The sequence below is a fragment of the Coregonus lavaretus genome (assembly GCF_964263955.1).
Source record: "Coregonus lavaretus genome assembly, chromosome: 14".
In the NCBI taxonomy this organism is placed as follows: Eukaryota; Metazoa; Chordata; class Actinopteri; order Salmoniformes; family Salmonidae; genus Coregonus; species Coregonus lavaretus.
The window spans coordinates 2549260-2693438 of record NC_140001.1 but is presented as its reverse complement, the minus strand read 5'-3'; the positions used below and the strand labels follow the sequence as shown (position 1 = coordinate 2693438).

The 144179-nt window shown below is 42.8% G+C and overlaps 1 protein-coding gene across 2 annotated transcripts; it reads right to left on the bottom strand.

The window, feature by feature from the left end:
• Nucleotides 1-38437: 38437 nt before the first annotated feature.
• Nucleotides 38438-124488, bottom strand: parp8 (poly (ADP-ribose) polymerase family, member 8). Of its 2 annotated transcripts, none has more exons than XM_084176522.1 (27): nt 123750-124488; nt 123025-123079; nt 114974-115011; nt 113856-113945; nt 112307-112377; nt 112134-112202; nt 102703-102797; nt 88731-88791; nt 88115-88205; nt 83874-83940; nt 82314-82442; nt 81102-81617; nt 80148-80286; nt 79881-79934; nt 79588-79683; nt 56317-56409; nt 56078-56203; nt 55724-55789; nt 54990-55075; nt 52864-52912; nt 50980-51092; nt 50636-50708; nt 48745-48814; nt 47217-47287; nt 47037-47106; nt 40112-40196; nt 38438-39560 (listed from the first exon to the last, which is right to left on the bottom strand). In XM_084176522.1, exons 1-27 carry the CDS (start codon nt 123838-123840, stop codon nt 39458-39460), a joined length of 2667 nt encoding a protein of 888 aa, XP_084032648.1. In that variant the 5' UTR covers nt 123841-124488; the 3' UTR covers nt 38438-39457. The 2 variants fall into 2 exon arrangements, with proteins under 2 accessions (XP_084032648.1, XP_084032649.1); XM_084176523.1 differs by having other exon boundaries at nt 54990-55057.
• Between the last annotated feature and the right edge of the window lie 19691 nt (nt 124489-144179).

Genomic DNA, 144179 nt, shown 5'->3' with positions numbered 1-144179 from the left:
ATTCATCGCCTTCTATCAGAGACTCACCACAGATCTGCAAGTGAGGTCTTGCAGTTTGGATCCACCAGACATAAAAAAAAAACCTGCAGAGTGCGTTTCCAGAGCTCTTGTTTGCAAGCATCCCCGGTAAACACAAAGTTACTGTGACCGGGCGCTACGTGAGAATTGTGAGATTGAAGGATTTTCTATGGACCGGTGGCACAGCAAGTTCCAGTTCCATTGGTACACAACAACTAGCCCTGACACCACCCAAAGCAATCACCGGGGCCTCTGGTACCGCGACTTCACACAACAACTAGCCCTGACACCACCCAAAGCCTCACCGGGGCCTCTGGTACCGCGAGTTCACACAACAAGCACTCAGACCAAGAAGAAGAGGCGTGTCCAATTTGTCTGGACACCATTGAAGACAAATGTAAACACTCTTTCTGTAAAGGCTGTCTGGAGCAGGCGTTCAAAACCAAACCCGTGTGAGGCAGTCTACGGTCAACTGAAGGGGACGCAGCCAAAGGGAGGTACTATGACTGTCACTAAGGAAAGGTCTTCTTTGTCTGGATATGAGAAGTGTGCAACAATCGTGATTCAGTACCACATTCCAACAGGAATACAGAAGGTAAGCAACTATGCAACCACTATTCTACCATGGCACATAATGTAAACAGCATGGCTAGTTTTCATACATTCACTGTGTTTTAGGGGAATGGCCTGAGCAAGACGATGCCCAGAATCACTGATCTACAAATCACCTTGCAACCCAAACAACTAATCTACTCTTTATGTTATCAATATTATCAAATCCGCACAGCACCTTGCTCAGGCCAAAGCAGTGTTTTATCGTACTCACTACTAACGTTTGTTCGGGCACAAAGGAAGAGCATCCCAATCCTGGTCAGAGTTACCATGGTGCCCATCACATACAGCATATCTCCCAGACTCCTCAGAGGGAAGGAAAGTTCTGGGGCTTCCTGAAGCGGGCCATTGACCAGCAACTCGTGTTCGCTATTGGCTGATCATCCATTACAGGCATGAATAACACATGGTCACATGGAATGATATCCATCGCAAGACCTCCAAATATGGAGGCACCGGTTGCTAAGTATGGATGGATGCAATCAATCCCATTGAATTCAGTTCAGTTAAGTGCGGCAACACTTGGGGAACCATTATGAGATGATTATAAGGGAGTGTGTCATACATGCTCATAAGTCTTGCAACGCATTATAACTTTCATAATGTATTATAACTGTATGATAATGCATTATACCTGTATCATAATGCATTATACCTGTATCATAATGCATTATACCTGTATCATAATGCATTACAACTGTATCATAATGTATTATAACTGTATCATAATGTATTATACCTGTATCATAATGTATTCTATCTGTATCATAATGTATTATAACTGTATCATAATGTATTATAACTGTATCATAATGTATTATAACTGTATCATAATGTATTATAACTGTATCATAATGTATTATAACTGTATCATAATGTATTATAACTGTATCATAATGTATTATAACTGTATCATAATGTATTATAACTGTATCATAATTCTCTGTATCATAATGTATTATAACTGTATCATAATGTATTATAACTGTATCATAATGTATTATAACTGTATCATAATGTATTATATCTGTATCATAATGTATTATAACTGTATCATAATGTATTCTAACTGTATCATAATGTATTATAACTGTATGATAATGTATTCTATCTGTATCATAATGTATTATAACTGTATTATAATGTATTATAACTGTATGATAATGTATTATAACTGTATGATAATGTATTATAACTGTATGATAATGTATTATAACTGTATGATAATGTATTATAACTGTATCATAATGTATTCTATCTGTATCATAATGTATTATAACTGTATCATAATGTATTATAACTGTATTCTATCTGTATCATAATGTATTATAACTGTATGATAATGTATTATAACTGTATGATAATGTATTATAACTGTATGATAATGTATTATAACTGTATGGCAATGTATTATAACTGTATGATAATGTATTATAACTATCATAATGTATTATAACTGTATGATAATGTATTATAACTGTATCATAATGCATTATATCTGTATCATAATGCATTATAACTGTATCATAATGCATTATAACTGTATGATAATGTATTATAACTGTATCATAATGTATTATAACTGTATTCTATCTGTATCATAATGTATTATAACTGTATGATAATGTATTATAACTGTATGATAATGTATTATAACTGTATGATAATGTCTTATAACTGTATGATAATGTATTATAACTATGATAATGTATTATAACTGTATGATAATGTATTATAACTGTATCATAATGTATTATAACTGTATCATAATGTATTATAACTGTATCATAATGTATTATAACTGTATTCTATCTGTATCATAATGTATTATAACTGTATGATAATGTATTATAACTGTATGATAATGTATTATAACTGTATGATAATGTCTTATAACTGTATGATAATGTATTATAACTATGATAATGTATTATAACTGTATGATAATGTATTATAACTGTATGATAATGTATTATAACTGTATGATAATGTATTATAACTGTATCATAATGTATTATAACTGTATTCTATCTGTATCATAATGTATTATAACTGTATCATAATGTATTATAACTGTATCATAATGTATTATAACTGTATCATAATGTATTATAACTGTATCATGCATTAAACCTGCAGTTGGTACCTTAAAGGGAAACTTCACCGCTAGACACTATTTGGGGTGTTTTTCCAGTCTCCCTACATAATTATGAGTGATGAGAGGTGTTCCATTCTCCCTCCATAATTATGAGTGATGAGAGGTGTTCCATTCTCCCTCCATAATTATAAGTGATGAGAGGTGTTCCAGTCTCCATACATAATTATAAGTGATGACAGGTGTTCCAGTCTCCCTACATAATTATAAGTGATGAGAGGGTGTTCCAGTCTCCCTACATAATTATAAGTGATGAGAGGTGTTCCAGTCTCCCTCCATAATTATAAGTGATGAGAGGTGTTCCAGTCTCCATACATAATTATAAGTGATGAGAGGGTGTTCCAGTCTCCCTACATAATTATAAGTGATGAGAGGGTGTTCCAGTCTCCCTACATAATTATAAGTGATGAGAGGTGTTCCAGTCTCCCTCCATAATTATAAGTGATGAGAGGTGTTCCAGTCTCCATACATAATTATAAGTGATGAGAGGGTGTTCCAGTCTCCATACATAATTATAAGTGATGAGAGGTGTTCCAGTCTCCATACATAATTATAAGTGATGAGAGGGTGTTCCATTCTCCCTACATAATTATAAGTGATGAGAGGGTGTTCCAGTCTCCCTCCATAATGATGAGTGATGACAGGGTGTTCCATTCTCCCTCCATAATTATAAGTGATGAGAGGGTGTTCCAGTCTCCCTACATAATTATAAGTGATGAGAGGGTGTTCCATTCTCCCTACATAATTATAAGTGATGACAGGTGTTCCAGTCTCCCTCCATAATTATAAGTGATGAGAGGTGTTCCATTCTCCCTCCATAATTATAAGTGATGAGAGGTGTTCCAGTCGCCCTACATAATTATAAGTGATGAGAGGTGTTCCAGTCTCCATACATAATTATAAGTGATGAGAGGGTGTTCCATTCTCCATACATAATTATAAGTGATGACAGGTGTTCCAGTCTCCCTACATAATTATAAGTGATGAGAGGTGTTCCAGTCTCCATACATAATTATAAGTGATGACAGGTGTTCCAGTCTCCATACATAATTATAAGTGATGAGAGGGTGTTCCAGTCTCCATACATAATTATAAGTGATGAGAGGGTGTTCCATTCTCCATACATAATTATGAGTGATGAGAGGGTGTTCCAGTCTCCCTCCATAATTATAAGTGATGAGAGGTGTTCCAGTCTCCCTACATAATTATAAGTGATGAGAGGTGTTCCAGTCGCCCTACATAATTATAAGTGATGAGAGGTGTTCCAGTCTCCATACATAATTATAATGATGAGAGGTGTTCCAGTCTCCCTACATAATTATAAGTGATGAGAGGGTGTTCCAGTCTCCCTACATAATTATAAGTGATGAGAGGTGTTCCATTCTCCCTCCATAATTATAAGTGATGAGAGGGTGTTCCAGTCTCCCTACATAATTATAAGTGATGAGAGGGTGTTCCATTCTCCCTACATAATTATAAGTGATGAGAGGTGTTCCAGTCGCCCTACATAATTATAAGTGATGAGAGGGTGTTCCAGTCTCCATACATAATTATAAGTGATGAGAGGTGTTCCATTCTCCCTCCATAATTATGAGTGATGAGAGGGTGTTCCAGTCTCCCTCCATAATTATAAGTGATGAGAGGGTGTTCCATTCTCCCTCCATAATTATAAGTGATGACAGGTGTTCCAGTCTCCATACATAATTATAAGTGATGAGAGGTGTTCCAGTCTCCCTCCATAATTATAAGTGATGACAGGTGTTCCAGTCTCCCTACATAATTATAAGTGATGAGAGGTGTTCCAGTCTCCATACATAATTATAAGTGATGAGAGGTGTTCCAGTCTCCCTCCATAATTATAAGTGATGACAGGTGTTCCAGTCTCCCTCCATAATTATAAGTGATGAGAGGTGTTCCAGTCTCCCTACATAATTATAAGTGATGAGAGGGTGTTCCAGTCTCCATACATAATTATAAGTGATGAGAGGGTGTTCCAGTCTCCATACATAATTATAAGTGATGACAGGTGTTCCAGTCTCCCTCCATAATTATAAGTGATGAGAGGTGTTCCAGTCTCCCTCCATAATTATAAGTGATGAGAGGTGTTCCAGTCTCCCTCCATAATTATAAGTGATGAGAGGGTGTTCCAGTCTCCATACATAATTATAAGTGATGAGAGGTGTTCCAGTCTCCCTCCATAATTATAAGTGATGAGAGGTGTTCCAGTCTCCCTCCATAATTATAAGTGATGAGAGGTGTTCCAGTCTCCCTACATAATTATAAGTGATGAGAGGGTGTTCCATTCCCCCTCCATAATTATAAGTGATGAGAGGGTGTTCCAGTCTCCATACATAATTATAAGTGATGAGAGGTGTTCCAGTCGCCCTACATAATTATAAGTGATGAGAGGTGTTCCAGTCGCCCTACATAATTATAAGTGATGAGAGGTGTTCCAGTCTCCCTACATAATTATAAGTGATGAGAGGGTGTTCCAGTCTCCCTACATAATTATAAGTGATGAGAGGTGTTCCAGTCGCCCTACATAATTATAAGTGATGAGAGGGTGTTCCATTCTCCCTACATAATTATAAGTGATGAGAGGTGTTCCATTCTCCATACATAATTATGAGTGATGAGAGGTGTTCCAGTCTCCCTACATAATTATAAGTGATGAGAGGGTGTTCCATTCTCCCTCCATAATTATAAGTGATGAGAGGTGTTCCAGTCTCCATACATAATTATAAGTGATGAGAGGTGTTCCATTCTCCCTACATAATTATAAGTGATGAGAGGTGTTCCATTCTCCCTCCATAATTATAAGTGATGAGAGGGTGTTCCATTCTCCCTCCATAATTATAAGTGATGAGAGGTGTTCCAGTCTCCCTACATAATTATAAGTGATGAGAGGGTGTTCCATTCTCCCTACATAATTATAAGTGATGACAGGTGTTCCAGTCTCCCTCCATAATTATAAGTGATGAGAGGTGTTCCATTCTCCCTCCATAATTATAAGTGATGAGAGGTGTTCCAGTCGCCCTACATAATTATAAGTGATGAGAGGGTGTTCCAGTCTCCCTCCATAATTATAAGTGATGAGAGGTGTTCCATTCTCCCTCCATAATTATAAGTGATGAGAGGGTGTTCCATTCTCCCTACATAATTATAAGTGATGACAGGTGTTCCAGTCTCCCTCCATAATTATAAGTGATGAGAGGTGTTCCATTCTCCCTCCATAATTATAAGTGATGAGAGGTGTTCCAGTCGCCCTACATAATTATAAGTGATGAGAGGGTGTTCCAGTCTCCCTCCATAATTATAAGTGATGAGAGGTGTTCCATTCTCCCTCCATAATTATAAGTGATGAGAGGTGTTCCAGTCTCCATACATAATTATAAGTGATGAGAGGTGTTCCAGTCTCCCTACATAATTATAAGTGATGAGAGGGTGTTTCAGTCTCCCTACATAATTATAAGTGATGAGAGGGTGTTCCAGTCTCCCTCCATAATTATAAGTGATGAGAGGTGTTCCAGTCTCCCTACATAATTATAAGTGATGAGAGGTGTTCCAGTCTCCCTCCATAATTATAAGTGATGAGAGGTGTTCCAGTCTCCCTACATAATTATAAGTGATGAGAGGGTGTTCCAGTCTCCATACATAATTATAAGTGATGAGAGGTGTTCCAGTCTCCCTACATAATTATAAGTGATGAGAGGTGTTCCAGTCTCCCTACATAATTATAAGTGATGAGAGGGTGTTCCATTCCCCCTCCATAATTATAAGTGATGAGAGGTGTTCCAGTCTCCCTCCATAATTATAAGTGATGAGAGGGTGTTCCAGTCTCCCTACATAATTATAAGTGATGACAGGTGTTCCAGTCTCCCTCCATAATTATAATGATGAGAGGTGTTCCAGTCTCCCTCCATAATTATAAGTGATGACAGGTGTTCCAGTCTCCCTCCATAATTATAATGATGACAGGTGTTCCAGTCTCCCTACATAATTATAATGATGAGAGGTGTTCCAGTCTCCCTCCATAATTATAAGTGATGAGAGGTGTTCCATTCTCCCTCCATAATTATAAGTGATGACAGGTGTTCCAGTCTCCCTCCATAATTATAAGTGATGACAGGTGTTCCAGTCTCCATACATAATTATAAGTGATGAGAGGGTGTTCCATTCTCCCTCCATAATTATGAGTGATGAGAGGTGTTCCAGTCTCCCTACATAATTATAAGTGATGAGAGGGTGTTCCAGTCTCCCTACATAATTATAAGTGATGACAGGTGTTCCAGTCTCCCTGCATAATGATGTGTAATGAGAGGGTGTTTCAGACATAATTATGCTGTATTTTAGAATTTTCGCTTTGGGAGAGTTCAACCAGTGACGTAATTGGTTGATTGAGCCTGCTGTTTGATCAAAAAATCAAACAGCAGGCTTGTCATGTTTTGTAGCAATTATTGTGGCCTTTGTGGATATGTTTGTCCTTGTTCAATAGAGTCATTGGACTTGTCTCAACGATGTTCCTATCTGCCAGGACATTGCAGGCTATCTAGGTTGACTCATTTTCCCTGGCTTTGTGTAAAGACTAACAGCCTGACGGGAGCCATACTTCCTTGTTTCTCGAAGGCAGGCTTTTCAAAACGGGGCGGTACTAGTTTACAGGTTCACGGGAGCACTGTCTATCCGAGACGGCTAAATAATTAGCTACAATGGCTACTTCTGATGACTCCTCTTTCCAAGAAGAGCTGGATGACAAAACAGTTTTTTAATGTTATTTTACATTGGAACATACAGCCCTGTTTATTTGATCCGGAACACACTGAAGAGGAGTTGAGACGAGGAGAAAAATAATTGTGAGACCAGCAAGCAGCGGCTGCAGCTTAGACCAGCTAGAACAGGACTCAGGAGGGTACATGACGAATGAGTAAGTTGTTTTTCTGTCGGTAGCTAGCTAGCAGTATAAGCTCTCTTTTAATTTTAACCGAGGCAGTGTTGTTCAGTACAGTACAATCTGGTGATCGATTCTGCCATAACAGGGCTTGCTAGAACCACTACAAGCCAAGCTAGCAAAGTTTAGCTAGCTAGCTATCTGTGTTGTTTGCTAAACCTAAAATGTACTGTAGTCCAGAGGTGCAACTTTCACTGGGGACGGTTTTATCATTGTACTGTGATACAAAATGCAGCGCCGGTGTGCTTTAGGACCATGCGGATGCTTCAGAGAGGTCGGGTAGGCTGTTTTCCGGTTTCAGCCAGCTGGATTTAGGACCACACGGCTTGTGGACAGGCTGTGTGAAGGCAAAGCTTCTGAAAGGCTGGCATATAGGACCAGCACTGGAGAGATGAACAGAGGCAGCTGTTGTCTATGTGTGTTGCGCTTTTTCTCTGATTTGTAAAAGCAAGTAGAGCAGAAACAGGCTACTCTTTAGTTGACTGATCTAGCTGGCAAGGTAACTGTCACACCCTGGCTCTGGGACTCTATATGTTGAGCCAGGGTGTGTTCATTCTATGTGTTCTGTTTCTATGTTGGGAGTTCTAGTTTGTTTATTTCTATGTTGGCCTGAGTGACTCCCAATCAGAGGCAACGAGTGTCAGCTGTGGCTGGTTGTCTCTGATTGGGAGCCATATTTAAACTGTCTGTTTTCCCTTTGTGTTTGTGGGTTCTTGTTCCGTGTTGGTCTATGTTACCTAGGACGTTACGAGTCGTTTGTTGTTTTGTTCATTGTCAGTATTTATCACTATAGATAAATAAACATGTTCGTTCATCACGCTGCGCCTTGGTCTATTCCGTACGACGATCGTGACAGTAACTGCTGTTTGACAGAAACAAATAGGTTTTATACCCAGTGCTGAGCTACTAGTATAACTGACATGTTACGCTAGCTAATGTCTCATTCCCTCTCGACTGAAGTGAATGAACTACTAGCAGCTAGTTAACTAGCTAGTAGCTACCACAGCCAGTTCAGCTCTAGCTAGCCTCTAGCTAGCTATCTGTCAGGTAGCAGCATCTAACAGCTGTTGTGTGTATGGAAATGTGTTTGTAAATGCCTTTGTTTTGTCCCGTTTCAGCAGAAGTAAATTTGATGATGTACCATTAGCTAGAGCTAGCCAAAAGTTGGCTAATGTTAGCTAGCTAGCTAGCTAGCTCACTAACTTTGGCTATTATTTTTGTCTCAATCACACTAGAACCTGAATCAAACGATGAAACCAGTGGCCAAAACGATTGAAGACCAATATTTGGACGTTTTATAGGCACAATGTGAGTTTTTATTAGTCAGTATAGCAATGTTACGTTATTGATCTGTCAGTTTCCCTAGCTAATTCCCTACTTTTCACACTGACACGGGATAAACAGCTCTACGGGCTTCACTGTCATGGTGCACAGTCAGTACACAACACTATGCTCATCATGTCTTAGCAGGATCAGATGGTGACCGGTGTCCCAGCAGGGTCAGACAGCCAGGGAAGACCAGTCAAAGGAGCTCAGGTGAATTTTGCAGTATATTATAACAATCAGTGAATGGATACAAAGTTCCATCTTGAGTTGATGGGTAGGCTACAGTAGCGACAGGACAGCAGCTTAAAGCCACAGTCTGGGATCTGGGAATAATGGTCATTTCAATTATTGAACCATTGATTCTATTCATGGATAATATAATGTATAAATGTACACCAAGGTAATGCCATGTCATGCCTCATCTGAGCAGGATCAGATGGTGACAGGGGTCTCAGCAGGGTCAGGCAGCCAGGGAAGACCAGTCTGTGACGCCGAGTGGTCTCTAGTGGCAGTGGTCTAGCTGTGCCACTAGAGATCCTGGTTCGAATCCTGGTTCTGTCGTAGCCGGCCGCGACCGGGAGACCCATGGGGCGGCGCACAATTGGCCCAGCGTTGTCCAGGGTAGGGGAGGGAATGGCCGGCAGGGATGTAGCTCAGTTGGTAGAGCATGGTGTTTGCAACGCCAGGGTTGTGGGTTTGATTCCCAAGGGGTATGGAAATGTAAGTAAATAAATAAATAATAATAAATAAATAAATAAAATAATGTATGCACTCACTAACTGTAAGTCGCTCTGGATAAGAGCGTCTGCTAAATGACTAAAATGTAAATGACGGCACCTTTGTGGATCAGGCCCGCAAACGGGTTTAATCCGGCCCGCGAGATGATTTTGTAGATGCAACACTTTATTCTCTCTGTGCAGCAACAATCCAGAAGCTCCAAAGATTGAACATATTTTAAGGCAGTCTGACAAACCTCTAAAGTTGATTTCCAAACTCTATCAAGGGTTGAGATACTATACGACAAAAACAAGCCCACATCACGGGAGATCCCTATTAAGGCTATCCCTAGCTGCTGGGCTGCTCAGTCCTGGCCCTGGGCGTCTGCCGTACTGTTGGATGTCACTCTGGCTTTGGCCTAACAATAATGAATGATTCACTAAGATCCTAAAGCTGAGTGGGTGTGTTTGGTTGGGGCGCTGCAGGGCCGTGGCCCCCTAAGGACAGGCCAGCTCTACAGTACAATTAGGCCTATGATATGAATTGTATGGAGGATGTACTGTTTCTATGTGTTCATGTGTAGGAGGTGTATGTGTGTTTTTATTAAACTTTTGTTTTCCAAACCCTTGAGACATAAAAAAGATGGGAAGGAAGTTGTTGGGGAGAGAGTTGAGTTATTGAGTTTATTTTATATTTGAGATTCTTCAAATAGCCACCCTTTGCCTTGATGACAGCTTTGCACAATCTTGGCATTTTCTCATCCAGCTTCATGAGGTAGTCACCTGGAATGCATTTCAATAACAGGTGTGTCTTCTTAAAAGTTAATTTGTGGAATTTATTTCCTTCTTAATGCGGTTGAGCCAATCAGTTGTGTTGTGACAAGGTAGGGGAGTATACAGAAGATAGCCCTATTTGGTAAAAGACCAAGTCTATATTATGGCAAGAACAGCTCAAATAAGCAAAGAGAAACGACAGTCCATCATTACTTTAAGACATGAAGGTCAGTCAATACGGAAAATGTCAAGAACTTTCTAAGTTTCTTCAAGTGCAGTCGCAAAAAACATCAAGCGCTATGATGAAACTGGATCTCATGAGGACCGCCACAGGAATGGAAGACCCAGAGTTACCTTTGCTGCAGAGGATAAGTTCATTAGAGTTACCAGCCTCAGAAATTGCAGCCCAAATAAATGCTTCACAGAGTTCAAGTCACAGACACATCTCAACATCAACTGTTCAGAGGACTGTGTGAACACCAATAATGTACATCCGAACATCACACCTGCGGGACAGGTACAGGATGGCAACAACAACTGCCCGAGTTACACAAGGAACGCACAATCCCTCCATCAGTGCTCAGACTGTCCGCAATAGGCTGAGAGAGGCTGGACTGAGGGCTTGTAGGCCTGTTGTAAGGCAGGTCCTCACCAGACATCACCGGCAACAACGTCGCCTATGGGCACAAACCCACCGTCGCTGGACCAGACAGGACTGGCAAAAAGTGCTCTTCACTGACGAGTCGCGGTTTTGTCTCACCAGGGGTGATGGTCGGATTCGCATTTATCGTCGAAGGAATGAGCGTTACACCGAGGCCTGTACTCTGGAGCAGGATCGATTTGGAGGTGGAGGGTCCGTCATGGTCTGGGGCGGTGTGTCACAGCATCATCGGACTGAGCTTGTTGTCATTGCAGGCAATCTCAACGCTGTGCGTTACAGGGAAGACATCCTCCTCCCTCATGTGGTACCCTTCCTGCAGGATCATCCTGACATGACCCTCCAGCATGACAATGCCACCAGCCATACAGCTTGTTCTGTGCCTGATTTCCTGCAAGACAGGAATTTCAGTGTTCTGCCATGGCCAGCGAAGAGCCCGGATCTCAATCCCATTGAGCACGTCTGGGACCTGTTGGATCGGAGGGTGAGGGCTAGGGCCATTCCCCACAGAAATGTCTGGGAACTTGCAGGTGCCTTGGTGGAAGGGTGGGGTAACATCTCACAGCAAGAACTGGTATATCTGGTGCTGTCCATGAGGAGGAGATGCACTGCAGTACTTAATGCAGCTGGTGGCCACACCAGATACTGACTGTTACTTTTGATTTTGACCCCCCCTTTGTTCAGGGACACATTATTCAATTTCTGTTAGTCACATTACATTTTTTTTACATTTTTAGTCATTTAGCAGACGCTCTTATCCAGAGCGACTTACAGTTAGTGAATACATATTTATTTATACTGGCCCCCCGTGGGAATCGAACCCACAACCCATGCTCTATCAACTGAGCTACATCCCTGCCGGCCATTCCCTCCCCTACCCTGGACGACGCTGGGCCAATTGTGCGCCGCCCATGAGTCTCCCGGTCGCGGCCGGCTGCAACAGAGCCGTGTCTGTGGAACTTGTTCAGTTTATGTCTCAGTTGTTGAATCTTGTTATGTTCATACAAATATTTACACATGTTAAGTTTGCTGAAAATAAACGCAGTTCACAGAGAGAGAGGACTTTCTTTTTTTGCTGAGTTTATATTTTGATTTGTTTAACTTTTTTGGTTACTACATGATTCCATATGTGTTGTTTTCATAGTTTTGATGTCTTCACTATTATTCTACAATGTAGAAAATAGTAAAAATAAAGAAAAACCCTCGAATGAGTAGGTGTGTCCAAAGTTTTGACTGGTACTGTATGTCATACTTTGCCATAACTGTTCCTGCATACTGCTGTGTAAACTCACCTCCTGCATACTGCTGTGTAAACTCACCTCCTGCATACTGCTGTGTAAACTCACCGCCTGCATACTGCTGTGTAAACTGACCTCCTGCATACTGCTGTGTAAACTCACCTCCTGCATACTGCTGTGTAAACTCACCCCCTGCATACTGCTGTGTAAACTCACCTCCTGCATACTGCTGTGTAAACTCACCCCCTGCATACTGCTGTGTAAACTAACCTCCAGCATACTGCTGTGTAAACTCACCTCCAGCATACTGCTGTGTAAACTCACCTCCTGCATACTGCTGTGTAAACTCACCTCCTGCATACTGCTGTGTAAACTCACCCCCTGCATACTGCTGTGTAAACTCACCCCCTGCATACTGCTGTGTAAACTCACCTCCTGCGTACTGCTGTGTAAACTCACCCCCTGCATACTGCTGTGTAAACTCACCTCCTGCGTACTGCTGTGTAAACTAACCCCCTTTATTTGCTCGGTCTCCAGAGCAAATACACTTTATCTTGAATACAAGCCATGTCTACTTACTTGCTATGGACAGACTAATCTACAGTTTTATTAGAACATGTTACCAACTCCCTGCATCGTTTGTTTTAGCAGTAAGACTGAAGCTAGTTTATTCAAACACATTTCATTAATATCACAATGAATTGATCCAGATGCTGAAGTCAACACTCTATTGGTTCCTGAGGCAGCTGGAATCATTTAGCCACTAGTCAGTACAAAGATGACACAAAACACCATTATGTACACTACCTGTCATGATGAGTTTCTCTGGTATCAAGGAATTCAATATGCAAGAAGATATTTAACACTTAGATGGAGAGTTGATACAATATATTTAATAGATACGGTACCGGGTTCAACATAAAAATACACATCAATCCCCCTTATCTGGGACTTCATAGGTCTCATATCAATACATCCAAATACTTCAAATGTATATAGTTACTAATATGTGAATACGGTAACATAAAAATCAACATGTTCATGATGTAAGGCATTAACCTAGTAAGATTCAAAAGTTTCTACTCGAACTAACCAATATAAGTGTATCCTAACACATTAAAATAATGTATCTTTGTTTTAACCATAATATCTATTTAAGACAGTTATCTTGCGAATGTATAATCAATACCATGTCATGCTGAAAATAGTTTCAACATCTTTCGTTACTAATATATACCAATGACTTACTTAAAATCACTCATTCATCTTATAAATCATAATCAAAACCAAATTAATTATTCCAACTAAAGTTAGAATGACAATTCTTAGTGATTTACATTGGTCTTATCACTCAAAGTTAAAAACCCTAAACTTAGCACACGTTACCACTTTTCAGAATGTACACTTATATTAACATATAGTATAACTATCCAGAATTCTATTATTTCCTTCCTCATCATGAGAATAAACTACAGATCATTATCACAATGCATTCTTCATCCAAATTACTATACATTTAGCAGTGTATATACCTCCTACATCAACCTCATACCCAAATGACTACATTTAGAGAACTCCAAATCAATTATGGACACAGCTGACCAATCCCTTCCTCCCCCGGCACTCAATCCTCTGGCGTCTCTTCATTATGTTCTTCAGACAGCTTCATAGTTCAACTTGAATTGCCCACGACAATGTCCCACTTTCAATGTCTCATCCGAACAGCTACCATCTCTTTTTTTTTTTGTAGGTTCACACCGTTCTTGACCTAATTATCCCTGCTATGCAAGACACCCTCTGTAGTTACGAGAGAGAGGACAGAACATAACAGTTTAGTTGATTTCATTTCTAATCCAAGAAATTCATATAAGCATTGACTATATGATAAATTATTATGTTTTACCAATTATTCTTAATACCAATTTATACTATACTCCCCTTATCACCTACACCGCAGAGTCACAGGATCCTGAATCTTTTATTTTTACCACCACAAAGTCTCCGGGGCGCAGACAATGCCCAGATTCTCCTGTTAGGTTACGCATGGAAGCCTTCACCCGTGGGAAGAGAGTCTTAAGAACATTGTTAAGTGAGGGTCTTCTCATCAGTCAGGAGAAGCCCTGAGATTAGGAAGTACCCATTCTTGCAGCTTGTTGTAGTACATTATTTTTCAGAGATGTATTATTTATTATTATTATTTTATTTTACTTTGTCTCTGGGAACTAATACATTTGCACATAACATATTCCACCTAACCCATAACATGTTAATTACTACTGCTCATATTCTTAATACAATTAGCATATTTACCACAAGGCCCTAACGACCAGTAATTTCCCCCTTTGTACACGACTCACATCGTGATTCACACACCCAAAAAAAACAACACTGCATGTTAAATCAAAATAACAAAATCAAATTAAAATGACAACCCTTGATAACATCTTAACTTAATTGTATCCCATAATGTAATTCAAGGAAATAGTAAAATTGACTAGCGACACGTGTCCCTCATTCAGGGCTAGCGCTCTCTCTCTGTCCTTGTCGTGGTCCGAATCATATATACGACTATTAACTATAAACTTCTTCCTAATTATCATTATTACAAATGACCCTCAACTCGGTATAACAAATTACCTTAAATTCATCCTTCAATGTCTCTTGGCCTTCCAGCTTGGGAGATCAAATCACACTAGAAAGTCAGGACAGAGGTCAGAGGTCATTCAAATCCTTCAAAGAAGTGTTTCATTCTATAGTAGACTAATCATTAACAACATACATTTAGTGTCCCAAGTCCTTAGTGCAGTTATTTTCAAAATAAATCACGTTTAATTAGAACTCACTCATAAAATAAAACTTCAGAAAATTCCATGTGTGTGTGTGCCTTTAAGATTTAACTAACTGCTCCCCCCAGCCCACAGACTCAGGAATCTTTCCAGAGAGAGAGATAATTAAAACCCCCATTCTCCTGGAACAGAAAGTTTACATGTTGTTAACATTCAGTTATAATCAGCAATCCAGAAACGGTAATTACACACACAAAACATGATGCAGATCATTCCACTGTACCACATCAAATCAATAATTGTTTGTTTCAATCTAATTCCTCATAACTACTCCAGAATAAGATGACCTAAAATCTCTCACAGGATGAAAAACCACCCAAGGTTCTCTCAATTTGCAATTAGTATTTTTAATTGGTAAATCCTTTATACTTAATTGTCTGTAATTCTCGCAAGGATTATTCAACCCCAAAATCGTCTCCATTTGCTCCCATGTCAAATTATCGTAGTAACGTTACTGTATCAACAACGTAGGAAACAGCCTCTAAAAATGTCATATTTTATCCAGTCGCCCGATATAATTCACTCCCGAGTGGTGCATCGCAGTGCTAGCTGTGCCACTAGAGATCCTGGTTGGAATCCAGGCTCTGCTGTAGCCGGCCGCGACCGGGAGACACATGGGGCGGCGCACAATTGGCCCAGCGTCGTCCAGGGTAGGGGAGGGTTTGGCAGGCAGGGATGTGGGTTTGTTTCCCACGGGGGGGGGGGGGGGGGAACAGTATGAAAATAAAATAAATAAATACAAAAATACATGTATGCATTCACTAACTGTAAGTCGCTCTGGATAAGAGCTAAATGACTAAAATGTAAATAATCAATTTCTCCGCATGAGGAATCAAGTCATATTTTATCCCCGGCATCTATTACAAATAGTTTGAGACGTTGTCTTCTACGTTGTCCTTACCCATACATACTGTAGGGGACTTCCACCAATCCTGGAAGAGACATATCAGTAATAATACCGTGTTCCATTAAGTGGAATGTACACCTTCTAAACTAACAAACCCAGAACCCCTTTCCAGTAATCTAATCAATCAATCATCGCAACCTGCTGCATTGATTTGTGTAAAAATATAAAACCTGTTGATTAACAAATCTAGAACCTTCAAAAAGTTGGTGCTGCCGTCGTATAAAACCATCGTCAAAACTAACTGCATATTGTATCAACAGAACCCTTCAATTTACACAACGTAGCGATCGTTGAACTACGTCGCGATACAAAGTTTTGACTATTTGTAAACATCATTCGTGCTCTCTCTCATACATACCTTCGATTTAAATGTTATCTAATATACCCTCTCCTTGATTCTCACAAAAGGCAAGCAAGCGCCCAAGCTAATTGGCTAAAGGTACAGTGGGGAAAAAAAGTATTTAGTCAGCCACCAATTGTGCAAGTTCTCCCAGTTAAAAAGATGAGAGAGGCCTGTAATTTTCATCATAGGTACACGTCAACTATGACAGACAAAATGAGAAAAAAAAATCCAGAAAATCACATTGTAGGATTTTTAATGAATTTATTTGCAAATTATGGTGGAAAATAAGTATTTGGTCAATAACAAAAGTTTCTCAATACTTTGTTATATACCCTTTGTTGGCAATGACACAGGTCAAACGTTTTCTGTAAGTCTTCACAAGGTTTTCACACACTGTTGCTGGTATTTTGGCCCATTCCTCCATGCAGATCTCCTCTAGAGCAGTGATGTTTTGGGGCTGTCGCTGGGCAACACGGACTTTCAACTCCCTCCAAAGATTTTCTATGGGGTTGAGATCTGGAGACTGGCTAGGCCACTCCAGGACCTTGAAATGCTTCTTACGAAGCCACTCCTTCGTTGCCCGGGCGGTGTGTTTGGGATCATTGTCATGCTGAAAGACCCAGCAACGTTTCATCTTCAATGCCCTTGCTGATGGAAGGAGGTTTTCACTCAAAATCTCACGATACATGGCCCCATTCATTCTTTCCTTTACACGGATCAGTCGTCCTGGTCCCTTTGCAGAAAAACAGCCCCAAAGCATGATGTTTCCACCCCCATGCTTCACAGTAGGTATGGTGTTCTTTGGATGCAACTCAGCATTCTTTGTCCTCCAAACACGACGAGTTGAGTTTTTACCAAAAAGTTCTATTTTGGTTTCATCTGACCATATGACATTCTCCCAATCCTCTTCTGGATCATCCAAATGCACTCTAGCAAACTTCAGACGGGCCTGGACATGTACTGGCTTAAGCAGGGGGACACGTCTTGCACTGCAGGATTTGAGTCCCTGGCGGCGTAGTGTGTTACTGATGGTAGGCTTTGTTACTTTGGTCCCAGCTCTCTGCAGGTCATTCACTAGGTCCCCCCGTGTGGTTCTGGGATTTTTGCTCACCGTTCTTGTGATCATTTTGACCCCATGGGGTGAGATCTTGCGTGGAGCCCCAAATCGAGGGAGATTATCAGTGGTCTTGTATGTCTTCCATTTCCTAATAATTGCTCCCACAGTTGATTTCTTCAAACCAAGCTGCTTACCTATTGCAGATTCAGTCTTCCCAGCCTGGTGCAGGTCTACAATTTTGTTTCTGGTGTCCTTTGACAGCTCTTTGATCTTGGCCATAGTGGAGTTTGGAGTGTGACTGTTTGAGGTTGTGGACAGGTGTCTTTTATACTGATAACAAGTTCAAACAGGTGCCATTAATACAGGTAACGAGTGGAGGACAGAGGAGCCTCTTAAAGAAGAAGTTACAGGTCTGTGAGAGCCAGAAATCTTGCTTGTTTGTAGGTGACCAAATACTTATTTTCCACCATAATTTGCAAATTAATTCATAAAAAATCCTACAATGTGATTTTCTGGATTTTTTTTCTCAATTTGTCTGTCATAGTTGACGTGTACCTATGATGAAAATTACAGGCCTCTCTCATCTTTTTAAGTGGGAGAACTTGCACAATTGGTGGCTGACTAAATACTTTTTTCCCCCCACTGTAGCTAGGCTTGTTAGCTACTGTCCCCACTGTACCACGCTCCACTCACCCAAGCGGAGCTTGTTAGGCTTTTGAAATTCATGTTATCAAGTAAGATCATGTCCACAATTCTATCGCAAATCCGCTGTTATTAGAAGTCAGCACATTTAGGTAACTGTCCCTTCTAATTAGGCTACAGGTAACAAAACAAAAACACTTGCTGTTTTTGACAAGCATATATTCAATTAATATGCATATCCAATTCCATATTTTAAACTACAACCCCATTCTCAGTAGCTTAAACTAACAAACCATTAGGCCACACCCCCAAAAAAAACGATTCCCCCAAAATCGTTCAATAATTTAGCCTCTCAATTTGAACTAATCAAGCTACTAAATCATTCAGTTTTACATCTTAAAATAAACACTGGCTGCCATCTATCTATCAATCTAAGGCCATAGTCGAATTATAATCAGAAACCCAGATTTTAGTCAGTAACATAGAACCTATGCCTTTTGAAATGACAAGTAAAACCCGCAAATATCCCAATTACAATGATTTGTAGTCTTAACAGCTGGCACATAACACAAGTATTTATTTTGCAAAGATCTCACATGGGAATAAATTAACAGTCAACATTCACTGATTTGGAAACAGATCTAACGAGTTTAATCAAACAGATTATGTTTTCCCTTGCTACATAATGAAATTCCTTTACCTATATCACCTTAGCTCCGCAATAATAATTAGTTTTAAATGGAACCCTTAAATTGGCTTTTTACTATGTTATAAATTACATCGATAATCTCCAGTCCTTATTGGCAGTTTTTCCCTTAGATTTACAGTGAGGGAAAAAATCATTTGATCCCCTGCTGATTTTGTACGTTTGCCCACTGACAAAGAAATGATCAGTCTATAATGTTAATGGTAGGTTTATTTGAACAGTGAGAGACAGAATAACAACAACAAAATCCAGAAAAATGCATGTCAAAAATGTTATAAATTGCTTAGCATTTTAATGAGGGAAATAAGTATTTGATCCCCCTCTCAATCAGAAATATTTTTGGCTCCCAGGTGTCTTTTATACAGGTAACGAGCTGAGATTAGGAGCACACTCTTAAAGGGAGTGCTCCTAATCTCAGCTTGTTACCTGTATAAAAGACACCTGTCCACAGAAGCAATCAATCAATCAGATTCCAAACTCTCCACCATGGCCAAGACCAAAGAGCTCTCCAAGGATGTCAGGGACAAGATTGTAGACCTACACAAGGCTGGAATGGGCTACAAGACCATCGGCAAGCAGCTTGGTGAGAAGGTGACAACAGTTGGTGTGATTATTCGCAAATGGAAGAAACACAAAAGAACTGTCAATCTCCCTCGGCCTGGGGCTCTGTGCAAGATCTCACCTCGTGGAGTTGCAATGATCATGAGAACGGTGAGGAATCAGCCCAGAACTACACGGGGGGATCTTGTCAATGATCTCAAGGCAGCTGGGACCATAGTCACCAAGAAAACAATTGGTAACACACTACGCCGTGAAGGACTGAAATCCTGCAGCGCCTGCAAGGTCCCCCTGCTCAAGAAAGCACATACACAGGCCCGTCTGAAGATTGCCAATGAACATCTGATTGATTCAGAGGAGAACTGGGTGAAGGTGTTGTGGTCAGATGAGACCAAAATCGAATTCTTCGGCATCAACTCAACTCGCCGTGTTTGGAGGAGGAGGAATGCTGCCTATGACCCCAAGAACACCATCCCCACCGTCAAACATGGAGGTGGAAACATTATGCTTTGGGGATGTTTTTCTGCTAAGGGGACAGGACAACTTCACCGCATCAAAGGGACGATGGACGGGGCCATCTTGGGTGAGAACCTCCTTCCCTCAGACAGGGCATTGAAAATGGGTTGTGGATGGGTATTCCAGCATGACAATGACCCAAAACACACGGCCAAGGCAACAAAGGAGTGGCTCAAGAAGAAGCACATTAAGGTCCTGGAGTGGCCTAGCCAGTCTCCAGACCTTAATCCCATAGAAAATCTGTGGAGGGAGCAGAAGGTTCGAGTTGCCAAATGTCAGGCTCGAAACCTTAATGACTTGGAGAAGATCTGCAAAGAGGAGTGGGACAAAATCCCTCCTGAGATGTGTGCCAACCTGGTGGCCAACTACAAGAAATGTCTGACCTCTGTGATTGCCAACAAGGGTTTTGCCACCAAGTACTAAGTCATGTTTTGCAGAGGGTCAAATACTTATTTCCCTCATTAAAATGCAAATCAATTTATAACATTTTTGACATGCGTTTTTCTGGATTTTTTTGTTGTTATTCTGTCTCTCACTGTTCAAATAAACCTACCATTAAAATTATAGACTGATCATGTCTTTGTCAGTGGGCAAACGTACAAAATCAGCAGGGGGTCAAATACTTTTTTCCCTCACTGTATCTCTATCAAACTCAGAAAACGTTTATTTATTGTTTCTCACACCTAACGTACATCTACGTTTGGGTGTGAAAGTTAGCATATGAATATTATTCCAATTATTACTTCATAAAATCTCCAGTAATCGATTATACACACCTAAAATTCATAATATTTTCATATATTCACATAATCCATATAGAACGCTAGAAATTCTTAGGTACTCACATCAATCAATCCCTTCGTGTTTTTAACGATTCTCAATCGACACAAAACAGCTTCTTCAAGCATACTCCCAGCGGGACCACAACACAACAACACGCTCCCTTCCTGTCATGGGATCCTCCCAGAAAATACATACTTTCCGCTACTAAATTATATAGAATAACATCCCGCTCTCAATACCACTCCTTTATATTCTATGACCTAATTCTGTTATATATCGAAATGTATTATCCAAACTCATATCAAATTATCACACACATTTCTATAATTTATTATACATCAGATTCAAATTAATGTATTTTATCCCTTTGTTATTTAAAAACTACTTTCTTGAGGATTCTCCTTATCTGTCCATGCTGATAAAATCACTGAGCTATGGTGCCACATAGAAAAAAATCCAAATTTACTTAACATCTCTTCGCGCAGTGTCTGATCTTCGATACGTTTAATAGAGATTATTTATGTTTTAAATGCGGATTAATTAGTAATTTCGTAATCTCCTTTCTCCCTCTTTGAAGGCAAATCAAGCTCTGATTTGCTCTCAATTGTGATTGTCTTGCCAGATACCGAGTCTACTGAGTTGGGCTCCCCATTATTTCTTATATTAGTTCATGTAATGTTAGTAATTAAATATGTGAATCAAATCCCCACCTTGATCTCTATTAAAATGGTGTTTGTCTCTTTGATCATTGATGCCGTGATTGAATATGATCGTTCTGGACTAATTCTCTCTTCACAAGGTAGTCAAACTACTCAGAGGACTGAACGTAGGCCTCAAACCCATTCTCCTCTATAGTGTAAAGGACTCTAACCTTTAACCTTTAACCTGTTGAGGACATCGTAACAAAGGACTGTAACCTTTATCCAACACTTTTAAGGGACTGAAACCCATATCTTTATAATGATTTTTCACATTAAAGGACTCAAACCCATATCTTTATCCTCTGTAGTCTTTACTCATTAATCTGAACGCACCCTGTTTTGAATCATAGCACCATGTCATTGTCTAATTTGATATTTCTACTCACATCCCATTAAATAACTAAATACAATTCATCTTCCCCCTTTAAAATATTGAATTTTAAACGTTCTTTACAGCTCAGCTTTACCACAGATAAGCAGAATTTAACATAATCAACAAACAAAAAAATGAACGTCTGCTTACCCGTTGGCACGGCCGTAAACTGTATCCCGTTCGTAGACGCCATTCTGTTATGACTTTCTCTGGTATCAAGGAATTGAATATACAAGAAGATATTTAACACTTAGATGGAGAGCTGATACAATATATTTAATAGATACGGTACCGGGTTCAATATAACAAACGGCACGTGGGTTGCCCTTTGTCTTCTGAACTCCTGAACAAAGGAAATCTCTCAGCTTATATACTTCATGTTACACAATTCTTCACCAACATCTGACAACCGTCATTGGACACTGATGGTATCAGCTTGTACCCCAGGCAGGATATTCCATCTATCAATCATTCTAAGATAAAACACCAGTAAACTCCCTCGACATACTGGAATCCTTGGCATTCAGAGTCTGTGGCACCAAGAGTTACCTATCTAATGGATTTAACTTCGTTCCTACAACACTGTGAAGACACGTCATATCACTACCGTTCAAAAGTTTGGGATCACTTAGAAATGTCATTTTTTCCATGAAAACATACATGAAATTAGTTTGAATAGGAAATATAGCAAAATGAATAGGAAATGTAGTCATTGACAAGATTAGAAATAATAATTGTGACTTCAAACTTTGCTTTCATCAAAGAATCCTCCATTTGCAGCAATTACAGCCTTGCAGACCTTTGGCATTCTAGTTGTCAATTTGTTGAGGTAATCTGAAGAGATTTCACCCCATGCTTCCTGAAGCACCTCCCACAAGTTGGATTGGCTTGATGGGCACTTCTTACGTACCATACGGTCAAGCTGCTCCCACAACAGCTCAATAGGGTTGAGATCCGGTGACTCTGCTGGCCACTCCATTATAGACAGAATACCAGCTGACTGCTTCTTCCCTAAATAGTTTTTGCATAGTTTGGAGCTGTGCTTTGGGTCATTGTCCTGTTGTAGGAGGAAATTGGCTCCAATCAAGCGCCGTCCACAGGGTATGGCATGGCGTTGCAAAATGGAGTGATAGCCTTCCTTCTTCAAGATCCCTTTTACCCTGTACAAATCTCCCACTTTACCACCACCAAAGCACCCCCAGACCATCACATTGCCTCCACCATGCTTGACAGATGGCATCAAGCACTCCTCCAGCATCTTTTCATTTGGTCTGCGTCTCACAAATTGTGATCCGAACACCTCAAACTTCAATTCGTCTGTCCATAACACTTTTTTCCAATCTTCCTCTGTCCAGTGTCTGTGTTCTTTTGCCCATCTTAATCTTTTATTTTTATTGGCCAGTCTGAGATATGGCTTTTTCTTTGCAACTCTGCCTAGAAGGTCAGCATCCCAGAGTCGCCTCTTCACTGTTGACGTTGAGACTGGTGTTTTGCGGGTACTATTTAATGAAGCTGCCAGTTGAGGACCTGTGAGGCGTTTGTTTCTCAAGCTAGACACTCTAATGTATTTGTCCTCTTGCTCAGTTGTGCACCGGGGCCTCCCACTCCTCATTCTATTCTGGTTAGAGCCAGTTTGCGCTGTTCTGTGAAGGGAGTAGTACACAGCGTTGTACGAGATCTTCAGTTTCTTGGCAATTTCTCGCATGGAATAGCCTTCATTTCTCAGAACAAGAATAGACTGACGAGTTTCAGAAGAAAGTTCTTTGTTTCTGGCCATTTTGATCCTGTAATCGAACCCACAATTGCTGATGCTCCAGATACTCAACTAGTCTCAAGAATGCCAGTTTTATTGCTTCTTTAATCAGCACAAACGTTTTCAGCTGTGCTAATATAATTGCAAAAGGGTTTTCTAATGATCAATTAGGCTTTTAAAATGATAAACTTGGATTAGCAAACACAAAGTGCCATTGGAACACAGGACTGATGATTGCTGATAATGGGCCTCTGTACGCATATGTAGACATTCCATTAAAAATCAGCAGTTTCCAGCTACAATAGCCATTTACAACATTAACAATGTCTACACTGTATTTCTGATCAATTTGATGTTATTTTAAATGGACAAAAAAATTGCTTTTCTTTCGGAAAAAAATGACATTTCTAAGTGACCCCAAACGTCTGAACGTAGTGTAGATACAACAGTTAGCAATATCTAGACCACAATGCAGCTGTGAGTATACTAGGCATTCTATATTATACTACAACATCAGTCTAACTGAATATGGATGTTGTGTTGGTTGAATGTTCCAGGCAGGTTCCAGAATGTTCTTCAGCTGGTGAACTTCTTCTTGTGTTGGGAAATGGCAGCTGATTCAGCAAGCTGTGGCGATGTTGGCAGGGATGTTGGGTTTGGGGGGGGCTGTGACTCTGGCTCCTTATAGACAACCGTCTGGTCCTTTCTGCACTCCACAGCCAGGTGGACAAGCCTCTCCTACACTTTCTTCACCATCCACTGCTTCGACCTCTTGTAGAAGATTTGTTTGTACTGCAAGTCTCCTGGAAAGACATGAAGACTGGTCATGAGGATGTGTAGAACATGAAGACTGATCATGAGGATGTGTAGAACATGAAGACGGATCATGAGGATGTGTAGAACATGAAGACTGATCATGAGGATGTGTAGAACATGAAGACTGATCATGAGGATGTGTAGAACATGAAGACTGATCATGAGGATGTGTAGAACATGAAGACTGATCATGAGGATGTGTAGAACATGAAGACTGATCATGAGGATGTGTAGAACATGAAGACTGATCATGAGGATGTGTAGAACATGAAGACTGATCATGAGGATGTGTAGAACATGAAGACTGATCATGAGGATGTGTAGAACATGAAGACTGATCATGAGGATGTGTAGAACATGAAGACTGATCATGAGGATGTGTAGAACATGAAGACTGATCATGAGGATGTGTAGAACAAGAAGACTGATCATGAGGATGTGTAGAACATGAAGACTGATCATGAGGATGTGTAGAACATGAAGACTGATCATGAGGATGTGTAGAACATGAAGACTGATCATGAGGATGTGTAGAACATGAAGACTGATCATGAGGATGTGTAGAACATGGAGACTGATCATGAGGATGTGTAGAACATGGAGACTGATCATGAGGATGTGTAGAACATGAAGACTGATCATGAGGATGTGTAGAACATGAAGACGGATCATGAGGATGTGTAGAACATGAAGACGGATCATGAGGATGTGTAGAACATGGAGACTGATCATGAGGATGTGTAGAACATGGAGACTGATCATGAGGATGTGTAGAACATGAAGACTGATCATGAGGATGTGTAGAACATGAAGACTGATCATGAGGATGTGTAGAACATGAAGACGGATCATGAGGATGTGTAGAACATGAAGACTGATCATGAGGATGTGTAGAACATGGAGACTGATCATGAGGATGTGTAGAACATGAAGACTGATCATGAGGATGTGTAGAACATGGAGACTGATCATGAGGATGTGTAGAGCATGAAGACTGATCATGAGGATGTGTAGAACATGAAGACTGATCATGAGGATGTGTAGAACATGGAGACTGATCATGAGGATGTGTAGAACATGTAGACTGATCATGAGGATGTGTAGAACATGTAGACTGATCATGAGGATGTGTAGAACATGAAGACTGATCATGAGGATGTGTAGAACATGAAGACTGATCATGAGGATGTGTAGAACATGAAGACTGATCATGAGGATGTGTAGAACATGAAGCCTGATCCTGAGGATGTGTAGAACATGAAGACTGATCATGAGGATGTGTAGAACATGAAGCCTGATCCTGAGGATGTGTAAAACATGAAGACTGATCATGAGGATGTGTAAAACATGAAGACTGATCATGAGGATGTGTAGAACATGAAGGCTGATCATGAGGATGTGTAACCATACAATAAACCATGTTCATCTGTAAACACTAAAGGGCCCATTAGACTGGTATGTGTTTTGTTCCACTCAGAGTCACTAATGGGGCATTGATATGGGCTGTTAGCAAAGATGGGACAAGTTTGAGGGGGGCTTGACTTGTAGACAGTCTAGTTGTGTATTGTTGTGCACCTACAGTTATAGACAAGCACTGCCAACGATAGAGTGACTAGGCTAGTAGTATACTGACAGCCCCTCATGGGCATTAATATGGAGTTGGTCCCCCCTTTGCTGCTATAACAGCCTCCACTCTTCTGGGAAGGCTTTCCACTAGATGTTGGAAACATTGCTGCGGGGGACTTGCTTCCATTCAGCCACAAGAGCATTAGTGAGGTCGGGCACTGATCATGGGCGATTAGGCCTGGCTCGCAGTCGGCGTTCCAATTCATCCCAAAGGTGTTCGATGGGGTTGAGGTCAGGGCTCTGTGCAGGCCAGTCAAGATCTTCCACACCGATCTTGACAAACCATTTATGTATGGACCTCGCTTTGTGCACGGGGGCATTGTCATGCTGAAACAGGAAAGGGCCTTCCCCAAACTGTTGCCACAAAGTTGGAAGCACAGAATCGTCTAGAATGTAATTGTATGCTGTAGCGTTAGGGTATCCTTTCACTGGAACTAAGGGGCCTAGCCTGAACCATGAAAAACAGCCCCAGACCATTATTCCTCCTCCACCAAACTTTACAGTTGGCACTATGCCAAACCCAGATTTGTCCGTCGGGCTGCCAGATGAGGAAGCGTGATTCATCACTCCAGAGAACGCATTTCCACTGCTCCAGAGTCCAATGGTGGCGAGCTTTACACCACTCCAGCTGACGCTTGGCATTGCGGATGGTGATCTTAGGCTTGTGTGCGGCTGCTCGGCCATGGAAACCCATTTCATGAAGCTCCCGAAGAACAGTTATTGTGCTGATGTTGCTTCCAGAGTGCGTGTTGCAACCGAGGACAGACGATTTTTACGCATTACGTGCTTCAGCACTCGGCGGTCCCGTTCTGTGAGCTTGTGTGGCCTACCACTTCGCAGCTGAGCCGTTGTTGCTCCTAGACATTTCCACTTCACAATAACAGCACTTACAGTTGACCGGGGCAGCTCTAGCAGGGCAGAAATTTGACAAACTGATTTGTTGGAAAGGTGGCATCCTATGACGGTGCCATGCTCTTCAGTAAGGCCATTCTACTGACAATGTTTGTCTATGGATATTGCATGGCTGTGTGCTCGATTTTATACACCTGTCAGCAACGTGTGTGGCTGAAATAGCCGAATCCACTAATTTGAAGGGGTGTCCACATACTTTGGTATATATAGTGTAAATACCTTTGACTGTCCTGGCTTCTTTCAAAGTCAGATGATGTTGAGCTTGAGGCTTATTCCAGGCTGAAAGCTTTCATCCAATTGGGTCTACAGGCTCCGTCCTACTGAAGCTGGTGTCCAGGTCATCGTCCTCAGCAGCAGCATCAGTCTGTAGGACAAACACTAGTCCGTGATTAGACAACATTTACTACTCTGTCCCCATCAATACACACTCTAACAAGGTACCATATCCACCCCCCTCATGTCAATAGATCATGCATACTAACCTTAAAACAATACCCATCCACAACAGACACCAGTCGGTCACCCACCCCCCCTTACTAATACCTCCCTTTCTCCAATTTAGACTTCAAGCCTTGCATGAACAATCAACTAAGCCTCCATAAGAGAAAACTACAGTAGAAGTTGTAGCCTACTTGTAAACGCACCAACTATGACAACAAGACACGGACCATGTTTAGGCCTAACTCCAGACTATTTACTAACGGGTTGGTTGTTTACAAACAACAAAACCGAGGCGTGCACAACTATAGAACTATAGGGCAAAACAGACGGGGTTGGCTTAGATTGGTTCACAACATGTAAACTACATTTAGTCTCCAATGTTTATTGAAAACGTCAATAAATCTGCACAATGAACACTCTATTGTCTCTCAAATACATCGTTTCAGTTGTTGGTTAGCTAGCAGGCGAATCTTTACCATATTAGCATTGCCATGACATCAGTCAATAACAAGCTGAAAGCATCCATTTACGATTCCCCACATCCAGCAATCTGGCAATCCAGAAACAACAAGACTGACTTCTGCCGCATGGAAGCGCGCACATCATTTTCGTGACGTTGTCATCTAACCCATATATATATATATATATATATATATATATATATATATATATATATATATATATATATATATATATATATATATATGCTCATCATGGAAGTCATGGAAAGACTTAGTACATTTTAGTAAGATTTTCGAAGGTGACTTACGTCACTAGTTCCTCTGCATTGGTTGATGGGATCGGACTCCTAACACAGTCAGGGTAGCCTCTGCAGTAACGTTAATTATCTACCATAACCTCCGTTTTTTCCGCCATCTCGTCAATCCCTGTTGAAGCGCAAAATCGATAGAATAGCATCACTTTCCAACATTTGACGACATGGCAAACCCCATCAATTGAGACTACAGTTCCGTTTCGAAATCCTCTGAGCAGAAGGCGCTGGCTTCTTCTCTGATATAATGGCATTCACACTAATTTAATGTGAATGCCGCCAACAGCTGTAGCGGACTGAGGAAAACATGTAAATCCAAACCACACCCACAGACTCACACTCCTACACAGGCTCAGTCAGTATTGCCTGCAATGTTTCAGCTGTTAATTCCTGAATACCCCCAAAATCTTGCAGTCGCAGATATAATTATGTCCAGCAGCTTCTTGGACTCCTTGCTCGTTTGGGTAGTATAATTAATCACTTGCGCAATAAATGCCACACAATCCACCTTCTTAACTATCAATGTATCTGCATCCTCCAACTGATGAATCTCAAATGGCTGCTGGGCATCCACTGCCATAGCTTCGTCAGCTCCACTCACTCCTTCAACAATTTCCCGTGCCTCCATGTAGGAGACCTGCTGTAAAACCCGGATCCGTGCTAGTTCAAACACCTTCACCCTAGCAGTGCACTCCGGAAATTCGGAAACGTGATTCCCACCACAATTACAAAACACAGACTAGACATTTTTATATTTCTTTCCACAGGGCAGTCCTCCACGTCCTGAAATCACTATGAATTCTGGATATTGTGGTTTGCTCACAACCAGGGAATGTAGCTGGCCCATTTCTACCGGCGAGATGCAGAAACGCCTCGTATTTGTGTGTAGTGAGGAAATTCTACATTTTTATGACACATATATGTTAATAACATATGAATGGACATTTATAGTGAAATAGAGCAGTAGTGAAATGTCCCTTTAAATTCCATTATAGAAGTAAAAACTCTAAAGGACAGTAGTGTACATGTCAGTATTAGCTGTGGGATGCTTAACGTTTTCCCTGTGTTTTAATATCTAGGATTTCCCCAGCTATGTTTACCCTGATCCTGACTACCTGAGCCGTGTACAGGATGAACTGAAGTTCAAAGGACTCTATGGACATCTCTTCTGCACTTCTTAGAACTACCTGTAGGCAACATTGAAGGAAAAGGAGGCATACTTGTCACGCCCTGACCTTAGAGATCACCTGTATTCTCTGTTTGGTTAGGTCAGGGGTGTGATTTGGATACATTCTAGTGTATCTATTTCTATGTTGGCTGGGTGTGGTTCCCAATCTGAGGCAGCTGTCAATCGTTGTCTCTGACTGGGGATCATACTGCCTATGTTGTGGGATCTTGTTTCTGTTTCTGCTTGTTTGATGTTTAGCCTCTTGAACTTCACGTTCTGTTGGATTTTGTTATTTTGTCGGTGTTTCTTAAAATAAACGACTATGTACGCATACCACGCTGCACCTTGGTCCTATCCTTTATACACCAGACGTGACCGAAGATCCCACCACCAACGGACCAAGCAGCGTGAACAGGAGGAGCAGACATGCTGGACATGGGAGGAGATATTAGACGGAAAAGGATCATGGACGTGGGAGGAGATCCAGGCAGGTATGGATCGCATTCCTTGGGAGCAGACGGAGACAGCGAGGGAGAAAAAACGGCGACTCAAAAGGTCCAGATCACTAAGGAAGCCAGAGAGGCAGCCCCAATAAAACATTTTTGGGGGGGCACACAGGGTGGTGGGCGAAGCAGCAGGAGGCCCTGAAAGACCTGCAGCTCAGCACTCTGAGAGAGGAGACCACCACCTTACGGGGGGCTGATAGAGAAGAGGGAGCAGGAGATCTCCCTTCAGAAGGAGGCGCTGCAGAAGGCCCTCAGGGAGAAGGAGTCAGACCACCACCTTACGGGGGCTGATAGAGAAGAGGGAGCAGGAGATCTCCCTTCAGAAGGAGGCGCTGCAGAAGGCCCTCAGGGAGAAGGAGTCAGTGGATGCACGGAGAGAGGAGCTGGGCAGACAACAGGAGGAGCTGAGAGAGGAATTAACCCTCCAGCAGCAGAGAGCTAGGGCGGCAGGTAGCTTAGTGGTTAAGAGCGTTGTGCCAGTAACCGAAAGGTCGCTGGTTCTAATCCCCGAGCCGACTAGGTGAAAAATCTGTCGATGTGCCCTTGAGCAAGGCACTTAACCCTACTTGCTCCTGTAAGTCGCTCTGGATAAGAGCGTCTGCTAAATGACAAAAAAATAAAAAGGCAAACAACAATTAATAAAAAAAGGTTACAAAATAAATTTTATAAAAAATATATATAATAATAATATGCCACTTAGCAGACGCTTTTATCCAAAGCGACTTACAGTCATGCGTGCATACATTTTTGTGTATGGGTGGTCCCGGGGATCGAACCCACTACCCTGGTGTTACAAGCGCCGTGCTCTACCAGCTACCAGCTCTTAGAGCAGAGGATGGTGGAGCCAGGTTTCAGAAGAGAGCCAACTCCCCGCACTCGCTTTGAGGAGCGTGTGACCGTGCAGGCACCAGGCTATGCGCCGGCTTTACGCACTGTGCCGCCAGTGTGCCTTCACAGCCCGGTACGGCCCGTGCCTGCTCCTCGCACCAAACCAGTGGTGCGTGTCTCCAGACCGGTACGGCCCGTGCCTGCTCCTCGCACCAAACCAGTGGTGCGTGTCTCCAGTCCGGTACGGCCCGTGCCTGCTCCTCGCACCAAACCAGTGGTGCGTGTCTCCAGTCCGGTACGGCCCGTGCCTGCTCCTCGCACCAAACCAGTGGTGCGTGTCCACAGCCCAGTGCGTCATGGGCCAGCGCCCCGCACTTGCCGGGCTCCAGTGATGATCCATGGCCCGAAGCCTCCAGTGATGAGCCATGGCACGAAGCCTTCAGTGATGATCCATGGCACGAAGCCTTCAGTGATGATCCATGGCACGAAGCCTCCTGTGATGATCCATGGCCCGAAGCCTCCAGTTATGATCCATGGCACGAAGCCTCCAGTGATGAGCCATGGCACGAAGCCTTCAGTGATGATCCATGGCACGAAGCCTTCAGTGATGATCCATGGCCCGAAGCCTCCAGTGATGATCCATGGCACGAAGCCTTCAGTGATGATCCATGGCACGAAGCCTTCAGTGATGATCCATGGCACGAAGCCTCCTGTGATGATCCATGGCCCGGAGCCTCCTGCGACGGTCTGCAGTCCAGAGTCTCCAGCTCCGGTCAGCTGCTCCATTCCAGTGCCAGAGCAGTCCGCTCCACCGGTGCCTAGTCCAGCTCCGGTTATCTGCTCCCTACCAGAGCTGGGGCAGTCCGCTCCACCGGTGCCCAGTTCAGCTCCGGTCAGCTGCTCCATTCCAGTGCCAGAGCAGTCCGCTCCACCGGTGCCTAGTCCAGCTCCGGTTATCTGCTCCCTACCAGAGCTGGGGCAGTCCGCTCCACCGGTGCCTAGTCCAGCTCCGGTTATCTGCTCCCTACCAGAGCTGGGGCAGTCCGCTCCACCGGTGCCCAGTCCAGCTCCGGTTATCTGCTCCCTACCAGAGCTGGGGCAGTCCGCTCCACCGGTGTCCAGTCCAGCTCCGGTTATCTGCTCCCTACCAGAGCTGGGGCAGTCCGCTCCACCGGTGCCCAGTCTGGATCCGGTCGTCTACTCTTCCCCTCCGGGGTCCGAGCCGGAGCCAGACGTCAACCCCTCTCCAGGGTCGGGGTCTCCCACACCAGGGTCCAGACAGGACTTGGTGCATTGCGGGAGGACTGCTGGGCCGGGACCAGACGTCAGCCCCTCTCCAGGGTCGAGGGCTCCCACACCAGGGTCCAGACCGGACCAGGCGTGCAAAGGGGAGGCAGGATGGGAGAAGAGTTTACTGCCTACGTCACGTCCGAAGCCGGAGCCGCCACCGAGGCTAGATGCCCACCCGGACCCTCCCCTAATGAGTCAGGTTTTTGCGGCCGGAGTCCGCACATTTGGGGGGGGGGTACTGTCACGCCCTGACCTTAGAGATCACCTGTATTCTCTGTTTGGTTAGGTCAGGGTAGGATTTGGATACATTCTAATGTATCTATTTCTATGTTGGCCGGGTGTGGTTCCCAATCAGAGGCAGCTGTCGATCGTTGTCTCTGATTGGGGATCATACTTAGGTAGGCAAAATGGCTGCCTATGTTGTGGGATCTTGTTTCTGTTTCGGCTTGTTTGATGTTTAGCCTCTTGAACTTCATGTTCTGTTGGATTTATTTTTATTTTGTCGGTGTTTCTTAAAATAAACGACTATGTACGCATACCACGCTGCACCTTGGTCCGATCCTTTATACACCAGGCGTGACCGAAGGTCCGATCCTTTATACACCAGGCGTGACCGAAGGTCCGATCCTTTATACACCAGGCGTGACCGAAGGTCCGATCCTTTATACACCAGGCGTGGCCGAAGGTCCGATCCTTTATACACCAGGCGTGGCCGAAGATCCGATCCTTTATACACCAGGCGTGGCCGAAGATCCGATCCTTTATACACCAGGCGTGGCAGAAGATCCGATCCTTTATACACCAGGCGTGGCCGAAGATCCGATCCTTTATACACCAGGCGTGGCCGAAGATCCGATCCTTTATACACCAGGCGTGGCCGAAGATCCGATCCTTTATACACCAGGCGTGGCAGAAGATCCGATCCTTTATACACCAGGCGTGGCCGAAGATCCGATTCTTTATACACCAGGCGTGGCAGAAGATCCGATCCTTTATACACCAGGCGTGGCAGAAGATCCGATCCTTTATACACCAGGCGTGGCAGAAGATCCGATCCTTTATACACCAGGCGTGGCCGAAGATCCGATCCTTTATACACCAGGCGTGGCCGAAGATCCGATCCTTTATACACCAGGCGTGGCCGAAGGTCCGATCCTTTATACACCAGGCGTGGCCGAAGATCCGATCCTTTATACACCAGGCGTGGCAGAAGATCCGATCCTTTATAAACCAGGCGTGGCCGAAGGTCCGATCCTTTATACACCAGGCGTGGCAGAAGGTCCGATCCTTTATACACCAGGCGTGACCGAAGATCCGATCCTTTATACACCAGGCGTGGCAGAAGGTCCGATCCTTTATACACCAGGCGTGGCTGAAGATCCCACCACCCAATGCAGCTGATATTACATGTGTAATAAGTAGGGCGGCAGGTAGCTTAGTGGGTAAGAGCGTTGTGCCAGTAACCCAAAGGTCGCTGGTTCTAATCCCCAAGCTGACTAGGTGAAAAATCTGTCGATGTGCCCTTAAGCAAGGCACTTAACCCTAATTGCTCCTGTAAGTCGCTCTGGATAAGAGCGTCTGCTAAATGACAAAAAAAATAAAAAAAGCGTGAAATTAAGACCTTGCTAGATTATATTTCAAATAATATATATGACATGTATATAGTGTACTTTACAAATACATATGAAGGTAGAATTGTGGTTTACACTAATCTGAGTAAAGAAACATCATCAGTAAAATATAAATTGTGGTTTCTCAGCAAGTTTGAATTTAATAAACATGTACATAAGCTGCTATTTTCATAATGTGTAAAAAGCCAAAAAAAAAGCTCCATTCATTTGCAAAATAAAGAAAATGCCATAAAAACTCAAAATAAAATATTTGGCCTCCTTGTTGTGGTAATATTTACAATATATTCAATATGTATTGTCATATATTACCATTAATCCAACGTCTATAAGGCACCAACTGCTAAGTAGCATAGTAATATAATACTTTTATTCACTATTAATTGTGCAGAAAATTACAAAGTAAGACATCCAGATCAAAGAAACACTAAATCACAAAGTGGATCAAATGAAATATACTGCTTTGGTCTCCATTCAACTGATTTAGGTTTCCTGTCATAGTGGGAAACTGTGACTTTTCAACTTTTTAGTTCCTTCTGAATTGACAGCGGTCATCACTTGGTGTACTTGATTATGCTTCCAGTTCAACAATATGCCCGCCCTTGGTGCTCCTCCCTCTTTCATGAGATTCACGATACTGTGTTACCGTAGCTAAAATACAAAATGCGATCTTGAATTGAAGTTCATAATGAATTGATTAGACATCAAATTATAACTCCATCATTCACAAATAGTAGATATCTTTTCAGTACATCATTTCTGATCCATTAACACAACATGCATATTTAAAACAAATCAGAAGTTTTTTTTTTTTTTTATCTTTGACAATGTTTGGTATGTGAATGTGTTGCAAGTGTAATTTAAATGTTTTCATTCAAATTCTGAGTTGGAGTTTACTGTAATATTTTTGATCAACTTAAAATATTGCAAGAATTGTTCTCAAGTTGTTGTAAGATTTGATTACTACCTGATTAGTAGTAGGCCTATGATATCCTCCAATATCAGTTCTCAACACTGTTGTTAGCATGATATAACAGATGTAATATCCGTTCTCAACACTGTCGTTAGCATGATACAACAGATATAATATCCGTTCTCAACACTGTCGTTAGCATGATATAACAGATGTAATATCCGTTCTCAACACTGTCGTTAGCATGATACAACAGATGTAATATCCATTCTCAACACTGTCGTTAGCATGATATAACAGATGATCACTGATGTACGTTTTCTATAAACTATAGGCAAGCTAACCATTGCTAGCTGATTGGCTGGCTAAATAGTTAGCATGAGTGCAGTATGTACTAAGTCGGCTGTCAAACCTACTTCATACCAGTGACAGTCTAAAGATGGCTCTCTGATATGTATGTCACCCAAATATCTGGATACTGTTCATGAAAAATATTAGTAACATAACATCTTTGCAGTCGGAAACCAATTCACAAAATCAACGTCCACCAGTGATTCACTTTATATTGACATGTCCTGGCCAGGTTCACATTACTATTCCAAGACAGATATTGCAAAAATATTAATATGAAATCATATTAAATAGTGTGATTTGGTCACTGAATTATGCAATAACACAACATGTTGCTCATTTGCCTTCACTGTCTTCTATGTTTGGGTGGCAGGTAGCCTAGCGGTTAAGAGCAGGTAGCCTAGTGGCAGGTAGCCTAGCGGTTAAGAGCAGGTAGCCTAGCGGTTAAGAGCAGGTAGCCTAGTGGCAGGTAGCCTAGCGGTTAAGAGCAGGTAGCCTAGCGGTTAAGAGCAGGTAGCCTAGTGGCAGGTAGCCTAGCGGTTAAGAGCAGGTAGCCTAGTGGCAGGTAGCCTAGCGGTTAAGAGCAGGTAGCCTAGTGGCAGGTAGCCTAGCGGTTAAGAGCAGGTACCCTAGCGGTTAAGAGCAGGTGGCCTAGCGGTTAAGAGCAGGTGGCCTAGCGGTTAAGAGCAGGTGGCCTAGCGGTTAAGAGCAGGCGGCCTAGCGGTTAAGAGCAGGTGGCCTAGCGGTTAAGAGCAGGTAGCCTAGCGGTTAACAGCAGGTAGCCTGGGGGTTAAGAGCAGGTAGCCTAGCGGTTAAGAGCAGGTAGCCTAGGGGTTAAGAGCAGGTGGCCTAGCGGTTAAGAGCAGGTGGCCTAGCGGTTAAGAGCAGGTAGCCTAGCGGTTAAGAGCAGGTAGCCTAGCTGTTAAGAGGATTAGCCAAGTGGTTAAGAGCAGGTGACCTAGCGGCAGGTAGCCTAGCAGTTAAGAGGAGGTAGCCTAGCGGTTAAGAGCAGGTAGCCTAGAGGTTAAGAGCAGGTGACCTAGCGGCAGGTAGCCTAGCAGTTAAGAGGAGGTAGCCTAGCGGTTAAGAGTAGGTAGCCTAGAGGTTAAGAGCAGGTAGCTTAGCGGTTAAGAGGAGGTAGCCTAGCGGTTAAGAGCAGATAGCCTAGCGGTTCTGAGCAGGTAGCCTAGCGGTTAAGAACAGATAGCCTAGCGGTTAAGAGCAGGTAGCCTAGTGGCAGGTAGCCTAGCGGTTAAGAGCAGGTAGCCTAGAGGTTAAGAACAGATAGCCTTGCGGTTAAGAGCAGGTAGCCTAGCGATTAAGAACAGATAGCCTAGTGGCAGGTAGCCTAGAGGTTAAGAGCAGGTAGCCTAGTGGCAGGTAGCCTAGCGGTTAAGAGCAGGTAGTCTAGCAGATAAGAGCAGGTAGCCTAGGGGTTAAGAGCAGGTAGCCTAGGGGTTAAGAGCAGGTAGTCTAGCAGATAAGAGCAGGTAGCCTAGCGGTGGGGAGGCAGGCAGCCTATCGGTTAAGAGCAGGTAGCCTATCGGTTAACAGCAGGTAGCCTAGCGGTTAACAGCAGGTAGCCTAGCGGTTAACAGCAGGTAGCCTAGCGGTTAACAGCAGGTAGCCTAGCGGTTAAGAGCAGGTCGCCTAGCGGTGGGGAGGCAGGTAGCCTAGGGGTTAAGAGCAGGTAGCCTAGCGGTGGGGAGGCAGGCAGCCTAGCGGTTAAGAGCAGGTAGCCTAGCTGTTAACAGCAGGTAGCCTAGCGGTTAACAGCAGGTAGCCTAGCGGTTAAGAGCAGGTAGCCTAGCGGTTAACAGCAGGTAGCCTAGCGGTTAACAGCAGGTAGCCTAGCGGTTAAGAGCAGGTCGCCTAGGGGTTAAGAGCAGGTAGCCTAGCGGTGGGGAGGCAGGCAGCCTAGCGGTTAAGAGCAGGTAGCCTAGCGGTTAAGAGCAGGTAGCCTAGCGGTTAAGAGCAGGTAGCCTAGCTGTTAACAGCAGGTAGCCTAGCGGTTAAGAGCAGGTAGCCTAGGGGTTAAGAGCAGGTAGCCTAGCGGTTAACAGCAGGTAGCCTAGCGGTTAAGAGCAGGTAGCCTAGCGGTTAAGAGCAGGTAGCCTAGCGGTTAAGAGCAGGTAGCCTAGCGGTTAACAGCAGGTAGCCTAGCGGTTAAGAGCAGGTAGCCTAGCGGTTAAGGGCAGGTAGCCTAGCGGTTAAGAACAGATAGCCTAGCGGTTAAGAGCAGGTAGCCTAGCGGTGGGGAGGCAGGTAGCGTAGCAGTTAAAAGCATTGGGCCAGTAACCGAAAGGTCGCTGGTTCGAATCCCTGAGCCAACTAGGTGAAAAAGATCTGCCAATGTGCCCTTGAGCAAGGCACTTAACCGTAATTGCTCCTGTAAGTCGCTCTGGAAAAAAGCGTCTGCTAAATTATGTAAATGTATTTATTTACCTATATTTGTTACAATAACTTGAAATATATTTAAACTGTAAAATCATTAGTGATAAAACAATAACATTCAAAAAATATGACCTGTGACTTACAGTAATGTTTTTTGGGGAAACTTAAGACTTGTGTATCATGTACAGAGTGGTTGGTGTCCTAATAGAACAATATCAATGTATACTTTAAACCAACATAATTTCCTTAGAAATATATCATTTACAGTGAACACAAAGGGGTAGTATCTGAGCTCAGATTGGTCTTTAAAAGCACAGCTGAGATCTGATTGGTCTTTAAAAGCACAGCTGAGATCTGATTGGTCTTTAAAAGCACAGCTGAGATCTGATTGGTCTTTAAAAGCACAGCTGAGATCTGATTGGTCTTTAAAAAGCACAGAAACATAACAACAAGCAGCAAACACCAATGCTTAGTATGTATATATATCCCCCCCCCTAACAAAAGGAACCGCTTTTAAATGTTCTTTAAATTGGGGCTCCAATTATACATCCACACCCAACCATATTTTTCTAATCAAAGTATAAAGATCAATCTGAAATGTTTTAATACTGAATTGCTTTTTTAAAAATAGGTTGTGAGTGCTAAGTGTGTGGAACTTATGAATTGGCAGATGGATCATATCCATACTGTAAAATGTATCTATTCTTGACTGGAGTCAAAAGTCTTTGCCATTGTAAACCAGTAGACCCCCTATTAAAAGGAGAAGCAACCAATATATACGTTTCCCGGTATGATATGTGAAGGAAAACTGATCTACTTCCTAAATTAACACAGCATACATTTCTGCTCATGTTTGATGACATCTCAGTGAAAGCTCTTACACAATGGGCCGGATTCAATCCAATCGGCCCTTAAAGGGCCATGCACCATTTAAAGGCAACGTTACCACGGTCGAGGAGAAGGCCTTCTGCAGATGTCGGCTCAATGGGAAATTACCTTCAAAAAGGTGCACTATGCAGAAATCGCTCTGTCATTTCCTGGTTGCTAAAATTCTAATTGCTTGCTTAATGGTGGTCCTCTGACGCTCAATTGGTAGAGCATGGCGCTTGTAACGCCAGGGTAGTGGGTTCGATCCCCGGGACCACCCATACGTAAAAAAAGCGTCTGATAAATGGCATATTATTATTACTATTAATTTCAGTTTATGTGACAAAACAAGTAAGTTTAGTGTAGAGAATCATTGTACCATTTAAACTGCTGTGAAATATATTTTCCCATAACCAAAAATATTATATTTTCAGCTGTTTGAAGCTGGTGTACAAAACCGAAAGTAAGAGATGCAAAAAACGAAACTTAACGACGGGAAGCATAGAAATAGCTCACATAGAGCAGATCTACCGCTTCTTAGACTTGCTTTCAATGAGAATGACAGATCTGTAACACACATTTCTATGTGAATTTCGCTATAACGCAGATCTTCCGCAGTCCTGATTGAAACCTGGCCTTTGTGTCTATTCTACTCAATGTATTGCTGTGTCCTTCGGTCTACATGGAATGGTTACCAATATAGTACGCCACCGTCGAAAAGAATAAAACTAATTTTTTTTGTTTAATTTTAAAATAATCAAGTGGAAAAAGGCTTTTTTAGTTTTTTAGATTATGACCCAGTTGTTGGAACAAATATATGACATTAAGAAAAATAAAGTGCATATTAACACCTTCAGTGTACACAAAGTACATTGTATTTTAAAAAGGTACAACTCTTTTATAGTAAACAAGGTCAGATAGACAGGAAGGGAACAAATCGTTATTTTTCCTGAAAAGGTCCCACATCTACTAGCAAGAAGTCTCAAAATATTCACCAAATCAGTCAAACAGAGACGTACCGTGTCTTCAGAAAAACAAGGCTCTCCATAGTATTTATAAACTTAGCAAAATGTGTTCTTCCCTAAAGGGTTTTGCTGTGTTGCAGTTGTAAATATGTGTTGTTGGTTTCACCAAGGTTAAAAACACTGTAGCTATTTCCTTGAAGATTTCAAACTTTTGCTAAGTTAATTGATGTGTTCTCTGCATTGGTCGGAAAAACACTTGTTACGACGGGCTTCCGCAGCTCAAAAATCCAGCTTTGAGGAGAGGCGGAGGCAGCTGTATTACTGGAAGGACATTTCCATTTCAGTGAGGTTCATCCCGTGGCGGTCTGGTTGCCGATGACTCGTAGGATCTCGCGATGGATGCCAGCGTCTTGTGTGTTGATGCTCGTATCTCCCACCTGGCCATCTTCATAACTGGATCAGAAGAAACACACAATAATATCACGCCTCAGTACTACCAACCCTGTGATCAGAACATATTCACAGTTGGAACTCCAGCTATTCAACTGAGATAAAGTTGAAATGTTCACTTGTAATATCAACTATATTATTGAGATGTAACGTCTCTTTGGCTTTGGCGAAAGGAAATACAGAAAGTTTGCTTTTATGAATTTAACACCACTGTCTGTCTGAACACTGTCATGTCTTTACTACTTACTCGAAGAAGAAAGCAGATGTGGTCGTATACTTACACGAAGAAGAAGCGTGTACAGACGTGGTCGTATACTTACACGAAGAAGAAGCGTGTACAGACGTGGTCGTATACTTACACGAAGAAGAAGCGTGTACAGACGTGGTCGTATACTTACACGAAGAAGAAGCGTGTACAGATGTGGTCGTATACTTACACGAAGAAGAAGCGTGTACAGACGTGGTCGTATACTTACACGAAGAAGAAGCGTGTACAGAGGTGGTCGTATACTTACACGAAGAAGAAGCGTGTACAGACGTGGTCGTATACTTACACGAAGAAGAAGCGTGTACAGACGTGGTCGGTGTTTGGGACGACCCAGATGTCTCCATGTTTGTGCAGGTCTGGGGACGTGATGACTGGAAGAGAAGGAGAAGGACATATTATTTAGTTCACATATAAACTCAGCAAAAAAAGAAGCGTCCCTTTTTCAGGACCCTGTCTTTCAAAGATAATTCGTAAAATCCCAAATAACTTCACAGATCTTCATTGTAAAAGGGTTTAAACACTGTTTACCATGCTTGTTCAATGAACCATAAACAATTAATGAACATGCACCTGTGGAACGGTCGTTAAGACACTAACAGCTTACAGACGGTAGGCAATTAAGGTCACAGTTATGAAAACTTAGGACACTAAAGAGGCCTTTCTACTGACTCTGAAAAACACCAAAAGAAAGATTCCCAGGGTCCCTGCTCATCTGCGTGAACGTGCCTTAGGCATGCTGCAAGGAGGCATGAGGACTGCAGATGTGGCCAGGGCAATAAATTGCAATGTCCGTACTGAGAGACGCCTAAGACAGCGCTACAGGGAGGCAGGACGGAAAGCTGATCGTCCTCGCAGTGGCAGACCACGTGTAACAACACCTGCACAGGATCAGTACATCCGAACATCACACTTGCGGGACAGGTACAGGATGGCAACAACAACTGCCCGAGTTACACCAGGAACGCACAATCCCTCCATCAGTGCTCAGACTGTCCGCAATAGGCTGAGAGAGGCTGGACTGAAGGCTTGTAGGAATGTTGTAAGGCAGGTCCTCACCAGACATCACCGGCAACAACGTCGCCTATGGGCACAAACCCACCGTCGCTGGACCAGACAGGACTGGCAAAAAGTGCTCTTCACTGACGAGTCGCGGTTTTGTCTCATCAGGCGTGATGGTCGGATTCGCGTTTATCATCGAAGGAATGAGCGTTACACCGAGGCCTGTACTCTGGAGCAGGATCGATTTGGAGGTGGAGGGTCCGTCATGGTCTGGGGCGGTGTGTCACAGCATCATCGGACTGATCTTGTTGTCATTGCAGGCAATCTCAACGCTGTGCGTTACAGGGAAGACATCCTCCTCCCTCATGTGGTACCCTTCCTGCAGGCTCATCCTGACATGACCCTCCAGCATGACAATGCCACCAGCTATACTGCTCGTTCTGTGTGCGATTTCCTGCAAGATAGGAATGTCAGGGTTCTGCCATGGCCAGCGAAGAGCCCGGATCTCAATCCCATTGAGCACGTCTGGGACCTGTTGGATCGGAGGGTGAGGGCTAGGGCCATTCCCCCCAGAAATGTCCGGGAACTTGCAGGTGCCTTGGTGGAAGGGTGGGGTAACATCTCACAGCAAGAACTGGTATATCTGGTGCTGTCCATGAGGAGGAGATGCACTGCAGTACTTAATGCAGCTGGTGGCCACACCAGATACTGACTGTTACTTTTTATTTTAACCCCCCCTTTGTTCAGGGACACATTATTCCATTTCTGTTAGTCACATGTCTGTGGAACTTGTTCAGTTTATGTCTCAGTTGTTGAATCTTGTTATGTTCATACAAATATTTACACATGTTAAGTTTGCTGAAAATAAACGCAGTTGACAGTGAGAGGACGTTTATTTTTTTGCTGAGTTTGTTATCAGTTAATACATCTCCATTGTTGTTCTGTGGTTGCTCCAGCCACTAGCTTCAAAAGCCACAAAGTAAGATTCCACAGCCACAAAGTCAGATTCCCCCGCCACAAAGTCAAAATTGGCACCAGAAAATAGCTTTTTGGTCTTCATTTCAGGTTAGCGTTAAGCGTAAGGTTAGCAGTTTGGTTAAGGTTAGGGTTAGTTTTAAAATCGAATTTTAAGAAGATCCATTTTAAAAATGTGTGGGATTTATGACTTTGTCAAATAAATAAAAATGTATTTGTCACATGCCCCTTTAACCAACAATGCAGTTTTAAGAAAAATAAGAGTTAAGAAAATATTTACAAAAAAACTACAGTAAAGAAAATTAATAAAAGAGCAACAATAAAATAACAATAACGAGGCTATATATACAGGGGGTACCGGTACCGAGTCAATGTGTGGGGGCACAGGTTAGTCGAGGTAATATGTACATGTAGGTAGGGTTAAAGTGACTATGCATAGATAATAAACAGCGAGTAGCAGCAGCGTAAAAAGGGTGGGGGGGTCAATGCAAATAGTCCGGGTAGCCATTTGATTAGCTGTTCAGCAGTCTTATGGCTTGGGGGTAGAAGCTGTTAAGAAGCCTTTTGGACCTAGACTTGGCGCTCCGGTACCGCTTGCCGTGTGGTAGCAGAGAGAACAGTCTATGACTACAGTGGCTGGAGTCTTTGGCAATTTTTAGGGCCTTCCTCTGACACCGCCTGGTATAGAGGTCCTGGATGGCAGGAAGCTTGGCCCCAATGATGTACTGGCCATACGCACTACCCTCTATAGCGCCTTGCGGTCGGAGGCCGAGCTGTTGCCATTCCAGGCGGTTATGCAAACAGTCAGGATGCTCTCGATGGTGCAGCTGTAGAACTTTTTGAGGATCTGAGGACCCATGCCAAATCTTTTCAGTCTCCTGAGGGGGAATAGGCTTTGTCGTGCCCTCGTCACGACTGTCTTGGTGTGTTTGGACCATGTTAGTTTGTTGGTGATGTGGATACCAAGGAACTTGAAGCTCTCAACCTGCTCCACAACAGCCCCGTCGATGAGAATGCGGGTGTGCTCGGCCCTCCGTTTCCTGTAGTCCACGATCACCTCCTTTGTCTTAATCACGTTGAGGGAGAGGTAGTTGTCCTGGCACCTCACTGCCAGGTCTCTGACCTCCTCCCTATAGGCTGTCTCATCGTTGTCGGTGATCAGGCCTACCACCGTTGTGTCGTCGGCAAACTTAATGATGGTGTTGGAGTCATGCTTGGCCATGCAGTCATGGGTGAACAGGGAGTACAGGAGGGGACTGAGCACGCACCCCTGAGGGGCCCCCGTGTTGAGGATCAGCGTGGCAGATGTGTTAACCTAACCTTACCACCTGGGGGCGGCCCGTCAGGAAGTCCAGGATTCAGTTGCAGAGGAAGGTGGTTAGTCCCAGGATCCTTAGCTTAGTGATGAGCTTTGAGGGCATTATGATGTTGAACACTGAGATGTAGTCAATGAATAGCATTCTCACATACAGTTGAAGTCGGAAGCTTACATACACCTTAGCCAGATACATTTAAACTCAGTTTTTCACAATTCCTGACATTTAATCCTAGTAAAAATGTCCCGTCTTAGGTCAGTTAGGATCACCACTTTATTTTAAGAATGTGAAATGTCAGAATAATATTAGAGAGAATGATTTATTTCAGCTTTTATTTCTTTCATCACATTCCCAGTTGGTCAGAAGTTTACATACACTCAATTAGTATTTGGTAGCATTGCCTTTATATTTTTTAACTTGGGTCAAACGTTTCAAGTAGACTTCCACAAGCTTCCCACAATAAGTTGGGTGAATTTTGGCCCATTCCTCCTGACAGAGCTGGTGTAACTGAGTCAGGTTTGTAGGCCTCCTTGCTCGCACACGCTTTTTCAGTTCTGCCCACAAATGTTCTATAGGCTTGAGGTCAGAGCTTTATGATGGCCACTCCAATACCTTGACTTTGTTGTCCTTAAGCCATTTTTCCACATCTTTGGAAGTATGCTTGGGGTCATTGTCCATTTGGAAGACCCATTTGAGACCAAGCTTTAACTTCCTGACTGATGTCTTGAGATGTTGCTTCAATATATCCACATCATTTCCCTTCCTCATGATGCTATCTATTTTGTGAAGTGCACCAGTCCCTCCTGCAGCAAAGCACCCCCACAGCATGATGCTGCCACCCCAGTGCTTCACGGTTGGGATGGCCCCCCTTTTTCCTCCAAACATAACGATGGTCATTATGGCCAAACAGTTCTATTTTTGTTTAATCAGACCAGAGGACATTTCTCCAAAAAGTACGATCTTTGTCCCCATGTGCAGTTGCAAACTGTAGTCTGGCTTTTTTATCGCGGTTTTGGAGCAGTGGCTTCTTCCTTGCTGAGCGGCCTTTCAGGTTATGTCGACTGTGGATATATATACTTTTGTACCGGTTTCCTCCAGCATCTTCACAAGGTCCTTTGCTGTTGTTCTGGGATTGATTTGCACCAAAGTACGTTCATCTCTAGGAGACAGAACGCGTCTCCTTCCTGAGCGGTATGACAGCTGCGTGGTCCCATGGTGTTTATACTTGCGTACTATTGTTTGTACAGATGAACGTGGTACCTTCAGGCTTTTGGAAATTGCTCCCAAGGATGAACCAGACTTGTGGAGGTCTACAATCTTTTTTCTGAGGTCTTGGCTGATTTCTTTTCATTTTCCCATGATGTCAAGCAAAGAGGCACTGAGTTTGAAGGTAGGCCTTGAAATACATCCACAGGTACACCTCCAATTGACTAAAATTATGTCAATTTGCCAATGAGAAGCTTCTAAAGCCATGACATCACTTTCTGGAATTTTCCAAGCTGTTTAAAGGCACAGTCAACTTAGTGTATATAAACTTCTGACCCACTGGAATTGTGATACAGTGAATTTTAAGTGAAATAATCTGTCTGTAAACAATTGTTGGAAAAATTACTTGTTGTCATGCACAAAGTAGATGTCCTAACCGACTTGCCAAAACTATAGTTTGTTAACAAGAAATTTGTGGAGTGGTTGAAAAACGAATTTTAATGACTCCAACCTAAGTGTAGCTAAACTTCCGACTTCAACTGTAGGTGTTCCTTTTGTCCAGGTGGGAAAGGGCAGTGTGGAGTGCAATAGAGATTGTGTCATCTGTGGATCTGTTGGGGCGGTATGCAAATTGGAGTGGGTCTAGGGTTTCTGGGATGATGGTGTTGATGTGAGCCATGACAAGCCTTTCAAAGCACTTCATGGCTACAGACGTGAGTGCTACGGGTCGGTAGTCATTTAGGCAGGTTACCTTGGTGTTCTTGGGTACAGGGACTATGCTTGAAACATGTAGGTATTACAGACTCGGTCAGGGACAGGTTGAAAATGTCAGTGAAGACACTTGCTAGTTGGTCAGCGCATGCTCGGAGTACACGTCCTGGTAATCAGTCTGGCCCTGCAAACTTGTGAATGTTGACCTGTTTAAAAGGTCTTTCTCACATTAGCTATGGAGAGCGTGATCACAGAGTCGTCCGGAACAGCTGGTGCTCTCATGCATGCTTCAGTGTTGCTTGCCTCGAAGCGCACATAGAAGTAATTTAGCTCATCTGGTAGTCTCGTGTCACTGGGCAGCTCGCGGCTGGGCTTCCCTTTGTAGTCCTTAATAGTTCGCAAGCCCTGCCACATCCGACGAGCTTCGGAGCCGGTTTAGTAGGATTCAATTCAATCTTAGTCCTGTATTGATGCTTTGCCTGTTTGATGGTTCGTCGGAGGGCATAGCAGGATTTCTTATAAGCGTCCGGGTTAGAGTCCCGCTCCTTGAAAGCGGCAGCTCTACCCTTTAGCTCAGTGCGGATGTTGCCTGTAATCCATGGCTTCTGGTTGGGATATGTACGTACAATCACTGTGGTGACGACGTCATCGATGCACTTATTGATGAAGCCGGTGACTGAGGTGGTGTACTCCTCAATGCCATCGGATGAATCCCGGAACATGTTCCAGTCTGTGCTAGCAAAACAGTCCTGTAGCTTAGCATCTGCGTCATCTGACCACTTCTGTATTAACCGAGTCACTGGTGCTTCCTGCTTTAGTTTTTGCTTATAAGCAGGAATCAGGAGGATAGAGTTATGGTCAGATTTGCCAAATGGAGGGCGAGGGAGAGCTTTGTACGTGTCTCTGTGTGTGGAGTAAAGGTGGTCTAGAGTTTTTTTTCCTCTGGTTGCACATTTAACATGCTGGTAGAAATGAGGTAAAACAGATGTAAGTTTCCCTGCATTAAAGTCCCCGGCCACTAGGAGCGCCGCCTCTGGATGAGCGTTTTCCTGTTTGCTTATGGCCTTATACAGCTCATTGAGTGCAGTCTTAATGCCAGCATTGGTTTGTGGTGGTAAATAGACAGCTACGAAAAATATAGATGAAAACTCTCTTGGTAAATAGTGTGGTCTACAGGTCCATGAGATACTCTACCTCAGGTGAGCAAAACCTAGAGACTTCCTTAACATTAGATTTCATGCACCAGCTGTTATTGACAAATAGACACAGACCGCCACCCCTTGTCTTACCAGACGTAGCTGTTCTGTCTTGCCGATGCACAGAAAACCCAGCCAACTGTATATTATCCATGTCGTCGTTCAGCCACGACTCGGTGAAAGATATTACAGTTTTTAATGTCCCGTTGGTAGGATAGTCTTGTACGGAGCTCATCCAGTTAATTCTCCAATGATTGCACATTGGCCAATAGGACAGATAATAATAATATGCCATTTAGCAGACGCTTTTATCCAAAGCGACTTACAGTCATGTGCGCATACATTTTTACGTATGGGGGTGGTCCCGGGGATCGAACCCACTACCCTGGCGTTACAAGCGCCATGCTCTATCAGCTGAGCTACAGAGGACCAGGTGGTAGAGGCGGGTTACCCACAAGGCACCCGGACCTGCGTCCCCCTGTATCGGCGTCTCTTCTTCATGCGAATGACGGGGTTAATGGGCCTGGTGTCAGCAGTAAATCCTTTGCGTCCAACTCGTTAACTAAAAAAAATAGTCTACCAGTTCGAGGTGAGTAATCGCTGTTCTGATATCCAGAAGCTCTTTTCGGTGATAAGAGACGGTGGCAGAAACATTATGTACAAAATAAGTTACAAATAATGCGAGAAAAAAAACACACAAAATAGCACAATTGGTTAGGAGCCCGTAAAACGGCAGCCATCTCCTCCGGCGCCGTTCTCATAGGAGTATAGAAGCTAGTGACGACCCCAGCCCAGAACACATACGTACCTTCACATAAGGCTATGCACTTTAGGTTCCGACTTTGCAAAAACTGGGGCTGCTGTCCTTTCTTTGTTGACTGCAAAAGGACACAACTCTAGTGAATAAAATGTTCATTTTCCCCAGAATATTCAATTTCACCCCGGTTTCATCAACACCTTGCAAAAGTGTGAATGTCATCATGCTAACCTGCAAATGTAAATTGGTCTTGTTTGTAGCAGTTTGGTTTGAAGCAACTTTCTGCTGCTTTTTGTTCATCCCTAAAATGGAGAGAAAGATCAATGTTAGAAATGATCACGAGCTGGAAACATTTTGTCTATTTTTTAACAACTATTACATTTTAAATAGACAAAACGGCAATCAATCCAAAACAACCATTACATTAAAAAAAAGCCAAAACGGCAATCAATCCAAAACAACCATTACATTTTAAATAGACAGAACGGTTATTCATCTAAAACAATCATTATATTTTAAATAGAAAGAACGGTTATTCATCTAAAACAACAATTACATTTTATAAACGGACATAAAGATAATTAATCTAAAACAACCACTACATTTTAAATAAACAGAACTGAAATTCATCTAACACAACCATTACATTTGATAAATAACACAGAATGGCAATTCATCCAAAACAACTTTGGAATATTGCACCTTCTTGACCTCATTTTGCAGAAAGAAAATGTCAGCCACACTGTCTTGGTTTCGCTCAAATACTGCAGAGTCTTTCAGTAAAATACTGCAGAGTCTTTCAGTAAAATACTGCAGAGTCTTTCAGTAAAATACTGCAGAGTCTTTCAGTAAAATACTGCAGAGTCTTTCAGTAAAATACTGCAGAGTCTTTCAGTAAAATACTGCAGAGTCTTTCAGTAAAATACTGCAGAGTCTTTCAGTAAAATACTGCAGAGTCTTTCAGTAAAATACTGCAGAGTCTTTCAGTAAAATACTGCAGAGTCTTTCAGTAAAAATGGCAGATTTGCCAACTGTTATTTTGTAGCTTTACTTACTCTGATAGCAGACTGAAACACACTATTTGTAATGAATTTCACATATACACATTTATTCCAAAGTTCCTGTGACAGACTGATTGGTTTTCTGGATACCAGGCAGTAGTCGCTCTAGACAGACGGGTTGAATTCCACAATGTGCCAATGTTCCGACTTACACGTCGGTACGTACTCAACGTCATGAGTGCATTTCGCTAGTGGCTAGTTTAAATCAACTACCTTCACTAAAACCACTGCAAAAGGTTTTGCCTGTAAACATTGGTTTTCGAATCGCAACGTTCTGGCATGTCTGGCTCGCGATTTGTTAGGAGAGTTGTTGGTCTGAAGAGGACCCTTCCAGAACAATTTGTTTTCCCTTTCTCAAAATTACCAAGAGAATCGGTCATTAATCCCTGACCTAGTGCTGTTGCTCCATCCGAGACTAGTTACCTGAGTAACCAAAGGATATGCTTGACACTGGGCTGAGACAGATTCCACTAGTTACCTGAGTAACCAAAGGATATGCTTGACATTGGGCTGAGATAGATTCCACTAGTTACCTGAGTAACCAAAGGATATGCTTGACACTGGGCTGAGACAGATTCCACTAGTTACCTGAGTAACCAAAGGATATGCTTGACACTGGGCTGAGACAGATTCCACTAGTTACCTGAGTAACCAAAGGATATGCTTGACATTGGGCTGAGACAGATTCCACTAGATACCTGAGTAACCAAAGGATATGCTTGACATTGGGCTGAGATAGATTCCACTCCCATAGATGGCACCATGGAGCTGCAGACAGAGAGAGATACAATAACCTAACTATTAGAGGCCTTTAAAGTGGAAATGACAGCGTCTTAGCAACATGAAATCTTATAAAAAATCTACTCATAAAAACAGGAAGAATATGATGCCTTTGTTATTCTGAGATATGGTCATTTTCACATTTTCATACTTTCATAGAATGTTTGGGTATGACATATAGTAAGGCATTTGTGAAAATTCAATAGCAATATAGAGTGGGAATGCGGCCGTGCGTTTGGACAATTAGTAGACACCGCAGTAAATAAAACCTAATAAAAACATGTTAGTCTTGTCCAGGACTGGACTAGACACAGACCGCTGCGCCATTAACCAATCAGAGCTACAGTAGGCCTATATGCAAATAAGCCATTTGCCACACGGGCCTGCCACCATTCACTTTGAACTGGACTGTGTGTTTACAGGCAGTTGCAACAGCGCGACTTTAGATCATTAGAACACATTCGCCAAAAACCACAAAATACACCTGAATGGATTTCTGCAAATATGTAAATACCTCGGGAGTCCTCTTACATTCGGGAACTTTACGGTCCTATTGATCAAACAACCATGAACAGGTATGCTATCTCTCCCTCAGTTACCTAACAACAACAACAACAACAACAACTAGTGTTTACCAGAGCGAGATGAGCCAAACTCGGACGAGGGAACAGTAGATAAACCCTCTCAAACTTTTTCAGCTAGTTTGGCCGTCAAAATCGCGCTGATAAATGATGGGGCACAGCGGGCTTGCTTGTCCCAATCGACGTTTTGACAACTGAATGGGAACTTGCCTGCCCGCCCATTTGATCGATGCCAAATACATTTGATTGACAACTAAGAGATGTTCTAGCTGTTTAGCATAGCTAGCTAGCAAAGCGATTCACGTTTCTTGCTAGCTAACCAAATGACCCCCAAATGACCCCCTGCATCTCTAGCTGTAGCAAACGAAAAACGATATGGGGGGGGGGGGGGGGGGGAACGTCGGCCACTCACCCACTCCTCCAATGACATGACATCCTCCCAGCAGCTAGCTAGTTAGCTAGCTAACGTTAGACTCTGTGTTTTTTAAATGGCTAAATAAATAGCTACATGAATAGATAAGCTAGTCTATTAGGTACGTTATGACTGACTTGTGTGGTCGTTGCAGTTGCTAGTTTGATTGTATTGACATTCCCAGCCTTAGTTACATTTGTCAGTTTTTATCCAAAATATTGAGTGATTGAAACTGAAACAGTGCATCCCAAACGGGTGGAGGCAGCAGACAATGTACCGGGCCAGCTGTGATTTACAACCTGATAGCAAATATTTGTTGGACTACCAAGAAATGTACTGGTGAATTAGCTATATGATTCATGCATTGAACTGCATCCATCTATTCTGCCGACAATGCCTTAGTGTACGTCATGGAATTTTAAGTCAAATATAACCTATTTTTAAAACCTCTTATGAAGTTGTTTTCGTAGCACAAACTGGGAATTAGATATTTTTCACTGATACTATGATTGTCTGTTTGTTTCATATTATGCAAAGTAGTTAAAACGCTGTCAGTTCCACTTTCTCATGCAATATGCAATATACTGTATATAAAATATTTATGGTAAATGTGGATTGCAGCAAATAGGTGTTAGGCGTTAGGTTGATAAGCACAGTGTATCCTTGAACGGTTATGGGTCACATTTCCTCAGCCCCACCCCACAGTTTACCAAACAAGCTAGTCTCAAGGTCAGGCAGTTGAAATCACAGTTTGTGCCTTTAAAAGGTTGATAAGCACAGTGCATACCTCCTCAGAAGTTTTTATTAATTTTTTACCTGAAGTCTTGTGTTGGATGCAACCACCAAACCATTCCTCAAAATGGAGTGCCAATTCTCTATGTGAGAGCCACTGAGGAGAGAAAATTATTAAAATATATCATAAAAAGGTGTCACTCAAATCCTCCAAAGCATTTAATAACTGCATCATAATGCATTATACACACACGCTTTATGTAAAGTGTTACCTAGTCCACCACTAAAAAGAGCAAAGTCACTCTGAAAACAAAACAGTTGTAAATGTGAGATTAAAATAGTAAAAACATTGTGCGTTGTGTGAACTTCACGAGCGTGGGGCTGATGGGTAGCTGTTGGTAGATGGAAAATAAATAAAACATCCATACTGGAAAGCGAAGGTACTTCCAAAGAGGGTCTTGGCAGCTCGGAAGTTGGACTCTTTGGCAGGAGGACTGCTGAGGAGAAGAAACTGGTGCGGCGTGTGCATGAACCTCAGTTGCTGCAGTCGGGACAGAGAGACGGGAGACGCACGTGAGAGACTCATCACTTACAGGAGGCATCCCAAATGGCACCCTATATCACAAGTAGTGCACTACATAGGGAACAGGGTGCCATTCTCTGGTCTAAAGTAGTGCACTATATAGGGAACAGGATACATCCCAAATGGCACCCTATATCACAATTAGTGCACTATATAGGGAACAGGATGCCATTTGGGATGCAAACATACAGTCGGGTTTGACACCAATGACACCATTGTATAAAAATGACCAATAAGTACAGGATAAAATAAATGATTCAAATACTGAGCTATATTGTATCCTCAAGTAAATTGGGAAATTATATTATGTTATACTAATTCAATTGCCCCCCCCCCCCCCCCCACCATATTTTACAGTAGGTATGGGGTTATTTTTGGGGTTACTTATGCATTCACATTTTGACACCAAACCCACCACTGGTGTGCATAGCCAAAGAGCTCTATTTTCATTTAATCTGACCATAGCACCGCCTGGCGTTTGCTAAACGGCGTTGGCACTTGGATTGGAACCGGTGCTCTGGTCAGATGACATGAACATAGAGCTCTTTGGCCACGCACACCAAATCAAATCAAATCACATTTTATTGTGTTCCAATAAAATTTGATTTTGGCGTTGAAATGAGAACGCATAAGCCGAAAATAACCCCATACCCTACAGTAAAATATGGTGGTGGATCTTTGATGTTATGGGGCTATTTCGCTTCCACTGGTCCTGGGGCCCTTGTTAAAGGTCAAAGGCATATTCCCGAGTGGCGCAGTGGTCTAAGGCACTGCATCGCAGTGCTAGCTGTGCCACTAGAGATCCTGGTTCGAATCCAGGCTCTGTTGTAGCCGGCCGCGACCGGGAGACCCATGGGGCGGCGCACAATTGGCCCAGCGTCGTCCAGGGTAGGGGAGGGAATGGCCGGCAGGGATGTAGCTCAGTTGGTAGAGCATGGTGTTTGCAACGCCAGGGTTGTGGGTTCGATTCCCACGGGGGGGCCAGTATGAAAAAAATAAAATAATGTATGCACTAACTGTAAGTCGCTCTGGATAAGAGCGTCTGCTAAATGACTAAAATGTAAATGTAATCACGAACTTTACCCGGTACAAGGTCATTTTAGCTAAAAAACCTGATTACCTCTGCCAGGAGGCTGAAACTTGGCTGCAAGTGGATTTTTCCAGCAAGACAATCAACAAAGCACACATCAAAATCCACAAAGAAATTGTTAATTGGCATTTTGCAAAATCAACATTTTGCAATGGCCATCTCAGTCTCCGGCCGTAAACCCCATTAAAAACCTGTGGTTTAAATTGAAGAGGGCAGTCCATAAGCGCTGATGAAGGATATCAAGGATCTGGAAGGACTCTGTATGTAAGAATGGTTCTCCAATCTCATATTTTTTGTTGTTGAAAAAGGCTCAGTGCTGTTATCCTCACCAGCTGAGGTATTGAAAGGTTTTAAAAACAGGGGTGCCAATAATTTTGACCCTTTTCTTTTTTATAAAAAAAAGATTAACTTCTTAAACAATATCTCTTTCTCTGAGCAATTGTATTAGTGTAAAATAATATATTTTCCAATTTTGTTTTGAACATACAATATAGCTCAGTATTTGAATTCAATTTTCAGTTATAGTATTTATCTAATCTTCTCTTAAAAGGACAAACAACACCATTTCAATCATTTAAAATCCTTAATTGCCCCTGAGGAGGTACATAAAGTTGTATTGAATGGAATATAAAAACTCACTCTGGTGACTGGAAGTTTGACGATGTGTGATCTGTTGCTGGATATCACCCTGGGGGGGTGGTGTGGGGGGGGGGGGGGGGGGGAGGGGGGGGGGAGGGGGGGGGGAGAAGGGGGGGGGGGGGGGGGAGAAGGGGGGGGGGGGGTAGAGAAGGGGGGGGGGGAGAGAAAGTGGTTACTCTGGAGTCCAGACATTAACACTTTGCAATAGAACATTCCCAGCAGCTTGACTGTGGTTGTGTATTTCTGTAACTGTCAATCACACTGTTTCTGTGGTGGTCAAATCAGAAATACTTTAAGAAATGAAGAGATGGGGAACTCCATTGGATTCGTATTGACACCCATTGTGTACACTGGACCGCGTGGCGCATTCTGTGCTCATACCCTGACTTTTAGAAGGGATCGCGTGGCAATTAGCTTAGCAACCGCGTGACGCAGCGTGACAACGTGAACGCGATTGGTCCACAGTCTTCTGGGCGGGGCATAATACAGTCCTCCATTCATTGACCATTGAGATTCCCATCACCTCATTTCTTAAAGTATTTCTGGTCAAATGTATCCATCTATATTATGTAATGTCATAGTTTGTCTGTGTACATTCAATGTGACAGCCAGTATTTCTGACTGCTCTACAATAGGCCTGGAATGGGATGGTAAGGTCTCAATGGTACACAATGGTGGAAAATATAAGAACAATGGTACACAATGGTGGAAAATATAAGAACAATGGTACACAATGGTGGAAAATATAAGAACAATGGTACACAATGGTGGAAAATATAAGAACAATGGTACACAATGGTGGAAAATATAAGAACAATGGTACACAATGGTGGAAAATATAAGAACAATGGTACACAATGGTGGAAAATATAAGAACAATGGTACACAATGGTGGAAAATATAAGAACAATGGTACACAATGGTGAAAAATATAAGAACAATGGTACACAATGGTGGAAAATATAAGAACAATGGTACACAATGGTGGAAAATATAAGAACAATGGTACACAATGGTGGAAAATATAAGAACAATGGTACACAATGGTGGAAAATATAAGAACAATGGTACACAATGGTGGAAAATATAAGAACAATGGTACACAATGGTAGGTGGGCCGCAGGTAGCTTAGTGGGTAAGAGCATTGTGCCAGTGACCAAAAGGTGCCCTTGAGCAAGGCACTTAACCCTAATTGCTCCTGTAAGTCGCTCTGGATAAGAGCATCTGCTAAATGACTCAAATGTAAAAATGTAGAAAATATAAGAGCAATGGTACACAATGGTAGAAAATGCTAAGTCAGGATGAGGTTGGATGGATGCGAGACCAACCGTCACTTTTTACTGATTGTGTTGACTGAATTGAAGGCTGTGTTGTTGGTTTAGGGGAGGAGAAAGAAGGAATGGGTTTCTTTCCATTGCAATACGGTTTTTCTTACCAAAGAAGGAAGGGAGTTACTTATCATTGAAGTAAGGAGTTTATTATCATTGCAGTAAGGAGTTAATTACCATTGCAGTAAGGGGTTTCTTACCATTGCAGTAAGGGGTTTCTTACCATTGCAGTAAGGGGTTTCTTACCATTGCAGTAAGGAGGTTCTTACCATTGCAGTAAGGAGGTTCTTACCATTGCAGTAAGGGGTTTCTTACCATTGCATTAAGGTTTTTCTTACCATTGCAGTAAGGGATTTCTTACCATTGCAGTAAGGAGGTTCTTACCATTGCAGTAAGGGATTTCTTACCATTGCAGTAAAGGGTTTCTTACCATTGCAGTAAGGGGTTTCTTACCATTGCAGTAAGGGTTTTCTTACCATTGCAGTAAGGGATTTCTTACCATTGCATTAAGGTTTTTCTTACCATTGCAGTAAGGGTTTTCTTACCATTGCAGTAAGGGTTTTCTTACCATTGCAGTAAGGGTTTTCTTACCATTGCAGTAAGGGTTTTCTTACCATTGCAGTAAGGGTTTTCTTACCATTGCAGTAAGGGTTTTCTTACCATTGCAGTAAGGGTTTTCTTACCATTGCAGTAAGGGTTTTCTTACCATTGCATTAAGGTTTTTCTTACCATTGCAGTAAGGGTTTTCTTACCATTGCAGTAAGGGTTTTCTTACCATTGCAGTAAGGTTTTTCTTACCATTGCAGTAAAGGGTGAGCTAAAGGATCATGCTTGTCCATCTGCCTCTTGACCTCCAGGTAAGGTGCCTGTAGAGATACAAGGACCTTCTAACTAGGGTTATTTAACTCTGCTGGCTTAAGAACACACAGCTACATAGGAAGCATGGCAGAGCCATGGCGAATTAGGAGAGAAATGCAGTGAAAATCAATCAAACATCCTCTTATGTTACGCTGCTACGTGTGTGTGTGTGTGTGTGTGTGTGTGTGTGTGTGTGTGTGTGTGTGTGTGTGTGTGTGTGTGTGTGTGTGCGTGTGTTTATGTGCATGTGTGTGTGTGTGTGTGTGTGTGTGTGTGTGTGTGTGTGTGTGCGTGTGTGTGTGTGTGTGTGCGTGTGTCTGTATGTGTGTTTATGTGCGTGTGTGTGCGTGTGTGTGTGTGTGTGTGTGTGTGTATGTATGTGTGTTTATGTGCATGTGTGTGTGTGTGTGTGTGTGTGTGTGTGTGTGTGTGTGTGTGTGTGTGTGTGTGTGTGCGCGTGTGTCTGTATGTGTGTTTATGTGCGTGTGTGTGCGTGTGTGTGTGTGTGTGTGTGTGTGCGTTTGTTGTAGATGCTGAACATTGTACAATAACGCTATAAGTTGACATTGCCAAAAGGCTCTATAATGCTATATAAGATGATGACGTTATGTCTTGAATCATGCCGTAAGGTGACATTGCCCTCAACAGTAAATGTGAAGTCTCCATCCAGTTACCTGGGACATTTCTCTGATAGATGTAAGGCTGTCAAGGGTTCTCATCACTCGGTCATAGTCCTTTTTCTGAAACGAACCACAATCATCATCATCATCATCATCAAAACCTCATCTTCTAGTCTCCAGTCTCCAGTCTCCCAGGCAGCAGTGTACTGTATAATTGGCAGTACTGTACCACTTTAAAAAGGATAGTGAAATTCAGCAGGAATCAACAAAAACAGCAACAGTCCTCTGGGTATTCAAGTCAATGGTTTTCTATCAAGACAACACCTTAGCCTTATAAATCTTGAAGTACATTTTTCGAGGGGCCTGTGCCTTACGGTATATGATAATAATGAGCTTATTGCCCTGTACCCTTGGGTTGAAGGCCAGTGCCTGGGAGTCACACGGATCCACCACGGAGGGATATGGCTCAAAGATGACCACTTTCCTGGGCGACTCCAGAGCAGACCTGCACATGGACACCAACAGATCCACCACCTAGGAAACAGAATGGAGTGGTTCAACCGTGCGTGTGTGTGGGCGTGTGTGTGTGTGTGTGTGTGTGTATGTGTGTATGGGAGGGGGGGATGGGGGTGGGGGTGGTGGTGTACCTGAGCTCCTGTGGCGATCTCGTCGGCTGCCTCGTTCATCACCCCCAGTGTTTGAAAGGCAAACACACACAGCTCCCGTTCACACACCGTGGGCTGGGGGGGGACGACGACGACGACGACACATACACACACACACACACACACACACACACACACACACACACACCATATTAATGGGATCAGATCATTAAGAAGGATATCTGGCTTTCCTTATACCATATCTTCCCCATCTAATTCATTTAGATTAGATTGTAATGAATGGGTTGTGCTGCTCATTTGCGACAAGGTCGTTTTGGGTTAAATGAGGCAGACACACGCCACAGTCAGGGACTCAACACAACACAAAGCCTGGACAGTATGGACACAGTGGAGTAATGGACTCAGAACTGCTGCTAACACAACACAAAGCCTGGACACAGTGGAGTAATGGACTCAGAACTGCTGCTAACACAACACAAAGCCTGGACACAGTGAAGTAATGGACTCAGAACTGCTGCTAACACAACACAAAGCCCGGACACAGTGGAGTAATGGACTCAGAACTGCTGCTAACACAACACAAAGCCCAGACACAGTGAAGTAATGGACTCCTGCTAACATGCAGGTTACTACAGGTACCTGGACGGTATCATGTTGATCTGGGGTTACTACAATGATCTATAGTCATATCATTAGGACTCAGGACAGTGATCTATAGTCATATCATTAGGACTCAGGACAATGATCTATAGTCATATTATTAGGACTCAGGACAATGATCTATAGTCATATCATTAGGACTCAGGACAATGATCTATAGTCATATCATTAGGACTCAGGACAGTGATCTATAGTCATATCATTAAGACTCAGGACAGTGATCTATAGTCATATCATTAGGACTCAGGACAGTGATCTATAGTCATATCATTAGGACTCAGGACAATGATCTATAGTCATATCATTAGGACTCAGGACAGTGATCTATAGTCATATCATTAGGACTCAGGACAGTGATCTATAGTCATATCATTAGGACTCAGGACAGTGATCTATAGTCATATCATTAGGACTCAGGACAATGATCTATAGTCATATCATTAGGACTCAGGACAATGATCTATAGTCATTTCATTAGGACTCAGGACAGTGATCTATAGTCATATCATTAGGACTCAGGACAGTGATCTATAGTCATATCATTAGGACTCAGGACAGTGATCTATAGTCATATCATTAGGACTCAGGACAGTGATCTATAGTCATATCATTAGGACTCAGGATAGTGATCTATAGTCATATCATTAGGACTCAGGACAGTGATCTATAGTCATATTATTAGGACTCAGGACAATGATCTATAGTCATATCATTAGGACTCAGGGCAATGATCTATAGTCATATCATTAGGACTCAGGACAGTGATCTATAGTCATATCATTAAGACTCAGGACAGTGATCTATAGTCATATCATTAGGACTCAGGACAGTGATCTATAGTCATATCATTAGGACTCAGGACAATGATCTATAGTCATATCATTAGGACTCAGGACAGTGATCTATAGTCATATCATTAGGACTCAGGACAGTGATCTATAGTCATATCATTAGGACTCAGGACAGTGATCTATAGTCATATCATTAGGACTCAGGACAATGATCTATAGTCATATCATTAGGACTCAGGACAATGATCTATAGTCATTTCATTAGGACTCAGGACAGTGATCTATAGTCATATCATTAGGACTCAGGACAGTGATCTATAGTCATATCATTAGGACTCAGGACAGTGATCTATAGTCATATCATTAGGACTCAGGACAGTGATCTATAGTCATATCATTAGGACTCAGGATAGTGATCTATAGTCATATCATTAGGACTCAGGACAGTGATCTATAGTCATATCATTAGGACTCAGGACAGTGATCTATAGTCATATCATTAGGACTCAGGACAGTGATCTATAGTCATATCATTAGGACTCAGGACAATGATCTATAGTCATATCATTAGGACTCAGGACAGTGATCTATAGTCATATCATTAGGACTCAGGACAATGATCTATAGTCATATCATTAGGACTCAGGACAGTGATCTATAGTCATATCATTAGGACAGTGATCTATAGTCATATCATTAGGACTCAGGACAGTGATCTATAGTCATATCATTAGGACTCAGGACAGTGATCTATAGTCATATCATTAGGACTCAGGACAATAATCTATAGTCATATCATTAGGACTCAGGATAGTGATCTATAGTCATATCATTAGGACAGTGATCTATAGTCATATCATTAGGACTCAGGACAGTGATCTATAGTCATATCATTAGGACTCAGGACAGTGATCTATAGTCATATCATTAGGACTCAGGACAATGATCTATAGTCATATCATTAGGACTCAGGACAGTGATCTATAGTCATATCATTAGGACTCAGGACAGTGATCTATAGTCATATCATTAGGACTCAGGACAATGATCTATAGTCATATCATTAGGACTCAGGACAGTGATCTATATTCATATCATTAGGACTCAGGATAGTGATCTATAGTCATATCATTAGGACTCAGGACAGTGATCTATAGTCATATCATTAGGACTCAGGACAGTGATCTATAGTCATATCATTAGGACTCAGGACAATGATCTATAGTCATATCATTAGGACTCAGGACAGTGATCTATATTCATATCATTAGGACTCAGGATAGTGATCTATAGTCATATCATTAGGACAGTGATCTATAGTCATATCATTAGGACTCAGGACAGTGATCTATAGTCATATCATTAGGACTCAGGACAGTGATCTATAGTCATATCATTAGGACTCAGGACAATGATCTATAGTCATATCATTAGGACTCAGGACAGTGATCTATAGTCATATCATTAGGACTCAGGACAGTGATCTATAGTCATATCATTAGGACTCAGGACAATGATCTATAGTCATATCATTAGGACTCAGGACAGTGATCTATATTCATATCATTAGGACTCAGGATAGTGATCTATAGTCATATCATTAGGACTCAGGACAGTGATCTACAGTCATATCATTAGGACTCAGGACAGTGATGTATAGTCCTATCATTAGGACTCAGGACAGTGATCTATAGTCCTATCATTAGGACTCAGGACAGTGATCTATAGTCATATCATTAGGACTCAGGACAGTGATCTATAGTCATATCATTAAGACTCAGGACAGTGATCTATAGTCATATCATTAGGACTCAGGACAGTGATCTATAGTCATATCATTAGGACAGTGATCTATAGTCATATCATTAGGACAGTGATCTATAGTCATTTCATTAGGACAGTGATCTATAGTCATTTCATTAGGACTCAGGACAGTGATCTATAGTCATATCATTAGGACTCAGGACAGTGATCTATAGTCATATCATTAGGACAGTGATCTATAGTCATATCATTAGGACAGTGATCTATAGTCATATCATTAGGACAGTGATCTATAGTCATATAATTAGGACAGTGATCTATAGTCATTTCATTAGGACAGTGATCTATAGTCATTTCATTAGGACTCAGGACAGTGATCTATAGTCATATCATTAGGACTCAGGACAGTGATCTATAGTCCTATCATTAGGACTCAGGACAGTGATCTATAGTCATATCATTAGGACTCAGGACAGTGATCTATAGTCATATCATTAGGACTCAGGATAGTGATCTATAGTCATATCATTAGGACTCAGGACAGTGATCTATAGTCATATTATTAGGACTCAGGACAATGATCTATAGTCATATCATTAGGACTCAGGGCAATGATCTATAGTCATATCATTAGGACTCAGGACAGTGATCTATAGTCATATCATTAAGACTCAGGACAGTGATCTATAGTCATATCATTAGGACTCAGGACAGTGATCTATAGTCATATCATTAGGACTCAGGACAATGATCTATAGTCATATCATTAGGACTCAGGTCATTAGGACTCAGGACAATGATCTATTAGTCCATATCATTAGGACTCAGGACAGATGATCTAATGTCAATATCATTAGGACTCAGGACAGTGATCTATAGTCCATATCATTAGGACTCAGGACAGTGATCTATAGTCATATCATTAGGACTCAGGACAGTGATCTATAGTCATATCATTAGGACTCAGGACAGTGATCTATAGTCATATCATTAGGACTCAGGACAGTGATCTATAGTCATATCATTAGGACTCAGGACAGTGATCTATAGTCATATCATTAGGACTCAGGACAGTGATCTATAGTCATATCATTAGGACTCAGGACAGTGATCTATAGTCATATCATTAGGACTCAGGACAGTGATCTATAGTCATATCATTAGGACTCAGGACAGTGATCTATAGTCATATCATTAGGACTCAGGACAGTGATCTATAGTCATATCATTAGGACTCAGGACAGTGATCTATAGTCATATCATTAGGACTCAGGACAGTGATCTATAGTCATATCATTAGGACTCAGGACAGTGATCTATAGTCATATCATTAGGACTCAGGACAGTGATCTATAGTCATATCATTAGGACTCAGGACAGTGATCTATAGTCATATCATTAGGACTCAGGACAGTGATCTATAGTCATATCATTAGGACTCAGGACAAGTGATCTATAGTCATATCATTAGGACTCAGGACAGTGATCTATAGTCATATCATTAGGATCAGGACAGTGATCTATAGTCATATCATTAGGACTCAGGACAGTGATCTATAGTCATATCATTAGGACTCAGGACAGTGATCTATAGTCATATCATTAGGACTCAGGACAATGATCTATAGTCATATCATTAGGACTCAGGACAGTGATCTATAGTCATATCATTAGGACTCAGGACAGTGATCTATAGTCATATCATTAGGACTCAGGACAATGATCTATAGTCATATCATTAGGACTCAGGACAGTGATCTATATTCATATCATTAGGACTCAGGATAGTGATCTATAGTCATATCATTAGGACTCAGGACAGTGATCTATAGTCATATCATTAGGACTCAGGACAGTGATCTATAGTCATATCATTAGGACTCAGGACAATGATCTATAGTCATATCATTAGGACTCAGGACAGTGATCTATATTCATATCATTAGGACTCAGGATAGTGATCTATAGTCATATCATTAGGACAGTGATCTATAGTCATATCATTAGGACTCAGGACAGTGATCTATAGTCATATCATTAGGACTCAGGACAGTGATCTATAGTCATATCATTAGGACTCAGGACAATGATCTATAGTCATATCATTAGGACTCAGGACAGTGATCTATAGTCATATCATTAGGACTCAGGACAGTGATCTATAGTCATATCATTAGGACTCAGGACAATGATCTATAGTCATATCATTAGGACTCAGGACAGTGATCTATATTCATATCATTAGGACTCAGGATAGTGATCTATAGTCATATCATTAGGACTCAGGACAGTGATCTACAGTCATATCATTAGGACTCAGGACAGTGATGTATAGTCCTATCATTAGGACTCAGGACAGTGATCTATAGTCCTATCATTAGGACTCAGGACAGTGATCTATAGTCATATCATTAGGACTCAGGACAGTGATCTATAGTCATATCATTAAGACTCAGGACAGTGATCTATAGTCATATCATTAGGACTCAGGACAGTGATCTATAGTCATATCATTAGGACAGTGATCTATAGTCATATCATTAGGACAGTGATCTATAGTCATTTCATTAGGACAGTGATCTATAGTCATTTCATTAGGACTCAGGACAGTGATCTATAGTCATATCATTAGGACTCAGGACAGTGATCTATAGTCATATCATTAGGACAGTGATCTATAGTCATATCATTAGGACAGTGATCTATAGTCATATCATTAGGACAGTGATCTATAGTCATATCATTAGGACAGTGATCTATAGTCATTTCATTAGGACAGTGATCTATAGTCATTTCATTAGGACTCAGGACAGTGATCTATAGTCATATCATTAGGACTCAGGACAGTGATCTATAGTCCTATCATTAGGACTCAGGACAGTGATCTATAGTCATATCATTAGGACTCAGGACAGTGATCTATATTCATATCATTAGGACTCAGGATAGTGATCTATAGTCATATCATTAGGACTCAGGACAGTGATCTATAGTCATATCATTAGGACTCAGGACAATGATCTATAGTCATATCATTAGGACTCAGGACAATGATCTATAGTCATTTCATTAGGACTTTCATTAGGACTCAGGACAGTGATCTATAGTCATATCATTAGGACTCATGACAATGATCTATAGTCATATCATTAGGACTCAGGACAGTGATCTATAGTCATATCATTAGGACTCAGGACAATGATCTATAGTCATATCATTAGGACTCAGGACAGTGATCTATAGTCATATCATTAGGACTCAGGACAATGATCTATAGTCATATCATTAGGACTCAGGACAGTGATCTATAGTCATATCATTAGGACTCAGGACAATGATCTATAGTCATATCATTAGGACTCAGGACAGTGATCTATAGTCATATCATTAGGACAGTGATCTATAGTCATATCATTAGGACTCAGGACAGTGATCTATAGTCATATCATTAGGACTCAGGACAGTGATCTATAGTCATATCATTAGGACTCAGGACAATAATCTATAGTCATATCATTAGGACTCAGGATAGTGATCTATAGTCATATCATTAGGACAGTGATCTATAGTCATATCATTAGGACTCAGGACAGTGATCTATAGTCATATCATTAGGACTCAGGACAGTGATCTATAGTCATATCATTAGGACTCAGGACAATGATCTATAGTCATATCATTAGGACTCAGGACAGTGATCTATAGTCATATCATTAGGACTCAGGACAGTGATCTATAGTCATATCATTAGGACTCAGGACAATGATCTATAGTCATATCATTAGGACTCAGGACAGTGATCTATATTCATATCATTAGGACTCAGGATAGTGATCTATAGTCATATCATTAGGACTCAGGACAGTGATCTATAGTCATATCATTAGGACTCAGGACAGTGATCTATAGTCATATCATTAGGACTCAGGACAATGATCTATAGTCATATCATTAGGACTCAGGACAGTGATCTATATTCATATCATTAGGACTCAGGATAGTGATCTATAGTCATATCATTAGGACAGTGATCTATAGTCATATCATTAGGACTCAGGACAGTGATCTATAGTCATATCATTAGGACTCAGGACAGTGATCTATAGTCATATCATTAGGACTCAGGACAATGATCTATAGTCATATCATTAGGACTCAGGACAGTGATCTATAGTCATATCATTAGGACTCAGGACAGTGATCTATAGTCATATCATTAGGACTCAGGACAATGATCTATAGTCATATCATTAGGACTCAGGACAGTGATCTATATTCATATCATTAGGACTCAGGATAGTGATCTATAGTCATATCATTAGGACTCGGGACAGTGATCTACAGTCATATCATTAGGACTCAGGACAGTGATGTATAGTCCTATCATTAGGACTCAGGACAGTGATCTATAGTCCTATCATTAGGACTCAGGACAGTGATCTATAGTCATATCATTAGGACTCAGGACAGTGATCTATAGTCATATCATTAAGACTCAGGACAGTGATCTATAGTCATATCATTAGGACTCAGGACAGTGATCTATAGTCATATCATTAGGACAGTGATCTATAGTCATATCATTAGGACAGTGATCTATAGTCATTTCATTAGGACAGTGATCTATAGTCATTTCATTAGGACTCAGGACAGTGATCTATAGTCATATCATTAGGACTCAGGACAGTGATCTATAGTCATATCATTAGGACAGTGATCTATAGTCATATCATTAGGACAGTGATCTATAGTCATATCATTAGGACAGTGATCTATAGTCATATCATTAGGACAGTGATCTATAGTCATTTCATTAGGACAGTGATCTATAGTCATTTCATTAGGACTCAGGACAGTGATCTATAGTCATATCATTAGGACTCAGGACAGTGATCTATAGTCCTATCATTAGGACTCAGGACAGTGATCTATAGTCATATCATTAGGACTCAGGACAGTGATCTATATTCATATCATTAGGACTCAGGATAGTGATCTATAGTCATATCATTAGGACTCAGGACAGTGATCTATAGTCATATCATTAGGACTCAGGACAATGATCTATAGTCATATCATTAGGACTCAGGACAATGATCTATAGTCATTTCATTAGGACTTTCATTAGGACTCAGGACAGTGATCTATAGTCATATCATTAGGACTCAGGACAGTGATCTATAGTCATATCATTAGGACTCAGGACAGTGATCTATAGTCATATCATTAGGACAGTGATCTATAGTCATATCATTAGGACTCAGGACAGTGATCTATAGTCATATCATTAGGACTCAGGACAATGATCTATAGTCATATCATTAGGACTCAGGACAGTGATCTATATTCATATCATTAGGACTCAGGATAGTGATCTATAGTCATATCATTAGGACTCAGGACAGTGATCTATAGTCATATCATTAGGACTCAGGACAGTGATCTATAGTCATATCATTAGGACTCAGGACAATGATCTATAGTCATATCATTAGGACTCAGGACAGTGATCTATATTCATATCATTAGGACTCAGGATAGTGATCTATAGTCATATCATTAGGACAGTGATCTATAGTCATATCATTAGGACTCAGGACAGTGATCTATAGTCATATCATTAGGACTCAGGACAGTGATCTATAGTCATATCATTAGGACTCAGGACAATGATCTATAGTCATATCATTAGGACTCAGGACAGTGATCTATAGTCATATCATTAGGACTCAGGACAGTGATCTATAGTCATATCATTAGGACTCAGGACAATGATCTATAGTCATATCATTAGGACTCAGGACAGTGATCTATATTCATATCATTAGGACTCAGGATAGTGATCTATAGTCATATCATTAGGACTCAGGACAGTGATCTACAGTCATATCATTAGGACTCAGGACAGTGATGTATAGTCCTATCATTAGGACTCAGGACAGTGATCTATAGTCCTATCATTAGGACTCAGGACAGTGATCTATAGTCATATCATTAGGACTCAGGACAGTGATCTATAGTCATATCATTAAGACTCAGGACAGGGATCTATAGTCATATCATTAGGACTCAGGACAGTGATCTATAGTCATATCATTAGGACAGTGATCTATAGTCATATCATTAGGACAGTGATCTATAGTCATTTCATTAGGACAGTGATCTATAGTCATTTCATTAGGACTCAGGACAGTGATCTATAGTCATATCATTAGGACTCAGGACAGTGATCTATAGTCATATCATTAGGACAGTGATCTATAGTCATATCATTAGGACAGTGATCTATAGTCATATCATTAGGACAGTGATCTATAGTCATATCATTAGGACAGTGATCTATAGTCATTTCATTAGGACAGTGATCTATAGTCATTTCATTAGGACTCAGGACAGTGATCTATAGTCATATCATTAGGACTCAGGACAGTGATCTATAGTCCTATCATTAGGACTCAGGACAGTGATCTATAGTCATATCATTAGGACTCAGGACAGTGATCTATATTCATATCATTAGGACTCAGGATAGTGATCTATAGTCATATCATTAGGACTCAGGACAGTGATCTATAGTCATATCATTAGGACTCAGGACAATGATCTATAGTCATATCATTAGGACTCAGGACAATGATCTATAGTCATTTCATTAGGACTTTCATTAGGACTCAGGACAGTGATCTATAGTCATATCATTAGGACTCAGGACAGTGATCTATAGTCATATCATTAGGACTCAGGACAGTGATCTATAGTCATATCATTAGGACAGTGATCTATAGTCATATCATTAGGACTCAGGACAGTGATCTATAGTCATATCATTAGGACTCAGGACAATGATCTATAGTCATATCATTAGGACTCAGGACAGTGATCTATATTCATATCATTAGGACTCAGGATAGTGATCTATAGTCATATCATTAGGACTCAGGACAGTGATCTATAGTCATATCATTAGGACTCAGGACAGTGATCTATAGTCATATCATTAGGACTCAGGACAATGATCTATAGTCATATCATTAGGACTCAGGACAGTGATCTATATTCATATCATTAGGACTCAGGATAGTGATCTATAGTCATATCATTAGGACAGTGATCTATAGTCATATCATTAGGACTCAGGACAGTGATCTATAGTCATATCATTAGGACTCAGGACAGTGATCTATAGTCATATCATTAGGACTCAGGACAATGATCTATAGTCATATCATTAGGACTCAGGACAGTGATCTATAGTCATATCATTAGGACTCAGGACAGTGATCTATAGTCATATCATTAGGACTCAGGACAATGATCTATAGTCATATCATTAGGACTCAGGACAGTGATCTATATTCATATCATTAGGACTCAGGATAGTGATCTATAGTCATATCATTAGGACTCAGGACAGTGATCTATAGTCATATCATTAGGACTCAGGACAGTGATCTATAGTCATATCATTAGGACTCAGGACAATGATCTATAGTCATATCATTAGGACTCAGGACAGTGATCTATATTCATATCATTAGGACTCAGGATAGTGATCTATAGTCATATCATTAGGACAGTGATCTATAGTCATATCATTAGGACTCAGGACAATGATCTATAGTCATATCATTAGGACTCAGGACAGTGATCTATATTCATATCATTAGGACTCAGGATAGTGATCTATAGTCATATCATTAGGACTCAGGACAGTGATCTACAGTCATATCATTAGGACTCAGGACAGTGATGTATAGTCCTATCATTAGGACTCAGGACAGTGATCTATAGTCCTATCATTAGGACTCAGGACAGTGATCTATAGTCATATCATTAGGACTCAGGACAGTGATCTATAGTCATATCATTAAGACTCAGGACAGGGATCTATAGTCATATCATTAGGACTCAGGACAGTGATCTATAGTCATATCATTAGGACAGTGATCTATAGTCATATCATTAGGACAGTGATCTATAGTCATTTCATTAGGACAGTGATCTATAGTCATTTCATTAGGACTCAGGACAGTGATCTATAGTCATATCATTAGGACTCAGGACAGTGATCTATAGTCATATCATTAGGACAGTGATCTATAGTCATATCATTAGGACAGTGATCTATAGTCATATCATTAGGACAGTGATCTATAGTCATATCATTAGGACAGTGATCTATAGTCATTTCATTAGGACAGTGATCTATAGTCATTTCATTAGGACTCAGGACAGTGATCTATAGTCATATCATTAGGACTCAGGACAGTGATCTATAGTCCTATCATTAGGACTCAGGACAGTGATCTATAGTCATATCATTAGGACTCAGGACAGTGATCTATATTCATATCATTAGGACTCAGGATAGTGATCTATAGTCATATCATTAGGACTCAGGACAGTGATCTATAGTCATATCATTAGGACTCAGGACAATGATCTATAGTCATATCATTAGGACTCAGGACAATGATCTATAGTCATTTCATTAGGACTTTCATTAGGACTCAGGACAGTGATCTATAGTCATATCATTAGGACTCAGGACAGTGATCTATAGTCATATCATTAGGACTCAGGACAGTGATCTATAGTCATATCATTAGGACAGTGATCTATAGTCATATCATTAGGACTCAGGACAGTGATCTATAGTCATATCATTAGGACTCAGGACAATGATCTATAGTCATATCATTAGGACTCAGGACAGTGATCTATATTCATATCATTAGGACTCAGGATAGTGATCTATAGTCATATCATTAGGACTCAGGACAGTGATCTATAGTCATATCATTAGGACTCAGGACAGTGATCTATAGTCATATCATTAGGACTCAGGACAATGATCTATAGTCATATCATTAGGACTCAGGACAGTGATCTATATTCATATCATTAGGACTCAGGATAGTGATCTATAGTCATATCATTAGGACAGTGATCTATAGTCATATCATTAGGACTCAGGACAGTGATCTATAGTCATATCATTAGGACTCAGGACAGTGATCTATAGTCATATCATTAGGACTCAGGACAATGATCTATAGTCATATCATTAGGACTCAGGACAGTGATCTATAGTCATATCATTAGGACTCAGGACAGTGATCTATAGTCATATCATTAGGACTCAGGACAATGATCTATAGTCATATCATTAGGACTCAGGACAGTGATCTATATTCATATCATTAGGACTCAGGATAGTGATCTATAGTCATATCATTAGGACTCAGGACAGTGATCTATAGTCATATCTTTAGGACTCAGGACAGTGATCTATAGTCATATCATTAGGACTCAGGACAATGATCTATAGTCATATCATTAGGACTCAGGACAGTGATCTATATTCATATCATTAGGACTCAGGATAGTGATCTATAGTCATATCATTAGGACAGTGATCTATAGTCATATCATTAGGACTCAGGACAATGATCTATAGTCATATCATTAGGACTCAGGACAGTGATCTATATTCATATCATTAGGACTCAGGATAGTGATCTATAGTCATATCATTAGGACTCAGGACAGTGATCTACAGTCATATCATTAGGACTCAGGACAGTGATGTATAGTCCTATCATTAGGACTCAGGACAGTGATCTATAGTCCTATCATTAGGACTCAGGACAGTGATCTATAGTCATATCATTAGGACTCAGGACAGTGATCTATAGTCATATCATTAAGACTCAGGACAGGGATCTATAGTCATATCATTAGGACTCAGGACAGTGATCTATAGTCATATCATTAGGACAGTGATCTATAGTCATATCATTAGGACAGTGATCTATAGTCATTTCATTAGGACAGTGATCTATAGTCATTTCATTAGGACTCAGGACAGTGATCTATAGTCATATCATTAGGACTCAGGACAGTGATCTATAGTCATATCATTAGGACAGTGATCTATAGTCATATCATTAGGACAGTGATCTATAGTCATATCATTAGGACAGTGATCTATAGTCATATCATTAGGACAGTGATCTATAGTCATTTCATTAGGACAGTGATCTATAGTCATTTCATTAGGACTCAGGACAGTGATCTATAGTCATATCATTAGGACTCAGGACAGTGATCTATAGTCCTATCATTAGGACTCAGGACAGTGATCTATAGTCATATCATTAGGACTCAGGACAGTGATCTATATTCATATCATTAGGACTCAGGATAGTGATCTATAGTCATATCATTAGGACTCAGGACAGTGATCTATAGTCATATCATTAGGACTCAGGACAATGATCTATAGTCATATCATTAGGACTCAGGACAATGATCTATAGTCATTTCATTAGGACTTTCATTAGGACTCAGGACAGTGATCTATAGTCATATCATTAGGACTCAGGACAGTGATCTATAGTCATATCATTAGGACTCAGGACAGTGATCTATAGTCATATCATTAGGACAGTGATCTATAGTCATATCATTAGGACTCAGGACAGTGATCTATAGTCATATCATTAGGACTCAGGACAATGATCTATAGTCATATCATTAGGACTCAGGACAGTGATCTATATTCATATCATTAGGACTCAGGATAGTGATCTATAGTCATATCATTAGGACTCAGGACAGTGATCTATAGTCATATCATTAGGACTCAGGACAGTGATCTATAGTCATATCATTAGGACTCAGGACAATGATCTATAGTCATATCATTAGGACTCAGGACAGTGATCTATATTCATATCATTAGGACTCAGGATAGTGATCTATAGTCATATCATTAGGACAGTGATCTATAGTCATATCATTAGGACTCAGGACAGTGATCTATAGTCATATCATTAGGACTCAGGACAGTGATCTATAGTCATATCATTAGGACTCAGGACAATGATCTATAGTCATATCATTAGGACTCAGGACAGTGATCTATAGTCATATCATTAGGACTCAGGACAGTGATCTATAGTCATATCATTAGGACTCAGGACAATGATCTATAGTCATATCATTAGGACTCAGGACAGTGATCTATATTCATATCATTAGGACTCAGGATAGTGATCTATAGTCATATCATTAGGACTCAGGACAGTGATCTATAGTCATATCATTAGGACTCAGGACAGTGATCTATAGTCATATCATTAGGACTCAGGACAATGATCTATAGTCATATCATTAGGACTCAGGACAGTGATCTATATTCATATCATTAGGACTCAGGATAGTGATCTATAGTCATATCATTAGGACAGTGATCTATAGTCATATCATTAGGACTCAGGACAGTGATCTATAGTCATATCATTAGGACTCAGGACAGTGATCTATAGTCATATCATTAGGACTCAGGACAATGATCTATAGTCATATCATTAGGACTCAGGACAGTGATCTATAGTCATATCATTAGGACTCAGGACAGTGATCTATAGTCATATCATTAGGACTCAGGACAATGATCTATAGTCATATCATTAGGACTCAGGACAGTGATCTATATTCATATCATTAGGACTCAGGATAGTGATCTATAGTCATATCATTAGGACTCAGGACAGTGATCTACAGTCATATCATTAGGACTCAGGACAGTGATGTATAGTCCTATCATTAGGACTCAGGACAGTGATCTATAGTCCTATCATTAGGACTCAGGACAGTGATCTATAGTCATATCATTAGGACTCAGGACAGTGATCTATAGTCATATCATTAAGACTCAGGACAGTGATCTATAGTCATATCATTAGGACTCAGGACAGTGATCTATAGTCATATCATTAGGACAGTGATCTATAGTCATATCATTAGGACAGTGATCTATAGTCATTTCATTAGGACAGTGATCTATAGTCATTTCATTAGGACTCAGGACAGTGATCTATAGTCATATCATTAGGACTCAGGACAGTGATCTATAGTCATATCATTAGGACAGTGATCTATAGTCATATCATTAGGACAGTGATCTATAGTCATATCATTAGGACAGTGATCTATAGTCATATCATTAGGACAGTGATCTATAGTCATTTCATTAGGACAGTGATCTATAGTCATTTCATTAGGACTCAGGACAGTGATCTATAGTCATATCATTAGGACTCAGGACAGTGATCTATAGTCCTATCATTAGGACTCAGGACAGTGATCTATAGTCATATCATTAGGACTCAGGACAGTGATCTATATTCATATCATTAGGACTCAGGATAGTGATCTATAGTCATATCATTAGGACTCAGGACAGTGATCTATAGTCATATCATTAGGACTCAGGACAATGATCTATAGTCATATCATTAGGACTCAGGACAATGATCTATAGTCATTTCATTAGGACTTTCATTAGGACTCAGGACAGTGATCTATAGTCATATCATTAGGACTCAGGACAGTGATCTATAGTCATATCATTAGGACTCAGGACAGTGATCTATAGTCATATCATTAGGACAGTGATCTATAGTCATATCATTAGGACTCAGGACAGTGATCTATAGTCATATCATTAGGACTCAGGACAATGATCTATAGTCATATCATTAGGACTCAGGACAGTGATCTATATTCATATCATTAGGACTCAGGATAGTGATCTATAGTCATATCATTAGGACTCAGGACAGTGATCTATAGTCATATCATTAGGACTCAGGACAGTGATCTATAGTCATATCATTAGGACTCAGGACAATGATCTATAGTCATATCATTAGGACTCAGGACAGTGATCTATATTCATATCATTAGGACTCAGGATAGTGATCTATAGTCATATCATTAGGACAGTGATCTATAGTCATATCATTAGGACTCAGGACAGTGATCTATAGTCATATCATTAGGACTCAGGACAGTGATCTATAGTCATATCATTAGGACTCAGGACAATGATCTATAGTCATATCATTAGGACTCAGGACAGTGATCTATAGTCATATCATTAGGACTCAGGACAGTGATCTATAGTCATATCATTAGGACTCAGGACAATGATCTATAGTCATATCATTAGGACTCAGGACAGTGATCTATATTCATATCATTAGGACTCAGGATAGTGATCTATAGTCATATCATTAGGACTCAGGACAGTGATCTACAGTCATATCATTAGGACTCAGGACAGTGATGTATAGTCCTATCATTAGGACTCAGGACAGTGATCTATAGTCCTATCATTAGGACTCAGGACAGTGATCTATAGTCATATCATTAGGACTCAGGACAGTGATCTATAGTCATATCATTAAGACTCAGGACAGTGATCTATAGTCATATCATTAGGACTCAGGACAGTGATCTATAGTCATATCATTAGGACAGTGATCTATAGTCATATCATTAGGACAGTGATCTATAGTCATTTCATTAGGACAGTGATCTTTAGTCATTTCATTAGGACTCAGGACAGTGATCTATAGTCATATCATTAGGACTCAGGACAGTGATCTATAGTCATATCATTAGGACAGTGATCTATAGTCATATCATTAGGACAGTGATCTATAGTCATATCATTAGGACAGTGATCTATAGTCATATCATTAGGACAGTGATCTATAGTCATTTCATTAGGACAGTGATCTATAGTCATTTCATTAGGACTCAGGACAGTGATCTATAGTCATATCATTAGGACTCAGGACAGTGATCTATAGTCCTATCATTAGGACTCAGGACAGTGATCTATAGTCATATCATTAGGACTCAGGACAGTGATCTATATTCATATCATTAGGACTCAGGATAGTGATCTATAGTCATATCATTAGGACTCAGGACAGTGATCTATAGTCATATCATTAGGACTCAGGACAATGATCTATAGTCATATCATTAGGACTCAGGACAATGATCTATAGTCATTTCATTAGGACTTTCATTAGGACTCAGGACAGTGATCTATAGTCATATCATTAGGACTCAGGACAGTGATCTATAGTCATATCATTAGGACTCAGGACAGTGATCTATAGTCATATCATTAGGACAGTGATCTATAGTCATATCATTAGGACTCAGGACAGTGATCTATAGTCATATCATTAGGACTCAGGACAATGATCTATAGTCATATCATTAGGACTCAGGACAGTGATCTATATTCATATCATTAGGACTCAGGATAGTGATCTATAGTCATATCATTAGGACTCAGGACAGTGATCTATAGTCATATCATTAGGACTCAGGACAGTGATCTATAGTCATATCATTAGGACTCAGGACAATGATCTATAGTCATATCATTAGGACTCAGGACAGTGATCTATATTCATATCATTAGGACTCAGGATAGTGATCTATAGTCATATCATTAGGACAGTGATCTATAGTCATATCATTAGGACTCAGGACAGTGATCTATAGTCATATCATTAGGACTCAGGACAGTGATCTATAGTCATATCATTAGGACTCAGGACAATGATCTATAGTCATATCATTAGGACTCAGGACAGTGATCTATAGTCATATCATTAGGACTCAGGACAGTGATCTATAGTCATATCATTAGGACTCAGGACAATGATCTATAGTCATATCATTAGGACTCAGGACAGTGATCTATATTCATATCATTAGGACTCAGGATAGTGATCTATAGTCATATCATTAGGACTCAGGACAGTGATCTATAGTCATATCATTAGGACTCAGGACAGTGATCTATAGTCCTATCATTAGGACTCAGGACAGTGATCTATAGTCCTATCATTAGGACTCAGGACAGTGATCTATAGTCATATCATTAGGACTCAGGACAGTGATCTATAGTCATATCATTAAGACTCAGGACAGTGATCTATAGTCATATCATTAGGACTCAGGACAGTGATCTATAGTCATATCATTAGGACAGTGATCTATAGTCATATCATTAGGACAGTGATCTATAGTCATTTCATTAGGACAGTGATCTATAGTCATTTCATTAGGACTCAGGACAGTGATCTATAGTCATATCATTAGGACTCAGGACAGTGATCTATAGTCATATCATTAGGACAGTGATCTATAGTCATATCATTAGGACAGTGATCTATAGTCATATCATTAGGACAGTGATCTATAGTCATATCATTAGGACAGTGATCTATAGTCATTTCATTAGGACAGTGATCTATAGTCATTTCATTAGGACTCAGGACAGTGATCTATAGTCATATCATTAGGACTCAGGACAGTGATCTATAGTCCTATCATTAGGACTCAGGACAGTGATCTATAGTCATATCATTAGGACTCAGGACAGTGATCTATATTCATATCATTAGGACTCAGGATAGTGATCTATAGTCATATCATTAGGACTCAGGACAGTGATCTATAGTCATATCATTAGGACTCAGGACAATGATCTATAGTCATATCATTAGGACTCAGGACAATGATCTATAGTCATTTCATTAGGACTTTCATTAGGACTCAGGACAGTGATCTATAGTCATATCATTAGGACTCAGGACAGTGATCTATAGTCATATCATTAGGACTCAGGACAGTGATCTATAGTCATATCATTAGGACAGTGATCTATAGTCATATCATTAGGACTCAGGACAGTGATCTATATTCATATCATTAGGACTCAGGATAGTGATCTATATTCATATCATTAGGACTCAGGACAGTGATCTATAGTCATATCATTAGGACTCAGGACAATGATCTATAGTCATATCATTAGGACTCAGGACAATGATCTATAGTCATTTCATTAGGACTTTCATTAGGACTCAGGACAGTGATCTATAGTCATATCATTAGGACTCAGGACAGTGATCTATAGTCATATCATTAGGACTCAGGACAGTGATCTATAGTCATATCATTAGGACAGTGATCTATAGTCATATCATTAGGACTCAGGACAGTGATCTATAGTCATATCATTAGGACTCAGGACAATGATCTATAGTCATTTCATTAGGACTTTCATTAGGACTCAGGACAGTGATCTATAGTCATATCATTAGGACTCAGGACAGTGATCTATAGTCATATCATTAGGACTCAGGACAGTGATCTATAGTCATATCATTAGGACAGTGATCTATAGTCATATCATTAGGACTCAGGACAGTGATCTATATTCATATCATTAGGACTCAGGATAGTGATCTATAGTCATATCATTAGGACTCAGGACAGTGATCTATAGTCATATCATTAGGACTCAGGACAATGATCTATAGTCATATCATTAGGACTCAGGACAATGATCTATAGTCATTTCATTAGGACTTTCATTAGGACTCAGGACAGTGATCTATAGTCATATCATTAGGACTCAGGACAGTGATCTATAGTCATATCATTAGGACTCAGGACAGTGATCTATAGTCATATCATTAGGACAGTGATCTATAGTCATATCATTAGGACTCAGGACAGTGATCTATAGTCATATCATTAGGACTCAGGACAGTGATCTATAGTCATATCATTAGGACTCAGGACAGTGATCTATAGTCATATCATTAGGACAGTGATCTATAGTCATATCATTAGGACTCAGGACAGTGATCTATAGTCATATCATTAGGACTCAGGATAGTGATCTATAGTCATATCATTAGGACTCAGGACAGTGATCTATAGTCATATCATTAGGACTCAGGATAGTGATCTATAGTCATATCATTAGGACTCAGGACAGTGATCTATAGTCATATCATTAGGACTCAGGATAGTGATCTATAGTCATATCATTAGGACTCAGGACAGTGATCTATAGTCATATCATTAGGACTCAGGACAGTGATCTATAGTCATATCATTAGGACTCAGGACAATGATCTATAGTCATATCATTAGGACTCAGGACAATGATCTATAGTCATATCATTAGGACTCAGGACAATGATCTATAGTCATATCATTAGGACTCAGGACAATGATCTATAGTCATATCATTAGGACTCAGGACAGTGATCTATAGTCATATCATTAGGACTCAGGACAGTGATCTATAGTCATATCATCAGGACAGTGATCTATAGTCATATCATTAGGACTCAGGACAGTGATCTATAGTCATATCATTAGGACTCAGGACAGTGATCTATAGTCATATCATTAGGACTCAGGATAGTGATCTATAGTCATATCATTAGGACAGTGATCTATAGTCATATCATTAGGACTCAGGACAGTGATCTATAGTCATATCATTAGGACTCAGGACAGTGATCTATAGTCATATCATTAGGACTCAGGACAGTGATCTATAGTCATTTCATTAGGACTCAGGACAGTGATCTATAGTCATTTCATTAGGACTCAGGACAGTGATCTATAGTCATATCATTAGGACTCAGGACAGTGATCTATAGTCATATCATTAGGACAGTGATCTATAGTCATATCATTAGGACAGTGATCTATAGTCATATCATTAGGACAGTGATCTATAGTCATATCATTAGGACAGTGATCTATAGTCATATCATTAGGACAGTGATCTATAGTCATATCATTAGGACTCAGGACAGTGATCTATAGTCATATCATTAGGACTCAGGACAGTGATCTATAGTCATATCATTAGGACTCAGGACAATGATCTATAGTCATATCATTAGGACTCAGGACAGTGATCTATAGTCATATCATTAGGACTCAGGACAGTGATCTATATTCATATCATTAGGACTCAGGACAGTGATCTATAGTCATATCATTAGGACTCAGGACAGTGATCTATAGTCATATCATTAGGACTCAGGACAATGATCTATAGTCATATCATTAGGACTCAGGACAGTGATCTATAGTCATATCATTAGGACTCAGGACAGTGATCTATAGTCATATCATTAGGACTCAGGATAGTGATCTATAGTCATATCATTAGGACTCAGGACAGTGATCTATAGTCATATCATTAGGACTCAGGACAGTGATCTATAGTCATATCATTAGGACTCAGGACAGTGATCTATAGTCATATCATTAGGACTCAGGACAGTGATCTATAGTCATATCATTAGGACTCAGGACAGTGATCTATAGTCATATCATTAGGACTCAGGACAGTGATCTATAGTCATATCATTAGGACAGTGATCTATAGTCATTTCATTAGGACTCAGGACAGTGATCTATAGTCATATCATTAGGACTCAGGACAGTGATCTATAGTCATATCATTAGGACTCAGGACAGTGATCTATAGTCATATCATTAGGACTCAGGACAATGATCTATAGTCATATCATTAGGACTCAGGACAGTGATCTATAGTCATATCATTAGGACTCAGGACAGTGATCTATAGTCATATCATTAGGACTCAGGACAGTGATCTATAGTCATATCATTAGGACAGTGATCTATAGTCATATCATTAGGACTCAGGACAGTGATCTATAGTCATATCATTAGGACTCAGGACAGTGATCTATAGTCATATCATTAGGACTCAGGACAGTGATCTATAGTCATATCATTAGGACAGTGATCTATAGTCATATCATTAGGACTCAGGACAGTGATCTATAGTCATATCATTAGGACAGTGATCTATAGTCATATCATTAGGACTCAGGACAGTGATCTATAGTCATATCATTAGGACTCAGGACAGTGATCTATAGTCATATCATTAGGACTCAGGACAGTGATCTATAGTCATTTCATTAGGACTCAGGACAGTGATCTATAGTCATTTCATTAGGACTCAGGACAGTGATCTATAGTCATATCATTAGGACTCAGGACAGTGATCTATAGTCATATCATTAGGACAGTGATCTATAGTCATATCATTAGGACAGTGATCTATAGTCATATCATTAGGACAGTGATCTATAGTCATATCATTAGGACAGTGATCTATAGTCATATCATTAGGACAGTGATCTATAGTCATATCATTAGGACTCAGGACAGTGATCTATAGTCATATCATTAGGACTCAGGACAGTGATCTATAGTCATATCATTAGGACTCAGGACAATGATCTATAGTCATATCATTAGGACTCAGGACAGTGATCTATAGTCATATCATTAGGACTCAGGACAGTGATCTATATTCATATCATTAGGACTCAGGACAGTGATCTATAGTCATATCATTAGGACTCAGGACAGTGATCTATAGTCATATCATTAGGACTCAGGACAATGATCTATAGTCATATCATTAGGACTCAGGACAGTGATCTATAGTCATATCATTAGGACTCAGGACAGTGATCTATAGTCATATCATTAGGACTCAGGATAGTGATCTATAGTCATATCATTAGGACTCAGGACAGTGATCTATAGTCATATCATTAGGACTCAGGACAGTGATCTATAGTCATATCATTAGGACTCAGGACAGTGATCTATAGTCATATCATTAGGACTCAGGACAGTGATCTATAGTCATATCATTAGGACTCAGGACAGTGATCTATAGTCATATCATTAGGACTCAGGACAGTGATCTATAGTCATATCATTAGGACAGTGATCTATAGTCATTTCATTAGGACTCAGGACAGTGATCTATAGTCATATCATTAGGACTCAGGACAGTGATCTATAGTCATATCATTAGGACTCAGGACAGTGATCTATAGTCATATCATTAGGACTCAGGACAATGATCTATAGTCATATCATTAGGACTCAGGACAGTGATCTATAGTCATATCATTAGGACTCAGGACAGTGATCTATAGTCATATCATTAGGACTCAGGACAGTGATCTATAGTCATATCATTAGGACAGTGATCTATAGTCATATCATTAGGACTCAGGACAGTGATCTATAGTCATATCATTAGGACTCAGGACAGTGATCTATAGTCATATCATTAGGACTCAGGACAGTGATCTATAGTCATATCATTAGGACAGTGATCTATAGTCATATCATTAGGACTCAGGACAGTGATCTATAGTCATATCATTAGGACTCAGGACAGTGATCTATAGTCATATCATTAGGACTCAGGACAATGATCTATAATCATTTCATTAGGACTTTCATTAGGACGTCCAGTAGACTGTTTTGGCCCTAGGCGTACCGTGTGTGTCTGCGTCTGGTGTGTGTGTGTACTCACTCGGAGCATGGGTCCGTTCAGGAACACGTGTGGTTCGTCACACACCACACAGAACTCATTCAGGACCGGAGTCCTCTGCTCAGCATACTCCATGGTCTGAAGAGACAACACGCCATAACACATGTCAGTGGATCAAACCTTATTATGGGGGTGGCTTTCCCAAAGCCTTCACAGCTAAAGGTTAATAGTTGACAACACAAACAAAAAACGCAAACCAACAGACACTACACAAATACACATTTATCCCTCCCCTCCCCCCGTAGTGTACAGCATGTATTGTCGGCAGTATTTACCTGAACAAGGAAGCCTCTGTCTCTTATCGGTATAGACTTGGCCCCATTGTTTGGCTGTAGAGGAAGAGAGGGCTGTTTAATCATCAGATATGATATGAGTTAAACCAGGTTTATTTCTATAAATTATTATATTATTTTACATGTCTGTGCACCAAAATGGGTTAACAATTCATGTTTCCAATATGACAAATAACGATCAACCAATCGTGAGAGGACTACTGACAGCCAACCAATCACGATCAACCAATCACGAGCTGCCTTACTGACCGGTGGTGGCGTGGCAAGCGAGGGGGCGAGGATCCCGATGAGCCCTGAGGTAAGAGAGAGACGCCTCCCCTCGGTTGGAGAAACAGAGTCCTTGAAGATGTCCACAGCCTTGCCCATCTTGGTACTGCTGGAGTAGGACCTGCAGTAACATGGAGTCACATGTATTGATGAGGTATTAGGACCTGCAGTAACATGGAGTCACATGTATTGATGAGGTATTAGGACCTGCAGTAACATGGAGTCACATGTATTGATGAGGTATTAGGACCTGCAGTAACATGGAGTCACATGTATTGATGAGGTATTAGGACCTGCAGTAACATGGAGTCACATGTATTGATGAGGTATTAGGACCTGCAGTAACATGGAGTCACATGTATTGATGAGGTATTAGGACCTGCAGTAACATGGAGTCACATGTATTGATGAGGTATTAGGACCTGCAGTAACATGGAGTCACATGTATTGATGAGGTATTAGGACCTGCAGTAACATGGAGTCACATGTATTGATGAGGTATTAGGACCTGCAGTAACATGGAGTCACATGTATTGATGAGGTATTAGGACCTGCAGTAACATGGAGTCACATGTATTGATGAGGTATTAGGACCTGCAGTAACATGGAGTCACATGTATTGATGAGGTATTAGGACCTGCAGTAACATGGAGGAATTTATGAGGTTTGTCTGTTTATTTATTAAACACATTTTTCCTTTGGCGGATTACAGTTCAGGCGCTACCATAGGCTTCTATGGAATGCGGTTTCTCATCTGGGTAAAGCCATAACAAAAGGGTGATAACAATCTCCCAAAAAGACTGCAACAACAAAAGTATTTTTCTATTGCTATTTCCTCTAATAAAAAGAGCACCAATGCATTCTAAAATACTTTTGTTGTTGAGGTGTATTTGGCAGATGCCATCACCCTCTCTTTTTCGTATTATCACATCTTACCTGCTGAGCAGGTGGTGGTGTTTCAGTCCATCCAGCTCCTCCGTCCTGATAGAACCAGAGCACGACCTACTGAGCAGCCTGTGGTGCTTCAAACCACCTCCAAGACTACCTCCTCCACCACGCAGGCCCATCCCACCACCACCTCCTCCCCCACCAGTGTGCTCACAGCGGGGGTCGCCGGAGCACGAGCGAGGCAGGAGCTTGTGGGGAGCGGGGCGGAGGTCCTCCGGTTTGACCACAGCCGAGCAGGGCCTGCCCAGGATGCGGAGGGGTTTGAGGGGCAGGGGTCCGGCGCAGGGCCCTCCTCCGTGATCCATACGGGGGTCTGCGCTAGACAGGGAGGGGCCAAGGAGACGGTGGGTGGTCTTGGTCCCAGGGACCTCTGCCTCAACCTGCTGTTTGATGGTGCTGGAGCATGTCTGACGGAGCAGGCGGTGGGATTTAGAGACGCCATCTTGTTCCGGCTTCGGCTTCTTCTTGCTCTTGACAGAGCCGGGAGGCGGGTAGCTGGGAGATCTGGGGAAAAGATTAAGATAACTTTATTGTCCAATGTACACAAACGGGGGGAACGAAGACAGTAAACCCAGGCTCAATTCTGCCTAACCAATCAGAGAGCAAGGTGGAGCTACTACCATACCAATATCATACCATATCATACCTATCTGATCCTTTTCAGATACAGTAAGTGCCTATGTGGTAAGGGACAATAATTGTCTGTAGTTTAATTATAGTGACAGACGGGTTCATATCAATACTTCTGTTTAGGGTTGAAAAATTCAGGTAACTTCAGTGGTTTTCCAGAAATCCTGGTTGGAGGATTCAGTATTTCCTGGTTGGAGGATTCAGTATTTCCTGGTTGGAGGATTCAGTATTTCCTGGTTGGAGGATTTAGTATTTCCTGGTTGGAGGATTCAGTATTTCCTGGTTGGAGGATTCAGTATTTCCTGGTTGGAGGATTCAGTATTTCCTGGTTGGAGGATTCAGTATTTCCTGGTTGGAGGATTCAGTATTTCCTAGTTGGAGGATTCAGTATTTCCTGGTTGGAGGATTCAGTATTTCCTGCTTATTCCCTCCTGATCCCGGGAATCTTCCAAGCAGGATTTCTAGAAAATCAGTGAATTTTAGGAAAGTTACCTGCATTTTGCAACCCTACTTCTGTTAGACATCAAATGTCAGTGCTGTGAAAATGACAGTGCTATGATGTTCTCTGACCTGCGGAGGGTTGAGAAGATGTGGAGGGGAGATTTGACCTTCTTCTTGTTCTTGTTTTTGTTGTGAAGGGAGTTGAGTTTCTCCTCACTTTGGTGTTTCCACTGCTGGGTGACAAATGTCTGCATTATCCTGGAGAGAAACAAGGACCAAATGTCTGCATTATCCTGGAGAAAAACCAGGACCAAATGTCTGCATTATCCTGGAGAAAAACCAGGAACAAATGTCTGCATTATCCTGGAGAAAAACCAGGAACAAATGTCTGCATTATCCTGGAGAAAAACCAGGAACAAATGTCTGCATTATCCTGGAGAGAAACAAGGAACACATGTCTGCATTATCCTGGAGAGAAACCAGGAACAAATGTCTGCATTATCCTGGAGAGAAACCAGGAACAAATGTCTGCATTATCCTGGAGAGAAACCAGGAACAAATGTCTGCATTATCCTGGAGAGAAACCAGGAACAAATGTCTGCATTATCCTGGAGAGAAACCAGGAACAAATGTCTGCATTATCCTGGAGAAACAAGGAACAAATGTCTGCATTATCCTGGAGAGAAACCAGGAACAAATGTCTGCATTATCCTGGAGAGAAACCAGGAACAAATGTCTGCATTATCCTGGAGAAACAAGGAACAAATGTCTGCAATATCCTGGAGAGAAACCAGGAAGAAATGTCTGCATTATCCTGGAGAGAAACAAGGACCAAATGTCTGCATTATCCTGGAGAAAAACCAGGAACAAATGTCTGCATTATCCTGGAGAAAAACCAGGAACAAATGTCTGCATTATCCTGGAGAAAAACCAGGAACAAATGTCTGCATTATCCTGGAGAAAAACCAGGAACAAAGGTCTGCATTATCCTGGAGAGAAACAAGGACCAAATGTCTGCATTATCCTGGAGAAAAACCAGGAACAAATGTCTGCATTATCCTGGAGAAAAACCAGGAACAAATGTCTGCATTATCCTGGAGAAAAACCAGGAACAAATGTCTGCATTATCCTGGAGAGAAACAAGGAACAAATGTCTGCATTATCCTGGAGAGAAACCAGGAACAAATGTCTGCATTATCCTGGAGAGAAACCAGGAACAAATGTCTGCATTATCCTGGAGAGAAACCAGGAACAAATGTCTGCATTATCCTGGAGAGAAACCAGGAACAAATGTCTGCATTATCCTGGAGAGAAACCAGGAACAAATGTCTGCATTATCCTGGAGAAACAAGGAACAAATGTCTGCATTATCCTGGAGAGAAACCAGGAACAAATGTCTGCATTATCCTGGAGAGAAACCAGGAACAAATGTCTGCATTATCCTGGAGAAACAAGGAACAAATGTCTGCAATATCCTGGAGAGAAACCAGGAAGAAATGTCTGCATTATCCTGGAGAGAAACCAGGAACAAATGTCTGCATTATCCTGGAGAGAAACAAGGAACAAATGTCTGCATTATCCTGGAGAGAAACCAGGAACAAATGTCTGCATTATCTGTATATTACATCTAACAAGTAATATGAGTCCTCTAGTGTATAAAGCTACATCTTAGCACCACCAAACACTTACTTCTTCAACTGATGTCCCAGTCCAAACCGGTCCTTAGTGGACATCTGGAACACGTCCACCGTGGGGACTGGGAAACACAATACACATCATGATGTAAACATAAAGCAATCCAATGTTGCTGCATGGTATGGTTTTATATGGTGCAGACAGTCCAGTGGTATGGTTTTATATGGTGCAGACAGTCCAGTGGTATGGTTTTATATGATGCAGACAGTCCAGTGGTATGGTTTTATATGGTGCAGACAGTCCAGTGGTATGGTTTTATATGGTGCAGACAGTCCAGTGGTATGGTTTTATATGGTGCAGACAGTCCAGTGGTATGGTTTTATATGATGCAGACAGTCCAGTGGTATGGTTTTATATGGTGCAGACAGTCCAGTGGTATGGTTTTATATGGTGCAGACAGTCCAGTGGTATGGTTTTATATGGTGCAGACAGTCCAGTGGTATGGTTTTATATGATGCAGACAGTCCAGTGGTATGGTTTTATATGGTGCAGACAGTCCAGTGGTATGGTTTTATATGGTGCAGACAGTCCAGTGGTATGGTTTTATATGATGCTGGGTGCAGACAGTCCAGTGGTATGGTTTTATATGGTGCAGACAGTCCAGTGGTATGGTTTTATATGAGGCAGACAGTCCAGTGGTATGGTTTTATATGGTGCAGACAGTCCAGTGGTATGGTTTTATATGATGCTGGGTGCAGACAGTCCAGTGGTATGGTTTTATATGGTGCAGACAGTCCAGTGGTATGGTTTTATATGATGCAGACAGTCCAGTGGTATGGTTTTATATGGTGCAGACAGTCCAGTGGTATGGTTTTATATGGTGCAGACAGTCCAGTGGTATGGTTTTATATGATGCAGACAGTCCAGTGGTATGGTTTTATATGGTGCAGACAGTCCAGTGGTATGGTTTTATATGATGCAGACAGTCCAGTGGTATGGTTTTATATGGTGCAGACAGTCCAGTGGTATGGTTTTATATGGTGCAGACAGTCCAGTGGTATGGTTTTATATGATGCTGGGTGCAGACAGTCCAGTGGTATGGTTTTATATGATGCAGACAGTCCAGTGGTATGGTTTTATATGATGCAGACAGTCCAGTGGTATGGTTTTATATGATGCTGGGTGCAGACAGTCCAGTGGTATGGTTTTATATGGTGCAGACAGTCCAGTGGTATGGTTTTATATGATGCTGGGTGCAGACAGTCCAGTGGTATGGTTTTATATGATGCAGACAGTCCAGTGGTATGGTTTTATATGGTGCAGACAGTCCAGTGGTATGGTTTTATATGATGCAGACAGTCCAGTGGTATGGTTTTATATGATGCAGACAGTCCAGTGGTATGGTTATATATGGTGCAGACAGTCCAGTGGTATGGTTTTATATGGTGCAGACAGTCCAGTGGTATGGTTTTATATGGTGCAGACAGTCCAGTGGTATGGTTTTATATGGTGCAGACAGTCCAGTGGTATGGTTTTATATGGTGCAGACAGTCCAGTGGTATGGTTTTATATGGTGCAGACAGTCCAGTGGTATGGTTTTATATGGTGCAGACAGTCCAGTGGTATGGTTTTATATGATGCTGGGTGCAGACAGTCCAGTGGTATGGTTTTATATGATGCAGACAGTCCAATGGTATGGTTTTATATGGTGCAGACAGTCCAGTGGTATGGTTTTATATGATGCAGACAGTCCAGTGGTATGGTTTTATATGGTGCAGACAGTCCAGTGGTATGGTTTTATATGATGCTGGGTGCAGACAGTCCAGTGGTATGGTTTTATATGATGCAGACAGTCCAGTGGTATGGTTTTATATGGTGCAGACAGTCCAGTGGTATGGTTTTATATGGTGCAGACAGTCCAGTGGTATGGTTTTATATGATGCAGACAGTCCAGTGGTATGGTTTTATATGGTGCAGACAGTCCAGTGGTATGGTTTTATATGATGCAGACAGTCCAGTGGTATGGTTTTATATGGTGCAGACAGTCCAGTGGTATGGTTTTATATGATGCAGACAGTCCAGTGGTATGGTTTTATATGGTGCAGACAGTCCAGTGGTATGGTTTTATATGATGCAGACAGTCCAGTGGTATGGTTTTATATGATGCAGACAGTCCAGTGGTATGGTTTTATATGATGCAGACAGTCCAGTGGTATGGTTTTATATGATGCAGACAGTCCAGTGGTATGGTTTTATATGATGCTGGGTGCAGACAGTCCAGTGGTATGGTTTTATATGATGCAGACAGTCCAGTGGTATGGTTTTATATGGTGCAGACAGTCCAGTGGTATGGTTTTATATGGTGCAGACAGTCCAGTGGTATGGTTTTATATGATGCTGGGTGCAGACAGTCCAGTGGTATGGTTTTATATGATGCTGGGTGCAGACAGTCCAGTGGTATGGTTTTATATGGTGCAGACAGTCCAGTGGTATGGTTTTATATTGTGCAGACAGTCCAGTGGTATGGTTTTATATGGTGCAGACAGTCCAGTGGTATGGTTTTATATGGTGCAGACAGTCCAGTGGTATGGTTTTATATGGTGCAGACAGTCCAGTGGTATGGTTTTATATGGTGCAGACAGTCCAGTGGTATGGTTTTATATGGTGCAGACAGTCCAGTGGTATGGTTTTATATGATGCAGACAGTCCAGTGGTATGGTTTTATATGGTGCAGACAGTCCAGTGGTATGGTTTTATATGGTGCAGACAGTCCAGTGGTATGGTTTTATATGGTGCAGACAGTCCAGTGGTATGGTTTTATATGGTGCAGACAGTCCAGTGGTATGGTTTTATATGGTGCAGACAGTCCAGTGGTATGGTTTTATATGGTGCAGACAGTCCAGTGGTATGGTTTTATATGATGCAGACAGTCCAGTGGTATGGTTTTATATGGTGCAGACAGTCCAGTGGTATGGTTTTATATGATGCAGACAGTCCAGTGGTATGGTTTTATATGGTGCAGACAGTCCAGTGGTATGGTTTTATATGAGGCAGACAGTCCAGTGGTATGGTTTTATATGATGCAGACAGTCCAGTGGTATGGTTTTATATGGTGCAGACAGTCCAGTGGTATGGTTTTATATGATGCAGACAGTCCAGTGGTATGGTTTTATATGGTGCAGACAGTCCAGTGGTATGGTTTTATATGAGGCAGACAGTCCAGTGGTATGGTTTTATATGGTGCAGACAGTCCAGTGGTATGGTTTTATATGATGCAGACAGTCCAGTGGTATGGTTTTATATGATGCTGGGTGCAGACAGTCCAGTGGTATGGTTTTATATGGTGCAGACAGTCCAGTGGTATGGTTTTATATGGTGCAGACAGTCCAGTGGTATGGTTTTATATGATGCTGGGTGCAGACAGTCCAGTGGTATGGTTTTATATGGTGCAGACAGTCCAGTGGTATGGTTTTATATGATGCTGGGTGCAGACAGTCCAGTGGTATGGTTTTATATGGTGCAGACAGTCCAGTGGTATGGTTTTATATGGTGCAGACAGTCCAGTGGTATGGTTTTATATGATGCTGGGTGCAGACAGTCCAGTGGTATGGTTTTATATGGTGCAGACAGTCCAGTGGTATGGTTTTATATGGTGCAGACAGTCCAGTGGTATGGTTTTATATGGTGCAGACAGTCCAGTGGTATGGTTTTATATGATGCAGACAGTCCAGTGGTATGGTTTTATATGGTGCAGACAGTCCAGTGGTATGGTTTTATATGGTGCAGACAGTCCAGTGGTATGGTTTTATATGGTGCAGACAGTCCAGTGGTATGGTTATATATGATGCAGACAGTCCAGTGGTATGGTTTTATATGGTGCAGACAGTCCAGTGGTATGGTTATATATGATGCTGGGTGCAGACAGTCCAGTGGTATGGTTTTATATGAGGCAGACAGTCCAGTGGTATGGTTTTATATGGTGCAGACAGTCCAGTGGTATGGTTTTATATGGTGCAGACAGTCCAGTGGTATGGTTTTATATGGTGCAGACAGTCCAGTGGTATGGTTTTATATGAGGCAGACAGTCCAGTGGTATGGTTATATATGATGCAGACAGTCCAGTGGTATGGTTTTATATGATGCAGACAGTCCAGTGGTATGGTTATATATGATGCTGGGTGCAGACAGTCCAGTGGTATGGTTTTATATGACGTGTGTGTGTGTGTGTGTGTGTGTGTGTGTGTGTGTGTGTGTGTGTGTGTGTGTGTGTGTGTGTGTGTGTGTGTGTCTGGTACCTGGTCCATTCAGGTACTGTGTCAGAGAGCAGTGGAGACGCACGATCACCGGCTCCCTGCGGATCACATCCCATGCTAGGGCTATTTCCTCCTGTGAAATCAAAACAGGATAATATGATGCAGCATTCAATATTCAGGGACCCATTTCAGCTTGTAAACGCTCATCTTGATCGCTACCGCCATAACATGTCCTGCCACTCCTAAAATATAACTTCTACATTTCTAAATGAAGTATTCAAAGCATAAACAAACCTCAGACATTTTCTTTCACCCAACTGCTATTTCCCTTTTTCCCCCAGACATTATAGACACAGTATTTTACATTGTTACGTTACTACATTACTTGTAAATCAGATCAAATCTAACCAGCCCATCTTCCATTGCTTTAGGAATGCAAGGCAATGAGAATGGTATAAATGGAACACTTACATTTTAGTCATTTAGCAGACGCTCTTATCCAGAGCGACTTACAGGAGCAATTAGGGTTAAGTGCCTTGCTCAAGGGCACATCGACAGATTTTTCACCTAGTCAGCTTGGGGATTAGAACCAGCGACCTTTCGGTTACTGGCACAACGCTCTTACCCACTAAGCTACCTGCCGCCCCACCGTACTTACATCTAGGAAACTGACGTCGATGTGCAGATCAATGTCCACATCATCAATCGCACCGTATTCCCTGAACAACATAAAACAGATGAACATTTCCATACATCAGAAAACATAAAAAACATGTATCTCATATATGATCTCCTGAATAAACAATTGATTCATGACGATAACACAGATACATGGAATCCATTTCCAGTCAGTCACATTAGAAATTGATTATCTCAACATCTCAACACCAGAGGTCTCTTCACAGTCACCAAGTCCAGAACAGACTATGGGAGGCGCACAGTACTACATAGAGCCATGACTACATGGAACTCTATTCCACATCAGGTAACTGATGCAAGCAGTAGAATCAGATTTTAAAAAGCAGATAAAAATACACCTTATGGAACAGTGGGGACTGTGAAGAGACACACACACAGGTACAGACACACATACATATAGACACTCACTCTACACACACGTACACATGGATGTTCTATTGTAAATATGTGATAGTGGAGTAGTGGCCTGAGGGAACACACTAAATATATTGGGTAAAGTGTTATGAAATATAATGTCATGTACTATTTTAAATTGTATATGACTGCCTTAATGTTGCTGGACCCCAGGAATAGTAGCTGCTGCCTTGGCAGGAACTAATGGGGATCCATAATAAACCCCAGGAAGAGTAGCTGCTGCCTTGGCAGGAACTAATGGGGATCCATAATAAACCCCAGGAAGAGTAGCTGCTGCCTTGGCAGGAACTAATGGGGATCCATAATAAACCCCAGGAAGAGTAGCTGCTGCCTTGGCAGGAACTAACGGGGATCCATAATAAACCCCAGGAAGAGTAGCTGCTGCCTTGGCAGGAACTAATGGGGATCCATAATAAACCCCAGGAAGAGTAGCTGCTGCATTGGCAGGAACTAATGGGGATCCATAATAAACCCCAGGAAGAGTAGCAGCTCCTTCCTTGACAGGAACTAATGGGGATCCTTGATAAACCCCAGGAAGAGTAGCTGCTGCCTTGGCAGGAACTAATGGGGATCCATAATAAGCCCCAGGAAGAGTAGCTGCTGCCTTGGCAGGAACTAATGGGGATCCATAATAAACCCCAGGAAGAGTAGCAGCTCCTTCCTTGACAGGAACTAATGGGGATCCATAATAAACCCCAGGAAGAGTAGCTGCTGCCTTGGCAGGAACTAATGGGGATCCATAATAAACCCCAGGAAGAGTAGCTGCTGCCTTGACAGGAACTAATGGGGATCCATAATAAACCCCAGGAAGAGTAGCTGCTGCCTTGACAGGAACTAATGGGGATCCATAATAAACCCCAGGAAGAGTAGCTGCTGCCTTGACAGGAACTAATGGGGATCCATAATAAACCCCAGGAAGAGTAGCTGCTGCCTTGACAGGAACTAAATGGGGATCCATAATAAACCCCAGGAAGAGTAGCTGCTGCCTTGGCAGGAACTAATGGGGATCCATAATAAACCCCAGGAAGAGTAGCTGCTGCCTTGACAGGAACTAATGGGGATCCATAATAAACCCCAGGAAGAGTAGCTGCTGCCTTGGCAGGAACTAATGGGGATCCATAATAAACCCCAGGAAGAGTAGCTGCTGCCTTGGCAGGAACTAATGGGGATCCATAATAAACCCCAGGAAGAGTAGCTGCTGCCTTGGGAGGAACTAATGGGGATCCATAATAAACCCCAGGAAGAGTAGCTGATGCCTTGGAAGGAACTAATGGGGATCCATAATAAACCCCAGGAAGAGTAGCTGCTGCCTTGGGAGGAACTAATGGGGATCCATAATAAACCCCAGGAAGAGTAGCTGCTGCCTTGGCAGGAACTAATGGGGATCCATAATAAACCCCAGGAAGAGTAGCTGCTGCCTTGGCAGGAACTAATGGGGATCCATAATAAACCTCAGGAAGAGTAGCTGCTGCCTTGGCAGGAACTAATGGGGATCCATAATAAACCCCAGGAAGAGTAGCTGCTGCCTTGGCAGGAACTAATGGGGATCCATAATAAACCCCAGGAAGAGTAGATGCTGCCTTGGAAGGAACTAATGGGGATCCATAATAAACCCCAGGAAGAGTAGCTGCTGCCTTGGGAGGAACTAATGGGGATCCATAATAAACCCCAGGAAGAGTAGCTGCTGCCTTGGCAGGAACTAATGGGGATCCATAATAAATACAAAATACAAACACCTCAACATGCCACAGAGATATTGATTTAGTCTTTCCATCTTTAAACATGTTTTAAGTTGTATATAAGCATTCCAATGAACATGCATTATTCAGCACAGCTACCCTTTAATGGTGTAGAACCCCACCCTGCTCTCCCTGATGAGTCATCAGCAGTAGGGTCTGCTACACACCACCGTCCACACACACACACTCACACAGACTCACACACACACACACACACACTCACACACACACACACACACACACACACACACACACACACACACACACACACACACACACACACACACACACACACACACACACACACACACACACACACACTCACACACACACACACACACTCACACACACACTCACACACACACACACACACACACACTCACACACACACACTCACACACACACACACACACACACTCACTCACACACTCACACACACACACACACACACACACAGACACACACACACACTCACACACACACACACACACACACACACACTGACACATGCACACACAGACTCACACACACACACACACTGACACATGCACACACAGACTCACACACACACACACTGACACATGCACACACAGACACACACACACACACACTGACACATGCTCACACACACACACACTGACACATGCACACACACACAAACACTGACTCACACACACACTGACTCACACACACTGACACATGCACACACACTGACTCACACACACACACACACACACTGAATCACACACACACACACAAACACTGAATCACACACACACACACACACACTGAGTCACACACACAGAGACACACACACGTTGTATCTAACTCACAACAATTATCATTGAGAAGGACATGCCAGGGTTAGAGATCATTAGAGATGTGTGTTTGTACAGTGGTTCCCCAATTAAAAGTTTTGAATTTATGGCGCAGCACTCCGAGGTAAATTGTGGTATAGTGTGATACACTGCATCAGCGCAAGGGAGTTAGAATGCTGATTCTGTTGGGTTCGGTGTAAAGCATTGGTACCAGGCAGTACGGTATAGTGATTCTGCTGTTGGGTTCTGTTGGGTTCGGTGTAAAGCATTGGTACCAGGCAGTGCGGTATAGTGATTCTGCTGTTGGGTTCTGTTGGGTTCGGTATAAAGCGTTGGTACCAGGCAGTACGGTATAGTGATTCTGCTGTTGGGTTCTGTTGGGTTCGGTGTAAAGCATTGGTACCAGGCAGTGCGGTATAGTGATTCTGCTGTTGGGTTCTGTTGGGTTCGGTGTAAAGCATTGGTACCAGGCAGTGCGGTATAGTGATTCTGCTGTTGGGTTCTGTTGGGTTCGGTGTAAAGCATTGGTACCAGGCAGTGCGGTATAGTGATTCTGCTGTTGGGTTCTGTTGGGTTCGGTGTAAAGCATTGGTACCAGGCAGTACGGTATAGTGATTCTGCTGTTGGGTTCTGTTGGGTTCGGTGTAAAGCATTGGTACCAGGCAGTACGGTATAGTGATTCTGCTGTTGGGTTCTGTTGGGTTCGGTGTAAAGCGTTGGTACCAGGCAGTGCGGTATAGTGATTCTGCTGTTGGGTTCTGTTGGGTTCGGTATAAAGCATTGGTACCCAGGCAGTACGGTATAGTGATTCTGCTGTTGGGTTCTGTTGGGTTCGGTATAAAGCATTGGTACCAGGCACTAATGTGTGTCTCTCCTCACTGAATGAATGACGTCAATGGATGAATGTGAGCTAGAAACCAGAAAGAAACTGATAATTGTGCTCTTCACTTCATGATTTAATTTGAATGAATTGAATGATGAGGATGAAGAAGACGAGGGAGACTGAAATTAGAACAACAGTGTAAGAATTGCTCTTCCTCTGTCCCGCGCGCGCACGTAGAATAATCTGTAACTGGACCGTAGCAATACTACTTACTAAAACTGTTAATGTCTAAGGTTTTCTTTCTAAGTGAAACAAAAATGTTCAGTTATATTCCATGATATTCTTAAAATATATACAGTGAGGGAAAAAAGTATTTGATCCCCTGCTGATTTTGTACGTTTGCCCACTGACAAAGACATGATCAGTCTATAATTTTAATGGTAGGTTTATTTGAACAGTGAGAGACAGAATAACAATAAAAAAATCCAGAAAAACGCATGTCAAAAATGTTATAAATTGATTTGCATTTTAATGAGGGAAATAAGTATTTGACCCCTTTGCAAAACATGACTTAGTACTTGGTGGCAAAACCCTTGTTGGCAATCACAGAGGTCAGACGTTTCTTGTAGTTGGCCACCAGTTTGCACACATCTCAGGAGGGATTTTGTCCCACTACTCTTTGCAGATCTTCTCCAAGTCATTAAGGTTTCGAGGCTGACGTTTGGCAACTCGAACCTTCAGCTCCCTCCACAGATTATCTATGGGATTATGGTCTGGAGACTGGCTAGGCCACTCCAGGACCTTAATGTGCTTCTTCTTGAGCCACTCCTTTGTTGCCTTGGCCGTGTATTTTGGGTCATTGTCATGCTGGAATACCCATCCACAACCCATTTTCAATGCCCTGGCTGAGGGAAGGAGGTTCTCACCCAAGATTTGATGGTACATGGCCCTGTCCATCGTCCCTTTGATGCGGTGAAGTTGTCCTGTCCCCTTAGCAGAAAAACACGCCCAAAGCATAATGTTTCCACCTCCATGTTTGATGGTGGGGATGGTGTTCTTGGGGTCATAGGCAGCATTCCTCCTCCTCCAAACACGGCGAGTTGAGTTGATGCCAAAGAGCTCAATTTTGGTCTCATCTGACCACAACACTTTCACCCAGTTCTCCTCAGAATCATTCAGATGTTATAATATGCCATTTAGCAGACGCTTTTATCCAAAGCGACTTACAGTCATGCGTGCATACATTTTTGTGTATGGGTGGTCCCGGAGATCGAACCCACTACCCTGGCGTTACAAGCGCCGTGCTCTACCAGCTGAGCTACAGAGGACCACATGTTCATTGACAAACTTCAGACGGGCCTGTATATGTGCTTTCTTGAGCAGGGGGACCTTGCAGGCGCTGCAGGATATTCAGTCCTTCACGGCGTAGTGTGTTTTGTAACCAAAACACACTACTATAACCAAAGAGAGCTTCTGGATATCAGGACAGCGATTACTCACCTGGTATTGGACGAAGACTTTTTCTTCAACGAGGCGTTCGCGAAGGATATTCTACAGACTCCCGACAAGGCCCAGATCCCCGTCATTCGCGTGAGGAAGAGACGGAGATATCGTGGACGCAGATCCGGGTGCCTTGTAAGGATCCGACGGCGAACAAGTAAACTGCCTCTCCCATCAATCCTATTAGCCAACGTTCAAGCTTTTGAGAATAAAATGGACGATTTAAGATTACGGTTATCCTACCAACGGGACATTAAAAACTGTAATATCTTATGTTTCACGGAGTCGTGGCTGAACGACAACAATGACAACATTCAGCTAGCAGGCTATACGCTACATCGGCAGGACAGAACGGCAGACTCCGGTAAGACGAGGGGCGGCGGTCTGTGTATATTTGTAAACAACAGCTGGTGCACAAAATCAAATACTAAGGAAGTCTCAAGGTTTTGCTCGCCTGAGGTAGAGTATCTTATGATAAGCTGTAGACCACACTATTTACCAAGAGAGTTTTCATCTATATTTTTCATAGCTGTCTATTTACCACCACAAACCAATGCTGGCATTAAGATTGCACTGAATGAGTTGTACAAGGCCATTAATCAACAGGAAAACGCTCATCCAGATGCAGCGCTCCTAGTAGCCGGGGACTTTAATGCAGGGAAACTTAAATCCGTTCTACCTCATTTCTACCAGCATGTTAAATGTGCAACCAGAGGGGAAAAAACTCTAGACCACCTTTACTCCACACACAGAGACGCATACAAAGCTCTCCCTCGCCCTCCATTTGGCAAATCTGACCATAACTCTATCCTCCTGATTCCTGCTTATAAGCAAAAACTGAAGCAGGAAGCACCAGTGATTCGGCTAATAAAAAAGTGGTCAGATGACGCAGATGCTAAGCTACAGGACTGTTTTGCTAGCACAGACTGGAACATGTTCCGGGATTCTTCAGACAGCATTGAGGAGTACACCACATCAGTCACTGGCTTCATCAATAAGTGCATCGATGATGTCGTCCCCACAGTGACCGTACGTACATACCCCAACCAGAAGCCATGGATTACAGGAAACATCCGCACTGAGCTAAAGGGTAGAGCTGCCGCTTTCAAGGAACGGGACTCTAACCCGGACGCTTATAAGAAATCCCGCTATGACCTCCGACGAACCATCAAACAGGCAAAGAGTCAATACAGGTCTAAGATTGAATCATACTACACTGGCTCTGACGCTCGTCGGATGTGGCAGGGCTTGAAAACTATTACAGACTACAAAGGGAAGCACAGCCGCGAGCTGCCCAGTGACACAAGCCTACCAGACGAGCTAAACCACTTCTATGCTCGCTTCGAGGCAAGCAACACTGAAGCATGCATGAGAGCACCAGCTGTTCCGGACGACTATGTGATCACGCTCTCCGTAGCCGATGTGAGTAAGACTTTTAAGCAGGTCAACATTCACAAGGCCGCAGGGCCAGACGGATTACCAGGACGTGTACTCCGAGCATGTGCTGACCAACTGGCAAGTGTCTTCACTGACATTTTCAACATGTCCCTGACTGAGTCTGTAATACCAACATGTTTCAAGCAGACCACCATAGTCCCCGTGCCCAAGAACTCTAAGATAACCTGCCTAAATGACTACCGACCCGTAGCACTGACGTCTGTAGCCATGAAGTGCTTTGAAAGACTGGTCATGGCTCACATCAACAGCATAATCCCAGAAACCCTAGACCCACTCCAATTTGCATACCGCCCCAACAGATCCACAGATGATGCAATCTCTATCGCGCTCCACACTGCCCTTTCCCACCTGGACAAGAGGAACACCTACGTGAGAATGCTATTCATTGACTACAGCTCAGCATTCAACACCATAGTGCCCTCAAAGCTCATCACTAAGCTAAGGATCCTGGGACTAAACACCTCCCTCTGCAACTGGATCCTGGACTTCCTGACGGGCCGCCCCCAGGTGGTAAGGGTAGGTAACAACACATCTGCCACACTGATCCTCAACACGGGGGCCCCTCAGGGGTGCGTGCTCAGTCCCCTCCTGTACTCTCTGTTCACCCATGACTGCATGGCCAGGCACGACTCCAACACCATCATTAAGTTTGCCGACGACACAACAGTGGTAGGCCTGATCACCGACAACGATGAGACAGCCTATAGGGAGGAGGTCAGAGATCTGGCCGTGTGGTGCCAGGACAACAACCTCTCCCTCAACGTGACCAAGACAAAGGAGATGATTGTGGACTACAGGAAAAAAAAGAGGACTGAGCACGCCCCCATTCTCATCGACGGGGCTGTAGTGGAACAGGTTGAGAGCTTCAAGTTCCTTGGTGTCCACATCACCAACGAACTATCATGGTCCAAACACACCAAGACAGTCGTGAAGAGGGCACGACAAAGCCTATTCCCCCTCAGGAGACTAAAAAGATTTGGCATGGGTCCTCAGATCCTCAAAAAATTCTACAGCTGCACCATCGAGAGCATCCTGACTGGTTGCATCACCGCCTGGTATGGCAACTGCTTGGCCTCTGACCGCAAGGCACTACAGAGGGTAGTGCGTACGGCCCAGTACATCACTGGGGCAAAGCTCCCTGCCATCCAGGACCTCTATACCAGGCGGTGTCAGAGGAAGGCCCTCAAAATTGTCAAAGACTCCAGTCACCCTAGTCATAGACTGTTCTCTCTGCTACCGCACGGCAAGCGGTACCGGAGTGCCAAGTCTAGGTCCAAAAGACTTCTCAACAGCTTCTACCCCCAAGCCATAAGACTCCTGAACAGCTAATCATGGCTACCCGGACTATTTGCACTGCCCCCCCACCCCATCCTTTTTACGCTGCTGCTACTCTGTTAAGTATTTATGCATAGTCACTTTAACTCTACCCACATGTACATTACCTCAACTACCTCAACTAGCCGGTGCCCCCGCACATTGACTATGCAACGGTACCCCCCCTGTATATATAGCCTCCCTACTGTCACTTTATTTTATTGTATATATAGCCTCCCTACTGTCACTTTATTTTACTTCTGCTCTTTTTTTCTCAACACTTTTTTGTTGTTGTTTTATTCTTACTTTTTTGTTTAAAATAAATGCACTGTTGGTTAAGGGCTGTAAGTAAGCATTTCACTGTAATGTCTGCACCTGTTGTATTCGGCGCATGTGACCAATAAAATTTGATTTGATTTGATTTGATTTGATTTGTTACCAATTGTTTTCTTGGTGACTATGGTCCCAGCTGCCTTGAGATCATTGACAAGATCCTCCCCTGTAGTTCTGGGTTGATTCCTCACCGTTCTCATGATCATTGCAACTCCACGAGGTGAGATCTTGCATGGAGACCCAGGCCGAGGGAGATTGACAGTTATTTTGTGTTTCTTCCATTTGCGAATAATCGCACCAACTGTTGTCACCTTCTCACCAAGCTGCTTGGCGATGGTCTTGAAGCCCATTCCAGCCTTGTGTAGGTCTACAATCTTGTCCCTGACATCCTTGGAGAGCTCTTTGGTCTTGGCCATGGTGGAGAGTTTGGAATCTGATTGATTGAATGCTTCTGTGGACAGGTGTCTTTTATACAGGTAACAAACTGAGATTAGGAGCACTCCCTTTAAGAGTGTGCTCCTAATCTCAGCTCGTTACCTGTATAAAAGACACCTGGGAGCCAGAAATCTTTCTGATTGAGAGGGGGACAAATACTTATTTCCCTCATTAAAATGCAAATAAATTTATAACATTTTTGACATGCGTCTTTCTGGATTTTCTCTCACTGTTCAAATAAACCTACCATTAAAATTATAGACTGATTATTTCTTTGTCAGTGGACAAACGTACAAAATCAGCAGGGGATCAAATACTTTTTTCCCTCACTACAGGTAGAGTTCTTAAAGTGAATATGCATAGATAATAAACAGAGAGTAGCAGAAGCGTAAAAGAGGGGGGAGTGGGGGGGGGGGGGGCAGTGCAAATAGTCTGGGTGTCCATTTGATTAGATGTTCAGGAGTCTTATGGCTTGGGGGTAGAAGCTGTTTAGAAGCCTCTTGGACCTAGATTTGGCACTTCGGTACTGTTTGCCGTGCGGTAGCAGAGAGAACAGTCTATGACTAGGGTGGCTGGAGTCTTTGACAATTTTTAGGGCCTTCATCTGACACCTCCTGGTATAAAAGGTCCAGGATGGCAGGAAGCTTGGCCCCAGTGATGGACTGGGCCAGACGCACTACCCTCTGTAGTGCCTTGCGGTCGGAGGCAGAGCAGTTGCCATACCAGGCAGTGATGCAACCAGTCAGGATGCTCTCGATGGTGCAGCTGTAGAACCTTTTGAGGATCTGAGGACCCATGACAAATCTTTTCAGTCTCCTTAGGGGGAATAGGCTTTGTCGAGCCCTCTTCACGACTGTCTTGGTGTGCTTGGACCATGTTAGTTTGTTGGTGATGTGGACACCAAGGAACTTGAAACTCTCAACCTGCTCCACTACAGCCCCGTCGATGTTAATGGGAGTGTGCTCGGTCCTCTTATTTTCCTGTAGTCCACAATCATCTCCTTTGTCTTGATCACGTTGAGGGAGAGGTTGTTATCCTGGCACCACATGGCCAGGTCTCTGACCTCCTCCCTATAGGCTGTCTCATCGTTGTCGTTGATCAGGCCTACCACTGTTGTGTCATTGGCAAACGTAATGATGGTGTTGGAGTCGTGCCAGTCATGAGTGAACAGGGAGTACAGGAGGGGACTGAGCACGCACCCCTGAGGGGACCCCATGTTGAGGATTAGCATGGCGGATGTGTTGTTACCTACCCTTACCACCTGGGGACGGCCCATCAGGAAGTCCAGGATCCAGTTGCAGAGGGAGGTGTTTAGTCCCAGGGTCCTTAGCTTAGTGATGAGCTTTGAGGGCACTATGGTGTTGAACGCTGGGCTGTAGTCAATGAACAGCATTCTCACATAGGTGTTCCTTTTGTCCAGGTGTAAAAGGGCAGTGTGGAGCGCCATATAGATTGCATCATCTGTGGATCTGTTGGGGCAATATGCAAATTAAGTGGGTCTAGGTTTTCTGGGATAATGGTGTTGATGTGAGCCATGACCAGCCTTTCAACGCACTTCATGGCTACAGACGTGAGTGCTACGGGTCGGTAGTTATTTAGGCAGGTTACCTTAGTGTTCTTCGGCACAGGGACTATGGTGGTCTGCTTGAAACATGTTGGTATTACAGACTCAGACAGGGAGAGGTTGAAAATGTCAGTGAAGACACTTGCCAGTTGGTCAACGCATGCTCGGAGTACACGTCCTGGTAATCCGTCTGGCCCTGCGGCCTTGTGAATGTTGACCTGTTTAAAAGGTCTTACTCACATCGGCTACGGAGAGCGTGATCACATAGTCATCCGGAACAGCTGGTGCTCTCATGCATGCTTCAGTGTTGCTTGCCTCGAAGCGAGCATAGAAGTGATTTAGCTCGTCTGGTAGGCTCGTGTCACTGGGCAGCTCGCGGCTGTGCTTCCCTTTGTAGTCTGTAATAGTTTTCAAACCCTGCCACATCCGACGAGCGTCGGAGCCGGTGTAGTACGATTCAATCTTAGTCCTGTATTGACTCTTTGCCTGTTTGATGGTTCGTCGGATGGCATAGCAGTATTTCTTATAAGTTTCCGGGTTAGAGTCCCGCTCCTTGAAAGTGGCAGCTCTATCCTTTAGCTCGGTGCGGATGTTGCCTGTAATCCATGGCTTCTGGTTGGGGTATGTACGTACGGTCACTGTGGGGACAACGTCATCGATGCACTTATTGATGAAGCCAGTGACTGATGTGGTGTACTCCTCAATGCTATCTGAAGAATCCCGGAACATGTTCCAGTCTGTGCTAGCAAAACAGTCCTGTAGCTTAGCATCTGCTTCATCTGACTACCTTTTTATTGACCGAGTCACTGGTGCTTCCTGCTTTAGTTTTTGCTTATAAGCAGGAATCAGGAGGATAGAGTTATAGTCAGATTTGCCAAATGGAGGGCGAGGGAGAGCTTTGTATGCGTCTCTGTGTGTGGAGTAAAGGTGGTCTAGAGTTTTTTTCCCTCTGGTTGCACATTTAACATGCTGGTAGAAATGAGGTAAAACGGATTTAAGTTTCCCTGCATTAAAGTCCCCGGATGTTGTCAAGGTTGTGTGATGTCAGCCTTACTCTTCAACCTGGCAATAGACTGGGTCATGCGGCGATCAACAGAAGATCAGGCAAGAGGAATACCATGGACCTTGTATTGTACTCTAGAAGACCTTGACTTCCTGATGACCTGGCTCTTTTATCACACACACACACACACACACCAACATCTACAAGACAACACTGACAGAGTCCAGTCCTTTGGCCAGCTAGTCAACACCTACAAGACAACACTGACAGAGTCCAGTCCTTTGGCCAGCTAGTCAACATCTATAAGACAACACTGACAGAGTCCAGTCCTTTGGCCAGCTAGTCAACATCTACAAGACAACACTGACAGAGTCCAGTCCTTTGGCCAGCTAGTCAACACCTACAAGACAACACTGACAGAGTCCAGTCCTTTGGCCAGCTAGTCAACACCTACAAGACAACACTGACAGAGTCCAGTCCTTTGGTTATCAACTGCAGCAAGACAAAGGTCCTGCCCATCAAAATCAACATCAACACAGCAAAAGCAGCCTAAATCAAGGAACAGGGCCTGGAGTCAAATGATTAATTATGTGTATGGTTTCCTAGAAACGAGTGTGGCTCAGTTTACCCCATTGGTTCAATTTACCCCACTCGCCCCTACACAGTTTTGCACACATCCAGATCATTTATAAAAAGGACACAAAGAGGACCTACATATCGTACTTGATAACAGTAAATTGCCCTCTATAACAATGTCTAAAACACTAAAATGACAACTATACACCACCAGGCCAACTGACTGGCACCGGCCGCAATCTGACTGGCACCGGCCGCAATCTGACTGGCACCGGCCGCAATCTGACAGGCACCGGCCGCAATCTGACTGGCACCGGCCGCAATCTGACTGGCACCGGCCGCAATCTGACTGGCACCGGCCGTAATCTGACTGGCACCGGCCGCAATCTGACTGGCACCAGCCGCAATCTGACAGGCACCGGCCGCAATCTGACTGGCACCGGCCGCAATCTGACTGGCACCGGCCGCAATCTGACTGGCACCGGCCGCAATCTGACTGGCACCGGCCGCAATCTGACTGGCACCGGCCGCAATCTGACTGGCACCGGCCGTAATCTGACTGGCACCGGCCGTAATCTGACTGGCACCGGCCGCAATCTGACTGGCACCGGCCGCAATCTGACTGGCACCGGCCGCAATCTGACTGGCACCGGCCGTAATCTGACTGGCACCGGCCGCAATCTGACTGGCACCGGCCGTAATCTGACTGGCACCGGCCGTAATCTGACTGGCACCGGCCGCAATCTGACTGGCACCGGCCGCAATCTGACTGGCACCGGCCGCAATCTGACTGGCACCGGCCGTAATCTGACTGGCACCGGCCGCAATCTGACTGGCACCGGCCGTAATCTGACTGGCACCGGCCGCAATCTGACTGGCACCGGCCGTAATCTGACTGGCACCGGCCGCAATCTCACAGGCACCGGCCGTAATCTGACTGGCACCGGCCGTAATCTGACTGGCACCGGAAAGTAATCTGACTGGCACCGGCCGCAATCTGACTGGCACCGGCCGCAATCTGACTGGCACCGGCCGCAATCTGACTGGCACCGGCCGTAATCTGACTGGCACCGGCCGTAATCTGACTGGCACCGGACGTAATCTGACTGGCACCGGAAAGTAATCTGACTGGCACCGTAGCCCAGCAGGGACCACTCTATCTGAGAGAGGCTGAAAAGGGCTGTCTGTGCGTGCCTGCCTGCATAGTGTGCTGAGCCTGTACAACTCAACCACTGAAATAAGTGAAATGTCTCATAAAATACTTGTTAAGAGTCTCTGCTGTTCTGCTGCTCAGTCCCTCCTTCTCCAGAAGGCTCCCTGCAGTTTAAACGGTTGTTAGATGTTAGCTGAATCTGTATGGTGGCCTGTCACTACGGTAACACTCTGTTCCCTCTGCACTGTTGCTGGGATGTAAGCCCCTTCCACTGGGGCAAGGAAGAATGATTTATGGGGTGCTTGGAACAAGATGCTGTGTAGCCATGAAATGCTTTGAAAAGGCTGGTCATGGCTCACATCAACACCATTATCCCAGAAACCCTAGACCCCACTCCAATTTGCATCCCGCCCCAACAGTTCCACAGATGATGCAATCTCTATTGCACTCCACACTGCCCTTTATTCATAGTTATACGTACATATCTACCTCAGTTATCGCTTACCCCTGCACATCAACTCGGTACTGGTACCCAGTGTATATAGTTCAATAGTACTGGTAACCCGCGTATATAGTTCAATAGTACTGGTAACCCGCGTATATAGCCAAGTTATCGTTACTCATTGTGTATTTCTTATTACGTGTTTTACTTTTCTATAATTTCTCCATTTTCTTTCTCTCTCCATTGTTGGGAAGTAAGTCAGCATTCCACTGTTAGTCCACACCTGTTGCTTACCAAGCATGTGACAAATACCATTACATTTTATTTCACACACACACGGTCAGTGAGGGAGGAGCTACCTGAGAGATACTGCGTGATGTCCGTACATCTCCCGGACCGACGCCAGGTCCGCCTCCAGCTGGGGGTGCTTGTGGAGCTCGCCATCGTAGTTCACCTTACGAGAGAGAGAGAGAGACGTCAATCAAATCAGTCAATCAATCAAATGTGTTTTAAATCCCTTTTTCCATCAGCAGTGGTCACAAAGCTCTTCACAGTAACCTGGCCTAGACCACCCAAGTAGAATCAGAGGCACAGTGACCAGGAAAACCTCCATAGAAGGAAGGTACCTGAAAGGAACCGGCTCAGAGGGGAAACCTGAGAAGCCTGTTTTGAAGGCAGCCCTTCCCTCCCCTAAACGATTGGATAGATCTCTAAAGAAACACAGAGCATGACCAATCAGCGTCTGTCCTAAGTTAGCCAGCCAATCACAGTGTCTATACATAGTTAGCCAGCAAATCAACACCTGAAACTACCAAGGTGCCATTTTGAATACAGACAGGGGATAAGTATACAGCATCTTAAAACGTCTGAGTTGCTAAGGACTTTTTGTGCTTTTGTCCGGCAAGATAAAAAACCTACAGCAGAACAATATGCAGCCGGTGTGATGGGTTTGACAGCTTGCAGCCGGTGTGATGGGTTTGACAGCTTGCAGCCGGTGTGATGGGTTTGACAGCTTGCAGCCGGTGTGATGGGTTTGGCAGCTTGCAGCCGGTGTGATGGGTTTGACAGCTTGCAGCCGGTGTGATGGGTTTGACAGCTTGCAGCCGGTGTGATGGGTTTGACAGCTTGCAGCCAGTGTGATGGGTTTGGCAGCTTGCAGCCGGTGTGATGGGTTTGACAGCTTGCAGCCGGTGTGATGGGTTTGACAGCTTGCAGCCGGTGTGATGGGTTTGACAGCTTGCAGCCGATGTGATGGGTTTGACAGCTTGCAGCCGATGTGATGGGCTTGACAGCCGATGTGATGGGTTTGACAGCTTGCAGCCGATGTGATGGGTTTGGCAGCTTGCAGCCGGTGTGATGGGTTTGGCAGCTAGCAGCCGGTGTGATGGGTTTGGCAGCTAGCAGCCGGTGTGATGGGTTTGGCAGCTTGCAGCCGGTGTGATGGGTTTGGCAGCTTGCAGCCGGTGTGATGGGTTTGGCAGCTTGCAGCCGGTGTGATGGGTTTGGCAGCTTGCAGCCGGTGTGATGGGTTTGGCAGCTTGCAGCCGGTGTGATGGGTTTGGCAGCTTGCAGCCGGTGTGATGGGTTTGGCAGCTTGCAGCCGGTGTGATGGGTTTGGCAGCTTGCAGCCGGTGTGATGGGTTTGGCAGCTTGCAGCCGGTGTGATGGGTTTGGCAGCTTGCAGCCGATGTGATGGGTTTGACAGCCGATGTGATGGGTTTGACAGCTTGCAGCCGATGTGATGGGTTTGACAGCTTGCAGCCGATGTGATGGGCTTGACAGCCGATGTGATGGGTTTGACAGCTTGCAGCCGGTGTGATGGGTTTGGCAGCTTGCAGCCGGTGTGATGGGTTTGGCAGCTTGCAGCCGGTGTGATGGGTTTGGCAGCTAGCAGCCGGTGTGATGGGTTTGGCAGCTAGCAGCCGGTGTGATGGGTTTGGCAGCTTGCAGCCGGTGTGATGGGTTTGGCAGCTTGCAGCCGGTGTGATGGGTTTGGCAGCTTGCAGCCGGTGTGATGGGTTTGGCAGCTTGCAGCCGGTGTGATGGGTTTGGCAGCTTGCAGCCGGTGTGATGGGTTTGGCAGCTTGCAGCCGGTGTGATGGGTTTGGCAGCTTGCAGCCGGTGTGATGGGTTTGGCAGCTTGCAGCCGGTGTGATGGGTTTGGCAGCTTGCAGCCGGTGTGATGGGTTTGGCAGCTTGCAGCCGGTGTGATGGGTTTGGCAGCTTGCAGCCGGTGTGATGGGTTTGGCAGCTTGCAGCCGGTGTGATGGGTTTGGCAGCTTGCAGCCGGTGTGATGGGTTTGGCAGCTTGCAGCCGGTGTGATGGGTTTGGCAGCTTGCAGCCGGTGTGATGGGTTTGGCAGCTTGCAGCCGGTGTGATGGGTTTGACAGCTTGCAGCCGATGTGATGGGTTTGACAGCCGATGTGATGGGTTTGACAGCTTGCAGCCGATGTGATGGGTTTGACAGCTTGCAGCCGATGTGATGGGCTTGACAGCCGATGTGATGGGTTTGACAGCTTGCAGCCGATGTGATGGGTTTGACAGCAGGTGTGATGGGTTTGACAGCTTGCAGCCAGTGTGATGGGTTTGACAGCTTGCAGCCGATGTGATGGGTTTGACAGCTTGCAGCTGATGTGATGGGTTTGACTGCTTGCAGCCGATGTGATGGGTTTGACAGCATGTGTGATGGGTTTGACAGCTTGCAGCCGATGTGATGCCCTTGACAGCCGATGTGATGGGTTTGACAGCTTGCAGCCGATGTGATGGGCTTGACAGCCGATGTGATGGGTTTGACAGCTTGCAGCCGATGTGATGGGCTTGACAGCCGATGTGATGGGTTTGACAGCTTGCAGCCGATGTGATGGGCTTGACAGCCGATGTGATGGGTTTGACAGCTTGCAGACGATGTGATCAGCTCCTATTCTGTTTCATTGGCTGGTCCAATTTCAGGGAAGAGCTAAATGAAATCCAATATTATCACTTGAATATAAATGAACAAAAACAACCCAACAGCTGTCCAGGCTCATTTTAGACAAAAGTGGATTTATTGTTTCATAAATATTTACTTTAAAATACATACCTACTGTTATTCAAAACAGATACGTAAGAAGGCAACATTTTATAGGTCTGCTCCCCATAATATACATTAAAAGATACAAACAATAAAAACTTTTTGACAACAATAAGGTTATTATCACTCTGTCATTGTTATGAAGGCTTTACGAAGGCATGATAGCATTATAGCACCTCAAGTCAATAGTTACCATCCAGTCAAGGCAGTTAATATTGAGCTTTCCATATAGGACAAGTGCAGACGTGACACATTTCCCTGAGCGCCGCCAGAGAAGAATACTGTCAGAAGATAATGACCATATTACTGTGACTGACTTGGCAACAGGGGTATAGTATACATCATCATCTAAACTAAGAAACGCTAATCACTCAAACTAACTTCAGACACTGTCTGTTTTTTTACCAGAGGTCGAACACAGTTCACCAATCAACAGTTAGTGGAGAGAGAGAGACAGAAATTGAGAAACCTATCCAATCAAAAACATAGAGAACCAGAAAATCTGACCTCAATGTAATTGAAGAATCCATAGAATCTAACCACTTCTGGGAAAATTGGAAAACACTAAACAAACAACAACACAAAGAGTTATCTATCCAAAACGGAGATGTATGGATAAACCACTTCTCCAATCTTTTTGGCTCTATAACAAAGAACAGCAAAAACATGTACATGATCAAATACAAATCTTAGAATCAACTATTAAAGACTACCAGAACCCACTGGATTTTCCAATTACATTGAATGAACTACAGGACAAAATACAAACCCTCCAACCCAAAAAGACCTTTGGTGTTGATGGTATCCTCAATGAAATGATAAAATATACAGACCACAAATTCCAATTAGCTATACTTAAACTCTTTAACATCATCCTTAGCTCTGGCATCTTCCCCAATAATTGGAACCAAGGACTGATCACCCCAATCCATAAAAGTGGAGACAAATTTGACCCCAATAAATACCGTGGGATATGCGTCAACAGCAACAATCCTCTGCATTACCATTAACAGCAGATTCGTACATTTCCTCAGTGAAAACAATGTTCTGAGCAAATGGCAAATTGGCTTTTTACCAAATTACCGTATGACAGACCATGTATTCACCCGGCACACCCTAATTGACAAACAAACAAACCAAAACAAAGGCAAAGTCTTCTCATGCTTTGTTGATTTCAAAAAAGCTTTTGACTCAATTTTGCATGAGGGTCTGCTATAGAAATTGATGGAAAGTGGGGTTGGGGGAAAAAATACCACATTATAAAATACATGTACACAAACAACAAGTGTGCGGTTAAAATTGGCAAAAAACACACATTTCTTTCCACATGGCCGTGGTGTGAGACAGGGATGCAGTTTAAGCCCCACCCTCTTCAACATATATATCAACGAATTGGCGAGGGCACTAGAACAGTCTGCAGCACCCAGCCTCACCCTACTAGAATCTGAAGTCAAATGTCTACTGTTTGCTAATGATCTGGTGCTTCTGTCCCCAACCAAGGAAGGCCTACAGCAGCACCTAGATTTTCTAGCACAGTTTGTCAGAACTGGGCCCTGACAGTAAATCTCAGTAAGACAAAAATAATGGAGTTCCAAAAATGGTCCAGTTGCCAGGACCACAAATACAAAATTCCATCTAGACACCGTTGCCCTATAGCACACAAAAAACTATACATACCTCGGCCTAAACATCAGCGCCACAGGTAACTTCCACAAAGCGGTGAACGATCTGAGAGGCAAGAAGGGCCTTCTATGCCATCAAAAGGAACATAAAATTCAACATACCAATTAGGATCTGGCTAAAAATACTTGAATCAGTTATAGAACCCATTGCCCTTTATGGTTGTGAGGTCTGGGGTCCGCTCACCAACCAAGTATTCACAAAATGGGACAAACACCAAATTGAGACTGCATGCAGAATTCTGCAAAAATATCCTCAGTGTACAACGTAAAACACAAAATAATGCATGCAGAGCAGAATTAGGCCGATACCCTCTAATTATCGAAATCCAGAAAAGAGCCGTTAAATTCTATAACCACTTAAAAGGAAGCGATTCCCAAACCTTCCATAACAATGCCATCACCTACAGAGAGATGAACTTGGAGAATAGTCCCCTAAGCAAGCTGGTCCTGGGGCTCTGTTCACAAACACAAACAGACCCCACTGAGCCCCAGGACAGCAACACAATTAGACCCAACCAAATCATGAGAAAACAAAAAGATAATTACTTGACACATTGGAAAGAATGAACAAAAAAACAGAGCAAACTAGAATGCTACTTGGCCCTAAACAGAGAGTACACAGTGGCAGAATACCTGACACACCTCACATTTGTTTATTATCTACTTCACTTGCTTTGGCAATGTTAACATACGTTTCCCATGCCAATAAAGCCCTTAAATTGAAATTGAATTGAGAGTGTGAGAAAGAAAGAAAGAAAGAGGGCGAACGAGAGAGAGAGAGAGAGAGAGAGAGAGAGAGAGAGAGAGAGAGAGAGAGAGAGAGAGAGAGAGAGAGAGAGAGAGAGAGAGAGAGAGAGCATCGCTCATCAGAATAGCCGTATATTTCCATATAAAGATGGACTGAGTTAATTTGGGTGATGGAAACGTCCCACTGCAGGCCCCTTTCTGAGTGAGGTGATGGAAACGTCCCACTGCAGGCCCCTTTCTGGGTGAGCTGATGGAAACGTCCCACTGCAGGCCCCTTTCTGAGTGAGGTGACTGAAAATGACAGAAAATATAAAAAAGTGCCTTGATGAGTCTAGGACTACTTTGGGGAAATCTGCCATGAAATCAGGAGGCTTCATGCTCAGGTGGAGACGCCAGGGGAGGTCTGGCTGCTGGGTCTCACTCTATATGAGGTCAGGTGGAGACGCCAGGGGAGGTCTGGCTGCTGGGTCTCATTCTATATGAGGTCAGGTGGAGACGCCAGGGGAGGTCTGGCTTCTGGGTCTCACTCTATATGAGGTCAGGTGGGGACGCCAGGGGAGGTCTGGCTGCTGGGTCTCACTCTATATGAGGTCAGGTGGGGACGCCAGGGGAGGTCTGGCTGCTGGGTCTCACTCTATATGAGGTCAGGTGGAGACGCCAGGGGAGGTCTGGCTGCTGGGTCTCATTCTATATGAGGTCAGGTGGAGACGCCAGGGGAGGTCTGGCTTCTGGGTCTCACTCTATATGAGGTCAGGTGGGGACGCCAGGGGAGGTCTGGCTGCTGGGTCTCACTCTATATGAGGTCAGGTGGGGACGCCAGGGGAGGTCTGGCTGCTGGGTCTCACTCTATATGAGGTCAGGTGGAGACGCCAGGGGAGGTCTGGCTGCTGGGTCTCACTCTATATGAGGTCAGGTGGGGACACCAGGGGAGGTCTGGCTGCTGGGTCTCACTCTATATGAGGTCAGGTGGGGACACCAGGGGAGGTCTGGCTGCTGTGTCTCACTCTATATGGGGTCAGGTGGAGACGCCAGGGGAGGTCTGGCTTCTCTTCAGAGCTGCTGGGTCTCACTCTATATGGGGAGTTACACTTAATGCCACTGTACACTCTTAGAACAAAAGGGTCCAGCTGTCCCCTTAGGAGAACCCTTATGGGTTCCATGTAGAACCCTCTGTGGAAAGGGTTATACCTGCAACCCCAAAATTGGCTTTTCTAAGGGTTCTCCTATGGGGACAGCCGAAGAAGCCATTTTAGGTTTTTCGAGAGCACCTTTTTTTCCTAAGAGTGTTGCTAGGGGGTGGTTTCCTGGACACAGATTCATCCATTCTTGAAAGTGCTTTTCAAACCAGCACTGTTGCTAAGAGACGGTTGAACACTGGCGATCTAATGGTTAATCGTTACAGCAGTTGTTGAGGAGGAGATGAGGCTTGATGCTTACCTGACCTCCATAGTGTGCGTGTGTGTGTTTGGTATTTACTATCCTTGAGGAGACCAGAAGTCCTCAAAGATAGTGAAACAAGGAACATTCAGACAAGTGGGGACATTGCACTGGTCCTTTCACTGGTCCCCACAAGGATTTTTTTTAATTTTAGGCTTAGGGGTTAGGTTTAGGGTTAGGGTTACACTGTAAACCCCAATGTACTGTCATTACTCAAAACTTTTGAGGAAACCCGTTGCACTTAATATATCTGAGTCCAGTTACTTAAAGTGATTTTGTAGTCGTTACTCAAACCAATAGAGCCACTGTGACCCTGTATATTCATCGCCAAACCCACTGGCTCCAGGCCATCTATAAATCACTGCTAGGCAAATCCCTGTCTTATCTTAGCTCATTGGTCACCATAGCAACACCCACCCGTAGTCTGCGCTCCAGCAGGTATATCTCACTGGTCATCCCCAAAGCCAACACCTCCTTTGGCCGCCATTCCTTCCAGTTCTCTGCTGCCAATGACTGGAACGAACTGCAAAGATCTCTGAAGCTGGAGACTCTTATCTCCCTCACTAACTTTAAGCATCAGTTGTCAGAGCAGCTTACCGATCACTGCACCTGTACACAGCCCATCTGTAATTAGCCCAAACTACCTCATCCCCATATTGTTATTTATTTTGCTCATTTGCACCCCAGTATCTCTATTTGCACATCATCTTTTGCACATCTATCATTCCAGTGTTAATACTAATTGTAATTATTTTGCACTATAGCCTATTTATTGCCTTTCCTCCATAACTTACTACATTTGCACACACTGTATATAGATTTTCTATTGTGTTATTGACTGTACGTTTTGTTTATCCCATATGTAACTCTGTGTTGTTGTTGTTTTTAATCGCACTGCTTTGCTTTATCTTGGCCAGGTCGCAGTTGTAAATGAGAACTTGTTCTCAACTGGTTTACCTGGTTAAATAAAGGTGAAATAAAATAAATAAAATAAAGTAGGGCAGGGGTGTAAAACTCATCCATGGAGGGCCGAGAGTCTGCAGGTTTTTGGTTTTTCCTTTCAATTAAGACCTAGACAACCAGGTGTGGGGAGTTCCTTACTAAGACCTAGACAACCAGGTGTGGGGAGTTCCTCACTAAGACCTAGACAACCAGGTGTGGGGAGTTCCTTACTAATCAGTGACCTTAATTCCTCAATCAAGTCCAAGGGAGGAGTGAAAACCCACAGCCACTCGGCCCTCCGTGGAATGAGTTGGACACCTGTGCTGTAGGGGGTCCAGATTTTAGTTGTATCAGCTTGAAAATGTTGAGTAACGCCCCCCACTAAGCCACGCTCCCCACTAAGCTACGCCCCCACTAAGCCACGCCCCCCACTAAGCCACGCCACCAATATAATTTCCCAGTGTGCCTTGCCTTTTCGACTAAATTGCAGAGTTACCACCCATGACTGTGTTTATTAGCGACAGAGACATGGCTGTTGAATTCATTCATTTTCAGTCCTGTGGCCTTCACCAAGTGAGTTCCTAGGTGAGTGTTATCATTATAATTAAACTCTTTATGACAATACATTACATATCTCATAAGGCCTTATTTTGGGGCCTAGTAAGATTCCCATAATTCCCAGATTTTCAAAAGCTCCTGGTTGACAGACTTCCAGGAATCTTCCAACTGGGATTTCTGGAAAACCTGGAATATTTACCAGAATTTTGCAACCCTACCTGCAAGTCGCATTATGCTGGTTTGCAAAGTAATGTGTAATTCCTATTGGAATTCAGCAAGAGTTAGGATATCCAACAGTTGGAATTTTCACTCACCTGCAACCTGCATTCATAATGACTGCCAGGGTTAGCAACAGTGGGAGGAGACTACCTAAGCCATTCATAATGACTGCCAGGGTTAGCAACAGTGGGAGGAGACTACCTAAGCCATTCATAATGACTGCCAGGGTTAGCAACAGTGGGAGGAGACGACCTAAGCCATTCATAATGACTGCCAGGGTTAGCAACAGTGGGAGGAGACTACCTAAGCCATTCACAATGACTGCCAGGGTTAGCAACAGTGGGAGGAGACTATCTAAGTCATTTAAACTAGAACAACCATTTCAGTAACGGGTGCAAACAATCTAACTAAATCATTGGATTAGTTTAGAAAATGTCATGTTATTTATCTTTGTGTAGCATTAATCAATCAAATCACTCAATGTACATCCAAAACACAGATATTAAAAATCAACCTGCAGTAGAGCATGCTGGGAAAAAAGTTTGTTACCATAACTTGAGTTGGTGTGACTTCTTATTTAGTTCTGAGTCAGTACCACATAAACACTTGAAGTAATAATGACTTTACATTTACTTTGAGTTCAACTTACTAGAAGTATTTGAGATAAAAATGCCTTGGGGTTTACAGTGTAGGGTAAGGGTTAGAATTAGGGCTAAGGGTTAGGGGTTAGGGTTAGGTTTAAGGTTAGGGTTAGGGGTAAGGTTAGGGGTTAGGGTTAAGGTTAGGTTAAGGGTTAGGGGTTAGGTTTAAGGTTAGGGTTAGGGGTTAGGGTTAGGTTTAAGGTTAGGGTTAAGGTTAGGTTAAGGGTTACGGTTAAGGTTAGGTTAAGGGTTAGGGGTTAGGTTTAAGGTTAGGGTTAGGGGTTAGGGTTAGGTTAAGGGTTAGGGTTAAGGTTAGGGGTTAGGGTTAGGTTAAGGGTTAGGGTTAAGGTTAGGGGTTAGGGTTAGGTTAAGGGTTAGGGTTAGGTTTAAGGTTAGGGTTAGGGGTTAGGGAAAATAGGATTTTGAATGGGAATCAATTGTTTGGTCCCCACGGGGATAGTAAATCAACATGTGTCTGTGTCTTGACTCTTACCTGACCTCCATAGTAGAACTCCTCAGACTCAGCATCCCCCTCAGAGTCCTCCTCTATGGCATAGTGGCACTAGGGGGAGTTATTACTCACATTACAGTTTATAACACAGTTATTACAAGTTATAATGAGCCTTTACAATGTGTTACTAATCAGTGGACTGAGATGTAGCTCACCTGGTTTTTGTCTATCTGAAGTTTTGTCTTGATGGACAGGCAGCAGCTGGCGTCATTGTTGATCGTAATCTCTGTTGACAACACACACACGTATATATAAATATATATATATAAATATATAAATAAAACAATTAGCCAGCAGGTGTAAGTATCTACACTATTATTTACTTGCTTAGTATCCTTCAGAAAGGCGGAAAGATCTTGAGAAGAGAAATGTGAAATCAGACAAAGACCAAGGAGGAAGGAAGGACGAACAGGAAGCGGAGACGACGGACTTCCTTCTATTTACTGAGGCTTTGTCCCGAATGGCACCCTATTCCCTATATAGTGCACTACTTTAGACCAGAGAATGGCACCCTATTCCCTATATAGTGCACTACTGTTGACCAGGGCCCATAGGGAGACCCATAGGGATGTGGTCAGAAGTAGTGTACTTTATTGAGGATATGGTGCCATTTGGAACAAACGTTTGGCAGGTTGACTATTATACACCCAGTAGAATGTGTACACAGAGACAGTAGCTACCACTACATCCTGTTGTTAAATCTGACAGCAACCTCCCATCAGCCTCCCATCAGCCTCCCATCAGCCTCCCATCAGCCTCCAATCAGCCTCCAATCAGCCTCCCACCCATCAGCCTGAGAGACTCAAGGAACAAGGTCAACGCTGGTTGGAAATGTACAGAATTGTTGTTTTACGGGCTTGTCAGTTAATGTGTTCTGGAGTCGGCTATATACACATTGTAGCTATTCAGCAGACGCTCCAATCCGGAGCCACTTACATTAGTGCATTCATCTGAAGATAGCTGGGTGAGACAACAACACATCACAATTGTATCAAGTACTTTTTCCTCAACAAAGCAGTTTTCAGGAAAGTCAGTGCTAGTAAGAAAAGTAGAGTTATTTATGGTATTTATTTAAGATACTCTTTAGGAGAGAAGAGCTTGGACTGGGCTGAGTGGGAGCTGCCCTCCCATTGGGGTGCCAGGACAGAGAAGAGCTTGGACTGGGCTGAGTGGGAGCTGCCCTCCCATTGGGGTGCCAGGACAGAGAAGAGCTTGGACTGGGCTGAGTGGGAGCTGCCCTCCCATTGGGGTGCCAGGACAGAGAAGAGCTTGGACTGGGCTGAGCGGGAGCTGCCCTCCCATTGGGGTGCCAGGGTAGAGAAGAGCTTGGACTGGGCTGAGGGGGAGCTGCCCTCCCATTGGGGTGCCAGGACAGAGAAGAGCTTGGACTGGGCTGAGCGGGAGCTGCCCTTCCATAGGGGTGGGAAGGCCAAGAGACCTGAGGTGGCAGAACGGAGTGCTGGGGTGTCGGGTTAGGGTGTAGGGTTTGAGCATAGCCTGAACGTTTTTTTAAACAAGTTTCTGTGTTCTAAGTATTTATGCGGATTATAATCACTTTGCTTGACAATGCACTAGTTTAACTGTATAGAATACAGACAAGCAGGAAATAGTTCAGGAATGTTCCTGTATTCAAAGTATTTATGCAGATTCGAAGAGATCCGTCTATACTTGACAATGCAATACAGACAATCTGACTAAATGTACCTGTTGTGATTCTGTGGAAGATGATGGGGAGGGGCTCTCTGGTGACTAGAACGGCATCCACATTTTCAGAGTTTGATACATATGTGTTGTCTGTGTTGAAGAAAGAAAGAAAGTCAAAAACATTCATTAATGACAGACTTTACAAACGATACCTGGCATGGGGCAACCGGTGGGTTATCAATGACAGACTTTACAAACGATACCTGGCATGGGGCAACCGGTGAGTTATCAATGACAGACTTTACAAACGATACCTGGCATGGGGCAACCGGTGGGTTATCAATGACAGACTTTACAAACGATACCTGGCATGGGGCAACCGGTGGGTTATCAATGACAGACTTTACAAACGATACCTGGCATGGGGCAACCGGTGAGTTATCAATGACAGACTTTACAAACGATACCTGGCATGGGGCAACCGGTGGGTTATCAATGACAGACTTTACAAACGATACCTGGCATGGGGCAACCGGTGGGTTATCAATGACAGACTTTACAAACGATACCTGGCATGGGGCAACCGGTGGGTTATCAATGACAGACTTGATTATTTTGTTGTAATGTTGGACAATGATTTTAGCTCCGCCAGCTGTTCTTGTCCATCCGTGGGATTAACACTGTCAGTAAAGTATATTTTCTATCCAGCACCATAAAGTAAAGGAGAACGTCTTGAAGTGTGAAATAGTCTTATAAAAGGACACTGGAAGGCCGTTCGTTCCACTGCATATTCTTTCAAATCTTATTTCCTTTAAAACATCCATCCCACTGACTAGACCACTACCGTAGTTCACGTCTCAACTCAGAGAGTTGTAAGTAATACATCTTTCATGGATATTACGGTCCATTGCGTGACACATCCCAAAGCAGCTTTCTCCTCATATCACAGTGACATAATAGCTCATTGACTGAATAAGAATATGGGGCTCACTGACAGTCGCACTCTGTGGTTTCAGAATCTACGGCGTTATGCGACAAGTGGCCATGACCTCATTGGCACTCTGCGATGTGGATCACTCAGGCCTGAGGTCAGGGGTCATTCAACTCATGTAATGCATGATAGCTTGCAGTAGAGACACAGGGAAGTAATGTCAGTGAAGACATGACACAGTCCTTACCTGGGTAGTCGTCAGAGACGTGCACAGAGTAGGACACCCTGGAGGAGAATTAAGAAATACATTAAAACATAATATCCCAATAATAAATCATTCAGTCAATCAATCAAATGTATTTATAAAACCCTTATTGCATCAACAGTTGACACAAAGTGACAGAACAAAGCAGGTGTGTACAGTAACTGTCAGTAATATCAGTAGTGACAGTAAATGGAAAATGCATTATTGTTGTCCCCTGTGACCTGACTGTCCAATAAGACCTTAATGAACTTGACGGTGTCCATTTACAGTTCCTCAGTTCCTCAACACTGGAGCCCGGTGAAACTGGCAGGCTAAGCGGCTCTGTGCGGCTCAATAGAGAGCAAGCAGGTCAATTTCATATGTTCAAATGACGGAACTTGTAGATAACTTTAATCCACACACGGCTTTACACATCCTGATAAAGGAGTAGAGGATCTCACACAGGTTTCCCCATGGGTGCCTCCCAGAAGAACTTGAGAGTGTTTATCAGCAACAAACTATAGCAGATCCAATTAGCGTTATTCTGATGTCGGCTCAATCAAACTTCAAATCTTCTAAAATTAGTTATCAGTAGGAGGGATAGCATGAGTCCCAAATGGCAGCCTATTCCCGATATAGTGCACTAGGGCCCGTGAGGTTCTAATCAAAAGTAGTGCACTATATAGGGAATAGGGTGCCATTCTCTGGTCTAAAGTAGTGCACTATATAGGGAATAGGGTGCCATTCTCTGGTCTAAAGTAGTGCACTATATAGGGAATAGGGTGCCATTTGGGATGCGGTCATGGATTCAACACAATGGCTGAGCCAGCAAAGGAACATAACAGTCAAACCATGCAGTATTTTTAGCATGTAGTCCACAATAGAAGTCTGTCTGCAGTTTGTACCAGGGGGCAGAGTACATGATAACTGAGAAAGCACAACATCATTAAAAAGGTGTGAGTTTCAACCAGGGGAGCTCAGAAAATCTCAAAACATTGAGCAGGAAAAGGGCCAACCCATGTGAATGATTAAAATACACATTATTAAAATAAGGCTTCACAAATGACTGGCAGACATAATGCTGGTGTGGTCTGGTGTGGCATGGTGTGGTCTGGTGTGGTCTGGTGTGGTCTGGTCTGGTCTGGTGTGGTGTGGTCTGGTCTGGTGTGGTGTGGTGTGGTCTGGTGTGGTCTGGTGTGGTCTGGTGTGGTCTGGTCTGGTCTGGTCTGGTCTGGTCTGGTGTGGTGTGGTCTGGTCTGGTGTGGTCTGGTGTGGTGTGGTGTGGTCTGGTCTGGTGTGGTCTGGTGTGGTGTGGTGTGGTGTGGTCTGGTCTGGTCTGGTGTGGTGTGGTCTGGTCTGGTGTGGTCTGGTCTGGTCTGGTGTGGTCTGGTGTGGTCTGGTGTGGTCTGGTCTGGTGTGGTGTGGTCTGATGTGGTCTGGTGTGGTCTGGTCTGGTGTGGTCTGGTCTGGTGTGGTCTGGTCTGGTGTGGTCTGGTCTGGTGTGGTCTGGTGTGGTCTGGTGTGGTCTGGTGTGGTCTGGTCTGGTGTGGTCTGGCCTGGTGTGGTCTGGTCTGGTGTGGTCTGGTGTGGTCTGGTCTGGTGTGGTCTGGTCTGGTGTGGTGTGGTCTGGTCTGGTCTGGTGTGGTCTGGTCTGGTGTGGTGTGGTCTGGTCTGGTCTGGTGTGGTCTGGTCTGGTGTGGTCTGGTCTGGTGTGGTCTGGCCTGTTGTGGTCTGGTCTGTTGTGGTCTGGTCTGGTCTGATGTGGTCTGGTCTGATGTGGTCTGGTGTGGTCTGGTCTGGTGTGGTCTGGTCTGTTGTGGTCTGGTCTGGTCTGATGTGGTCTGGTCTGTTGTGGTCTGGTCTGGTGTGGTGTGGTGTGGTCTGATGTGGTCTGGTGTGGTCTGGTCTGGTGTGGTCTGGTCTGATGTGGTGTGGTCTGATGTGGTCTGGTGTGGTCTGGTCTGTTGTGGTCTGGTCTGGTGTGGTGTGGTGTGGTCTGGTGTGGTCTGGTGTGGTCTGGTGTGGTCTGGTCTGGTCTGGTCTGGTGTGGTCTGGTCTGGTGTGGTGTGGTCTGATGTGGTCTGGTGTGGTCTGGTCTGGTGTGGTCTGGTCTGGTGTGGTGTGGTCTGATGTGGTGTGGTCTGATGTGGTCTGGTGTGGTCTGGTCTGTTGTGGTCTGGTCTGGTGTGGTGTGGTGTGGTCTGGTGTGGTCTGGTCTGGTGTGGTCTGGTCTGGTGTGGTGTGGTCTGATGTGGTCTGGTGTGGTGTGGTCTGGTGTGGTCTGGTCTGGTGTGGTGTGGTCTGGTGTGGTCTGGTCTGGTGTGGTCTGGTGTGGTCTGGTCTGGTGTGGTGTGGTCTGGTCTGGTGTGGTCTGGTGTGGTCTGGTCTGGTGTGGTGTGGTCTGATGTGGTGTGGTCTGATGTGGTCTGGTGTGGTCTGGTCTGATGTGGTCTGGTGTGGTCTGGTCTGTTGTGGTCTGGTGTGGTGTGGTCTGGTGTGGTGTGGTCTCCAACACATTTCTCTCTCTGTAGTGTAGCCTCTGATGGGCCACTGGAAAGGCTGTTGATAAGGATCTCACTTAGTCTAAACACCTGCCCTCCAGACCTCACCAGACCACACCACAACAGACCAGACCACAACAGACTAGACCACAACAGACCACACCAGACCACAACAGACCAGACCACAACAGACTAGACCACAACAGACCACAACAGACCAGACCACAACAGACTAGACCACAACAGACCACACCAGACCAGACCACAACAGACTAGACCACAACAGACCACACCAGACCAGACCACAACAGACCAGACCAGACTAGACCAGACCACAACAGACCAGACCACACCAGACCACATCAGACCACACCACATCAGACCACACCACAACAGACCACAACAGACCAGACCACATCAGACCAGACCACAACAGACCAGACCACAACAGACCAGACCAGACCACATCAGACCAGACCACATCAGACCAGACAACAACAGACCAGACCACAACAGACCACATCAGACCAGACCACAACAGACCAGACCACAACAGACCACATCAGACCAGACCACATCAGACCAGACCACAACAGACCAGACCACATCAGACCAGACCAGACCAGACCACAACCCAGAGAGAGACCTCTGAAGGGCATTTGAAGGGCTAGCTCTGTCTTGGGACACAGCGGGACCTTGTTAAGCCTTGATGTGATGCTGCTAATTAAAAGCTCACAGAGACTTTGAGTGGCAGAATTAGACTTAATGAAATGACCATTCAGTCAGCCGCTGAAGTCTTAATATGTTTCCCAGACATGTAGCTGTAACTTAGGACCAACTGTGGACAGATGTTAGAGCATAACGGTAAATAACCTATAGCCCGGTGGGCAACTGTGGACAGATGCTAACCAGACTTTAATTTAGCATGTAGCCGTATCTAGCCTAGTGTGTGGACAGATGTTAGCAAGTAGCCAGGGCTGGGAGTAAAGGATTACATTTACATTTTACATTTTAGTCATTTAGCAGACGCTCTTATCCAGAGCGACTTACAGGAGCAATTAGGGTTAAGTGCCTTGCTTAAGGGCACATCGACAGATTTTTCACCTAGTCGGCTCGGGGATTAGAACCAGCGACCTTTCGGTTACTGGCACAACGCTCTTACCCACTAAGCTACCTGCCGCCCCCATGTCCGTAATTGTAATCCGTTATGTTACCAGCAAAAATATTGTAATCAGATTACAGATACTTTTGAAAAACTAGATGATTACTTCCAGGATTACTTTTAGGATGTTTGCGGGGGGGGGGGGGGACTTTCACACCTTTCTCTTTTCTCAATGACATTCAAATCAACATTGAACAAAGGCGCAAGTTTAAGTTTGTTCTACCTGAGGGAGTCTGACCACCAATCAGAGACCACTATGATGACACACCAAATGATGACCACCAATCAGAGACCACTATGATGACACACCAAATGATGACCACCAATCAGAGACCACTATGATGACACACCAAATGATGACCACCAATCAGAGACTACTATGATGACACACCAAATGATGATAATGGTGATGATGTGAGCCATGACCAGCCTTTCATGGCTACAGACGTGAGTGCTACGGGTCGGTAGTCATTTAGGCAGGTTACCTTAGTGTTCTTGGGCACAGGGACTATGGTGGTCTGCTTGAAAGATGTTGGTATTACAGACTCGGTCAGGGACAGGTTGAAAATGTCAGTGAAGACACTTGCCAGTTGGTCAGCGCATGCTCGGAGTACACGTCCTGGTAATCCGTCTGGCCCTGCGGCCTTGTGAATGTTGATCTGTATAAAGGTCTTACTCACATCAGCTACGGAGAGTGTGATCACACAGTCATCCAAAACAGCTGATGCTCTCATGCATGCTTCAGTGTTGCTTGCCTTGAAGCGAGCATAGAAGTGATTTAGCTTGTCTGGTAGGCTCGTGTCACTGAGCAGCTCGCGGCTGTGCTTCCCTTTGTAGTCTGTAATAGATTGCAAGCCCTGCCACATCCGGCAAGCGTCAGAGCCGGTGTAGTACGATTCAGTCTTTGTCCTGTATTGACGCTTTGCCTGTTTGATGGTTCGTCGGAGGGCATAGCGGGATTTCTTATAAGCGTCCGGTTTAGAGTCCCGCGCCTTATGGTTGGGGTTTGTACATACGGTCACTGTGGGGACGACGTCATCGATGCACTTATTGATGAAGCCAGTGGCTGATGTGGTGTACTCCTCAATGCCATAGGAAGAATCCAGGAAAATATTTTAGTCTGTGCTAGCAAAACAGTCCTGTAGCTTAGCATCTGCTTCATCTGACCACATTTTTATTAACCGAGTCACTGGTGCTTCCTGCTTTAGTTTTTGCTTATAAGCAGGAATCAGGAGGATAGAGTTATGGTCAGATTTGCCAAATGGAGGGCGAGGGAGAGCTTTGTATGCGTCTCTGTGTGTGGAGTAAAGGTGGTCTAGAGGTTTTTTTCCTCTGGTTGCACATTTAACATGCTGGTAGAAATGAGGTAAAACTGATTTAAGTTTCCCTGCATTAAAGTCCCCAGGGGCCCAGGTCAAAAGTAGTGCACTATGTATTGAATAGGGTGTAATTTGGGACCCAGTCGTGCTCTAATTACAAGCCAGCAGAATTAAAGTACAAGCATACACATACTCTGCATATACCAGACAGACCTGGGACCAGTCTATCATATATCAGACAGACCTAAATCTGGGGGGCGAAGGTTCACCTTCCAACAGGACAACGACCCTAAGCACACAGCCAAGACAATGCAGGAGTGGCTTCGGGACAAGTCTCTGAATGTCCTTGAGTGGCCCAGCCAGAGCCCGGACTTGAACCCTATCGAACATCTCTGGAGAGACCTGAAAATAGCTGTGCAGCGACGCTCCCCATCCAACCTGACAGCGCTTGATTGGATCTGCAGAGAAGAATGGGAGAAACTCCCCAAATACAGGTGTGCCAAGCTTGTAGCGTCATACCCAAGAAGACTCGAGGCTGTAATCGCTGCCAAAGGTGCTTCAACAAAGTACTGAGTAAAGGGTCTGAATACTAATGTAAATGTGATATTTACGTTTTTTTTTTTTTTTATTAAATTTGCAAAAAATTCTAAAAACCTGTTTTACTTTGTCATTATGGGATGTTGTGTGTAGATTGATGAGGGGAAAAAACAATTTAATCAATTTTAGAATATGGCTGTAACGTAACAAAAGGTGGAAAAACTCAAGGGGTCTGAATACTTTCCAAATGCACTGTATATGAAGCTATAGATAGTAGGCTACACTGCATAATGAAACAATCCCTAGTACGGTAGTGTTATGAGCGTGGACGGACTGTATTATTTGGCATTAATAGACTGCTTTTATGCACAACTTTCTATCCAAGCTGGGAGAGAGTGTGAGGACAGCTCATGTCATGCAGGTTAAGGTGGGCTATACAGGACAGTTGTAAACCAATCAATTGGTAGCTAATTAGTATGCTGTTGCATCCAACATTCATTTTACAATCTGCAGTGTTTGAATTTCCAACTTTAATTACTGAACAGGTAATGACATTATTGGCCACCAGCTGGCAGCATTGCGACACTGTGTATAGCTTGGTGAAATGCTAGGCTTTGTAAAAGTCTAAGGTGTTACTATGCTAACATATGGAATTGTTTTAAGATGGTCATACCATGGATCATTTAGCTACTTGATTTCGAATTTTAGGACTCCTTTAGTTATCCCCCAAAAATTGTACACCTTTTTTGTTTTATAAAATATTGAATTTGGCCATTACTACTACTACTATAGACCATAGAAAAGCATTGAATAACACATTCATAAATGGCAAAAATAAATTAATATCTATCATAAGAAATAATGTTTTGAAGAGACTGTCCTTTATCTAAGAGATATAAGAAAAGCTCAGGAAATATTTGTGGGGTTTTTGGGACACATATTTAACTCCTTATTTTTGTTGGCACAAAACTACCTCCATTCATTTGTACGGGTTACCTTCAGACGAGTCCCGTGTTCGTGAGAGTCTCCCCTTTCCACAGGGGGTCATATTAGTTTGTAGCCCAAACAGTTTGGACGCTACAGACAGAAGTTGGCACATCAGCGTTACAGACTTCAGACGAGTCCCCGTGGGGCTTGTGGGGGTCATAAAGCAAAACGGAGAACACCATCGTGTTAGTGAGAGTCTCATCTATTCATTTGTAGGTCAAACCGTTTGGGAGCTACAGACGTTTTTCGAGAGAAGACCGATTTTCAGGATGTCTCATGGTCTGACAAACACCGCTGTAGCTCGGACACCTTCCACCGCAGACGTGGAAGGCCGACATAGGCGGATGGGGTGGATTGAGACGCAGCCCGTGCAAATATCTCTAGCTTAAACAAATATCTCTAGCTTAAACTGACGGAGTTTGATGGGGATGTATTTATTAAGTTACGGGAGTGTCAGAAGACTCTTAATTAACATGAGGAAATTACAACAAAATAGGTCTACCAATAAACATTGATCCATTAGCTAAAGGCAAAGCTATACACGCCCTTGCACCACAGAAAACCGATAGGCATGCAGTCGCATAGACATGTCGCAATGTCAGTACCATTGACAGCGATTGGTAGTCTATACTTTGTGAGTGGCTGACAGGTTGAAAAACTAACTGAGGGCCTCCCGAGTGGCGCAGTGGTCTAAGCATCGCAGTGCTAGCTGTGCCACTAGAGATCCTGGTTCGAGTCCAGGCTCTGTCACAGCCGGCCGTGACCGGGAGACCCATGGTGCGGCGCACAATTGGTCCAGGTTGGGGGAGGGTTTGGCCGGCAGGGGTATTCTTGTCCCATCGCGCACTAGCAACTCCTGTGGCGGGCCAGGCGCAGTGCACGCTGACACGGTCGCCAGGTGTACGGAGTCTCCTCCGACACGTTGGTGTGGCTGGCTTCTGGGTTAAGCGGGCACTGTGTCAAGAAGCAGTGCGGTTCGGCTGGGTTGTGTTTCGGTGGGACGCACGGCTCTCGACCTTTGCCTCTCCCGAGTCCGTATGGGAGTTGCAGCGATGGGACAAGACTGTAACCACCGATTGGATACCATGAAATTGGGGAGAAAAAGGGATACAAATATCTATTTATTTTTAACTAACGGGGGCGAACTCCGACCTTGCAGGGTCCAGAGTCCAGACAAACTGCCTTACACCAGTGAAACACACAACCCATGTGAACAATTTCCCAAAACAACTGAACAACCAGCCCTGAGGACAACCAGTAGGCAAGCCATGGCCCAGTAGGATACAGCGTAGCAATGGTACAGAATGAATGGCCCAGTAAGATACAGTTTTATCAATGGTACGGAATGAATGGCCCAGTAGGATACAGTGTATCAATGGTACAGAATGAATGGCCCAGTAAGATACAGTTTTATCAATGGTACAGAATGAATGGCCCAGTAGGATACAGTGTATCAATGGTACAGAATGAATGGCCCAGTAAGATACAGTGTTTCAATGGTACAGAATGAATTAATGATGTCAACAATCTAAGAATGTTGTACTGTACCTTCTGGAGCCTTTGGAATAAGTGAAGGTGAAAGTGGCGTCAGTGTATCTGAAATCTGAAATATAGAACCGGTCAGAACAGAAACCAAGCAGAGGGTTATTAACCACTGCTACACAACGGCAAGATACAACCACAGGAGAAAGAAATCCCTTTCAACAAATGCAGTTTCCATGGCGACATCAAAAGGGGTTTCCACTGACTGACAAAATATGTAAATGAGCATAAATTGTTGGACATTATATCACATTTACACAACCGTTACGTTATGTCCGGTACAGCTGTAAAGTCAATAGGCAAATAGACCATTCGGCTGCTGTCATCAATATTATGTCTGTCTGTTATTCTGTAGAGATGTTTAACCAAAGCCTATTGTCATCATGACAGGCATATTAATGTTATTTTCAGCTCTATTCTAGTTCTGTTCATACTTATCATAATTTCAAACTATCCGTATCAGGGCCTACAAATGTTTTGCCAGACAAAAATGTAATGATAAGACTATAATGGTGTCTGGGTTTTCCCAATTTAATCTTAACGCACAGCTATCGAATACAATTATTTAGGCCTATGATTAGATTGATTTGTTACGATATTGACAACTATCGGGTCTAGAAGATGCTTATGCTATTGAGGGCAGTGATGTAAAATGAGTGTGTTCATGAACATACACCAACACATACTAGAACACACCACTACCACCACTGACTATACACGGATACACTCACCAGAGAAAAGGCAGTCTTTCTCTGCCTTGCACCTTTGAATTACGACGTCGACGTCTTTTTGTATTCTCTCTTGTCTTGAACACATCCCCATGAAATAAACCCCACGAGAATGGCTTCTCTTTTTTAATAACTGCAAAATAAGATCCCATCAAATGACTGATATATTTCCAGTAAACTGAATTTGCGATGGAGCGTGGCTGGCTGGGCTGGTTGGTTGAGATTGCTTCCGTTATATTTCCAGGTGTTTCGGATCCGTTTCAACTCGACCGGGATATCATCTCGGATAACAATAGATTATGATAGTAGGCCTAATCTGCAGCAGGAGTCGGCAGTAGTTCCGCACCTCGACGGATTTCATAAAGACAGCCTGTTTTACACCGGAAGCCCCAGTCTCCACTCTTCATCACTCTGCACGGTTGAACGTTTCTAACAATGGCGATTTCGAAAAGCTACGGTTGGAAAAGCTCGACTATTGCCTGTCTTAAAGTTAAACCAACATCGCTTGCAGGGTTTTATTATATCTAGAGATTAACAAAACAGAGCATCTCGAATAATAAACTTTGCCAGATGCCAGCCGACAGTCCCCTCGGTGTAAAGTAAACGATGCCGATGTCAGAGCTTATCTATCCACTCATCAGACTGTCACGGACTGGAATTAAAGTGTAAATTGATAGTGTGACTTCATCCATGAGAGCTATGGAGAGAGAATTAACCTACTATTATGAAGGCATGTGATGCACGCCTGAATATGTCCTGCCTGCCCATCAACCCAAGAAACTGGCAGTTTCCAACCTGGAGTCAGGGGTAGATCTAAATACAAGACCCTCCAATTACTAAAATATGTTTCGTTTAGTATGGTATGTATTAATTTGTGGATGTCTATCATCCATTTGGTATGATATGCTTTGAATTGCAATTCGTACAATTTGTTACAAATTGCTTTTCGTACAATACAGTATACCATACATTTTTCTAAAAACGTATATTATGTTACGAATACCAATTTGTTGTGGCTAACGTTAGCTAGGTGGCTAATGCTAACATTAGCTAGGTGGCTAATGTTAGCTATGCTAGGGGTTAAGGTTAGGGGAAGGGTTAGCTAACATAATAATAATAATAATATGCCATTTAGCAGACGCTTTTATCCAAAGCGACTTACAGTCATGCGTGCATACATTTTTTTGTGTATGGGTGGTCCCGGGGATCGAACCCACTACCTTGGCGTTACAAGCGCCGTGCTCTACCAGCTGAGCTACAGAGGACCACAACATGCTAAGTAGGTGCAAAGTAACTAAAATTAGTAAGTAGTTGAAAGTTGCTAATTAGTTAAAATGCTAAAGTTGTCCATGATGAGATTCAAACACGCAACCTTTGGGTTGCTAGACGTTTGCGTTATATGCCCGTCCATCAATGCTCGTGTCACGTCCCACTCAATTCCAGGAAGGCCTGAATAAGTAACTAAATAGTGTGTGTGTGCAGCAGTGCAGAAGCCAGTACCTGGTGGGTGAGCTGGTGACAGCATTGATGACAGAGACCAGGGCTGAGTAGTTTGTCACGTCCACCCACACAACAGGCGGACAGGCGGAAACACTCACCAAATCAGTACTGTGTCCAATTCCTGCCTGCATGGCTGCATAAACCCAAAACCATTTAACCTATTATTCAGAACCTGCTATAATCAAATATGTAAACATTTTACAATACGGGGAGGGGGGAGGAGGAGACACGACACAACAGCCACAGCTAATCAAGTATGTAAACATTTTACAATACGGGGGGGGGGGGGAGGAGACACGACACAACAGCTACAGCTAATCAAGTATGTAAACATTTTACAATACGGGGGGGGGGAGGAGACACGACACAACAGCTACAGCTAATCAAGTATGTAAACATTTTACAATACGGGGGGGGGAGGAGACACGACACAACAGCTACAGCTAATCAAGTATGTAAACATTTTACAATACGGGGGGGGGGGGAGGAGACACGACACAACAGCCACAGCTAATCAAGTATGTAAACATTTTACAATACGGGGGGGGGGGGGAGACACGACACAACAGCCACAGCTAATCAAGTATTAAACATTTTACAATGGGGGGGGGGGGGGGGGGAGGAGACACGACACAACAGCTACAGCTAATCAAGTATGTAAACATTTTACAATACGGGGGGGGGGGGAGGAGACACGACACAACAGCTACAGCTAATCAAGTATGTAAACATTTTACAATACGGGGGGGGGGAGGAGACACGACACAACAGCTACAGCTAATCAAGTATGTAAACATTTTACAATACGGGGGGGGGGAGGAGACACGACACAACAGCTACAGCTAATCAAGTATGTAAACATTTTACAATACGGGGGGGGGGGGAGGAGACACGACACAACAGCCACAGCTAATCAAGTATGTAAACATTTTACAATACGGGGGGGGGGGGGGAGACACGACACAACAGCTACAGCTAATCAAGTATGTAAACATTTTACAATACGGGGGGGGGGGGGAGACACGACACAACAGCTACAGCTAATCAAGTATGTAAACATTTTACAATACGGGGGGGGGGGAGGAGACACGACACAACAGCTACAGCTAATCAAGTATGTAAACATTTTACAATACGGGGGGGGGGGAGGAGACACGACATAACAGCTACAGCTAATCAAGTATGTAAACATTTTACAATACGGGGGGGGGGGGGGGGGGGGAGACACGACACAACAGCTACAGCTAATCAAGTATGTAAACATTTTACAATACGGGGGGGGGAGGAGACACGACACAACAGCTACAGCTAATCAAGTATGTAAACATTTTACAATACGGGGGGGGGAGGAGACACGACACAACAGCTACAGCTAATCAAGTATGTAAACATTTTACAATACGGGGGGGGGGGAGGAGACACGACACAACAGCTACAGCTAATCAAGTATGTAAACATTTTACAATACGGGGGGGGGGAGGAGACACGACACAACAGCTACAGCTAATCAAGTATGTAAACATTTTACAATACGGGGGGGGGGAGGAGACACGACACAACAGCTACAGCTAATCAAGTATGTAAACATTTTACAATACGGGGGGGGGGGGAGGAGACACGACACAACAGCCACAGCTAATCAAGTATGTAAACATTTTACAATACGGGGGGGGGGGGGGAGACACGACACAACAGCTACAGCTAATCAAGTATGTAAACATTTTACAATACGGGGGGGGGGGGGAGACACGACACAACAGCTACAGCTAATCAAGTATGTAAACATTTTACAATACGGGGGGGGGGGGAGGAGACACGACACAACAGCTACAGCTAATCAAGTATGTAAACATTTTACAATACGGGGGGGGGGGGAGGAGACACGACATAACAGCTACAGCTAATCAAGTATGTAAACATTTTACAATACGGGGGGGGGGGGGGAGGAGACACGACATAACAGCTACAGCTAATCAAGTATGTAAACATTTTACAATACGGGGGGGGGGGGGGGGGGGGAGACACGACACAACAGCTACAGCTAATCAAGTATGTAAACATTTTACAATACGGGGGGGGGAGGAGACACGACACAACAGCTACAGCTAATCAAGTATGTAAACATTTTACAATACGGGGGGGGGGGGGGAGAGACACGACACAACAGCTACAGCTAATCAAGTATGTAAACATTTTACAATACGGGGGGGGGGGGGGAGACACGACACAACAGCTACAGCTAATCAAGTATGTAAACATTTTACAATACGGGGGGGGGGGGGGAGACACGACACAACAGCTACAGCTAATCAAGTATGTAAACATTTTACAATACGGGGGGGGGGGGGAGACACGACACAACAGCTACAGCTAATCAAGTATGTAAACATTTTACAATAAGGGGGGGGGGGAGACACGACACAACAGCTACAGCTAATCAAGTATGTAAACATTTTACAATACGGGGGGGAGGGAGACACGACACAACAGCTACAGCTAATCAAGTATGTAAACATTTTACAATAAGGGGGGGGGGGATACACGACACAACAGCTACAGCTCCTCTCTACAGACCAGATGGTAGAACATTAGTGAGTGTGGCACATCAAAGAAGTGTGTCCTGAGAGTGGATAGATAAATCAACTGCCCATAGATAATCTACTGCCCAGAGATAACAGAGTGGATAGATAAATCAACTGCCCATAGATAATCTACTGCCCAGAGATAACAGAGTGGATAGATAAATCTACTGCCCATAGATAATCTACTGCCCAGAGATAACAGAGTGGATAGATAAATCTACTGCCCAGAGATAATCTACTGCCCAGAGATAACAGAGTGGATAGATAAATCTACTGCCCAGAGATAATCTACTGCCCAGAGATAACAGAGTGGATAGATAAATCAACTGCCCAGAGATAACAGAGAGTGGATAGATAAATCAACTGCCCAGAGATAATCTACTGCCCAGAGATAACAGAGTGGATAGATAAATCTACTGCCCAGAGATAATCTACTGCCCAGAGATAACAGAGTGGATAGATAAATCAACTGCCCAGAGATAACAGAGAGTGGATAGATAAATCTACTGCCCAGAGATAATTTACTGCCCAGAGATGTTGTATTTATTATGGATCCCCAATAGCTGCCAAGGCAGCAGCTACTCTTCCTGGGGTCCAGCAAAATTAAGGCAATTATACAATTTTAAAACATTATAATACATTCACAGATTTCACAACACACTGTGTGCCCTCAGGCCCCTACTCCACCACTACCACATACAGTGGCTTGTGAAAGTATTCACCCCCCTTGGCATTTTTCCTATTTTGTTGCCTTACAACCTGAATTAAAATGGATTTTTTGGGGGTTTGTATCATTTGATTTACACAACATGCCTACCACTTTGAAGATGCAAAATATGTTTTATTGTGAAACAAACAAGAAATATGACAAAAAAACAGAAGACTTGAACGTGCATAACTACTCACCCCTCCAAAGTCAATACTTTGTAGAGCCATCTTTTGCAGCAATTACAGCTGCAAGTATCTTGGGGTATGTCTCTATAAGCTTGGCACATCTAGCCACTGGGACTTTTGCCCATTCTTCAAGTTGGATGGGTTCCGCTGGTGTACAGCAATCTTTAAGTCATACCACAGATTCTCAGTTGGATTGAGGTCTGGGCTTTGACTAGGCCATTCCAAGACATTTAAATGTTTCCCCTTAAACCACTCAAGTGTTGCTTTAGCAGTATGCTTAGGGTCATTGTCCTGCTGGAAGGTGAACCTCCATCCCAGTCTCAAATCTCTGGAAGACTGAAACAGGTTTCCCTCAAGAATTTCCCTTTATTTAGCGCCATCCATCATTCCTTCAATTCTGACCAGTTTCCCAGTCCCTGCCGATGAAAAACATCCCCACAGCATGATGCTGCCACCACCATGCTTCACTGTGGGGATGGTGTTCTCGGGGTGATGAGAGGTGTTGGGTTTGCGCCAGACATTTTCCTTGATGGCCAAAAATCTCAATTTTAGTCTATCTGACCAGAGTACCTTCTTCCATATGTTTGGGGAGTCTCCCACATGCCTTTTGGTGAACACCAAACGTGTTTGCTTATTTATTTCTTTAAGCAACGGCTTTTTTCTGGCCACTCTTCCGTAAAGCCCAGCTCTGTGGAGTGTACTGCTTAAAGTGGTCCTATGGACAGATGCTCCAATCTCCGCTGTGGAGCTTTGCAGCTCCTCCAGGGTTATCTTTGGTCTCTTTGTTGCCTCTCTGATTAATGCCCTCCTTTCCTGGTCCGTGAGTTGTGATGGGCGGCCCTCTCTTGGCAGGTTTGTTGTGGTGCCATATTCTTTCCATTTTTTAATAATGGATTTAATGGTGCTCCGTGGGATGTTCAAAGTTTCTGATATTTTTTTATAACCCAACCCTGATCTGTACTTTTCCACAACGTTGTCCCTAACCTGTTTGGAGAGCTCCTTGGTCTTCATGGTGCCGCTTGCTTGGTGGTGCCCCTTGCTTAGTGGTGTTGCAGACTCTTGGGCCTTTCAGAACAGGTGTATATATACTGAGATCATGTGACACTTAGATTGCACACATGTGGACTTCATTTAACTAATTATGTGACTTCTGAAAGTAATTGGTTGCACCAGATCTTATTTAGGGGCTTCATATCAAAGGGGGTGAGTACATACGCACGCACCACTTTTCCTTTATTTATTTTTAAAGATTTATTTTCATTTCACTTCACCAATTTGGACTATTTTGTGTATGTCCATTACATGAAATCCAAATAAAAATCCATTTAAATTACAGGTTGTAATGCAACAAAATAGGAACACAGCCAAGGGGGATGAATACTTTTGCAAGGCACTGTAGGTCCTCCCTCTTGCTAAATAGTAGAAAGCAGATTATTCAGTCGACGTTCCTATCGGTACTAGACTATGGCGACGTCATCTGTATAAACGCAGCTGCCACTTCATTAAAGCCATTAAATGCAGTTTACCATAGCGCACCCACTGTACCTAACATCGTTACTAAACTTTAGACATCCGACTTACCACACCCTGTCTCAGGTATGGCTAACTCAGAAAAATTATATGTGGAACGATCTTCAACATGTTCTTAAATGTGATGTTCTGGTGCCTCTAGGGCAATTCAGAAAGCTGATTGAGGACCTTATTACTGATGAATGTGTTTGTTTTTTATAACCGTGTTTTTCTTTCTGCTTATTTATATTGCATTTTGGATTTATATTTTGCTGTGTGTATTTTCTGTAATTTATGTAATTCAGGGCTCATCTGTAAAAGAGACCTTGGTCTCAGTAAAGAAATATAGGGAAGGGCACTGAATTTGTACTGCCCTAACTCAGATAACTGATGATTGGCTAAAAATAAATGGATAATAAGATGATAGTTGAAGTTGTATTGTTAGATTTCAGTGCAGCCTTTGATGTTATTGATCATAAATTGTTATTGAAAAAAACTCACTTGTTATGGCTTTACATTATCTGCCATCACATGGTTGGTGAGTTATTTATCCAATAGAACCCAGAGAGTCACTTGGTTGGTGAGTTATTTATCCAATAGAACCCAGAGAGTCACATGGTTGGGGAGTTATTTATCCAATAGAACCCAGAGAGTCACATGGTTGGGGAGTGATTTATCCAATAGAACCCAGAGAGTCACTTGGTTGGTGAGTTATTTATCCAATAGAACCCAGAGAGTCACATGGTTGGGGAGTTATTTATCCAATAGAACCCAGAGAGTCACATGGTTGGTGAGTTATTTATCCAATAGAACCCAGAGAGTCACTTGGTTGGTGAGTTATTTATCCAATAGAACCCAGAGAGTCACATGGTTGGGGAGTTATTTATCCAATAGAACCCAGAGAGTCACATGGTTGGGGAGTGATTTATCCAATAGAACCCAGAGAGTCACTTGGTTGGTGAGTTATTTATCCAATAGAACCCAGAGAGTCACATGGTTGGGGAGTTATTTATCCAATAGAACCCAGAGAGTCACATGGTTGGGGAGTGATTTATCCAATAGAACCCAGAGAGTCACATGGTTGGGGAGTTATTTATCCAATAGAACACAGAGAGTCACATGGTTGGGGAGTTATTTATCCAATAGAACCCAGAGAGTCACATGGTTGGGGAGTTATTTATCCAATAGAACCCAGAGAGTCACTTGGTTGGTGAGTTATTTATCCAATAGAACCCAGAGAGTCACATGGTTGGGGAGTTATTTATCCAATAGAACCCAGAGAGTCACATGGTTGGAGAGTTATTTATCCAATAGAACCCAGAGAGTCACATGGTTGGAGAGTTATTTATCCAATAGAACACAGAGAGTCACATGGTTGGGGAGTTATTTATCCAATAGAACCCAGAGAGTCACATGGTTGGGGAGTTATTTATCCAATAGAACCCAGAGAGTCACATGGTTGGAGAGTTATTTATCCAATAGAACACAGAGAGTCACATGGTTGGAGAGTTACTTATCCAATAGAACCCAGAGAGTCACATGGTTGGAGAGTTATTTATCCAATAGAACACAGAGAGTCACATGGTTGGAGAGTTATTTATCCAATAGAACACAGAGAGTCACATGGTTGGAGAGTTACTTATCCAATAGAACCCAGAGAGTCACATGGTTGGAGAGTTATTTATCCAATAGAACACAGAGAGTCACATGGTTGGAGAGTTACTTATCCAATAGAACTCTTCAATGGAAGCTTCTCTAACCTCAGATATGTACAGTGCGGTGTCCCTCAGGGCAGCTGCCTTGGGCCGTTACTCTTCTCTATTTTTTACATTTGATTTGCCACTTGTCTTACAAGAAGCTCAAATGACTATGTATGTCACAGTCAGAGTCAGAATGGGTAATTAACAACAAACAAACTACATCTAAAACCACATTTGGTTCAAAGCATTTCTCTTAGACCTAAACCTCAACTGGAGTTGTGCATAATGGGTGTGACCTTTGAACCCAAGTCATAGACTGTTCTCTCTGCTACTGCTAGGCAAGCGGTACTGGAACGCCAAGTATGGGACAAAAGGCTCCTTAACAGCTTCTACCCCTAAGCCATGAGAGTGCTGAAAAATTAATCAAATGGGCACCCGGACTATTTGCATTGACCCCCCCCCCTCTTGTTTTTACGCTGCTGCTACTTGCGCAAGTTCTCCCACTTAAAAAGATGAGAGAGGCCTGTAATTTTCATCATAGGTACAAGTCAACTATGACAGACAAATTGAGAAAACAAAATCCAGAAAATCACATTGTAGGATTTTTAATGAATTTATTTGCAAATTATGGTGGAAAATAAGTAGTTGGTCACCTACAAACAAGCAAGATTTCTGGCTCTCACAGACCTGTAACTTCTTCTTTAAGAGGCTCCTCTGTCCTCCACTCGTTACCTGTATTAATGGCACCTGTTTGAACTTGTTATCAGTATAAAATACACCTGTCCACAACCTCAAACAGTCACACTCCAAACTCCACTATGGCCAAGACCAAAGAGCTGTCAAAGGACACCAGAAACAAAATTGTAGACCTGCATCAGGCTGGGAAGACTGAATCTGCACTGCAATAGGTAAGCAGCTTGGTTTGAAGAAATCAACTGTGGGAGCAATTATTAGGAAATGGAAGACATACAAGACCACTGATAATCCCCCTCGATCTGGGGCTCCACGCAAGATCTCACCCCGTGGGGTCAAAATGATCACAAGAACGGTGAGCAAAAATCCCAGAACCACACGGGGGGACCTAGTGAATGACCTGCAGAGAGCTGGGACCAAAGTAACAAAGCCTACCATCAGTAACACACTACGCCACCAGGGACTCAAATCCTGCAGTGCCAGACGTGTCCCCCTGCTTAAGACAGTACATGTCCAGGCCCGTCTGAAGTTTGCTAGAGTGCATTTGGATGATCCAGAAGAGGATTGGGAGAATGTCATATGGTCAGATTACTTTTTGGTAAAAACTCAACTCGTCGTGTTTGGAGGACAAAGAATGCTGAGTTGCATCCAAAGAACACCATACCTACTGTGAAGCATGGGGGTGGAAACATCATGCTTTGGGGCTGTTTTTCTGCAAAGGGACCAGGACGACTGATCCGTGTAAAGGAAAGAATGAATGGGGCCATGTATCATGAGATTTTGATTGAAAACCTCAGCAAGGGCATTGAAGATGAAACGTGGCTGGGTCTTTCAGCATGACAATGATCCCAAACACACCGCCCGGGCAACAAAGGAGTGGCTTCGTAAGAAGCATTTCAAAGTCCTGGAGTGGCCTAGCCAGTCTCCAGATCTCAACCCCATAGAACATCTTTGGAGGGAGTTGAAAGTCTGTGTTGCCCAGCGACAGCCCCAAAACATCACTGCTCTAGAGGAGATCTGCATGGAGGAATGGGCCAAAATACCAGCAACAGTGTGTGAAAACCTTGTGAAGACTTACAGAAAACGTTTGACCTGTGTCATTGCCAACAAAGGGTATATAACAAAGTATTGAGAAACTTTTGTTATTGACCAAATACTTATTTTCCACCATAATTTGCAAATAAATTCATTAAAAATCCTACAATGTGATTTTCTGGATTTTTTTTTCTCATTTTGTCTGTCATAGTTGACGTGTACCTATGATGAAAATTACAGGCCTCTCTCATCTTTTTAAGTGGGAGGACTTGCACAATTGGTGGCTGACTAAATACTTTTTTCCCCACTGTATATAGCCTCCCTACTGTTATTTTATTTTACTGCTGCTCTTTAGTTATTTTCTTTTATTCTTTTACTTAACACTTTTTTATATTTTTTATATGTATTGTTGGTTAATGGCTTGTAAGTTAACATTTCACTGTAATGTCTACACCTGTTGTATTTGGCGCATGTGGCAAATAAGATTTGATTTAATTTGATTTGATGGCCCACGTCTTGATACCAACTCTGTTTGTTTGAATGATGGCCCACGTCTTGAACCCAACTCTGTTTGTTTGAATGATGGCCCACGTCTTGAACCCAACTCTGTTTGTTTGAATGATGGCCCACGTCTTGATACCAACTCTGTTTGTTTGAATGATGGCCCACCTCTTGATACCAACTCTGGCTGACTTCTTTATGGAACAGGAACTGGTTTCCCAAAAGCATCTTAAAGGAAAGGTTGCACGATATACACTACCGGTCAAATGTTTTAGAACACCTACTCATTCAAGGGTTTTTCTTTATTTGTACTATTTTCTACATTGTAGAATAATAGTGAAAACATCAAAACTATGAAATAACACATATGGAATCATGTAGTAAACCAAAAAGTGTTAAACAAATCAAAATATATTTGAGCTAGTAGGGGTGTAAAAGTGATACATTCCAGAAAATGATGTCATGGCTTTAGCAGCTTCTGATAGGCTAATTGACATCAAAAAAAATCAGCCAAGACCTCAGAAAAAAATTGTAGATCTCCACAAGTCTGGTTCATCCTTGGGAGCAATTTCCAAACGCCTGAAGGTACCACGTTCATCTCTACAAACAATAGTACGCAAGTATAAACACCATGGGACCACGCAGCCGTCATACCGGTCTCCTAGAGATGAACGTACTTTGGTGTGAAAAGTGCAAATCAATCCCAGAACAACAGCAAAGGACCTTGTGAAGATGCTGGAGGAAACAGGTACAAAAGTATCTATATCCACAGTAAAATGAGACCTATATCGACATAACCTGAAAGGCCGCTCAGCAAGGAAGAAGCCACTGCTCCAAAACCGCCATAAAAAAGCCAGACTACAGTTTGCAACTGCACATGGGGACAAATATCTTACTTTTTGGAGAAATGTCCTCTGGTGTGATGAAACAAAAATAGAACTGTTTGGCCATAATGACCATCGTTATGTTTGGAGGAAAAAGGGGGTAGCTTGCAAGCCGAAGAACACCATCCCAACCGTGAAGCACGGGGGTGGCAGCATCATGCTGTGGGGCTGATTTGCTGCAGGAGGGACTGGTGCACTTCACGAAATAGATGGCATCATGAGGAAGGAAAATTATGTGGATATATTGAAGCAACATCTCAAGACATCAGTCAGGAAGTTAAAGCTTGGTCGCAAATGGGTCTTCCAAATGGACAATGACCCCAAGCATACTTCCAAAGTTGTGGCAAAATGCTTAAGGACAACAAAGTCAAGGTATTGGAGTGGCCATTACAAAGCCCTGACCTCAATCCTATAGAACATTTGTGGGCAGAACGGAAAAAGCGTGTGCGAGCAAGGAGGCCTACAAACCTGACTCAGTTACACCAGCTCTGTCAGGAGAAATGGGCCAAAATTCACCCAACTTATTGTGGGAAGGTTGTGGGTGGCTACCCGAAACGTTTGACCCAAGTTAAACAATTTAAAGGCAATGCTACCAAATCCTAATTGAGTGTATGTAAACTTCTGACCCACTGGGAATGTGAAGAAATAAAAGCTTAAATAAATCATTCTCTCTACTATTATTCTGACATTTCACATTCTTAAAATAAAGTGGTGATCCTAACTGACCTAAGACAGGGACGTTTTATTAGGATTAAATGTCAGGAATTGTGAGAAACTGAGTTTAAATTACATTTGCAGAAATAAACTTGAGTCGATCTGCAGAAATAAATGTGAGTCATTCTGCAGAAATAAACATGTGTTCATCTGCAGAAATTAACATGAGTTAAAATAAACATGAGTTCATCTGAATAAATAAACATGAGGTCATCTGCAGAAATAAACATGATTTAATCTGCAAAAATAACATGAGTTAATCTGCAGAATAAACGTAAATTGATTGGCAGAAATAAACATGAGTCGATCTGCAGAAATAAACTTGAGTCGATCTGCAGAAATAAACATGAGTTAATCTGCAGAAATAAACAAGAGTTAAAATAAAAATGAGTTAATTTGCAGAAATAAACATTAGTTAATCTGCAGAATTAAACATGAGTTAATCTGCAGAAATTAACATGAGTTAATCTGCAGAAATAAACATTAGTTAATCTGCAGATATAAACATGAGTTAATCTGCAGAAATGAACATTAGTTAATCTGCAGAAATAAACATGAGTTAATCTTCAGAAATAAACGAGTTAATCTTCAGAAATAAACAAGTGTTTTTCTGCAGAAATAAACATGAGTTAATCTGAAGAAATAAACGTGAGTCGATCTGCAGAAATAAACATGAGTTAATCTGAAGAAATAAACGTGAGTCGATCTGCAGAAATAAACATGAGTTAATCTGCAGAAATTAACATGAGTTAAAATAAACATGAGTTAATCTTCAGAAATAAACGAGTTAATCTTCAGAAATAAAAATGAGGTCATCTGCAGAAATAAACAAGAGTTCATCTGCAGAAATAAACGTGATTTAATCTGCAAAAATAAACATGAGTTAATCTGAAGAAATAAATGTGAGTCGATCTGCAGAAATAAACATGAGTTAATCTGCAGAAATAAACATGAGTTAAACTGCAGAAATTAACAAGAGTGAAAATAAAAATGAGTTAATTTGCAGAAATAAACATTAGTTAATCTGCAGAAATAAACATGAGTTAATCTGCAGAAATTAACATGAGTTAATCTGCAGAAATTAACATGAGTTAATCTGCAGAAATAAACATGAGTTAATCTGCAGAAATAAATATGAGTTCATCTGCAGAAATAAACATTAGTTAATCTTCAGAAATAAACATGAGTTAATCTGCAGAAATTAACAAGAGTTAATATAAAAATGAGTTAATTTGCAGAAATAAACATGAGTTAATCTGCAGAAATAAACATGAGTTCATCTGCAGAAATAAACTTGAATTGATCTTCAGAAATAAACATGAGTCGATCTGCAGAAATAAACATGAGTTAATTTGCACAAATGCTTTGCAGACATATCTCCCGAGTGGCGCAGTGGTCTAAGGCACTGCATCGCAGTGCTAGCTGTGCCACTAGAGATCCTGGTTCAAATCCAGGCTCTGTCGTAGCCGGCCGCGACCGGTAGACCCATGGGGCGGTGCACAATTGGTCCAGGGTAGGGGAGGGAATGGTCGGCGGGGATGTAGCTCAGTTGGTAGAGCATGGCGTTTGCAACGCCAGGGTTGTGGGTTCACTTCCCATGGGGGTATAAAAAATAATGTATGCACTAACTGTAAGTTGCTCTGGATAAGAGCATCTAAGTCGCTCTGGATAAGAGTGTCTGCTAAATGACTTAAATGTAAATTTAATTATTATGAGGTAAAATAACAATTTAAATGCAGTTGTTATCAGCAGCAGCATTAGCCAAAAGAGTAGATGCTCTGCCTCTGATAGTTCTGGGTTGCTGCCAGACTGAGCAAAACATAGATAGTGTGTTAAAACTCATGTAAAAATGTTAACTGTTGAATTGCCTATACATAATTTAGGCCATGGCCCAGAAACCGCTATCTCAAAGCTACGGATCCGGATCAGGTTCTGAACATGTGTTATTATACACACACATTTTTTCTACATGTACAGTGCCTTGCAAAAGTATTCATCCCCCTTGGCCTTTTTCCTATTTTGTTGCATTACAACCTGTAATTTAAATGGATTTTTATTTGGATTTCATGTAATGGACATACACAAAATAGTCCAAATTGGTGAAATTAAAAAAATAACTTGTTTAAAAAAATTCTAAAAATTAAATAACGGAAAAGTGGTGCGTGCATATGTATTCACCCCCTTTGCTATGAAGCCCCTAAATAAGATCTGGTGCAACCAATTACCTTTAGAAGCCACATAATTAGTTAAATAAAGTCCACCTGTGTGCAATCTAAGTGTCACATGACCTCAGTATATATACACCTGTTCTGAAAGGCCCCAGAGTCTGCAACATCACTAAACAAGGGGCACAACCAACCAAGCAAGCGGCACCATGAAGACCAAGGAGCTCTCCAAACAGGTCAGGGACAAAGTTGTGGAGAAGTACAGATCAGGGTTGGGTTATAAAAAATATCCGAAACTTTTAACATCCCATGGAGCACCATTAAATCCATTATTAAAAAATGGAACGAATATGACACCACAACAAACTGCCAAGAGAGGGCCGCCCACCAAAACTGGGCCAGGAAAGGAGGGCATTAATCAGAGAGGCAACAAAGAGACCAAAGATCACCCTGAAGGAGCTGCAAAGCTCCACAGCGGAGATTGGAGTATCTGTCCATAGGACCACTTTAAGCTGTACACTCCAAAGAGCAGGGCTTTACGGAAGAGTGGCCAGAAAAAAGCCATTGCTTAAAGAAAAAAATAAGCAAACACGTTTGGTGTTCACCAAAAGGCATGTGGGAGACTCCCTACACATATGGAAGAAGGTACTCTGGTCAGATGAGACTAAAACTGAGCTTTTTGGACATCAAGGAAAACGCTATGTCTGGCGCAAACCCAACACCTCTCATCACCCCGAGAACACCATCCCCACAGTGAAGCATGGTGGTGGCAGCATCATGCTGTGGGGATGTTTTTCATCAGCAGGGACTGGGAAACTTGTCAGAATTGAAGGAATGATGGATGGCGCTAAATACAGGGAAATTCTTGAGGGAAACCTGTTTCAGTCTTCCAGAGATTTGAGACTGGGATGGAGGATCACCTTCCAGCAGGACAATGACCCTAAGCATACTGCTAAAGCAACACTCAAGTGGTTTAAGGGGAAACATTTAAATGTCTTGGAATGGCCTAGTCAAAGCCCAGACCTCAATCCAATTGAGAAGCTGTGGTATGACTTAAAGATTGCTGTACACCAGCGGAACCCATCCAACTTAAAGGAGCTGGAGCAGTTTTGCCTTGAAGAATGGGCAACAATCCCAGTGGCTAGATGTGCCAAGCTTATAGAGATATACCCCAAGAGACTGTAATTGCTGCAAAAGGTGGCTCTACAAAGGGGGGGGGGGGTCTCAATCCATTTTAATTCCAGGTCGTAAGGCAACAAAATAGGATGTACGCCAAGGGGGTTGAGTACGTTCGCAAGCCACTGTAGGACTGGGGTCTGAACGGATAGTTTAGAGCCTCTGCTGTTTTCTATAACCTGAATGGAACACAATATATGGCCTGTACTTGGCATGTAGGTTTCTCACTTATGGGTCGCACCAATTTCAATATGGGGGAGATAAATGGGCATGGCATATGCAAATTCAATACTGTAGTATTTACTATAGTTAAAAAAGTGTAGTGTTTTTGTGGACTGTAGTGTTTTTGCGGACATTGCTGTAGTATTTACTAGACTGTTTTTTAAAATACTTTAGTACTCTATATATACAAAAGTATGTGGACACCCCTTCAAATTAGTGGATTCGGCTATTTCAGCCACATCCGTTGCTGACAGGTGTATAAAATCGAGCACACAGCCATGCAATCTCCATAGACAAACATTGGCAGTAGAATGGCCTTACTGAAGAGCTCAGTCACTTTCAACGTGGCACCGTCATAGGATGCCACCTTTCCAACAATTAAGTTCATCAAATTTCTGCCCTGCTAGAGTTGCCCCGGTCAACAGTAAGTGCTGTTATTGTGAAGTAGAAACATCTAGGAGCAACAACCGCTCAGCTGCGAAGTGGTAGGCCACACAAGCTCACAGAACGGGACCGCAGAGTGGTGAAGTACGTAGCTCATAAAAATCGTCTGTCCTCGGTTGCAACCCTCACTACCGAGTTCCAAACTGCCTCTGGAAGCAATGTCAGCACAATAACTGTTTGTCGGGAGGTTAATGAAATGGATTTCCATGGCCGAGCAGCCGCACACAAGTCTAAGATCACCATGCGCAATGCCAAGCGTCGGCTGGAGTGGTGTAAAGCTCACAGTCAATGGTCTCTGGAGCAGTGGAAACGCATTCTCTGGAGTGATGAATCACGCTTCACCATCTGGCAGTCCGATGGACGAATCTGGGTTTGGCGGATGCCAGGAGAACGCTACCTGCCCAAATGTATAGTGCCAACTGTAAAGTTTGGTGGAGGAGGAATAATGGTCTGGGGCTGTTTTTCATGGTTCGGGCTAGGCCCCTTAGTTCCAGTGAAAGGAAATCTTAATGCTACAGCATACAATGACATTCTGAACGATTCGGTGCTTCCAACTTTGTCACCTCAAAAATCTCTCTCCATTTAGGTCACGGAGAGGCTAGCGTTTGTTAATTTAGTTGCCATGACATCCATACCTATGAAACCAACAAGGATCAAATTAAGAAATGCTTTTTCCTGCTTTTAGACTGAGATCCTTAGCGGAATGAGAAAATGTGTTTCTCAGCTGGCGTATTTGGAAGCATATGCAGACATTGCGATACGATTCAAGATCAATGCATGGATTCAAGATCAAAAAATGTTATTGACGCATTAAACCAATACAAATGAAATGCATTACTTTGATTGATGCATAACAAATTATTTCCATTTTATTTTATTTATTCCTTCTTGTTTAAATGCCATTCATGGTGCAGTAGACGTATTTTACCTTTATAAATGACCAGTAGATGGCAGTATTGACCTGGTATGAGAAGCTGCCACCCTCAGAAGGTCAGTGTAATTTTTGATTGTAACCAGGAACATCTTTCAGTAATAAAACAATAAGAAAACTAGAGACCGCTGCAAGCGTCCAAGGTTTGATAACCTTTCAAGTTTTTGTCCAAGCCGACCACGCGTCAAATATGTTAGTACAGTGAGAAAATACAGAAATACAGAAAATATTGTCACTTGGCACGGTGCTATAGGACACTTCAGCTTAACAATCAGCTATGCAGTAGGCAGTAAAGAGCATCCATTTTTTTTCTCTCCACATTAATTTACTTATATTTAGTGGAAAAGTGTCTGAGAATAGCCGACGTAACGATACTAACCCTCTACTACTACTAACCATCTACTACTACTAACCCTGTACTACTACTACTAACCCTCTACTACTACTAACCCTCTACTACTACTAACCCTCTACTACTACTAACCCTCTACTACTACTAACCCTCTACTACTACTAACCTTCTACTACTACTAACCCTCTACTACTACTACTAACCCTCTACTACTACTAACCCTCTACTACTACTACTAACCCTCTTCTACTACTACTAACCATCTACTACTACTAACCCTGTACTACTACTACTAACCCTCTACTACTACTAACCCTCTACTACTACTAACCCTCTACTACTACTAACCCTCTACTACTACTACTAACCCTCTACTACTACTAACCCTCTACTACTACTAACCCTCTACTACTACTACTAACCCTCTACTACTACTAACCCTCTACTACTACTAACCCTCTACTACTACTACTAACCCTCTACTACTACTACTAACCCTCTACTACTACTAACCCTCTACTACTACTACTAACCCTCTACTACTACTACTAACCCTCTACTACTACTAACCCTCTACTACTACTACTAACCCTCTACTACTACTAACCCTCTACTACTACTAACCCTCTACTACTACTAACCTTCTACTACTACTACTAACCCTCTACTACTACTAACCCTCTACTACTACTAACCCTCTACTACTACTAACCCTCTACTACTACTACTAACCCTCTACTACTACTACTAACCCTCTACTACTACTAACCCTCTACTACTACTAACCCTCTACTACTACTACTAACCCTCTACTACTACTACTAACCCTCTACTACTACTAACCCTCTACTACTACTACTAACCCTCTACTACTACTACTAACCCTCTACTACTACTAACCCTCTACTACTACTAACCCTCTACTACTACTAACCCTCTACTACTACTAACCTTCTACTACTACTAACCCTCTACTACTACTAACCCTCTACTACTACTAACCCTCTACTACTACTACTAACCGTATATTACTACTAACCCTATACTACTACTACTAACCCTCTACTACTACTAACCCTCTACTACTACTAACCCTCTACTACTACTACTAACCCTCTACTACTACTAACCTTATACTACTACTAACCCTCTACTACTACTAACCCTCTACTACTACTACTAACCCTCTACTACTACTAACCCTCTACTACTACTAACCCTCTACTACTACTAACCCTCTACTACTACTAACCGTATATTACTACTAACCCTATACTACTACTACTAACCCTCTACTACTACTAACCCTCTACTACTACTAACCCTCTACTACTACTAACCCTCTACTACTACTAACCCTCTACTACTACTAACCGTATATTACTACTAACCCTATACTACTACTACTAACCCTCTACTACTACTACTAACCCTCTACTACTACTACTAACCCTCTACTACTACTAACCCTCTACTACTACTAACCCTCTACTACTACTAACCCTCTACTACTACTAACCGTATATTACTACTAACCCTATACTACTACTACTAACCCTCTACTACTACTAACCCTCTACTACTACTAACCCTCTACTACTACTAACCCTCTACTACTACTAACCGTATATTACTACTAACCCTATACTACTACTACTAACCCTCTACTACTACTAACCCTCTACTACTACTAACCCTCTACTACTACTACTAACCCTATACTACTACTACTAACCCTCTACTACTACTACTAACCCTCTACTACTACTAACCCTCTACTACTACTAACCCTCTACTACTACTAACCCTCTACTACTACTAACCGTATATTACTACTAACCCTATACTACTACTACTAACCCTCTACTACTACTAACCCTCTACTACTACTAACCCTCTACTACTACTAACCCTCTACTACTACTAACCCTCTACTACTACTAACCGTATATTACTACTAACCCTATACTACTACTACTAACCCTCTACTACTACTAACCCTCTACTACTACTAACCGTATATTACTACTAACCCTCTACTACTACTACTAACCCTCTACTACTACTAACCCTCTACTACTACTAACCCTCTACTACTACTACTAACCTCTGTAGCTCAGCTGGTAGAGCACGGCGCTTGTAACGCCAAGGTAGTGAGTTCGATCCCCGGGACCACCCATACACAAAAAAAATGTATGCACGCATGACTGTAAGTCGCTTTGGATAAAAGCGTCTGCTAAATGGCATATTATTATTATTATTATTAACCCTCTACTACTACTACTACTACTAACCCTCTACTACTACTAACCCTCTACTACTACTAACCTTATAATACTACTAACCTTATACTAATACTAACCCTCTACTACTACTAACCCTCTACTACTACTACTACTACTAACCCTCTACTACTACTAACCCTCTACTACTACTAACACTCTATTACTACTAACCCTCTACATTTTACATTTTAGTCATTTAGCAGACGCTCTTATCCAGAGCGACTTACAGTTAGTGAGTGTATACATATATATATTTTTTTCATACTGGCCCCCCGTGGGAATCAAAACCACAACCCTGGCGTTGCAAACGCCATGCTCTACCAACTGAGCTACATCCCTGCCGGCCATTCCCTCCCCTACCCTGGACGACGCTGGGCCAATTGTGCGCCGCCCCATGGGTCTCCCGGTCGCGGCCGGCTACGACAGAGCCTGGATTCGAACCAGGATCTCTAGTGGCACAGCTAGCACTGCGATGCAGTGCCTTAGACCACTGTGCCAATCGGGAGGCTACTACTAACCCTCTACTACTACTAACCCTCTACTACTACTAACCCTCTACTACTACTAACCCTCTACTACTACTAACCTTATAATACTACTAACCTTATACTAATACTACTAACCCTCTACTACTACTAACCCTCTACTACTACTACTACTACTAACCCTCTACTACTACTACTAACCCTCTACTACTACTAACCCTCTACTACTACTAACCCTCTACTACTACTAACCCTCTACTACTACTAACCCTCTACTACTACTAACCCTCTACTACTACTAACCTTATAATACTACTAACCTTATACTAATACTACTAACCCTCTACTACTACTAACCCTC

Coding starts and splice junctions, on each gene's coding strand:
- parp8 (XM_084176522.1), bottom strand. CDS start 123,840: ATGGGGATGTGTTCAAGACAAGAGAGAATACAAAAAGACGTCGACGTC. Junction 102,798..112,133: donor AGTTCTACTATGGAGGTCAG/GTAAGAGTCAAG, acceptor CTCTCTCGTAAG/GTGAACTACGATGGCGAGCT. Junction 51,093..52,863: donor TCAAACTTCCAGTCACCAGA/GTGAGTTTTTAT, acceptor TCCCGACTGCAG/CAACTGAGGTTCATGCACAC.